The sequence below is a fragment of the Leptodactylus fuscus genome, chromosome 3, assembly GCF_031893055.1.
Source record: "Leptodactylus fuscus isolate aLepFus1 chromosome 3, aLepFus1.hap2, whole genome shotgun sequence".
Taxonomy (NCBI): Eukaryota; Metazoa; Chordata; class Amphibia; order Anura; family Leptodactylidae; genus Leptodactylus; species Leptodactylus fuscus.
This window is the reverse complement of record NC_134267.1, coordinates 228103131-228241277: the sequence shown is the minus strand read 5'-3', so window position 1 is coordinate 228241277 and position 138147 is coordinate 228103131. Positions and strand designations below refer to the sequence as shown.

Here is a 138147-nt window from a genome sequence, read left to right as displayed (position 1 = left end):
GGTTCTGAATCAAATAATTACTGCGAATAGCTAGTAGTATTCGATTTCAAATACTGTAGTATTCAATTGAATACTACTCGTTCATCTCTAATAAGAAATAAGAAAAGTTAAACACCTTTAAAAAATACATAATGTAAGCAAAATACATAAAGGGATCTCTATGTGCGTATAAGTTCCCACTATCAAAAAATAGCATTAAAAAAAAAAAAAAAAAAAAAAAAAAACGCAGTGCACAAATTAATGTATTTTGGTCACTTTATATTCCCCCCAAAATAATAAAAGTGATAAAAAAAGTCATGCCAAAGATTGGTACCAACAATAAGTACAACTTACCCCACAAATAAAGAATCCTGACATAGCTCTATCAACAGTACAGAAACAAAGTTATAGGCATCAGACTACGGTAACAGCAAGCTGCCAGCTCTCCTGACTAGCAAGGACGAGCCAGATTATGAGTGCACCAAACCAGAAAACCTGCAAACAAAGAGCGTCATACACAAGCAGGGTCAATGCCAGGAGGCAAAGCCATACCAGAGTCCGAACTGAGGTCAAGTTCAGGAGGTCACAGACAAAACCAAATCAGCAAGAGAGTGGAAAAAAGTCAAGGAATTAGTAGATATAAAGTGGTACTGAAAGCAAGTTCTGAGAAGACAGAGCCAGAATAATAACAATCACAGGTGGAGAAAGAGTGCCATAGTTAGGTTTATATACCCCGCCTCAGTTCAGGATTGGACAATAAGGAACCATTATGGTAGACTCTGTGTCTTGAAGCTCAGACTGGCTGAGCAGACCCAGTCAGAGTTTGACAGGCAACCTTAAAGTAATGGTTGGTTAAATGCCTAAAAAACGTCATCAATATATCTATAGATTCTTATTCACTATAACATTAAGTATAAAGATCAGGTGACTATAAACAATTGGTTATGTAACACGGCACATATAGACCTTGCTGAAATCCTATTAGTTTTGATAAATTGAGATAATGCTTGTGGTTTCGGAATTCTTAGCACATTAGATGTCTATGGCTGTAATTTATCATTCTAGTGTTTTATGTAGTGTCAAAAGACATTATTTTTTTATGATTTGATTGTATATGCATTAACTTTTAGGTATATTAATTAAAAAAATTACTTTTTTTGATAGTATTGGCTCGGACTAGTTTGGTTCTAGGTGGGTTATCTTTATGGGAAAGCAGTAGAGATGAGCGAACAGTAAAATGTTCGATATTCGTTTCGAGTAGCCCCTCAATATTCGACTACTCGAATCGAATATCGAATCCTATTATAGTCTATGGGGGAAAAATGCTCGTTTCAGGGGTAGGCAACATTCGATCAAATAGAACTTACCAAGTCCACAAGTGAGGATCGGTCTAGATCCTCCGAGAAGTCTTCTCCGCGCAGCATCCCCGCGGCATCTTCCAGCCCTGAATTCACTCTGCCAGGCATCGGGACTGGGCAGAACCGACTGCGCATGTCCACACTACAAGAAAATGGTCGGTTACAGTCAAAGCGACCATTTTCTTGTAGCGCGGGCATGCGCAGTTGGCTCTGCCCAGGCCCGATGCCTGGCAGAGTGAATTCAGAGCCGGGGGACGCTGCACGGAGAAGACTTCTAAAGGTAGGAGAAGAACCAGCGTTGATTGGCCGACTGTATAGCATTCAGCCAATCAATGCTGGTTCTGCATCGAATTTTTCCATTCGAATAGCGAGTGGTACACGATCGAGTACGAGTATTTTGAATACCGTAGTATTCAATCGAATACCTACTCGATAGAATACTATTCACTCATCTCTAGAAAGCAGTTAGAAGACTATGAAGAAGAGCACACTATACCCACATATAGTCCGGCACTGACTCTGTGTTTATAATCCTTTCCGTAATGTATATTGTTTGGTATGTATTTGTATCTGACCTCTACTCTGCGTTGTATATGACAAGTGACACTTCACCAGGAACTCTGCACTATGAGCTATGGGCTATGGGGCGGGCAGAGATTACAGAGCAACAGGTGAACCGAGTTTTTCATTAAAGGAAGGCTGAGATTTGTGCTCGGAGGTAATCCGAGTTTACCTGGTAAACAATATTATACATCTATGTGGAATGTAGACACCGTGGGAATGAGCTGTGCTGGCAACAATTGGCCGTACACCCCAAAACCTAGGGAACTAACTATTCAAAATCTGTTCCTATGTATTAGATATAGACCATAGGGTATCAGTCCTATCACTCCCGAGGTATAACATCCAGTCCTGCAGTCGCCTTTACAATCTTTCATTTCTAGATTTATTATGACTCTTGCAGGAGAAATCTTTCATTGCTACTGAGGACGGGCTCGGGTTCTGGGCTGTCTCAGACATGTGGGCGAGTCCTGTCAGTTGTTCTTCTGGTTACATATTACAAATAGAGGTAAAAGCTCACAGATACCTGCAGGACGGAAGAGACGAGTCCACCCATCTCATGCTGTCACTTCCAGTACAATAATACACCGCAGACCTCGGTGTAGGAGACGGTAGGTCCTCAATGCCTCATATTAACTCTACAGAGTCTGTTTCATACAACTACACTTTAGTCTAATGTATCTTTGCTGATATAGTGGTCCTGAGGTTGTCCCTATTGAACCGCAATATAATTCATTATGATTTAACCCCTAGATCTCCAAAGAGTAAAAGTAAGTCTATGAAGTTATTATTAACCATGTGGGGTATTAGGAAGACGTTTTGGTATATACTGTATGTATTCTGAAGTCTGAAAATCTACAGCTGCGCTATGATTATGAAGCTGCATATCAATCACGGTTGCGGCACAATTTTAATTGCGTTTCACGTCAGTTTATGACTATCTGAACATGTCAAACACCTTTGCAATAGTTGCAGGGTGATTGACGACTTCCTGATTTGATCACAATATGGACACAATGTAGCCATGTAGCATTAGGCTTAAGGGGATTCTATCACTAAAACACAGCTTTTTCTGCTTTAGACGTCGGAATAGCCTTTAGAAAGGCTAGTCGTCTCTTACCTTTAGACGTGGACTCCGTCACGCCGTTCCTTAGAAATACCGGTTTTTATCGGTATGCCAATGAGTTCTCTGCAGCAATGATGGCGGGCCCCAGCGCTCAAACGGCAATGGGGGCGTCCCCACTGCTGCCTGAGACACACTCTCCAGCGACGCCTTCTTCTTCAGCTGCCTCCTCCCCTTCTCTGTCGTCTTCTTTCTTCGTCAGCTCTGACGCCTGTGCAGTCTTGCCTTGCGGCCTCCAAAAGATGGCCGCTGGCCGGAATGCGCAGTCGGCTCCACCAGTGTCTCGTTGGCAGAGCCAACTGCGCAGGCGTCAGAACTGACGAAGAAGGAAGACAACAGAGAAGGGGAGGATGCAGTTGAAGAAGAAGGTGTCGCTGGAGAGAGGGTCTCTGGTAGCAGTGGGGATGCCCCCATCGCCGTTTGAGTGCTGGGGCCCGCCTTCATTGCTGCGGAGAACTCATTTGCATATCGGTAAAAACCGGAATGGCGCGGCGAAGACCACGTCTAAAGGCAAGAGACGAATAGCCTTTCTAAAGGCTATTCCGACATCTAAAGCAGAAAAAACAGTGTTTTAGCGGTAGAATCCCTTTAAGGTACTCACATACAATCTGTAGCCTTACAGTAATTCTGTGCCTATCAATAGCCATGAGGTTGTCCATAAGAAAAGGGCATGGTCTAAAAAAGCTAATCATAGATCAGGGGTAAGTAACCAAAAAGAGGAACAATAAGGGTATGTTCACACAGAGGAAACCTTTACCGCCCTGCGAATTCTCCTCGCAGCTAGCCGCGACGGGTGTTGATGCAGTGCACCGGCATCCTGCTCCTGATTAGGCCCAAATAAATAGGCCTAATAGGGAATGAGTCTCACACCATGGACACCGCAGCTGTCTAAGCCACGGAATCCCGGGGAAGAAAAGGCAAGTCGCTTCTTTTTCCTGCTAGCTGAAGAAAAATGGCTAGCGGGAATAAAGAGTGAGCGTCTCCCATTGAAATGAATGGGAGCCTTTTTGACGTGGAATTCGTCCACCCTAAGACAGTGAAAATCATGACGATGTACATGATATGATAAGTGTTATCACCCTGACATTTAGATGTTTTGATCCAAATTCAAATTAGTTCAGTTATTCCAAAGTTATAAGCCCTTTTAGTGTTCATACAAATGATTGTATCCTTTCCACGTGAGTGGTAACACTGTGGTTGTTCTAAGGCATGGTCTCTGTGTTCTTAATGTTAGGCAGTGTCATTGCCTACTTGGCTAGTAGAACCTAATTTGCATCAAGAATAAAAGGGCTTATATTTTTGGAATGGCTGAACAGATTTGAATAAACAAAACGATAGACAATGTCTATCAGACCACACATGTCACTGACCTGGCGACAAGCACCACAATCAGGGCACCTAGAAGACACGGTTGTACTTTCCCAATGGCACCTCTTATATATGGTTTATTCCCTTGCAGTTCATCATGGATCTGATCACTATTCTTGTGGGAATTGCTGTTATCCTGTTTTTGGTCATTTTCTTCAATAAGAATCAGAAAAAAGGCCGTTACAGTAATTTCCCTCCTGGACCAAAACCTCTACCGATCATTGGAAATGCCCTTCTGCTGGACCTGTCAAAGCCTCATAAAACATTATTGGAGGTAAATAGAATTTCTACTTTGCAGATAATTCTGCTGCTATAATGTTATAATTCCTACACCTGGTAGTACAGCGCCAACTATGGTGTCCGATTCAAAATCACTAGAGCACTATACAAGCAAAAACAGAAAATCCTTTCTAAAAGGAAGAGACATGGTCTATGTAAAGAGATATAATCCACGTCATAATCCCCCCCCCCCCCCCCCCGTATAATGGTGGTCTGTGGAGACCACCAGGCAACATGCCGCTCACAGAAAAAAGCGAGCTGCCCTTTCTTCAGGTGGATTCCGCAGCTCGTCGAGCCGCGGCGTTCACCTCGCGGCAGCTACCTCCGGAGTCGGCCCATTCATTTGAGCCTACTCCGGAGGGGGAAGCCGCGACTGACGGAAGCCACAATAGTCGTGGCAGGCGAATTTTGGCCCAAGATTGATGCAGCTCCCCGTGTTACTCTCAGTTCCATGCTCCCTTTGTGAATTTACCCGAAGAATACTGGTATATTTTATTTGGCAATGAGATCTTTGGTACCCATTAGGGTCCAGGGTCTGGAATTATCTGTCATGGATATAGCTACCCCCCTGATGACATATAATGGCCTATAAATGTACAGCTAGAGAGGAATCCCTATATACAATAGATCTGGGCCAGACCTTATTTCACTGGTATGCTGTATTCCAGGAGATGACTTAGATTTTTTGCATTATTTTAATAAGTCTTATCTTGTTCTTCTTGTTTTCACAGCTTTCTAAGAAATACGGCACAATTTTTAGCGTGCAAATAGGTTTCGATAAATTAGTGGTCCTGTGTGGTTATGAAACCATTAAAGACGCTCTGCTCAACCACGGGGATGAATTCTCTGATCGACCAAAACTAGAACTGTTTGCCAAAACTACAAAGGACCATGGTAACTGTGTATTCTTACTAACTATATGTATTTATTACTTTAAAAAAAAAAAAGTTTATCACCTTGGGGGCCAAAATTTCCTTTCCTTTGCATAGACTATAAAACAGGGTTCCAGATCCTATAATAACATAGAAATGTGTCTCAATGTTCACCATATCATGCAAGCATAGATTAAAGTAGGTACAGTATTTTTATTTTGATAATATTGTTCAGCTCTGTACAGAACATTTGTTTTGATGCCGCCAGGGCTTGCAGGAAGCTTGATTACTGCTGAAAGTGACTACAGTTGTCATGTTTTACAAAGTGTAACCTATTATTATAGTCACTGACTTCACATAGAAGATAGATCTGCTACTGAGATATTAGTTACTGCTGTACTGCTGCTCACTGGATGCTACATAATTGTCCTTCCATCAAGTATCACATGCCGTCTCCAAAGTATGGCTTACAGATAAACAATTAACTCTATGGAAGCAAAGAGTTATTAAATTGCACCTGTTTTATGACAAATATATGGTTCTGTAGCTTACTCCACACTCTGCACTTATATAACCATGGGTCTAGCAAATTTACTATAATTTTTAATTTGAAGATGACCTTTCAACACCAATAACAACTCCAGTTCTTAGCTTTGACTCTAGCCCCCACCAATCCTGAACTATCAGGGCAGTTAGTTGGTGTTTGATATGCTACTCAGGCTCTGTACTGTCAGGTGGGCAGTGTCTAGCAGGAACAGGCAAGAGGGTGTGACTTAGAGCTGCAGCCAATGTCAGAGTTCAGAATCACGCCCCTTTCCTGCTCCTGTCTGACACTGCCCTCCTGATAGTACAGAGCCTAAATAGCATATCAGGCACCAAAACTAACAGCATTATTTATTATGCTTACTTATATAGCGCCATCATATTCCGCAGCGCTTTACAGACATTGACAGTCACTGTCCCATATAGGGCTCACAATCTACAGTCTCTATCAGTATGTCTTTGATGTGTGGGAGGAAACCAGAGTACCCGGAGGAAACCCACGCAAACACGGGGAGAACATACAAACTCCTTGCAGATGTTGTCCTGGGCAGGATTCGAACCCAGGACTCCAGCGCTGCAAGGCTGTAGTGCTAACCACTGAGCCACCATGCAGAATTGATTGCTCTGGAACACTGAGGGCTAGAGAGAAATTTTAACTGTGGTAGAGTAAGTCGAGTAGCACCTAGAAAATGATGCAAAGCGCTGGACGTGGCAGAGGTGGTGAAAGGTCCTCAAAGTTCTGAGAAATAGGATGGGCTCAGAATTCTGGACTAATAACGGATTAGCATGCAAGGTAAAAATTCACTTTAGGGACATTTCTTTTTCTGTTATGAACAGCACAGGTTGATGTTTACGGTTTCTTTTCAGGTCTCATCTTTGCTAATGGAGAGAATTGGAAAGTGATGAGAAGATTTACTCTGTCTACCTTACGAGATTACGGGATGGGGAAGAAGGGCATAGAAGACAAGATCATCGATGAATCAAATTGCTTAGTTCAGGCATTTAAAGAGCATGGAGGTGAGAGTCTTATTCATCGCCCCAAAAATTCTGGAACTTGTCGTTGGCTGGAGTGGCAGAGAACAAGTGTACATACGTGGCTCAAAGGCAGAGCAGCACATCATGTGGGCATAGTGGAGATTAGGGTGCCAGCTAGCAAGATGGCAGAGCCAGTACCTTACCATTGAGATAGATAGGGCTTGTCTAAGGAGGTAGAGGATGAGCTGGAGAATAATGTGGTCTGCGTTATCAGTATAAGAGGGTGTCAAATGCTCTTTATTGTACATGCCCCATGCCTCGGAGAAAAGTTCAAAATGTGCTGGAGTCATCATCGGGCTATTAGCATCACATATGAATATGTCCCCTTGGTTTTATCTTACAACTAGTGATGCCTAATAGAGATGAGCGAACACTAAAATGTTCGAAGTTCGAAATTCGAATCGAACAGCCGCTCACTGTTCGTGTGTTCGAACGGGTTTCGAACCCCATTATAGTCTATGGGGAACAGATACTCGTTAAGGGGGAAACCCAAATCCGTGTCTGGAGGGTCACCAAGTCCACTATGACACCACAGGAAATGATGCCAACACCTCTGGAATGACACTGGGACAGCAGGGGAAGCATGTCTGGGGGCATCTAACACACCAAAGACCCTCTATTACCCCAACATCACAGCCTAACAACTACACACTTTACACACTCAATACCACCTCTCTGACAGTAGGAAAACACCTTGAAACATGTGTATTTGGCACTTGCAGTGAGGAGAGCTTGTCACCAGCAGTGAATTTGGCCCTTGTAGTAAGTTGAGGTTGGCACCAACATTTGTTTTGAAAATCAGGGTGGATTGAGCCTCTAACCAGCAGAGTTTGGGCAAATTCATGGTGGAGGGAGCCTCTAAAAACCCCAGTTTGGACCAATTCATGGTGGAGGGAGCCTCTAAAAACCCCAGTTTGGACCAATTCATGGTGGAGGGAGCCTCTAAAAAACCCAGTTTGGACCAATTCATGGTGGAGGGAGCCTCTAAACAGCCCAGTTTGGACCAATTCATGGTGGAGGGAGCCTCTAACCAGCAGAGTTGTGGGAAAGCAGGGTGGAGGGAGCCTCTAACCAGCCCAGTTTGGACCAATTCATGGTGGAGGGAGCCTCTAACCAGCCCAGTTTGGACCAATTCATGGTGGAGGGAGCCTCTAAAAACCCCAGTTTGGACCAATTCATGCTGGAGGGAGCCTCTAAACAGCCCAGTTTGGGCAAATTCATGGTGGAGGGAGCCTCTAAAAACCCCAGTTTGGACCAATTCATGGTGGAGGGAGCCTCTAAAAACCCCAGTTTGGACCAATTCATGGTGGAGGGAGCCTCTAAAAACCCCAATTTGGACCAATTCATGGTGGAGGGAGCCTCTAAACAGCCCAGTTTGGGCAAATTCATGGTGGAGGGAGCCTCTAAAAACCCCAGTTTGGACCAATTCATGATGGAGGGAGCCTCTAAAAACCCCAGTTTGGACCAATTCATGGTGGAGGGAGCCTCTAAAAAACCCAGTTTGGACCAATTCATGGTGGAGGGAGCCTCTAAACAGCCCAGTTTGGGCAAATTCATGGTGGAGGGAGCCTCTAAAAACCCCAGTTTGGACCAATTCATGGTGGAGGGAGCCTCTAAAAACCCCAGTTTGGACCAATTCATGCTGGAGGGAGCCTCTAAACAGCCCAGTTTGGGCAAATTCATGGTGGAGGGAGCCTCTAAAAACCCCAGTTTGGACCAATTCATGGTGGAGGGAGCCTCTAAAAACCCCAGTTTGGACCAATTCATGCTGGAGGGAGCCTCTAAAAACCCCAGTTTGGACCAATTCATGGTGGAGGGAGCCTCTAAAAACCCCAGTTTGGACCAATTCATGGTGGAGGGAGCCTCTAAAAACCCCAGTTTGGACCAATTCATGGTGGAGGGAGCCTCTAAACAGCCCAGTTTGGACCAATTCATGGTGGAGGGAGCCTCTAAAAACCCCAATTTGGACCAATTCATGGTGGAGGGAGCCTCTAACCAGCCCAGTTTGGACCAATTCATGGTGGAGGGAGCCTCTAAAAAAACCAGTTTGGACCAATTCATGGTGGAGGGAGCCTCTAAAAACCCCAGTTTGGACCAATTCATGGTGGAGGGAGCCTCTAAAAACCCCAGTTTGGACCAATTCATGCTGGAGGGAGCCTCTAAACAGCCCAGTTTGGGCAAATTCATGGTGGAGGGAGCCTCTAAAACCCCCAGTTTGGACCAATTCATGGTGGAGGGAGCCTCTAAAAACCCCAGTTTGGACCAATTCATGGTGGAGGGAGCCTCTAAACAGCCCAGTTTGGACCAATTCATGGTGGAGGGAGCCTCTAAAAACCCCAATTTGGACCAATTCATGGTGGAGGGAGCCTCTAAAAACCCCAATTTGGACCAATTCATGGTGGAGGGAGCCTCTAAACAGCCCAGTTTGGGCAAATTCATGGTGGAGGGAGCCTCTAAAAACCCCAGTTTGGACCAATTCATGGTGGAGGGAGCCTCTAAAAACCCCAGTTTGGACCAATTCATGGTGGAGGGAGCCTCTAAAAAACCCAGTTTGGACCAATTCATGGTGGAGGGAGCCTCTAAACAGCCCAGTTTGGGCAAATTCATGGTGGAGGGAGCCTCTAAAAACCCCAGTTTGGACCAATTCATGGTGGAGGGAGCCTCTAAAAACCCCAGTTTGGACCAATTCATGGTGGAGGGAGCCTCTAAAAACCCCAGTTTGGACCAATTCATGGTGGAGGGAGCCTCTAAAACCCCAGTTTGGACCAATTCATGGTGGAGGGAGCCTCTAAACAGCCCAGTTTGGACCAATTCATGGTGGAGGGAGCCTCTAAAAACCCCAATTTGGACCAATTCATGGTGGAGGGAGCCTCTAACCAGCCCAGTTTGGACCAATTCATGGTGGAGGGAGCCTCTAACCAGCCCAGTTTGGGCAAATTCATGGTGGAGGGAGCCTCTAAAAACCCCAGTTTGGACCAATTCATGGTGGAGGGAGCCTCTAAAAACCTCAGTTTGGACCAATTCATGGTGGAGGGAGCCTCTAAAAAACCCAGTTTGGACCAATTCATGGTGGAGGGAGCCTCTAAACAGCCCAGTTTGGGCAAATTCATGGTGGAGGGAGCCTCTAAAAACCCCAGTTTGGACCAATTCATGGTGGAGGGAGCCTCTAAAAACCCCAGTTTGGACCAATTCATGGTGGAGGGAGCCTCTAAAAACCCCAGTTTGGACCAATTCATGGTGGAGGGAGCCTCTAAAAACCCCAGTTTGGACCAATTCATGGTGGAGGGAGCCTCTAAACAGCCCAGTTTGGACCAATTCATGGTGGAGGGAGCCTCTAAAAACCCCAATTTGGACCAATTCATGGTGGAGGGAGCCTCTAAAAACCCCAATTTGGACCAATTCATGGTGGAGGGAGCCTCTAAACAGCCCAGTTTGGGCAAATTCATGGTGGAGGGAGCCTCTAAAAACCCCAGTTTGGACCAATTCATGGTGGAGGGAGCCTCTAAAAACCCCAGTTTGGACCAATTCATGGTGGAGGGAGCCTCTAAAAAACCCAGTTTGGACCAATTCATGGTGGAGGGAGCCTCTAAACAGCCCAGTTTGGGCAAATTCATGGTGGAGGGAGCCTCTAAAAACCCCAGTTTGGACCAATTCATGGTGGAGAGAGCCTCTAAAAACCCCAGTTTGGACCAATTCATGGTGGAGGGAGCCTCTAAAAACCCCAGTTTGGACCAATTCATGGTGGAGGGAGCCTCTAAAAACCCCAGTTTGGACCAATTCATGGTGGAGGGAGCCTCTAAACAGCCCAGTTTGGACCAATTCATGGTGGAGGGAGCCTCTAAAAACCCCAATTTGGACCAATTCATGGTGGAGGGAGCCTCTAACCAGCCCAGTTTGGACCAATTCATGGTGGAGGGAGCCTCTAACCAGCCCAGTTTGGACCAATTCATGGTGGAGGGAGCCTCTAAAAACCCCAATTTGGACCAATTCATGGTGGAGGGAGCCTCTAACCAGCCCAGTTTGGGCAAATTCATGGTGGAGGGAGCCTCTAACCAGCAGAGTTGTGGGAAAGCAGGGTGGAGGGAGCCTCTAACCAGCAGAGTTGGTGGAAATCAGGGTGGAGGGAGCCTCTAACCAGCAGAGTTGGGGGAAATCATGTTGGAGGGAGCCTAGTATTAGCAGAATTGTGCAACGCTTATGGTGGATGAGTATGAGGATGCGGAGGAATTGGAGAGGTTGAGTACAGACATGGAGTTTCATGTTGGGGTGCTTTACACAGGTGGGCACAAAAATGAAGGCTCTATCCAGTGGTGGTTCATTTTTATCAAAGTGAGCCGGTCGGCACTCTCAGCTGACAGACGGGTGCGCTTGTCAGTGATGATGCCACCGGCTGCACTGAACACCCTCTCAGATAGGACGCTGGCGGCAGGACAGGACAGCACCTCCAAGGCATATAGGGCAAGTTCAAGCCACAGGTCCAACTTCGACACCCAATACGTGTAGGGCGCAGAGGGGTCGGAGAGGACAGGGCTGTGGTCGGAAAGGTATTCCCGCAACATGCGCCTATACTTCTCACGCCTGGTGACACTAGGACCCTCTGTGGCGGCACTTTGGCGAGGGGGTGCCATCAAGGTGTCCCAGACCTTAGACAGTGTGCCCCTCGTTTGTGTGGACCGGTGAGAACTTGGTCGCCTACTGGAGGAACTGTCCTCCCTGCCGCCAACGTCACATGCTGGAAACATCTCCATCATATTCTGCACCAATTGCCTGTGGCAAGCATTGATGCGATTGGCCCTCCCCTCTACCGGAATAAAAGACGAGATGTTGTTTTTATACCGGGGGTCAAGGATAGCAAAGATCCAGTACTGGTTGTCCTCCATGATTTTGACAATACGCTTGTCGGTTGTAAAGCACCCCAACATGAACTCAGCCATGTCTGCCACAGTGTTAGTTGGCATGACTCCTCTGGCCCCACCGGAAAGTTCAATCTCCATTTCCTCCTCATCCTCCATGTCTACCCATCCGCGCTGCAACAATGGGACGATTCGAAGTTGCCCGGAAGCCTCCTGTATCACCATCACATCATCGGACAACTCTTCTTCCTCCTCCTCCTCCTCCTCCATTAAACGCGATGAAGCGGACAGATGTGTGGACCTACTCTCCAGCTGTGACGGATCGGATGCTATCCCTGACTCCTCTGTGTGATCTGAGTTATCCCTGATGTCAATCAGGGATTCTCTCAGAACACACAAGAGCGGGATTGTAAGGCTCACCATCGCATCCTCAGAGCTCACCCTCCTTGTGGACTCCTCAAACACCCGTAGGATGTCACAAAGGTCTCTCATCCATGGCCACTCATGGATGAGAAACTGAGGCAGCTGACTTTGTGGCACCCTAGGGTTTTGTAGCTGGTATTCCATCAAAGGTCTCTGCTGCTCAACCACTCTATTCAACATCTGAAACGTTGAGTTCCAGCGTGTGGGGACGTCGCACAAAAGCCGGTGTTGTGGCACATGCAGGCGTTGCTGGAGAGATTTTAAGCTAGCAGCGGCTACTGTCGACTTGCGAAAGTAGGCGCACATGCGCCGCACTTTCACCAGTAGCTCTGGAACATTGGGGTAGCTCTTTAGGAAACGTTGCACCACCAGGTTGAAGACGTGGGCCAGGCATGGAACATGTTGGAGTCCGGCAAGCTCCAGAGCTGCTACCAGGTTCCGGCCGTTATCACAAACGACCATGCCTGGGCCCAGGTGCAGCGGCTCAAACCATATTGCCGTCTCATCGAGGAGGGCATCCCTCACCTCGGAGGCAGTGTGCTGTCTGTCCCCCAAGCTGATCAGCTTCAGCACAGCCTGCTGACATCTACCAACGCCAGTGCTGCAACGTTTCCAGGAGGAGGAGGCGGTAGAGGAGGAGGAGGAGGGGGGTGTTCTTCTCGTGTCCCTGCCAGGAATGTTAGGCGGGGAGACGAGGTACACCGGGCCAGTTTGGGAAGCAGTCCCAGCCTCAACTACATTCACCCAGTGTGCCGTCAGTGAAATGTAGCGTCCCTGTCCGCATGCACTTGTCCACGCGTCGGTGGTCAAGTGGACCTTTGTGCAAAGCGCGGAACTAAGGGCCCGCCTGATGTTGAGTGACACGTGCTGGTGCAAGGCGGGGACGGCACACCGGGAGAAGTAGTGACGGCTAGGGACGGCATAGCGAGGTGCCGCAGTTGCCATCAGGTCCAGGAAGGCGGGAGTTTCAACAAGCCGGAACGCCAACATCTCCTGGGCCAGCAGTTTAGCGATGTTGGCGTTCAAGGCTTGCGCGTGTGGGTGGTTAGCAGTGTATTTCTGCCGCCGCTCCAATGTCTGAGAGATGGTGGGTTGTTGTAAAGAAGCGCCTGATGGTGCCTTTGATGGTGCAGGAGAAGGAGATAAGACAGGAACAGGGGAGGATGAGGGAGAAGTCAACAAAGTGGCGGCGGCAGATGAAGTGGTGTCCTGGCTCGTCCTCTGGAGTGCATCGCCAGCACAGTCAGCAGTGGCAGTGGCAGAGGCAGAGGCAGTGGCAGAGGCAGTGGCAGTGGCGTGAACGGCAGGCGGCCTTTGTCCTGCCGTTGCTGCCTGCCACTGATTCCAGTGCTTGGATTCCAAATGACGGCGCATTGAAGTGGTGGACAGGTTGCTCTTCTCAGAGCCCCTAATCAATTTCGAGAGGCAAATTGTGCAGACAACACTATATCTGTCCTCGGCGCATTCCTTGAAAAAACTCCACACCTTCGAGAAACGTGCCCTCGAGGTGGGAGTTTTTTGGGGCTGGGTACGAACTGGAACATCTTGGGAGATTCCGGGTGTGGCCTGGCTTCGCCTAAGCTGCTGACCTCTGCCTCTGCCTCTAGCTACCCTTTTTGGTGCTGCACTTGCCTCAACATCCACACTACTTTCCCCGCTTGACATCCCCCCTGTCCAGGTCGGGTCAGTGTCCTCATCATCCACCACTTCCTCTTCCAACTCCTGTCTCATCTCCTCCTCCCGCACAATGCGCCGGTCAACTGGATGCCTTGACGGCAACTGCGTCACATCATCGTCGATGAGGGTGGGTTGCTGGTCATCCACCACCAAATCGAACGGAGATGGAGGAGACTCTAGTGTTTGAGCATCTGGACACAGATGCTCCTCTGTTAGGTTCGTGGAATCGTGACGTGGAGAGGCAGGTTGAGGGACAATGAAAGGAGCGGAGAACAGCTCTGGGGAGCAGGAACAGTTGGGGTTATTGTTCTGTGAAGCTTGGGAATTTTGGGAGGAAGGAGGACAAGACTGTTGGGTAATAGGAGGAGAGGAGGCAGAGTCTGACTGGCTGCTGGACAATGTGCTGTAAGCGTTCTCTGACAGCCATTGCAAGACCTGTTCCTGGTTCTCGGGCCTACTAAGGTTTGTACCCTGCAGTTTAGTTAATGTGGCAAGCAACCCTGGCACTGTGGAGTGGCGCAATGCTTGCTGCCCCACAGGAGTAGGCACGGGACGCCCTGTGGTTTCACTGCTACCTTGCTCCCCAGAACCATTCCCCCGACCTCGCCCACGGCCTCGTCCACGTCCCTTTCCGGGAGCCTTGCGCATTTTGAATTCCCAGTTAGAAATTGGCACTATATACCAGTAGCAAAAATTGTGGGTGCACGTAACCCCAATATATTCTTTAAATTCCCAGTCAGACAATGGCACTATATACCAGTAGCAAGAAATGAGGGTATTTATAACCCCAATATATTCTTTGAATTACCAGTCAGAAACTGGCACTATATGTCAGTAGCAAGAAATGAGGGTATTTGTAACCCCAATATATTCTTTGAATTCCCAGTCAGACAATGGCACTATATACCAGTAGCAAGAAATGAGGGTATTTATAACCCCAATATATTCTTTGAATTACCAGTCAGAAACTGGCACTATATGGCAGTAGCAAGAAATGAGGGTATTTATAACCCCAATATATTCTTTGAATTCCCAGTCAGACAATGGCACTGTATACCAGTAGTAAAAATTGTGGGTGCACGTAACCCCAATATATTCTTTGAATTACCAGTCAGAAACTGGCACTGTTTACCAGTAGTAAAAATTGTGGGTGCACGTAACCCCAATATATTCTTTGAATTCCCAGTCAGAAACTGGCACTGTATACCAGTAGTAAAAATTGTGGGTGCACGTAACCCCAATATATTCTTTGAATTCCCAGTCAGAAACTGGCACTATATGGCAGTAGCAAGAAATGAGGGTATTTATAACCCCAATATATTCTTTGAATTCCCAGTCAGAAACTGGCACTGTATACCAGTAGTAAAAATTGTGGGTGCACGTAACCCCAATATATTCTTTGAATTCCCAGTCAGAAACTGGCACTGTATACCAGTAGTAAAAATTGTGGGTGCACGTAACCCCAATATATTCTTTGAATTCCCAGTCAGAAACTGGCACTGTATAATAGTAGTAAAAATTGTGGGTGCACGTAACCCCAATATATTCTTTGAATTACCAGTCAGACAATGGCACTATATACCAGTAGCAAGAAATGGGGGTATTTATAACCCCAATATATTCTTTGAATTCCCAGTCAGAAACTGGCACTGTATACCAGTAGTAAAAATTGTGGGTGCACGTAACCCCAATATATTCTTTGAATTCCCAGTCAGACAATGGCACTATATACCAGTAGCAAGAAATGAGGGTATTTATAACCCCAATATATTCTTTGAATTCCCAGTCAGAAACTGGCACTGTATACCAGTAGTAAAAATTGTGGGTGCACGTAACCCCAATATATTCTTTGAATTCCCAGTCAGACAATGGCACTATATACCAGTAGCAAGAAATGAGGGTATTTATAACCCCAATATATTCTTTGAATTCCCAGTCAGACAATGGCACTGTATACCAGTAGTAAAAATTGTGGGTGCACGTAACCCCAATATATTCTTTGAATTCCCAGTCAGAAACTGGCACTGTATACCAGTAGTAAAAATTGTGGGTGCACGTAACCCCAATATATTCTTTGAATTCCCAGTCAGAAACTGGCACTGTATACCAGTAGTAAAAATTGTGGGTGCACGTAACCCCAATATATTCTTTGAATTCCCAGTCAGACAATGGCACTATATACCAGTAGCAAGAAATGAGGGTATTTATAACCCCAATATATTCTTTGAATTCCCAGTCAGAAACTGGCACTGTATACCAGTAGTAAAAATTGCGGGTGCAAGTAATCCCAATATATTCTTTGAATTCCCAGTCAGAAACTGGCACTGTATACCAGTAGTAAAAATTGTGGGTGCACGTAACCCCAATATATTCTTTGAATTCCCAGTCAGAAACTGGCACTGTATACCAGTAGTAAAAATTGTGGGTGCACGTAACCCCAATATATTCTTTGAATTACCAGTCAGAAACTGGCACTATATGGCAGTAGCAAGAAATGAGGGTATTTGTAACCCCAATATATTCTTTGAATTCCCAGTCAGAAACTGGCACTGTATACCAGTAGTAAAAATTGTGGGTGCACGTAACCCCAATATATTCTTTGAATTCCCAGTCAGACAATGGCACTATATACCAGTAGCAAGAAATGAGGGTATTTATAACCCCAGTATATTCTTTGAATTCCCAGTCAGACAATAACACTGAATACCAGTAGTAAAAATTGTGGGTGCACGTAACCCCAATATATTCTTTGAATTCCCAGTCAGAAACTGGCACTATATGGCAGTAGCAAGAAATGAGGGTATTTATAACCCCAATATATTCTTTGAATTCCCAGTCAGACAATGGCACTGTATACCAGTAGTAAAAATTGTGGGTGCACGTAACCCCAATATATTCTTTGAATTCCCAGTTAGAAACTGGCACTGTATACCAGTAGTAAAAATTGTGGGTGCACGTAACCCCAATATATTCTTTGAATTCCCAGTCAGAAACTGGCACTATATGGCAGTAGCAAGAAATGAGGGTATTTATAACCCCAATATATTCTTTGAATTCCCAGTCAGAAACTGGCACTGTATACCAGTAGTAAAAATTGTGGGTACACGTAACCCCAATATATTCTTTGAATTCCCAGTCAGAAACTGGCACTGTATACCAGTAGTAAAAATTGTGGGTGCACGTAACCCCAATATATTCTTTGAATTACCAGTCAGAAACTGGCACTATATGGCAGTAGCAAGAAATGAGGGTATTTATAACCCAATATATTCTTTGAATTCCCAGTCAGACAATGGCACTATATGGCAGTAGCAAGAAATGAGGGTATTTGTAACCCCAATATATTCTTTGAATTCCCAGTCAGAAACTGGCACTGTATACCAGTAGTAAAAATTGTGGGTGCACGTAACCCCAATATATTCTTTGAATTCCCAGTCAGACAATGGCACTATATGGCAGTAGCAAAAATAGTGGGTGTATATAGCCCCAATTCTATTGCTAGGGGACTTGCAGGGTATTTCTGGGGTGAAGGTGGGGGGGCACACCGTTGGAACGGGTATCGGGGGTATATATCGGGTATACGGGAATACACTGACAGTGTATTCCATTCAGGATCCTGGGAAAGCTGGGTTGCGGCGATTGAGCCCGTCAGTGCCACGTTACACTGACAAGCTTCTCCCTGGAATTTAGCTCTTACAAGAGCTGTTGTGGTTGTCTTCTCCTTCCTATCCTAGCCTGTCCCTGCCTACCCAGAATCTAAGCCCTAGCTAGCTGGACGGAAACCTCCGTCCTCGGTGAATTGCAAGCTCAGAATGACGCGAACCTGGGCGGCGCTGTTCTTTTAAATTAGAGGTCACATGTTTTCGGCAGCCAATGGGTTTTGCCTACTTTTTTCAACGTCACCGGTGTCGTAGTTCTTGTCCCACCTACCCTGCGCTGTTATTGGAGCAAAAAAGGCACCAGGGAAGGTGGTAGGGGAATCGAGTAATGGCGCACTTTACCACGCGGTGTTCGATTCGATTCGAACATGCCGAACAGCCTAATATCCGATCGAACATGAGTTCGATAGAACACTGTTCGCTCATCTCTAATGCCTAATACTGACATGTGAATAAGGGCTTATTGGCACAATCCTTAGTCATGTACTCACCATAGTTGATCTGTCTGCTCAGTGGTTCATGGTGGCATTGGCCATTGGCCAGTAGGGCAATGTGCTGTATCAATGGGGATACTACATGTCCATTGAAATGGGATGTGTGAATAATTTCACTTGTAAACTGTTTATTTAGCATAACACTTCCAAAATGGAGAACCCCTTGTATGGATATATGTATTCAGTATATATTCAATGTAAATGCTGATTACTTTTGTCAAATTTCTTGTTTCAGGAAAACCTTTTGATAACCTGCAAATAATCAATACTGCGGTGGCCAATATCATTGTGTCCACTGTCATTGGTGTGAGATTTGATTATGAAGATCCCACCATAAAGAAGCTTGTCAATTTAATTAATGAGAATATCAGACTACTTGGCAGTCCTTTGGTCCGGGTAAGTTGTCCTCGTGTTGATTAACCAGGATAGGTCAGACCCTAGAGTATAATAGATGGAGACCCAGAGGAGGTATAAAAAAAAAAAATCCAAAAAACCCCGAAAAACTCACTCACCTTCCAGTCTCCTTGCTCAGTCCATCACTCGCTCTCCGCCTCCTCAGTGATGTCATGCAACAGTTAAGATGCTGAGTGTCATGATGTCACTGGTGGCCCAATCAGCCATGAGCCTAGTTGCATGGAGAGTCACTAGGAGAGCACAAGAAGGCGTGAGGAGGTCCAAAAGAGGTAATGGAAGGTGAGTGTGATTTTTTTTTTTTTTTTCACCTCCCTTGGACCTCCACCTTTTATACTCTGGGGCCTGAAGAGACCTCAGAGTATAATGTAGTGGCCATTTTAGTTTGCATGAGACAAATCTCCATTTGTTTGGGTTTGTAAAAAGAAAAAAAAAAAACTAACATTTTGGAATACTTGGCTTGAACTTAGCTCGGTATGGGTTGGTTTGTCCATCTCTAAGTAAGACCTGCAGCCCCATCCGCTCTATACTTAAATAGGAACCAGGGTATACTTGGGCTAGGGGCTTGAAAACCCAATTAATGTTCAGTTTCCTTTTTCCAATACTCTACATGCAGGATAGATGATAGATGATAATCCCATGGTGCTGTACATTATTATATTAATTCCATGATGCTGTACATTTCAGGGTTTACATATGGTACACAAAATATACAAAACAAATAAAATACTAAGGCCCGGTTCACATCTGCTTTTGGGTTTACTTCAGTGGAGTCCCCATGGGTCCCCTACCTTCCCCCATACAGAAACCAATACACATTAAAAAGCATTTACGGTACCTTCAGGAAACCCACGGACCCTTTAGCCTATAATGGGGTCCGTGTGGTTTCCTCTTGGTTTTTGCATGAAACCTGCAGAGAAAAAAGTGCTGCTTGCAGTTTCTGTACCACTTTGAGGGGATGTCACAAACAGCATCAAATATCCTGTAAAGAAATTGGTGACCCAATAGGTTTTTATCATGAAGACGCAATTATTCAATATTGTACACCACCATCCAGATGAAAAGTCGAGTGACTAAATCAGGAGGGGGTACTAAGTGTATGTACACTGAAGTCACATCGTGAAGGCTACCTCATCGGGGGCATTCAGGTTTGCTCTGTGCTCCATATACTGAGGAACACATTGTTCCATTGAGATTGCTCAGTCCCAGAGACAGTTATTGCAAAATATTCAAGACCTTTTTTGACTAAATCTTGTATCACACATAATAGATTCCTGTAATTAAAGATGTTCATTTCACAAAAATTTTTTTTATTGAAATGAAGATACTTTTGAAATTTTTTTTATTTTACGACAAGATATTTGTATGATCATAAACCACAATGATGTTTTATACCTTTCTTTTGTTGCTTGCTATAAAGCTGTACAACAGTTATCCTTATCTGATCCACTGGATGCCTGGCCCGCACAAAAAAGTTTTTGTAAACATGAAGGAGATGCATGACTTTATAAGAGAGACATTTACGAGACAGAGGAAGGAGCTGGACATCAATGACCAGAGGAACCTGGTTGACGCCTATCTTACCAAGCAACAAGAGGTAAATTCTAGATTTCAACAGGTATAACCCCATGAGGCTTATGTCAATTGCCCCATTTCACGGGAAAAAAATCCTTCCCGACTGCAATCCGGCAGTCAGTATAAAACCCTGGATCAATGTGTCCTTAAAATATAGAATCCATAACCCATAATATTGTTCTCTTCAAGAAAGGCATCCAGGCCCTCATAAGGACCTATGCATACATATAGTATCTCATAGATGGATGACCTTGACCATTGTAGCTTCTGTGAGTATTGTAGCCGGGTTGGCATCCACATCCAATGTACCTGGGCAAGTGCCAGGGCTCACAACACCTGGAAGGGGTGTACCAAGCATCTACAATGTTCATTCTGAGTCCATATGGTTCACTAAGGCAACCCACTTCACCTGAATGGTCAACCTATTGGTGTCATAAAGACTCAAAAGATTATATATGGAGAGTCTGCAGTAAACCTATATACTGTATATTATCAGTGGGCTCACAATCAGGGTATGAACGCTACTCTTCACAATCATCAAGCCTATATAATAATAGCTGTGACATCGTAGTAGGAGTTATCGTCTGATTGCCGAATACACTAATGGCTGACAATGCTTTATGACCAATAGGAATGGTTGACAGCTAAACCACATACTCCTAATAAGACTCATGTGCCCAAGTCTGTGCAAATCCAAAAAACTTAAACCCAATATGAAGAGGCACCTATATAGACCTGCGCGATATGAACACGGTCACATATAGTATCCGTTCAGGGGGACAAGGTGCGGACGGCGCATGCATGCTCGCCTGAATGTTCGTTGACCTAAAGATATTGGACTTAATCTCCAGACAGAAACAAGTGGAGCAATGTGTGCATGTCAGGTTTTTGTACAAGCTTGCACTATATTGTTCCCCCATTTTCAGAGGGACATCTGTAGGGTGGAAGTTTCCCTTTCTTCCCACAGATCGTTTACCCTGGTAATCGCTGCTGGCTTTGTCTGCATGGAGACCAGCATTAAGTGTGTAGTCTATGCTCCATCATGGGTTCTTATAAACTGTGCTAAATCAGGAACCTTCTCTCCAGGTTTACGCAATGCAACTTAAAGCACGACAGGGCATCTCTTTGCTCCTGGACTGACCAGGTCATCACGCTCCCCAGACTAGGCAGCTGAACAACAGAAGAATACACTGTCTACCAATAAGTATTTTAACCCCTGTAGTAGAATAGAAAACACCATTTCTTCCTATCCAATAGTTGGTAGATCCCAGCAGATACTTCCTTACGGATGGGATTGATGGACACAATACTCCTGGACGCCTGGTGACACTCCTGTGTATGTGAGCCATCGGTTGGGTGCGGTTTCTCTGGCCAGCACTCGTCGGTCTCTATCTCCCAGTTTCGGGGATCTGCCGACTCGGGGCACGTTCCGACAATCACCGCTCACCTTCCACTTCGTAATCACATAGACCACTGTCGATTTTGGGTAATTCAGTTCACTTGCTATGTTCCTTAACGATCGACCATTTCTGTGGTACCCCACAATTACCCCTTTCTCGAAATCGGACAACTCTGCACTTCGTGGCATCTTGTATGCGACTAATGCAAATGCTGTTTCCTATTTAACGGCGGAAGGCGTGACGTACATCATGACCGCAGATATCTTCATTTGCATGAGTGTCCAAATACTTATTGGTAGATAGTGTAGATCCCATGGTAGCAAGGGGGAAGAGATTCTAGCCCAACAAGCATGCCAAGCCAGGTCTGATATGAGGTTTCTGGAAAATTGGTGAGGTGGTTGATGTGTTTGGTGTCCCACATAATTCATTTGTTAAAATGTATCTGAAAAATTGTTAAAATTATTGTATGATTTGCTTTATAGGGAAAACCAGAATCTGCATTGTATTTTCATGACGAGAACCTGATCGCACTTGTGGAAAATCTTTTCACAGCTGGAATGGAGACGACATCAACCACACTGAGATGGGGAATTCTGCTTATGATGAAATATCCAGAAATTCAACGTAAGGGCTATAGAGAAACACTGTATGGTTTTGTAATAAGAAATAGTCAAATTGAGTAGTGTTTGCCTTCCTGTATTAATAAGTGTTGGTAGAGGGAACCTATCACCATGAAAATGTCTAATCTATACGGAGCATGTTATAAAGCTGAAAGAGCAGAGATAGATAGATATGAGATAGATAGATAGATAGATAGATAGATAGATAGATAGATAGATAGATATTAGTATTACACATTGATATTGATGTCCCTTTTGGTGGTAGATGATGAGTTTAATTCATGACGGGGCACACACCTCATGATGAATTAGGAGCATCCTCCAGAAGATGTGCACCTAAACTGAAATCTACTCTAGCTCCTGCTTGTTTAGATTTCAGCTGTCTTTTCTGCCACAAAAGCCAATGGCCCTTCCCATGCTGCCGCCCAGCTCATGTCTTAAAAACAACATTTAGCAATTTTTCTATGCCAAAAAAGTTGGACAGATTCTTATTCAATCTGATCCATTATGTCTGCACTGTAGTTGGGAAACATAACATCGGTGGTGGTGGGATAGTAGACACTGGTGGACACTCCGGAAAAAAACTATGTTCACCCAACACTTACAGAAATTGAAAGATGTTAGTATAAAGGACACAGGGCTGAATGATCTTGGAGGTCATCACATCCTTCTACTCACAACTCTTCGGGAAGAGGGATCTAGATTAGGATGTGATTTTGACTTTCCTGGCTGGATTTTGAGTTTCCTGGCTGAATGCTATGGAATATATGGTTGTTGAGTCTGGTGCTGAGGACAGGAGTTCGCTCCAGTTCATGGACAATCCCAATATTTTCCCCTAATGCCCCACACGCTTTAATTCCCCCTCCACAGGATATTGACCCCCATCATGGCCTCCACACAATATAATGGCCCATTCACTCATCTCTCATACAGTGGCCTCATCACTGGTTACTGTGCAGTAAAGGGGTCTCTGTATGAAGTGGAAAAGTGAAATGGCCACTGTATGAGGTGAACCAGTGAAGAGGCCACCCTTAACTGACCCCCCATAGAGGAGAGTTAGCTGGTTACTTACCCCTTCAGAATTGTGTGGCACACAGGGCCTTCTGGCGGCTGAAAAAGCAAGTGGAGGGATGCAGCATGAATTGGTAAGTCAATAGAGGCCTATTAAAAAAAAACAAGCATATATATATAATTTTTTTTTTTTTTTGCTTGACTCGAGTATAAGCCGGGGGGGGAGGCTTTTTCAGCACAAAAACTGTGCTGAAAAACTAGGCTTATACTCGAGTATATACGGTATGTTATTTAGAAAGTAGGAGGGAGGGTGTTTAGATTAGTGTAGGACTTTCTATTTATCCCGGACAACCCGGGATAAGTTGTATAATATAGCATGGCCAATAAAGCAGATCATTTGTCTCACAGGAAAAGTTCATAATGAAATTGAAGCCGTGATCGGATCAGCTCAGCCTCAGGTAGAACATAGGAAACAAATGCCGTACACAGACGCGGTCATACATGAAATCCAAAGGTTTGGTGACATTGTTCCGGGGAGTGCCCCACATACCACCTCTCAGGATGTTACCTTCAGAGGATATTTTCTTCCTAAGGTAAGAATCAGGTTTAATAACACGGAAAAAGCACAAGTCAACTAAATCAGACAACCAATCGAATCGGATATATATATAAAAATATCAAAAAGTTTTTATTGAAATATTTGGTAAATAAATACCATAAAAACAAATGGTACAGCAGGGCAGATGGATATTGCCAAACACATACGAAAGTAAGACACAAAAAAATACAAGATAAAGGTGCCACACGGTGGCTCAGTGGTTAGCACTGTAGCCTTGCAGCGCTGGAGTCCTGGTGTTCAAATCCTGCCAAGGGCAAAAACCCATCTGCAAGGAGTTTGTATGTTCTCCCCGTGTTTGCATGGATTTCCATCCCAAATTCCAAAAAAAGATGTACTGATAGGGAAAAATGTACATTGTGAGCTCTATGTGGGGCTCACAATCTACATTAAAAAAAAAATAAAAAATACAAGATAAAGACGTTCAGATAGACTATAATCAAAATATCAATAATAATGATGTCACACTGAGTGGCATGTATAAGAATATAGACATCCACCCCAAATAAATCTCCACACAATCACAGCAATATACACTAATGTTAATTAACCCTATAACTTACAGGGAACAGTACAAGATATGTCTCAAAGAAAGTGTGAGTGATATAGTGAGCTATAATAGCTACAGCGCCATGGAGAGAGTCATAACAATACTATTGCATATGACTATATTACTGACAAGTAGAAGGACCAGCCCTTGTCAGTAATCTTTACTGTGGACGTTCGACTGACTATCTCTTACTCTGAAACAATATGACTGCAGGTATCTAAATTGTCATTATCTGTTATGTTGGGTCTAGCTTTGTGTTTGCCCTGGTGATGTGTGACTTCTGACATGTATAGTCATATGCAATAGTATTGTTATGACTCTCTCCATGGCGCTGTAGCTATTATAGCTCACTATATCTCTCACACTTTCTTTGAGACATCTCTTGTACTGTTCCCTGCAAGTTATAGGGTTAATTAACATTAGTGTATATTGCTGTGATTGTGTAAGAGATTTATTTGGGGTGGATGTCTATATTCTTATACATGCCACCCAGAGGGTATTCTCCACTATTGATATAACAAATAGAGATGAGCGAACAGTGTTCTATCGAACTCATGTTCGATCGGATATTAGGCTGTTCGGCATGTTCGAATCGAATCGAACACCGCGTGGTAAAGTGCGCCATTACTCGATTCCCCTCCCACCTTCCCTGGCGCCTTTTTTGCTCCAATAACAGCGCAGGGTAGGTGGGACAGGAACTACGACACCGGTGACGTTGAGAAAAGTAGGCAAAACCCATTGGCTGCCGAAAACATGTGACCTCTAATTTAAAAGAACAGCGCCGCCCAGGTTCGCGTCATTCTGAGCTTGCAATTCACCGAGGACGGAGGTTTCCGTCCAGCTAGCGAGGGCTTAGATTCTGGGTAGGCAGGGACAGGCTAGGATAGGAAGGAGAAGACAACCAACAGCTCTTATAAGAGCTAAATTCCAGGGAGAAGCTTGTCAGTGTAACGTGGCACTGACGGGCTCAATCGCCGCAACCCAGCTTTCCCAGGATCCTGAATGGAATACACTGTCAGTGTATTCCCGTATACCCGATATATACCCCCGATACCCGTTCCAACGGTGTGCCCCCCCACCTTCACCCCAGAAATACCCTGCAAGTCCCCTAGCAATAGAATTGGGGCTATATACACCCACTATTTTTGCTACTGCCATATAGTGTCAGTTTCTGACTGGTAATTCAAATAATATATTGGGGTTATAAATACCCTCATTTCTTGCTACTGGTATATAGTGCCAGTTTCTGACTGGGAATTCAAAGAATATATTGGGGTTACGTGCACCCACAATTTTTACTACTGGTATACAGTGCCATTGTCTGACTGGGAATTCAAAGAATATATTGGGGTTACGTGCACCCACAATTTTTACTACTGGTGTACAGTGCCATTGTCTGACTGGGAATTCAAAGAATATATTGGGAATACAAATACCCTCATTTCTTGCTACTGCCATATAGTGCCAGTGTCTGACTGGTAATTCAAAGAATATATTGGGGTTACGTGCACCCACAATTTTTACTACTGGTATACAGTGCCATTGTCTGACTGGGAATTCAAAGAATATATTGGGAATACAAATACCCTCATTTCTTGCTACTGCCATATAGTGCCAGTGTCTGACTGGTAATTCAAAGAATATATTGGGGTTACGTGCACCCACAATTTTTACTACTGGTATACAGTGCCATTGTCTGACTGGGAATTCAAAGAATATATTGGGAATACAAATACCCTCATTTCTTGCTACTGCCATATAGTGCCAGTGTCTGACTGGGAATTCAAAGAATATATTGTGGTTACGTGCACCCACAATTTTTACTACTGGTATACAGTGCCATTGTCTGACTGGGAATTCAAAGAATATATTGGGAATACAAATACCCTCATTTCTTGCTACTGCCATATAGTGCCAGTGTCTGACTGGGAATTCAAAGAATATATTGGGGTTACGTGCACCCACAATTTTTACTACTGGTATACAGTGCCAATTTCTAACTAGGAATTCAAAATGCGCAAGGCTCCCGGAAAGGGACGTGGACGAGGCCGTGGGCGAGGTCGGGGGAATGGTTCTGGGGAGCAAGGTAGCAGTGAAGCCACAGGGCGTCCCGTGCCTACTCCTGTGGGGCAGCAAGCATTGCGCCACTCCACAGTGCCAGGGTTGCTTGCCACATTAACTAAACTGCAGGGTACAAACCTTAGTAGGCCCGAGAACCAGGAACAGGTCTTGCAATGGCTGTCAGAGAACGCTTACAGCACATTGTCCAGCAGCCAGTCAGACTCTGCTTCCTCTCCTCCTATTACCCAACAGTCTTGTCCTCCTTCCTCCCAAAATTCCGAAGCTTTACAGAACAATAACCCAAACTGTCCCTGCTCCCCAGAGCTGTTCTCCGCTCCTTTCATTGTCCCTCAACCTGCCTCTCCACGTCACGATTCCACGAACCTAACAGAGGAGCATCTGTGTCCAGATGCTCAAACACTAGAGTCTCCTCCATCTCCGTTCGATTTGGTGGTGGATGACCAGCAACCCACCCTCATCGACGATGATGTGACGCAGTTGCCGTCAGGGCATCCAGTTGACCGGCGCATTGTGCGGGAGGAGGAGATGAGACAGGAGTTGGAAGAGGAAGTGGTGGATGATGAGGACACTGACCCGACCTGGACAGGGGGGATGTCAAGCGGGGAAAGTAGTGTGGATGTTGAGGCAGGTGCAGCACCAAAAAGGGTAGCTAGAGGCAGAGGCAGAGGTCAGCAGCTTAGGCGAAGCCAGGCCACACCCGGAATCTCCCAAGATGTTCCAGTTCGTACCCAGCCCCGAAAAACTCCCACCTCGAGGGCACGTTTCTCGAAGGTGTGGAGTTTTTTCAAGGAATGCGCCGAGGACAGATATAGTGTTGTCTGCACAATTTGCCTCTCGAAATTGATTAGGGGCTCTGAGAAGAGCAACCTGTCCACCACTTCAATGCGCCGTCATTTGGAATCCAAGCACTGGAATCAGTGGCAGGCAGCAACGGCAGGACAAAGGCCGCCTGCCGTTCACGCCACTGCCACTGCCTCTGCCTCTGCCTCTGCCACTGCCACTGCTGACTGTGCTGGCGATGCACTCCAGAGGACGAGCCAGGACACCACTTCATCTGCCTCCGCCACTTTGTTGACTTCTACCTCATCCTCCCCTGGTCCTGTCTTATCTCCTTCTCCTGCACCATCAAAGGCACCATCAGGCGTTTCTTTACAACAACCCACCATCTCTCAGACATTGGAGCGGCGGCAGAAATACACTGCTAACCACCCACACGCGCAAGCCTTGAACGCCAACATCGCTAAACTGCTGGCCCAGGAGATGTTGGCGTTCCGGCTTGTTGAAACTCCCGCCTTCCTGGACCTGATGGCAACTGCGGCACCTCGCTATGCCGTCCCTAGCCGTCACTACTTCTCCCGGTGTGCCGTCCCCGCCTTGCACCAGCATGTGTCACTCAACATCAGGCGGGCCCTTAGTTCCGCGCTTTGCACAAAGGTCCACTTGACCACCGACGCGTGGACAAGTGCATGCGGACAGGGACGCTACATTTCACTGACGGCACACTGGGTGAATGTAGTTGAGGCTGGGACTGCTTCCCAAACTGGCCCGGTGTACCTCGTCTCCCCGCCTAACATTCCTGGCAGGGACACGAGAAGAACACCCCCCTCCTCCTCCTCCTCTACCGCCTCCTCCTCCGCCACCGCCTCCTCCTCCGCCACCGCCTCCTCCTCCGCTGTTAGATTGACCCCAGCTACGAGTTGGAAACGTTGCAGCACTGGCGTTGGTAGACGTCAGCAGGCTGTGCTGAAGCTGATCAGCTTGGGGGACAGACAGCACACTGCCTCCGAGGTGAGGGATGCCCTCCTCGATGAGACGGCAATATGGTTTGAGCCGCTGCACCTGGGCCCAGGCATGGTCGTTTGTGATAACGGCCGGAACCTGGTAGCAGCTCTGGAGCTTGCCGGACTCCAACATGTTCCATGCCTGGCCCACGTCTTCAACCTAGTGGTGCAACGTTTCCTAAAGAGCTACCCCAATGTTCCAGAGCTACTGGTGAAAGTGCGGCGCATGTGCGCCCACTTTCGCAAGTCGACAGTAGCCGCTGCTAGCTTAAAATCTCTCCAGCAACGCCTGCATGTGCCACAACACCGGCTTTTGTGCGACGTCCCCACACGCTGGAGCTCAACGTTTCAGATGTTGAATAGAGTGGTTGAGCAGCAGAGACCTTTGATGGAATACCAGCTACAAAACCCTAGGGTGCCACAAAGTCAGCTGCCTCAGTTTCACATCCATGAGTGGCCATGGATGAGAGACCTTTGTGACATCCTACGGGTCTTTGAGGAGTCCACAAGGAGGGTGAGCTCTGAGGATGCGATGGTGAGCCTTACAATCCCGCTCTTGTGTGTTCTGAGAGAATCCCTGATTGACATCAGGGATAACTCAGATCACACAGAGGAGTTAGGGATAGCATCCGATCCGTCACAGCTGGAGAGTAGGTCCACACATCTGTCCGCTTCACTGCGTTTAATGGAGGAGGAGGAGGAGGAGGAGGAAGAAGAGTTGTCCGATGATGTGATGGTGATACAGGAGGCTTCCGGGCAACTTCGAATCGTCCCATTGTTGCAGCGCGGATGGGTAGACATGGAGGATGAGGAGGAAATGGAGATTGAACTTTCCGGTGGGGCCAGAGGAGTCATGCCAACTAACACTGTGGCAGACATGGCTGAGTTCATGTTGGGGTGCTTTACAACCGACAAGCGTATTGTCAAAATCATGGAGGACAACCAGTACTGGATCTTTGCTATCCTTGACCCCCGGTATAAAAACAACATCTCGTCTTTTATTCCGGTAGAGGGGAGGGCCAATCGCATCAATGCTTGCCACAGGCAATTGGTGCAGAATATGATGGAGATGTTTCCAGCATGTGACGTTGGCGGCAGGGAGGGCAGTTCCTCCAGTAGGCAACCAAGTTCTCACCGGTCCACACAAACGAGGGGCACACTGTCTAAGGTCTGGGACACCTTGATGGCACCCCCTCGCCAAAGTGCCGCCACGGAGGGTCCTAGTGTCACCAGGCGTGAGAAGTATAGGCGCATGTTGCGGGAATACCTTTCCGACCACAGCCCTGTCCTCTCCGACCCCTCTGCGCCCTACACGTATTGGGTGTCGAAGTTGGACCTGTGGCTTGAACTTGCCCTATATGCCTTGGAGGTGCTGTCCTGTCCTGCCGCCAGCGTCCTATCTGAGAGGGTGTTCAGTGCAGCCGGTGGCATCATCACTGACAAGCGCACCCGTCTGTCAGCTGAGAGTGCCGACCGGCTCACTTTGATAAAAATGAACCACCACTGGGTAGAGCCGTCATTTTTGTGCCCACCTGTGTAAAGCACCCCAACATGAAACTCCATGTCTGTACTCAACCTCTCCAATTCCTCCGCATCCTCATACTCATCCACCATAAGCGTTGCACAATTCTGCTAATACTAGGCTCCCTCCACCCTGATTTCCCCCAACTCTGCTGGTTAGAGGCTCCCTCCACCCTGATTTCCACCAACTCTGCTGGTTAGAGGCTCCCTCCACCATGAATTTGCCCAAACTGGGCTGTTTAGAGGCTCCCTCCACCATGAATTTGCCCAAACTGGGCTGGTTAGAGGCTCCCTCCACCATGAATTGGTCCAAACTGGGGTTTTTAGAGGCTCCCTCCACCATGAATTGGTCCAAACTGGGGTTTTTAGAGGCTCCCTTCACCATGAATTGGTCCAAACTGGGCTGTTTAGCGGCTCCCTCCACCATTAATTGGTCCAAACTGGGCTGGTTAGAGGCTCCCTCCACCATGAATGTGCCCAAACTGGGCTGTTTAGAGGCTCCCTCCACCATGAATTGGTCCAAACTTGGCTGTTTAGAGGCTCCCTCCACCATGAATTGGTCCAAACTGGGCTGGTTAGAGGCTCCCTCCACCATTAATTGGTCCAAACTTGGCTGTTTAGAGGCTCCCTCCACCATTAATTGGTCCAAACTGGGCTGGTTAGAGGCTCCCTCCACCATGAATTGGTCCAAACTGGGTTTTTTAGAGGCTCCCTCCACCATGAATTGGTCCAAACTGGGGTTTTTAGAGGCTCCCTCCACCATGAATTGGTCCAAACTGGGCTGTTTAGCGGCTCCCTCCACCATTAATTGGTCCAAACTGGGCTGGTTAGAGGCTCCCTCCACCATGAATTTGCCCAAACTGGGCTGTTTAGAGGCTCCCTCCACCATGAATTTGCCCAAACTGGGCTGGTTAGAGGCTCCCTCCACCATGAATTGGTCCAAACTGGGTTTTTTAGAGGCTCCCTCCACCATCAATTTGCCCACACTGGGCTGGTTAGAGGCTCCCTCCACCATGAATTGGTCCAAACTGGGGTTTTTAGAGGCTCCCTCCACCATGAATTTGCCCAAACTGGGGTGTTTAGAGGCTCCCTCCACCATGAATTTGCCCAAACTCTGCTGGTTAGAGGCTCAATCCACCCTGATTTTCAAAACAAATGTTGGTGCCAACCTCAACTTACTACAAGGGCCAAATTCACTGCTGGTGACAAGCTCTCCTCACTGCAAGTGCCAAATACACATGTTTCAAGGTGTTTTCCTACTGTCAGAGAGGTGGTATTGAGTGTGTAAAGTGTGTAGTTGTTAGGCTGTGATGTTGGGGTAATAGAGGGTCTTTGGTGTGTTAGATGCCCCCAGACATGCTTCCCCTGCTGTCCCAGTGTCATTCCAGAGGTGTTGGCATCATTTCCTGGGGTGTCATAGTGGACTTGGTGACCCTCCAGACACGGATTTGGGTTTCCCCCTTAACGAGTATCTGTTCCCCATAGACTATAATGGGGTTCGAAACCCGTTCGAACACACGAACATTGAGCGGCTGTTCGAATCGAATTTCGAACCTCGAACATTTTAGTGTTCGCTCATCTCTAATAACAAAGCTTTGACATCATTAATAATGATATTTTGATTATAGTCTATCTGAACGTCTTTATCTTGTATTCTTTTGTGTCTTACTTTCGTATGTGTTTGGCAATATCCATCTGCCCTGCTGTACCATTTGTTTTTATGGTATTTATTTACCAAATATTTCAATAAAAACTTTTTGATATTTTTATATATATCCGATTCGATTGGTTGTCTGATTTAGTTGACTTGTGCTTTTTCCGTGTTATTTGCTGAATTATTGTGTGAATTTTTGTGTGTGTTTTCATTTTTTTTTACTCCCTGCATTCCAAAAGCCATAACTTTGTAATTTTTCCACTTACATAGCCATATGAGATTGTGATTTTTGAGAGAAAAGTAGCACTTCAAAATTGTACCATTTATTATGCTGTACAAAATACTGGGAAGCAGGAAAAAAAATTCAGAACGAGATGGAATTAAAAAAAATATATATATATATATTTTTTTTTACAGGTTTTGTTTTTAAGGCTATGTTAGCTTTATTCTACACATTGGTACGTTCACATATTTATAGTTTTTTTTTCCGTTAACTTTACAAAAATGTAAATTTTTGAAGGAAAAAAAAAAATCTTTGAATCACAACTTTCTGACACCTGTAACTTTTTCTTATATTTTATCATATGGAGCGGTGGAAGGTGTATTTATTTATTTATTTATTTATTTTTTTGGGAGGGGGGGATAATATGTAGTTTTATTGATACTATGTTGGGGAGTGTATGATGTTTTGATCACTTTTGATTAGGGTTGAGCGATTGTGTTTGGAAAAGATTGCGATCAGAATTCCGAACACGATCTTTTTAGGTGGGATCGAGATCGGTGATCATTTCCCACAATGCTTTGCTACTTGGCAAGCATTGTGGGAAAAGCTGACAATGTTAGCCTTCACACTGAGTATACGCTCCACTCATTCTGAGCCCAGTGTTCTCGTTCTTCTTCACCTCGCTGCCCCGACCTCCCAGGTTAGTGTTAAAGAACTAGGAAGAAGGCGGGGTTTGTGGCTTAGGAGAGTGTGGGCGGGTACTGGGAGGGGAAACATCATGTCTCCCCACCCTGTACCCGCCCACACTACAAGCGGGCATGCGCAGTCAGCTCTGCCCAGGCCCGATGCCTGGCAGAGTGAATTCAGAGCCGGAAGACGCCGCGGGGAAGCTGCATGGAGAAGACTTCTAAAGGTAGGAGAAGAACCAGCGTTGATTGGCTGAATGTATAGCATTCGGCCAATTAATGCTGGTTCTGCTTCGAACTTTTCCATTCGAATAGTGAGTGGTACTCGATCGAGTACGAGTATTTCGAATACCGGAGTATTCGATTGAATACCTACTCGATCAAATACTACTCGCTCATCTCTAGTAGAGACCTGATAAGATGGTCATCCATCTAAACTGGTTGTTCTATCACTGAGATTTTTAGATATCGACATGAGGGGTAAAACTGCCCATTGTAGTTGATAGTATAATGTAGGGCTGATAAGTTCTTGATGCATATCCTGTATAACACATAACTTTTTCTCCCCAGGGCACTGTTGTCATCCCATTACTTCATTCTGTGCTCAGAGATAAAGCTTACTTTGAGAAACCCTATGAGTTCTATCCTGAACACTTTCTTGACACAGAAGGAAAACTAAAGAAGATTGAGGCCTTCATACCATTCTCCATAGGTAACACTATTACTGAATAATTAGTATTGTAGTGTGTGTGTTTTTTTCCGTCTTAAGCCATTGTTTTATCACAGAGAACTCCTTTTTAATAAAGATTCTAAGGCTCGAGAAGTTTCAGGTAGTCCACCTGGGCATCTTATCAAAATGCTGTTGCGTTTATGGCCATATCCATTCTTTGTTTACGTTCCATCCAATACCTGGAATATTATGGAAAATTAATTTATGATTACAAGAGTGATCTGAATAGACACTGGTTCTTGCCACAAGAGGGCATGAAATGCTTACCATTATGTCCTATAAAAAAGACCTACAGAGGCTGCTTTTAGGTAGTGCACCTCTTGGTAAACATTATTGACTGATAGACCTACCTCTATGACTCACTTGAAGATCTGAAAAACTTTGAGGGGAAGTGCATCACTGGATTAAGAAAAGCAGAATGGCTGTCTTGATAAATGGCCCGCCATCTAGGTGTTAGGAAGAGTTGGGAGCAGTGGCTACATGAGAGCATGCACACATGGAGAAGAGGCTAGGGATAGCCCAGACAGACCACCAGCAGAGAGGATCATTTGAACCAGAGACAAGTGCAAAGAGCTCCCACAGTTCCCTTTTCCTTCTTCCAGACATGGGTGACCCCTTCTTTACAAACCCCTGTCTCTGACTATTTATAGGTACTCAACAGAAGGAAATTCGGTTTTATAGCGCCTATTACAAGTTCTAGGGTTAACACCCAACCACTTTTGTTTGCATTGGGGACATTAACGAGAAACCTGAACTGCATATGAACTGGAACTGTATCATCTTGTATCAATGAATTCAGTCTCTGTTTGGGGTCTGATGACTTTTGGGTTTGGGTATGAAGGCTTCATGGTGAGCTTTGATTCAATGCCCTAGTTTTTGGTGTGGTGATTTGTGGAGTCTTTGCACGCAGCATTGGACTGGCTTCTAGTGGGCCCAGCCACATCACTAACAGAAACCTACCCAGAAATAGAAACCTACCCAGGGGAGGCGAGTAAAAAATGGCAAACATTTATACTCACCTCTCCTGAGCATCTGGCTTCATCTACTGGCCATTTCTGATGCATCCGGGACATCACTGCTGGGGATGCTGAATGGCCTCAGTGCGGACGCTGGTGGAGACAGTACAACGATCCGAGGATGATCAGGAAAGGTGAGGCAAGGTGAGTATAACTGTTATTTTAGTAGAGAAGAGACTTCACATTCCAAATTGCAGTGAACAATGTGAATATACATAAGTGCAAATCCAAGTAATGATCTCAGTAATATACGTTGAGGTCCTCTACACATATTACCGTATTTTTCGACTATAAGACGCACCTAGGTTTTAGAGGAGGAAAATAGGGAAAAAAATTTTGAAGCAAAAAATGGTAAAATATTTAATATATGGGAGTTGTAGTTTTGCAACAGCTGCAAGGCCACATTGACAAGTGACCCTGCAGCTGTACGGGGATGCATAGAGTGTTTTTTTTGCAGGGCCAGAAGTACTTTTTAGTTATACCATTTTTGGGAATATCTATTGCTTAGATCACCTTTTATTGAAAAAAGACCTGGTGGTATATTTTATATATATATATATATATATATATATATATATATATAAACTGTATTGCCGTCTATGGGACATTCTGTCTATTAGTATTACGGCTGGTCATAGACCCAGCCGCAATACTAATATATAGCAGTGACAGGCCTGGGAGCCTCATTAGGCTCTCGGCTGTCACCCGAACAGGTCGGCTCCTGCGATATCGCCGCGCAGGAGCCGGCCTGCAACTTCACAGGTACGGGGCCAGCGGGGACCGGCCCCGGGGGAGAAGGGGCCACCGATACTGACCCGGCATCCGCTGTACTAGAGAGGCGGATGCCGGGGACGGATAGACTCTGGCACAGGTGCCGGGGCCTGAGACATCGCTGCGCTCCTCTGCCCTGCATGAAGCCAGTGGCGGGGGGATGGAGGAGCGGAATAGCATCACTCCTGCCGCTGCTGGCTTCATGCAGGGCAGAGGAGCGCAGCGATGTCTCAGGCCCCGGCGTCTATCCCTTGCCGGCATCCGTCTCTCTAGAACAGCGGATGCCAGGCGCCACATTCGGACTATAAGACGCACCCAAATTTTGGGGAAAAAAAGTGCGTCTTATAGTCCGAAAAATACGGTACTTGGATTTGTACTTCTGCATATTCACGTTGTCTGGAATTATGATACTCACCTATATGATAAACTTTGATCACTGCAATTTGGAGTGTGAAGTCTCTTATCTATAGTGACGAATGGGTTGGGACTCTACTGCACAGCTCCTATTAGTAGAGTGCCACCTACACCCTTTAAACGTTTGTTATTTTACTTCCCCTGGGCCTCCACTTATAATCAAAGGATTATCTTATCTGATCTTATCTTATACTCTGGGTTCTGATGAAACCACCAGAGGGGGACTGTGTAGCATTGTACTTAGGGGGCACTGTGGGAAGCCTATTATAGTGTGTGAGGTTGCTGGGGAGCCTATTATATTGTGTGGGGCCACTGTGAAGAATTATACTGGGGGGCACTGTGAAGAGTCTATTATATTGTGTGGGGCCACCATGAAGAATTATACTGGGGGGCACTGTGAATAGTCTATTATACTGTGTGGTGCCCCTGTGAAGAATTATACTGGGGGGCACTATGAAGAGTCTATTATATTGTGTGGTGCTGCTGGGGAGCATTATACTGTATAGGGCCACTATGGAGCGGTGTCCAACACTGTTGCAGTGGGTCCTCTCTAGTAGTGATATCATGGACACCAACTGCTTATATCCTTACAGATACCCTGTAGCCACTCTAACTGGCATTTTGCAGCAGTATAATGCTTGTCTACACTCAGATAGGATTTCCTGGGAATATCTCCGCTAGATTGCAACACTTTCCTGGTCTGTTCGGTTGCCAGATTTATTGCCAATCTAGCATTTATAGGAGAAGCTGGGATGCCAGCTTTGGCAACTTAAGACTATGCAGGATGTATAGGCCCAGCTGCAATATCTGTGGGCAAAAGTGCTGCAGGATGCTATACTATACTATATATACTATTATACAAAGATCAACAATTGTCTCTCGATAACCCAGAAATTCCAGGGTTACCGAATGAGCGATGGATAGAATTTGCCGTGAAATCTAATGTTGATGTTTTTGTGTCTTTTTCAGGTAAGAGAAGTTGTGCAGGGGAGACATTGGCCAAGATGGAGCTGTTCCTATTCTTTACCACTTTATTACAGAATTTCACATTCCAGGCCCCACCTGGAGCTATACTGGACCTGAACCCCGCAATGTCCTCAACGAATGGCCCCAAAGCTTATGAATTCTGTGCTATTCCTCGCAACTAGACAATTTTTGTTTTGCCAAGTCGAACTTAATGCATAGAAAAATAATTTCTAAATGCAGAGGAAATGAACATTTGTCGTTAACATTTTGCTTTTACTAGTCTAATTTTACTATGAATAAGAAGATTATGCAAACTTCCTAGCGGGAAAACGGTTCAAGACGTCCTGTTTGGAAGTATGGAGTTCAATTGATCAACCACTTGTCTGATGGTGAATGAGAAATGTAGCTCTATTGAAAAATATAAGTAATACCATGGTTGGAATCAAGACCTGGCAAACCTGGGCAGGTGCAGGAGCCCACTGGACTCAATTGGACCAGAACGAAAAACCAGTTTTATAACAAAACAGCCTTATAGTCAGTCTTTTTCCTTGCTAAACTTGATGTTGTCAGTGTGCAACCCCGTGTGTAAAGTCTGCCATCTCTGACCTCTCTGTAGCTGCTGTCTTCTCCAAGTATAGAACTTCTGTAACTGACCTGCACAGACCCTCGACAGATAGTATGGGTGTTTTAACCATGTTAATTTGCTAAAGTTTATAAATCATTCCACTGTGTGTTCTCCTGCCCTGGGACTTGTATTACTTCACCATTGCTAAACAGTTGTTCAGTCAATGAGGCCAGTTTGGTAAAGGTGAAGTCTGTCATGGGACAAAGCCAACAGATGTCATGATGCAGATGTGAACTGGGCCTTAAATAGTGGCGGTTTTTTTGCATTAAAAGTTTATTAAAAAGTGTATTGAGACTAGAATGAATGGTGAATGCAGATCTGATGTTCTGTGTGAATCACAGCACAAACTGGATTTGATTGTGCCTCTTACCATGACAGATAGGTGGCAGCTTTGTCTCTTGGACTGCATCAATCCAGCTACCATGGATTTTTGCACCCCGGTAATACCACGATGATATTGCTTTATTGTATCAATTATTTAATAAAAAGAATATCTTACATCATTAAACTGGTTCCCATCTGTGTCAAGTTTCATCCAGCTCAGATTTGCCCAAAATCATTAGAAAAAATAATCCTGGACTTTTTTTGTTTGGCAATTTTAGTGAAAAAGAATGGACACCCAACGGACCCCATTATAGTCAATAGGATCTCTCAGGCTCCATTGTCACTATTTTAGCAGTCCATTTTTCTGGTCCTCTGATGGACCAGAAGAATGGACACCTGGTGCTAGTGTAAACCTAACATAAAGCAGCAGTAGTTTGGATTTGAAAAATGCCGGCAGGTTTTCGTCTCCTGCCCAGTTTCGGGCAGAAAACACAAACCTGAAAGCTGAAACCTCGGGCGCAGATGTGAACAAGCCCTTAGTTAGGAAGAGCTACTAATGGGTGGCCGAGCATCATGGTTGATGTAGGAAAACAGAACAGGAAGCTACCCATATAAACAAATGCAGAAGATGCCAGGAGCTCACAGAGAAACCCAGAAATCACTCAAAGCACTGCGAAAGGTATTTGGTTGTACTTATTAACCTATTAATATCACTAACAGACCTTTTTGGAAAATGATTTTTTTTTCCCATGGAAAACCCCTTTAAAAATGTTATAATTCTTTTTGCATTGTAATCAATTTTTTTAATATATCCAGGAAAATTTAAACAAAAATGACTTGAAGCCTCCGTGTTTCACATTTTTCATGTCCTGATTCATCAAAACCCACTTGATCTCCCCCTATTAGTTTAGCCAAAATTATATTTAGTCAATTTGCTAATACGACCATGATGACTTTTAGGTCAATATTTAACAATTTACTATAATTGTGAAGACTTTCAAGTCAATGCTTAACAAAGATACTGTCCTTAATGTCTAACCGATATATGATGTTTACCTGGCTTTGGAAGCGGAGTAATGAATGTGTTCTGAAATTCTTTGGCATACTTTAAATTGTAAGGGTGTCGACCATCTCTCCCAACGAAATTCAACAATCATCGCCTCGTTATGCACATTATAGTGAATTACAGTGATAAACAACATACTTCTGTCATTGTCATGTAGGTCTCTATTTTAGATTTTGAGAAAAATAACGTTGAAGTCTTAATCAAATAAGCCATCTGGTGCACTGGGGACAGGGGGCAAAGGTGTGCGGATGGAGGGACTGGGAGGTTATCAGCCCCGAGAGCACTGCTCTTGCTGCTCAAGTAGAATGGATGATGTAATAGCAGTGGGAGGATCAACTCTAACTACAACAGTGCCCCAGGGAAAATTACAGGAGGCTCTGTTATTGTCACATTCATAACAACCCATAACATAGAATTAGAATTTCTTTATCCTACATGATAAACATCATAAATCCTAAAAATCAGATGCCAGAATTGGTGTTTTCTGTTTGTCTCATCTCTCAAAAACAAGCAAAAAAAGGATCAAAAAGTCATATGTACCCTATATGTACCCATTGCACCTATAAAAATTAAAAACTTCCTACTAAAACAAGAACTTCTGCAGTAAAGTTGATGGAAAAGTAAAAATAACAAAAAACAAAACAAAACAAACAAATCTAAATCTATTATATAGTCTAATTTAGTATTATCATAATTGTAGTGATTATACTATACAATTAACATATTATTTATAAAACAATGCACAATTCAATTTTTTTTCCAATATTCCCCTTTCCAATTATAAAAGTATAAATATAAGACGCACCTAGGTTTTAGAGGAGGAAAATAGGGGAAAAAAATTTTGAAGCAAAAAATGGTAAAATATTTAATACAGTGGGGCAAAAAAGTATTTAGTCAGTCACCAATAGTGCAAGTTCCACCACTTAAAAAGATGAGAGGCGTCTGTAATTTACATCATAGGTAGACCTCAACTATGAGAGACAAAATGAGAAAACAAATCCAGAAAATCACATTGTCTGATTTTGTAAGAATTTATTTGCAAATTATGGTGGAAAATAAGTATTTGGTCACCTACAAGCAATCAAGATTTCTGGCTCTCACAGACCTGTAACTTCTTCTTTAAGAGTCTCCTCTTTCCTCCACTCATTACCTGTAGTAATGGCACCTGTTTAAACTTGTTATCAGTATAAAAAGACACCTGTGCACACCCTCAAACAGTCAGACTCCAAACTCCACTATAGTGAAGACCAAAGAGCTGTCAAAGGACACCAGAAACAAAATTGTAGCCCAGCACCAGGCTGGGAAGACTGAATCTGCAATAGGCATCCAGCTTGGATTGAAGAAATCAACTGTGGGAGCAATAATTAGAAAATGGAAGACATACAAGACCACTGATAATCTCCCTCGATCTGGGGCTCCACGCAAAATCTCTCCCCGTGGGGTCAAAATGATCACAAGAACGGTGTGCAAAAATCCCAGAACCACGCGGGGGGACCTAGTGAATGAACTGCAGAGAGCTGGGACCAATGTAACAAAGCCTACCATCAGTAACACACTACGCCGCCAGGGACTCAGATCCTGCAGTGCCAGACGTGTCCCACTGCTTAAGCCAGTACATGTCCGGGCCCGTCTGAAGTTTGCTAGAGAGCATTTGGATGATCCAGAAGAGTATTGGGAGAATGTCCTATGGTCTGATGAAACCAAACTGGAACTGTTTGGTAGAAACACAACTTTTCGTGTTTGGAGGAAAAATAATACTGAGTTGCATCCATCAAACACCATACCTACTGTAAAGCATGGGGGTGGAAACATCATGCTTTGGGGCTGTTCTCTGCAAAGGGGCCAGGACGACTGATCCGGGTACATGAAAGAATGAATGGGGCCATGTATCGTGAGATTTTGAGTGCAAACCTCCTTCCATCAGCAAGGGCATTGAAGATGAAACGTGGCTGGGTCTTTCAACATGACAATGATCCAAAGCACACCGCCAGGGCAACAAAGGAGTGGCTTTTTAAGAAGTATTTCAAGGTCCTGGAGTGGCCTAGCCAGTCTCCAGATCTCAACCCTATAGAAAACCTTTGGAGGGAGTTCAAAGTCCGTGTTGCCAAGCGACAGCCCCAAAACATCACTGCTCTAGAGGAGATCTGCATGGAGGAATGGGCCAACATAGCAACAACAGTGTGTGCCAACCTTGTGAAGACTTACAGAAAACGTTTGACCTCTGTCATTGCCAACAAAGGATATATAACAAAGTATTGAGATGAAATTTTGTTACTGACCAAATAGTTATTTTCCACCATAATTTGCAAATAAATTCTTACAAAATCAGACAAAGTGATTTTCTGGATTTGTTTTCTCATTTTGTCTCTCATAGTTGAGGTCTACCTATGATGTAAATTACAGACGCCTCTCATCTTTTTAAGTGGTGGAACTTGCACTATTGGTGACTGACTAAATACTTTTTTGCCCCACTGTATATGGGAGTTGTAGTTTTGCAACAGCTGCAAGGCCACATTGACAGGTGACCCTGCAGCTGTACGGGGACGCATAGAGTGTTTTTTTTTTTTGCGGGGCCAGAAGTACTTTTTAGTTTACCATTTTGGGGAATATCTATTGCTTAGATCACCTTTTATTGAAAAAAAAACTCGGTGGTTTATAATATATGATTTTCTACTTTTATATATATATATTCTAGGGACAGGAGGTGATTTAGAACTTTTATTTATTTCATATTTTTAAAGCTTTTTTTTTTTTTTACTATTTTATTCCCCCCCGGGGGCTTGACCCTGCAGTCACTTGATTGCAAGTCCCATAGATGGCAATACAACTGTCATAGACCCAGCCGCAATACTAATACAGCAGTGACAGGCCTGGGAGCCTCATTAGGCTCCCGGCTCTCACCCGAACAGGTCGGCTCCTGCGATATCGCCGCGCAGGAGCCGGCCTGCAACTTCACAAGTATGGGGCCGGTGGGGACCGGCCCCGGGGGAGAAGGGGCCGCCAATCCAGACCCGGCATCCGCTGTACTAGAGAGGCGGATGCCGGGGACGGATAGACTCTGGCACAGGTGCCGGGGCCTTAGACATCGCTGCGCTCCTCTGCCCTGCATGAAGCCAGTGGCGGGGGGATGGAGGAGCGGAATAGCATCACTCCTGCCGCTGCTGGCTTCATGCAGGGCAGAGGAGCGCAGCGATGTCTCAGGCCCCGGCGTCTATCCCTTGCCGGCATCCGTCTCTCTAGAACAGCGGATGCCAGGCGCCACATTCGGACTATAAGACACACCCTTATTTTCCCCCAAAATTTTGGGGAAAAAAAGTGCGTCTTATAGTCCGAAAAATACGGTACATTATATATACCCACCTATAGTTATCTCCACTTCATTAACACCCTGGTGGTGGTAAGACTTTAGAGGAAAAAAGACACCTCTAACATACAAGGTTGGATATAAGAAATAGACTCAACATGTGTCAAAATAAAATGGTCAACTACATGCAAGTCTGACAAATACTCAAGAATCTGGAACCTTTGGAAAACCTTTCACTTTTATAGCTCGGTTTCATTTTTATTGCAATGTTACAACTTGATTTGTGAAGTGTAGCAGAAACCTTCTTACTCTTTGCTTCTTTCAATTGTGATCCAGATTGGAGGAGATTTATCTACGTTATTTCTATCCACTGTATTATTGAAATCTAAATTAAAAAAAAAAAAACAATTTTGGGAGGATTTTCACAATTATTAATGTGACAATTAGGGCAGTTAGATTTACTTCAGTATATGTCTTTATTGCTTCATCATTAAAAGAGTTTTCCCATAAAAAAAATTCCTTATTCATAGAATGGGAATAACTGGCAGATCAGTGGTGGGCCAAATGCTCAAACTCACAACTAATCTTTTTCTTTTTTAAATGTAGATTGTGAGCCCCACATAGAGCATTTACATTTTTACATAAAACATTTTTCCCTATCAGTATGTCTTTTTTGGAACATGGGATGGAAACCCATACAAACACAGGGAGAACATACAAACTCCTCGCAGATGTTTTTTTTGCCCTTGGTGGGTTTTGAACACCAGGACTCCAGCGCTGCAAGGCTGCAGTGCTAACCACTGAGCCACCGTGCAGCCCCTACTCTCAATTAATCTGAGAGAAACAGCGAGGCACCGAGCAACAGGTATATCCAGAAGGAATCACCAATTGGAGGTTCCCCAATATGGAAGAATGAACTCAAAATACTGTCGGGCAGCAGTGGCCTTCACAACTCCAAAGGGAAGAGTAAACAAAAATCCAAATTGACCAAAAAGGCGTGAGAAGTACCATCTCACGCTATCAGTTTGAGAGAGTACCTGTGTGCCACTTCCATCTGGAAATGGATCCTCTCGAATTAGCGTGTATCACTTGAAAAGGGGGGGTGTTACCCAGAAACGCTGCCTGAGCGTCTTGTGTGATGGTTTGATTTCAATAAAGTTTTGTGTGTTCTTTCAAGCTGCAGCAAGTGCAACGCCTTCTTTAGGGGTCCCCACCTACAATTTGGTCGATTTGGATTCCCAACTAATGTGGACTGAGTGGAGAGGTGGTCAGGCAGCATGTATTACTCAATTCATTATCCATGATCAATGGGAGTTTAAGTGGTCGTACCCTAGCAAACGTTCGGTAAAGCTGTTACAGGATGAAAACTCTGGTGCCTCTGCATTTACTGTATTTTCTCCCATATTAATTAATATAATCCAGGTGCCTCCTTTTGTGGGCCACCATGCCTGACCCTTTCCTCAGTCAAGGACACCCACTGTGCTTGGAGAGTGACAGTAAACAGTATTCACCACCGGCTTCCTGGGCCCCTTGCAATCAGCAATTCCATCTAAGTCTTGGAAACTTAAGAGACCCCAGAGTATAATAACGTCACTTCTGATTCTATCAGAACTTGCAAGTCCCAAACTGAAACTGGGACCTGACCCACATGACCTTGAAATAAAATGAATATTAATATGTTTGTCCATCTCTAGTTTAACCTGAAACTAAACTAAAACACCTTTCTTTGCAAAATGACGCTATTATGAAAATGAGGGGCACAAGGTAACGTTGCCCATTAACACCCACTATCTTTATACTGCTCGTGGAACCTTTGGTCAACATAATAAAAAAGAACATCATTATTGGTGGAGTAAAAGTGGGCAGTGAAGAGTCGGTTATTGTAGACAATATATTTAGCTTAATAACAAAACCAATGTTGTCTTTGACAAATTGGATGACTTTAAGTCTGTGATTTGGGGCTGGGCTATCTCAGACTTGTGGGTGGGCAAGGTCAGTTGTTGTGTTTGCATAATGCCTAAAAGTATAAAGCTCACAGTTACCTGCCGGATACTAGAGACAGGTCCACCCATCTCATGGTGTCACCTCAACTATAACAATACACTGGAGAACTCACAGGAGGAAGGTACGTTCTCAATGCCTTATATTAACTCTAACTTTTTAGATTGTATGGGGGCTACTAAAAGAGGCATTATACAGTGTGATGGCCACATGTGATAATTATACTGTTCTGGTGCCATGCAGTGGGATTATACCATCCGGGAGTCACTGAGGGGCATCATTCTTTGCTGTGCAGGACCACTTAGGAGATATTATAATATGTGGTAGGAACTATGGAGATGTCATCACTAGAGATAAGAAAATTTTAAAAAAAATTTGATCCAGCCAATTTGCCAAATTTTACGTAATGATTCGTTTCGATCCGAATTTATTTGAGGCAAATTGCCTTAACCCCTTCCCAACATCCAGTCTAATAGTATGGCCCTGTCGGTAAAGACTTCCCGCCAATCGGCGGAAGCAAGAGTGTATTCCCTGTGTTGCGGGTGTCAGCCTTATGTAACAGTTGACACTGTCCTTTAACACCCCCAGTCGGAGATGAGCTTGATCGTGGGTATTAACCCCAGGGGTTTTACTATATATTGGGACCCTGATTGCCCACGCCCCCCACAATGTTTTTCAGGGGGTGCCACTGCTCCTATTTAGAAGCCCGGGGTGATTAAAAAAAAAAATACTGATACTCACCTGTCCTGGGCTCAGCATCAACTCCGAAGCTGTTGAGTCTGGTGTCTAAGATCCTGCTCCCCAAACATCATTGCTAGGGCCTGTGATTGGGCCCCATCGTTACCACTGGGGCCCAATAATAGACCTAGGGAGCAGGACTTCCGTCACTGGCTGTAAGAGCTCTGGAGTAGATGCTGAGCCCAGGACAGGTGAGTATCAGTAATTTTTTTTATTTTGAATCACCTCCTCTGGCCTGGTATCTAACGAAAAGGGGTCCAGTGATCACCAGGCCCCTCTCCATTAGCAGTATATCTAGAACCAGGCTTTCCCTGACCACTATCATGGTAGCATTGCAGAACCCCTTGGATGTTGCGGTCAAACAAGACTCACCGATGGGAGTTGTGCAATTTATTACCACAAAGTGTGTGGGAATGCTGATTCAATTTAGAATATTTTCTGAAATTCATATGAAATTCCACTTCAACAGCTTCGATTTGCTCATCTCTAGTCATCACTCTATGTTATGCATTGAAGGGCACTATTGTATAAAGGCATATAGGGACGGAATAGGAATGGGCAGGGTCCAAGGGGACATGGGCAGAGTTATCAATCTACATTCCATATCAGTAAGTCTTTGGAGTGTGGGAGGAAACCCACACAAACAAATGGAAAACATACAAACTCCTTGCAGATGTTAACTTTGGTCAAAGTCGAACCTAAGACTCCAGTATTGCAAGGCAATAGGGTTAACCATTGAACAACCTCCAATAACTGCAGACAAGTCTCTCCCATTTCACAATCGGAGGACCTGGAAGATGTGGTTCAATGTACCAATGGTACCTCATATGGATGTTTTGTTGTCTGGCAGTTCACCATGGAGCTGGTCGCTCTTCTTCTGATCATTGCTGTTATCTTGTGTTTGGCCATCATCTTTAACCAAAAAAATCAAGCCCTTCAGAGTAATTTCCCTCCTGGGCCAAGGCCCCTACCGATCATTGGAAATGCACTGTTATTTGACCTGTCAAAGCCTCATAAAACACTATTGGAGGTAAAATACAACTTCTACTGTACAGATAATAATAAAATTGCTAAGTAATGCAGCGCCACTTATGGTGTAATATAGGAACTCACTTAAAATTAAAGAGTTTTTTTGGCCTTAAAATGATTTTTCATACTGATCACCTATAGGGTGTCAGAAGTTGAATGGAAAACGTGTACCGCTACTATTCATGTAATAAGAGTGGTGCAGCAGCGCCATCCACTGCATAGTGGTGGTTCCAGGGACTGCAATGCTGCTCTTAGGGTGCATGCACACTACGTAACGCCGGGCGTGTATGAGAGCCGTACACGCCGGCATTACGGCAGACTGCCGAACACTTCCCATTCACTTCAATGGGAGCGCTCGTAAACGCCGCTGTTACGAGCGCTCGCATTGAAGTGAATGGGAAGTGTTCGGCAGCCCTGCTGTAACGCCGGCGTGTACGGCTCTCATACACGCCCGGCGTTACGTAGTGTGCATGCACCCTTACAGCCATCCACTGTATATTCTGTATACATATTTGACAGGTTTTAAGATCTCTGCATGCTTTCATTCAATAGTAATCTATACTTGCAGTGGATATGTGGTCATGTGACGGACACACAGGTTCATGGTCCATTATCATGTTACAGTGCAATCCCATGCCAAAGCTATGCCAAACCCACCTAAACCTTCACCCTAGTGTACATTATTATGTTGTAGTTAGCACAGCTATAGATTCTCCCAATTTTCCCAATGTTTAGAGGGTTGATAGAACTTTAGACTATTATATTAACCCTTTCTCTCTAGAGGCATCTTTCAATTTTTGTTTTTGACTCCCCATCTACCAAACCCCATATTTTTTTTTTTTCGGTTCACAGAGCCACACGAAGGCTAAATGTTTGTGGGACAAATTATTATTCATAATGGTAGCATTTATTGTTCGGTACAGAGTACTGGAAATATAGAAAACAATCAGAATAGGGTGGAATTGGAGAAAAAGTGTATTTGTGCGACTTTCTTACAGGCTTTGTTTTTACGGCGTTCACTGTGCACCCGCAATAACACATCACCTGTATTCTATGTTTCAGTACGATTCCAGCGATACAAAATTTATATAGTTTTATTTACATTTTACCCCCTAACAAAAATCCAAAACTTTGAGCAAGAAAACTTTTTCTTGAAGTCGCCGTACTCTTGACACCGGTAACTTTTTATATTTCATGTACAGGGATGCATAGGGCGTCTTTTATTGCAGGTCCAGGTTTACTTTTTAATTATACCATTTTGGGGAAAATCTATGGCTTTGATTATTTTTAACAGCGGCAAAACGGCAAAAAAAACAGCAGTTCGGCACTTTTATTTTTTTCTCCTTGCTGCGGCGTTCGCCATACAGGAAGCATATTTTTATAACTTCCTAGACTGGGCATTTTTGGAAACAGAGATACCTATTGTGTATGTGTTTCACAGTAATTTTCAAGCTTAATATGTATTCTAGGGAAAGGGGGTTGACTTAAATTTTTTAAAAAAATTTTATTTTTAGTGTTGTATTAATTAGACCCCCTAGGGCAGCGGTTCTCAACCTGTGGGTCACGACCCCGGCGGGGGTCGAACGACCAAAACACAGGGGTCACCTAAAGCCATCGGAAAATACATATTTCCGATGGCTTTAGCCGCTGAGAAGCCGCGCTTACCTTTTGCAGCAGGGTAGATCCTAGTGGGCTGAAGGACATGTGATGATGTCATGACCATGTGATCAGACTCTGGTGTGGGCGGAGCTATTCAGTACAGTGCCGAGTTACACAGGAAGAGCAAGCTGCAGTGAATGGAGACTGGAAGGTAAGATGGAGAGAAGAGACAGCATGTGTAAGCAAGAGGGGGGGAAAGGGGGTGCAGGCTGTGTGTGAGCATGATAGGGGGTTCAGGCTTTGTGTGAGCAAGATGGGGAGGTGTTTCAGGCTGTGTGTGAGCATGATAGGGGGGTTCAGGCTGTGTGTGAGTATGATAGGGGGGTTCAGGCTGTGTGTGAGCATGATAGGGGGGTTCAGGCTGTGTGTGAGTATGATAGGGGGTTCAGGCTGTGTGTGAGCATGATAGGGGGGTTCAGGCTGTGTGTGAGTATGATAGGGGGTTCAGGCTGTGTGTGAGTGTAATAGAGGGGTTCAGGCTGTGTGTGAGTGTGATAGAGGGGTTCAGGCTGTGTGTGAGCATGATAGGGGGGTTCAGGCTGTGTGTGAGCATGATAGGGGGTTCAGGCTGTGTGTGAGCAAGATGGGGGTGTTTCAGACTGTGTGTAAGCATGATCGGGGGGGGTCAGGCTGTGTGTGAGCAAGATGGGGGTGCTTCAGGCTGTGTGTGAGCATGATAGGGGGGTTCAGGCTGTGTGAGCATGATGGGGGGGTTCAGGCTGTGTGTGAGCATGATAGGGGGTTCAGGCTGTGTGTGAGCATAATAGAGGGGTTCAGGCTGTGTGTGAGCAAGATGGGGGAAAGGGGGTTCAGGCTGTGTGTGAGCATGATAGGGGGGTTCAGGCTGTGTGTGAGCATGATAGGGGGGTTCAGGCTGTGTGTGAGCATGATAGGGGGTTCAGGCTGTGTGTGAGCATGATAGGGGGGTTCAGGCTGTGTGTGAGCATGATAGGGGGTTCAGGCTGTGTGTGAGTGTGATAGGGGGGTTCAGGCTGTGTGTGAGCATGATAGGGGGTTCAGGCTGTGTGTGAGCATGATGGGGGGTTCAGGCTGTGTGTGAGCATGATAGGGTGTTCAGGCTGTGTGTGAGCGTGATAGGGGATTCAGGCTGTGTGTAAGCAAGGGGGGTGGGGTTCAGCAGATTTTGTGGAAGAGAGCTTTTGTGATTAATCACTATGTTTAAATTATGTTTGATTTGCAGAAATGAGAATACATAATGCATATCAGGTATTTACATTCCGAATCATAACTGTAGCAAAATTAAGGCCCGTTCACACAGAGGGGGCAGATTATGCCGCAAAATCCACGTCATAATCCGCCCCCTCACAATGACGACCTATTTAGACTGCCAGGTTTGTTTTTTGCGTGAGCGGCATGGTGCCGCTCATGGAAAAAAAAAAAGCGGGCTGCCCTTTCTTCAGGCGGATTCCGTGGCTCGGCGAGCCACGGTGTCTGCCTGGCGGCAGCAACCTCCGGTGTCGGTCCATTAATTTGAGCCAACTCCGGGGGGGGGGAAGCCACGACAGTCGTGGCAAGCGTGTTTTGACCCGAGAGTGACGCGGCTCCCTGCGTCACTCTCAGTGCCTAAATCCGCTATAAATCCGCTATACCGCCCTCCTGTGTGAACTAGCCCTTTACAGTTATGAAGTAGCCAACAAAATAATTTTTTGGTTTGGGGTCATGGCAACATGAGGAACTGTATTGCGGGGTCACGGCATTAGAAAGGTTGAGAACCACTGCCCTAGGGGGTCTTGAACCCCAGGCAGTCTGATCACTAATGCAATACATTACAATGCTAATGCAATGCAATTGAATTGCAAAATATTGATACTTCTATTAGAGGCTCCATAAAGAAGCCTACCATACAAATGAATACCAGACAAGCCTAGGAGTCTTTAATAGGTCCCCAGCTGTTTGGACAATGGTGATTTACCATAAGCTCGGAGCCTGCGAATCTGGGCACTGGTGATCCTCCCAAAATGGCCGCCTGGAAAATGTGAGTACTGATCTTGGGCATTTGCATTGGGTCTTTTTTGTCTCAATAAGTTGCTGTTAGAGCTCAGGTTTGGTACCTAGGCAATGGCTTTGTAGGCTTGGCATCCATGTCAGAGTTCAGACTCTTCCCCACCATTCAGGATTATTTCTTGAAAATAATCTAACTTCTTGTTTTCCCAGCTATCTAAGAAATACGGCACAATTTTCAGTGTGCAAATAGGCTTCGAGAAAATAGGGGTCCTGTGTGGTTATGAAACCATTAAAGATGCCCTGAGCAACCATGGGGATGGATTCTCCGACCGACCAAAATTAGAACTTGTAGCCAAAACTACGAAGGATAATGGTAACCATAACAATATATACTTGGTATTTTTTAAATAAAATGTTAGCCCTGTATTTGTGGGGCCAATATTATGTGAATATTTGCTTCATATTGTATTTATGTAGTAGTGAGAGCTTCATTCTTGTGCTATAAAGGTCCTTTTCCCTTCCAGAGACATAAAATGTTCAAGCTGAAGCCCCACGTTGCGGAAATGTATTTTTTTTTGCTGTAGATGTTGTTACGGTTTTTGAGTCAAAACTAAAAATATCTAAAATAGGAATGGGAAATAAATAGAGATGAGCGAACACTAAAATGTCCGAGATTCGAAATTCGATTCGAACAGCCGCACACTGTTCGACTGTTCGAACGGATTTCGAACCCCATTATAGTCTATGGGGGGAAATGGGGAAATACTCATTTCAGGGGTACGCAAAATTCGATAAAATTATACTTACCAGGTCCACGAGTGACGGTCGGGCTGAATTCTCCTTGAAGTCTTCTCCCGGCACAGCGCCCCCGCGGCGTCTTCCAGCTGGAATTCACTCTGCCTAGGCATCGGGGCCTAGGCAGCGCCGACTGCACATGTGCGGTCGGCTCTGCCTGGCCCGACGCCTGAGCAGAGCCGACTGCGCATGCGAGGGCATGCCCGCGCATGCGCAGTCGGCTCTGCCTAGGCCGGATGCCTAGGCAGAGTTAATTCCAGCCGGAAGACGCCGCGGGGACGCTGCACGGAGAAGACTTCTAAAGGTAAGAGAAGAACCAGTGTTGATTGGCGGAATGTATAGCATTCTGCCAATCAACGCTGGTTCTGCATCGAACCTTAAACTTCGAACATCTAGTAGAGTTCGATCGAGTACAAGTATTTCGAATACTGTAGTATTCGATCGAACACCTACTCAATCGAACACTACTCGCTCATCTCTAGAAATAAATAGGAAGTTTTTATACTTCTACCTTCTGCTCAATCCACTCTTGGCTTTGGCTCAAAAAAACGTATCAAAAAAGCTGTGCTTAGGCTGAGGCCTATTGACAGTACTCGGTGACAGGGCCCTAAATGTAAAAGGGTTCTTACTTTTTACTTTACTGTGATCTCAGTCTAAGGAAATTTTTGGTTTTCTTTGGCTGTATAAAATATATTTTTCTTATTTATCATGCTGATCTGTACGGCTTCTTCTCCAGGTATCCTCTTTGCGAATGGAGAGAATTGGAAAGTGATGAGAAGATTCACTCTGTCTACCTTACAAGATTATGGGATGGGGAAGAAGGACATAGAAGACAAGATCATCGATGAATCCCAATGCTTAGTTCAAGCATTTAAAGCACATGGAGGTGAGCGTCTTATTCATCACCCAGCATTGACTAAAAGTCATTAAACTTGGCATTGGCAAGGGCCAAATGAGTGTCATGAGCAATGACACATAAAGGGGCTCCAAGGATCAAACGTAATGTTTTAAAAATTTAGTAACACCCCTCCAATCTCACTCCTTACCCAGGCTCTGACTGGCCCACATGTGAACAGATGAATTACCCGGTGGGTCCTTGACATAAGTGGACCCCAACACACTGTACTTCATACAGATACTCATCATATGAGAGGGGAGGGGGGCAACACGGTGGCTCAGTGGTTAGCACTGCAGCCTTGCAGCACTGGAGTCCTGGGTTCGAATCCCACCAGGAGCAACATTAGCAAGGAGTTTGTATGTTCTCCCCGTGTTTGCATGGATTTCCTCCCATTCTACAAAAGACATACTGATAGGAAAAAAAAAAAAAAAAAAATTACATTGCGATCCCTATATGGGGCTCACAATCTACATTTGAAAAAAAAAAGATACTCATCATATAACATCTCAACCTATACACCATACACAGTGACAGGCAGGATAAAGCTGGCAATAAAGAAGTAAGGGGAAGAATTAAAAAAAAATCCAAGATTTCATGGAAAGAACCAAAATTTATTAATGCTACAAAAAAAAAAGTTCCAAATTTTAGTAACACTTTAACATGTCTATTTTTGAAAGCACTCTTACTTTGCAGAATTTTATTGACATCTACCTAAAATATTTGCACACTCCTATGTAGTAACAGTAAATGTTCATTATTTTTTAAGTCAGAAAATTCTTTTTTTCTTGTTTCAGGAAAACCTTTTGATAACCATCAAATAATCCATTGTGCGGTGGCTAATATCATGGTGTCCACTGTCATTGGTGTGAGGTTTGGTTATGAACATCCTACCCTAACGAGGCTTGTCAATTTAATTAATGAGAATATCAGACTACTTGGCAGTGCTTTGGTCCGGGTAAGACGATAAACCATTTCCAGGCCAAATTTCCAGGTAGATTCACTTTTCTTCAGTATGTGCAGGATTAGATCTACAATTTTTTTGCGGTTCTTTTATACAATTTCAATTTAAGTTCAATAGATTTATTTCTTTGGCTGAGGCCTCATATTGTAGACACTTAGGCTAAAACTTCAAAATGTGTGTCTGCAACAAGAGGCCTCAGCCTTAGGCTCCATTCACACGGAGTAACGCCAGGCGTTTTTTGTGTGTATTTTGTGTGTATTTTTCCAGCCGTAAAAAGCAGTCTCCATTGAGTTCTATAGTAAAATACGCCTGTATTTTTACGTCCGTAATTTTACGGACGTAAAATTACGGACGTAAAATTACGGACGTAAAAAAACGCCAGCATTTTACTATAGAACTCAATGGAGACTGCTTTTTACGGCTGTAAAAATACACACAAAATACACACAAAAAACGCCTGGCGTTACTCCGTGTGAATGGAGCCTTATTCTACCAGGGGTAGAGCTAGAATATGTGACTTGAGTGTGATAGTGGCATTTCTTTTTAACTATCAAGGATACCCCAACGTTAAAAAAATCATTGTGGGTCCCTTACATAGAATACCCTCCGCAACATGTTTCTCTATCAATCCACCAGTAATCGATAGCCATGATTTTTATTACTTTAGACATTTACCTACAATCTAAAATACAGTCCCGAGCATCTGGGACCCTTTCCAACTGCACAGGTTGCACTATTAGTACATCCGCTCCAATCAGGACATAAAGATTTACTATCTAGAGCACTTTAGGATTAGAAATAAGCTAACTGGTTTGGATTAAACCAGATTTGACCTCAATAACCCAAAAGTTTTGTGCCTGGCGCTAATCCAAAATTTTTGGTGTTAATTTCCAAGGTATTACTATTATACTCTGGGGTCTATTCAAACTCATATTTATTTTGCCTCACTTCTCCTTGGTCCCCTTGCAAAAAATGGCACTCTTTGGCATCCTCTTCCAGCCCTTTCTGGTCTCTTGGCTGATGTTTCATGTCATAGAGGACCTCTGAGGTGCAGTAATATGTCCCCATATGACATCAGCTAGGAGATTGGAAGAGGTTTGAAGTTGATGCCAAGGGACCCCTACAAGAGGGCAAAGGAGAGGTGAGACAAGGTGAGTTCAAGTTTTTACTATATTGCTACACCTCCCCTGGGTCTCCACTTATTATATTGAGACAAGAAGACAGAAGGGGTAGTTGTAACGTCTCCACCTGTTCAGGTCTCTGTGCCACTCCCACTCGCACAGGGAGGAGACGTGTTCAGTTTGATTCTTTGCTTACAGCTTTTTGTTGTTTTGTCTGAACACTGCTCTATTAACTCTCCTATGTAATTGAATTTCCACCATGCCCATCTCTTGCACCTTGTTTTCATCAAATAGTTAATCTTAGCCTTACCTGTGTTATTGACAACCTGTCTACCAATCATGTCTGAGCAGGTCCTGGGCTTCCTATATTCAGGTCATCAGTCCACACAGGTTTTCTTCTTATTTTGACTCTGTCCTGTGATTTTGTCCACACTAGCTTCCTACTTAAGCTTTCTATTGTATTACTGACCTCTGACCTTTGACTTCCCTTTTGACTACTCTTTTGGATTATGATTTTGTACTGCTATGTCTCTTTGGCTTTGACCCTTGGCTTGCTGACCTCACTTCTGTGTTGTTTTGTCCTGTCTTGTTCTGTGTGACACTTATTCAGAGAAGGGATCGCCACCCAGTTGTCCCTGTCATTAAGAAAGTTGTGACAATTAAGTAGGAATGGGGGTTGCGTCGAGTTTAGGGCTCGCAGTCTCTGTCTTCCCTTCTTCCATTGTTCTAGCAGCAGCACTGGGGAATTGCACAACTAGCAAATCCCTTACAGCAGTAAAGTGGTACTTTTTATCCCACTATGGGCCCAGTGACTACAATTGTAATGTACCTTGTCAAAAATACATTTAATGTTATGCTTTAACTTTGTTGCTTTTAATAAAGCTTTACCACAGTTACCCTTATCTGATCCACTGGATGCCCGGCCCGCACAAAAAAGTTTTTGTAAACGTGAAGGAGCTGCATGACTTTATAAGAGAGACATTTACGAGACAGAGGAAGGAGCTGGACATCAATGACCAGAGGAATCTCATTGACGCCTACCTTACCAAGCAACAAGAGGTAAGTGCAACTACTGTTATCTCAACTAGAAATTGTTGACCATCATTGACGAAATCGTTGATGATTCTATTAGAATCGTTGACCATCATAACCATTTTTATACTACTGCCCTCTTCACAAGATACAATCCCTTTAAGCTACCTATAGACCTGTAGTTCATTCTCATGTAAGATGGCTCGGACTGGAAGCTGAACACAGCAAGACCCAACAGGGAGCATCTTATCATAAATAGAGATGAGCGAACACTAAAATGTCCGAGGTTTGAAATCCGATTCGAACAGCCGCACACTGTTCGGCTGATCGAACGGATTTCGAACCCCATTATAGTCTATGGGGGGAAATGCTCGTTTCAGGGGTATGCAAAATTCGATAAAATTATACTTACCAAGCCCACGAGTGACGGTTGGGCTGGATTCCCCTTGAAGTCTTCTCCTGGCGCAGCGCCCCCGCGATGTCTTCTGGCTGGAATTCACTCTGCCTAGGACGGATGCCTAGGCAGAGTGAATTCCAGCCGGAAGACGCCGAGGGGACGCTGCACGGAGAAGACTTCTAAAGGTAAGAGAAGAACCAGCGTTGATTGGCAGAATGTATAGCATTCTGCCAATCAACGCTGGTTCTGCATCGAACCTTAACCCCTTAAGGACCAGGCCATTTTTTGGTTTCGCATTTTCGTTTTTCCCTCCTCACATTTCAAGAGCCATAACTTTTTCATTTTTCAGTTCACAGAGTCACATGATGGCTTATTGTTTGCGGGACAAATTGTACTTTGTAATGGCATCATTCAATATGCTGTGCAATGTACTGGGAAGCTGGAAAAAAATTCAGAATGAGGTGCAATTGGAGAAAAAATGCATTTGCGCCATTTTCTTATGGGTTTAATTTTTACAGCGTTCACTGTTTGGTACAAATGAAATGTTACCTGTGTTCTACGTGTCAGTACGAACGCGGTGATACCAAATTTATATAGTATTTGAAATGTTTTGATACTTTTAAAAAAATGATAAACTTTGCAAAATAGAAAAAAAATTTTGTGTCATCATGTTCTAACACCTGTAACTTTTTCATATTTCCATGTATGGAGCTGGTTGTGGTGTCTTTTTATGCGGGACAAGATGACGTTTCTATTGATACCATTTGGGGAAAGATCTGATGGTTTGATCACTTTTTATTCAATTTTTTATAGGAGGCAAAGTGTTGAAAAAAACGCTTTTTGGCTGTTTTTATTTTTTTTGCCGCTACGCCGTTCGCAGTACGGGATAAATGTTTTAATATTCTAATAGTTCGGGCATTTTGGAGCGCGGGGATACCTAATATGTTTATGTTTAATGTTCTTTAATTACTTTTATAGCTAATCTAGGGAAAGGGGGGTGATTTGAACTTTTATATTTTTTTTATTTTTTTAATACTTTTAAAAACTTTTTTTTTCTTCTGTTACATTTATGATCAGACCCCTTAGGTACCTTGAAACCTAGGGGGTCTGATCGCTCATACTATTCACTGCAATACTACAGTACTGCAGTGAATAGCAGAATCCCAGCACTTCTATTAGAGGCTGCCTCTGGCATCGTCTAATAGATCTAGTGCAGAGACAAGCCTGGAAGCCTTCAATAGGCTTCCGGCTGTCATAGCAACCGATCACCGCCCTCATGTGACGTTCAGGAGGGCGGCGATCGGGGAAACATGGCGGCGCCCATGCCGCCTGCGCTGTTTACACGCTGCGGTCGCGTTTGACCGCAGTGTGTAAAGGGTTAACAGCAGCGATCGGCTCGGGCACCGACCGCTGCTGTTATTGGCAGGTCCTGGCTGTATTATACAGCCGGCATCTGCCGTGTATGGAGCGAGCTCAGCGTGTGAGCTCGCTCTATACATCCCCATGCGACCCATGACGTACAGTTACGTCAAGGGTCGCTAAGGGGTTAAACTTCGAACAGCTAGTAGTGTTCGATTGAGTAGGAGTATTTCGAATACCGTAGTATTCGATCGAACACCTACTCGCTCATCTCTAATCATAAATACTAAAAACAATAAGCTATTATTGTCACAAAATGATAGTATACGCTGCAAGTTAATATCCCTTGTGCAAATTTACAAATTTCAGAAATTCCCACATAAATTGTCCCTTATATTTCCCATGATATGTCAGGCAGGGTGTAAGAACATCTGAAGAGTGTGGAGAAGGACTATATAGACTAGTCATGATGGAGTATGCAGTGAAATACCACAAACGTGACCCGTTCCAGAACCTATCCAGATACCTACAAGAGGGTGACCTTGACCTATGCAATGGCTTTTATTATTGTACATTAGGTTTATCTCTGATCTTTGATGCAGTTGGTAGTTACAAGATGGCACATGTGTTTTCTAAAATAATGAAGGGTAATACTAGAACCGAGTGATATTTTTAGATTTTATGAACTGATTCCATATTTTCCAAAAATAACTAATATGTAGGATTTTACTCTTCTGAAGGGGTGTGGGGATAACATTGTAATATCTTTGGATGAAGACACAGGTCCATCAAGTCCAACCCATAACTCTACAATATTGATCTAGAAGATGACGCCAATTGCCCCAAGATAGGGAAAAAAATAAAATCAAATAATAATAATAATAATAATAATAATAATAATAATAAATAATAATACTATTATTATTATTATTATTATTATTATATTTTACTTTTCAAGAAAGGCATCCAGACCAGTAAATCCACTATCACCACATCCTTTAGCAGTGAGCTCCATAGCCTCATTGCTCTTACAGTAAAGAATCTTCATCTAGGAAGCTGGTGAAATATGATCTCCTTTTGGCATAGAAGATGTCCCCTTCTCAAAGAGGCAAAGCTTCTGCTGCATACAGTTGCTTTAGCTCGGTTTTTACATGGTTACAATCAGGACATGAATTTGGACAGTATATTGGCCTTATATCCCAGACCGATCTCTGAGCAGGAACCTGCATCATAGTCATATTCAACTCTAGAGTTCCTCCCTCGCTGCAGGACTACTGTCCTATACTATTATCATATGTTTGGTGCAGGTCTAGGGATGGATAAAGACTACCCTGGGCTTCCAAAATTTCCAGTAACAGCAAGTCACATTCAATGACAGGGATCATAGAGAAAATCCATACCTATTACATCAAATGATGTTTCTTTGGATTGTAGACATTCTCTTTCCTCATTTTCTCCATTAGGCTCTTCATATTTCCATCATTATCTGATATCCCTAATACTGTGCTTCAGATACACTGTTGCTCCCAAAGTCTAAAATCTCATAGTGTCCCCAAACAGTATAATGTCCCACAGTTACCCTCCCACACAGTATAATGTCCCCTAGAGACCCTCCCACACATTATAATGTCCCCTATTGGCCCTTCCACACAGTATAGTGTCCCATAGTGTGCCCCCTACAGTATAATGCCCATAGCTACCCCTCTACACAGTAGAATGTCCCACAGTGGTCCCTCCACACAGTATAATGTCCCATAATGACCCTTCCACACAGTATAGTGTCCTATAGTGTGCCCCATACAGTATAATGCCCCCAGGAACCCCTCCACACAGTATAATGTCCCATAATGGCCCTTCCACATAGTATAGTTCCTGTAGAGTGCCTCATACAGTATAATGTCCCACATAGGGACGATTGAACTGGATCATAATAAGCCTGGTTCGTTACCAATTTTTCTAAAGTTTGAACTTGAAATTTTGAGGTTCGCCACCCATGAACCACTATTATACTCTGGGGTCTCTTCAGACTCCACAGTATAAGTAGAGGCCTAGGGAGGTGAGTAAAAAAATCTTGCCTCAATTTTACTCACCTCTCCTGGGCGTCAATCACAGCATGTAATTAGGGTTCCCATCCTCTTTTAGGCTCCTGAATTATATCAATGACATCAGAGACTGCAAGGACCTATGACTTTGCCTCAGCAGTCACATGGGGGCTTGTCGATGTCATGACCATGGGTAATGTTAGGTACACCACAGAACTCCTTTAAATGCTGCATTTTACCTGAATATTTGTTTTATTTATTGTATGATTTGTTTTCTAGGGTAAACCAGAATCTGCTTTGTATTTTCATGACGAGAACCTGATCGCACTTGTGGAAAATGTGTTTACGGCTGGAATGGAGTCCACAGCAACAACACTGAGATGGGGAATTCTACTCATGATGAAATATCCAGAAATTCAAAGTAAGGACTATCGAGCAAAACTTTATACTTTTTTATTATTACATAGGTCAGTTAATGTATAGTGGTGTTCGCCTTTCTGTATTGATAGGCTAGGCTAGGCTCAAATCTGCATTGGAGTCTCCATAGGACTGAATAGTACCCTTGAAGGGTGTGAAGTTGCGATGTAGATTGTAAATATACTTATTGACCCAGTAGAAGTGACTCAATTGTCTATATTCCCACTCCATATCCAGGCACATTGGATAGTTCAAAAGAAACATACTCAATGGTAGTAGACCATCAAGGTGTAGAACATGGTGGAAGAGCAAAAGATTTGAGTCTAGGCATCTATAAAGGAAGTGTCTGGCTAGACCTGGTGGGAATTCACTATTACTTAAAGGGGTTGTCCCATCACAAGGATCCTATGTATGCTGCTTGTTAATGTGGATGTAAGGCTTTTCCTAAATACACTGCTTCAGCAAAACTGCTTTGTTTGTCCACTATCTTACTTTATTCAATTTATTGTTGACACAGCGCTTGACTTATCTGCTCAAAAGTCAAGTGATGTAGCTGCCTGCTCTCAGGGGGGAGGGAGGAGGGGCTAAGTGCACAGGAGCCAGCCTGTGTTTCTAGCTATTCCTGTGTCTGCACCATGTGACCTAGCTCCCTGCTCTCCGATAGGGGAGAGGAGCTGCTTTCATTTCTTCTGTTCTCCCAGTTATCAGACTAGCTAATTCAATTGTGTTCATTATGGCAGAGATAGGCAGTCTCAGAATGGAGTTGCTGCTGCCATAGTCCAATATGGGTGGGCGGAGCTAAACGGTAGGTTGCATGTGAAACCCCGCCCTCCAAAGGATGCAAGAAACGAGGAAGAAAGAAGATTTTACAGCAGTGAAGACTGGTGAGAGGGGGTTAAGAACGACATCCCTTGAGAACGTAAATACAATTTACAAGCCTTTATGAAGCTGGATACTACTGGGGAAAGAGATGATAGTACAATCTCTGGTCACATTTGTCCAGGACCCCAAGGGTTTAGGGGCAATGCGGATCGAGCAGCTTCAAATGCAACTCAAAATTTAGTCTGAAGTCCAGGATTCTGGACATTGTCGCGGCCATCAAGATCTAGTAAATTGACATAAGTTAAAGAAAACATCTATTAAGAGGAAGGTGAAATACTCTGAAATGTTCAGATATTCGTGATGGTTTACTTGATATTACATGTTAAAAAAGTGATCACATCATTGCATGTATCGAAAAACGAGTGCTATGATTGCTTGATTATTGTTTCCATAATTCTTGGCTTCCACTATGGGGACCTGGTTATTGAGACTGGTTGGGATCCCAAAAGTACTGGGACTGCATGAATCAGACACTATAGATAAGCCATAAGAGTCTAAGCTGGAGAATATTGTCTGTTACTTATCAATTACCTCAAAGATAAAGATAAATACTCGGACAATAACGAATATTTTTGCACAGGAAAAGTTCATAATGAAATCGACGCCGTGATCGGATCAGCTCAGCCTCGGACAGAGCATAGGAAACAAATGCCGTACACCGACGCGGTCATACATGAAACCCTGAGGTTTGGTGACGTTGTACCAAGGGGTGCCCCACACGTTACCTCTAAGGATGTTAACTTCAGAAGGTATTTTCTTCCTAAGGTAAGAGTTAGGTGTAATAATGGCATGAAGTCTTCACAGTGATCAGATGATCACCGTCTTAAAGGATTTTCTAACCCCAGATGAGAAGCTGTCCCAGATGGAGCAAGCTCTGTGTGAACAGTCAAATGCACTTGACTCCATCTACGTTTAGTAGAGAAGGTGACTGTCCATGGTTGTGTTAAATCTACCAGACTAAAGACTTGTTGTAGATCTTTTCTCTGCCTAATAGAGTAGGTCATGATCATGAGTCGCCCTAGTTCTTACACTGTCACGGTTGCACCAAAGTCCGAGCAACCATAAGCTGAATGCTGCTTGCACCTCTATGGAACTGGGGTAGGAAAACTTTCCCTGGCGCTTCGATGCCTGACTAAGCCCTACCTGAGGGTATTGGTAAAACTGTCCATTCTAGTTGAAGGTAAACTATAGGGTTGATAACTTCTTGATACATATCCTGTATAATACATAACTTTTTCTCCCCAGGGCACTTTTGTCATCCCATTAATTCATTCAGTGCTCAGAGATAAAGCTTACTTTGAGAAACCCTATGAGTTCTACCCTGAACACTTTCTTGACTCAGAAGGAAAACTGAAGAAGATTGAGGCCTTCATACCATTCTCCATAGGTAACACTATTACTGTCAGACTGGGATGTCTAGGGATCACCAGTGGAATTGTTTCTGGGGGCCCAACCCCCACAACCTGCAGATCAGCTTAACCGAGACAGCGTGGCTACATGTCGGGAGCCATGCTGCATACTTGCCATTGGATATGCACCACTACACTACCTAAACCACCGATACACTCGATTGTAAGGCAATCAAGCAGAGCGGCTCCTGGAATTGTTAACATTACCTGTAGATGAACCACTCTGGAAAAGCTGATCTGTAGAGGTCCTGGCTGTGGGACTCCTGCAGGTGTAATTTTGATGGCCTATCCTAAGCACAAGCCATTAATATTAGAAAGATAAACTCTGGATAAACTGGATAAACTCTTCAACCCCTTCTGCCCAGTGGCTTTTTTTGATTTTCGATTTTCGTTTTGGACTCCCCGCCTCCCAAATCCCTTAACTAACCTTCAGCATGGCCATGTGACCAACAGATGTGATTAGAGATGGGCAACCCAAATATCCCAAATTGTCTTGGAGGAACTAAAATGGCCACTCCCTTCAGACCTCAGAGTATAACTGGGGAAACAGGGGAGTTCCATGTCCATATCTGAGGCCTGTGATTGGGCCAAAGCAACACAAGCCTCAGCAGTAACTTCAGACACATGACGTATCTGAATAGACCAAGAAAGAGTGCCGGATGCCATGAGGAGGTCCAAAAGAGGTGATCCAATTTGAGTCAAAATGTTTTATTCATTTTTTACACCTCCCCTGGGCCTCCACGTGTTATACTCTGGAGCCTGAACAGACTAATTTATACTAAATAAGCTTGTTCGACCTGAAACTAGTTCAACCCAAGAAGAATCAGGAACCCGAGCACCTAAACCTGAAACGAAATGATTCATGGAGAGCTTGCCCATCTCTAGACATATCACTTCCTGAGAACAGGACTTAGAGCTTGCCCATCTCTAGATATGATGTCACTTCCTGAGAACAGGACTTAGAGCTTGCCCATCTCTAGATATGATGTCACTTCCTGAGAACAGGACTTAGAGCTTGCCCATCTCTAGACATGGTGTCACTTCCTGAGAACAGGACTTAGAGCTTGCCCATCTCTAGATATGATCTCACTTCCTGAGAACAGGACTTAGAGCTTGCCCATCTCTAGACATGGTGTCACTTCCTGAAAAAAGGACTTACAGCTCAATATCACAGTCCTAGATAAACCCTTTAAGATTTGTTTCACTATTACAGACATGTTATCATGTTTTTGTGTCTTTTTCTATCAGGTAAGAGGAGTTGTGTGGGTGAAAATTTGACCAAGATGGAGCTGTTCCTCTTCTTTACCACTCTGCTACAGAACTTCACATTCCAGGCCCCACCAGGAGCTATTCTGGACCTGACCCCCACAATGGCTTCAACAAATAGCCCCAAACCTTATGAATTCTGTGCTGTACCTCGCAGCTAGAAATTTTTTGGCAAGACTAACCTAAAACTCATGTGAAGATAATTTTGTAATGTAAATAAACATTTGATGTTAACATTTTAATTTCAGTAAGGAGAAGAAAAATACGCATAATCATAGACATGGTCCACCAATACATATCACTTCATGAGAAATTGGTTTTAGATTAAGGCATCAGGTTGTGGATAAGTTTTTTTTTTTTTTTTGTTGCATTTTTTTTTATGAGTGTTTCCTTTATGTGTGCCATTCCCATTTTAATGCCTTAACAAAAAAATCCAAAAATATTTTTTAAACAAATTCTTGAAGTCACCATATTTTGACATCCATATTTTTATATAAGGAACTGCATAAGTCTTATTTTTGTGTGTGTGTGTGTGTGTGTGTGTGTGTATACTTTTTATTTATACCATTTTGGGTAATATCTGATGTTTACTGTTCTTTTTATTAAAATTTTGGGGGCTACACAACAAAAAAAATTGCATTTTAGTTCTTTTTTCCGCTACGGTATTCTCCATATGAAACCTATTGTTATAAGTTTGTAGTTTGGCCATTTTCAGGTGTGGGGATACATACTGTACTAATGTATTATTTTGCTTATTACTTGTTTGTGTATTCTAGGTTCTTATGTTCTAGACATCTGCAGGATTGATGCCCACTATCATAGGAGGGGCTGATCATAGGCATTGCCGCTAGGGGGTCTCCCCTGTATAATATGGGCAGTGCTATATCCACATCCTCCTTCCTATTACAGCGGATGTTGGGAAACAGTTAAAGGGGTTGTCAAGTTTGTTAACATTTTGCACCTACAACATCGTCACATTCTGTTATGCTGATCTTTGGCGCGTCCAGGGGCAATCCTGGGGTCTTTCAAGATCATTGGCATAAAAAACAAGGCAAATGTCCTTTCCAACATAAAATTTATTTCTATATAGTTATTAAATATAAGGGCCCAATATTGTCATGTCAGTCCCTTACTACAAGACAGATTCGCCCATGCCCCAACAGTATAATCCCAATGTAGCTCCTTTTATTGTACAATGTGCCCCTCATAATGTCACCCAATCCTCTAGTGTCAGAGTTATCTGCATAACGTTATATGGGGAACACAAATAGTCCCCTTTATCCCAAATGTTCCTGATGCCGACCAGCATATTAAAGTGGTTGTCCTGTAATTTGTATTTACTGTATCATCTGATTGGTGGGGCCCAATAGCTGTGCCCTGCAAGGATCACTCTACTCAGGGCCCCTTCCAACACCCATACTATATATTCCAGGGAGAGAAGTAGATGTGCCTATGCTCTGTATGGTGATAAGGTGCCGGTAATGCAGCCCAGCTCCCATTGGAGTGAATTGTTAACAGCGCTGCAGTAAAGCAGTATGGCCACTACAAAGGGAACGTACTGTCTGCTTCTGGCTCTTTGTAGAATGGGAGGAAATCCACGCAAACATGGGGAGAACATACAAATTCATTGCAGATGATGTTCTGGGGGGATTTGAACCCAGGACCCCAGCGCTGCAAGGCTGCAGTGCCACCGTGTTGCCCCCAGTGTATAGTTCAGGTGTCTGAAGTGGCCACAAACAGATGAGCCATTACATATTTAGGCCATAAATAAAAATTCCTGCACAACCTCTTTAACCTCTGCCTGCCCTGCATTACAATATCAGGAGATTCCTGTAAGCAATTTACTATAAAGTGTGCAGTGATGGTACCGCCATAGTAGAGTAGCTGTATATTATATAGAGTACAGTGATGGTATGGCCATAGGAGCTATATATTATATAGAGTACAGTGATGGTATGGTCATAGGAGCTGTATATTATATAGAGTACAGTGATGGTATGGCCATAGGAGCTGTATACTACATAGAGTACAGTGATGGTATGGTCATAGGAGCTGTATATTATATAGAGTACAGTGATGGTATGGTCATAGGAGCTGTATATAATATAGCGTACAGTGATGGTATGGTCATAGGAGCTGTATATTATATAGAGTACAGTGATGGTATGGTCATAGGAGCTGTATATTATATAGAGTACAGTGATGCTATGGCCATAGGAGCTGTATATTATATAGAGTACAGTGATGGTATGGCCATAGGAGCTGTATATTATATAGAGTACAGTGATGGTATGGCCATAGGAGCTGTATATTATATAGAGTACAGTGATGGTATGGCCATAGGAGATATATATTATATAGAGTACAGTGATGGTATGGCCATAGGAGCTGTATACTATATAGAGTACAGTGATGGTATGGTCATAGGAGCTGTATATTATATAGAGTACAGTGATGGTATGGTCATAGGAGCTGTATATTATATAGAGTACAGTGATGGTATGGTCATAGGAGCTGTATATTATATAGAGTACAGTGATGGTATGGCCATAGTAGCTGTATATTATATAGAGTACAGTGAAGGTATGGCCATAGGAGCTGTATATTATATAGAGTACAGTGATGGTATGGCCATAGGAGCTATATATTATATAGAGTACAGTGATGGTATGGCCATAGGAGCTGTATATTATATAGAGTACAGTGATGGTATGGCCATAGGAGCTGTATACTACATAGAGTACAGTGATGGTATGGCCATAGTAGCTGTATATTATATAGAGTACAGTGATGGTATGGCCATAGTAGCTGTATATTATATAGAGTACAGTGATGGTATGGCTATAGTAGCTGTATATTATATAGAGTACAGTGATGGTATGGTCATAGGAGCTGTATATTATATAGAGTACAGTGATGGTATGGCCATAGTAGCTGTATATTATATAGAGTACAGTGATGGTATGGCCATAGTAGCTGTATATTATATAGAGTACAGTGATGGTATGGCCATAGGAGCTGTATATTATATAGAGTACAGTGATGGTATGGCCATAGGAGCTGTATACTACATAGAGTACAGTGATGGTATGGTCATAGGAGCTATATATTATATAGAGTACAGTGATGGTATGGTGATAGGAGCTGTATATTATATAGAGTACAGTGATGGTATGGTCATAGGAGCTGTATATTATATAGAGTACAGTGATGGTATGGCCATAGGAGCTGTATATTATATAGAGTACAGTGATGGTATGGCCATAGGAGCTGTATATTATATAGAGTACAGTGATGGTATGGTCATAGGAGCTGTATATTATATAGAGTACAGTGATGGTATGGTCATAGGAGCTCTATATTATATAGAGTACAGTGATGGTATAGCCATAGGAGCTGTATATTATATAGAGTACAGTGATGGTATGGCCATAGGAGCTGTATATTATATAGAGTACAGTGATGGTATGGTCATAGGAGCTATATATTATATAGAGTACAGTGATGGTATGGCCATAGGAGCTATATATTATATAGAGTACAGTGATGGTATGGCCATAGGAGCTGTATACTACATAGAGTACAGTGAAGGTATGGTCATAGGAGCTGTATATTATATAGAGTACAGTGATGGTATTGCCATAGGAGCTGTATATTATATAGAGTACAGTGATGGTATGGTCATAGGAGCTATATATTATATAGAGTACAGTGATGGTATGGCCATAGGAGCTGTATATTATATAGAGTACAGTGATGGTATGGCCATAGGAGCTGTATACTACATAGAGTACAGTGAAGGTATGGTCATAGGAGCTGTATATTATATAGAGTACAGTGATGGTATGGTCATAGGAGCTGTATATTATATAGAGTATAGTGATGGTATGGTCATAGGAGCTATATATTATATAGAGTACAGTGATGGTATGGTCATAGGAGCTATATATTATATAGAGTACAGTGATGGTATGGTCATAGGAGCTGTATATTATATAGAGTACAGTGATGGTATGGTCATAGGAGCTATATATTATATAGAGTACAGTGATGGTATGGCCATAGGAGCTGTATATTATATAGAGTACAGTGATGGTATGGTCATAGGAGCTATATATTATATAGAGTACAGTGATGGTATGGTCATAGGAGCTGTATATTATATAGAGTACAGTGATGGTATGGTCATAGGAGCTATATATTATATAGAGTACAGTGATGGTATGGTCATAGGAGCTGTATATTATATAGAGTACAGTGATGGTATGGCCATAGGAGCTGTATATTATATAGAGTACAGTGATGGTATGGTCATAGGAGCTATATATTATATAGAGTACAGTGATGGTATGGTCATAGGAGCTGTATATTATATAGAGTACAGTGATGGTATGGTCATAGGAGCTGTATATTATATAGAGTACAGTGATGGTATGGCCATAGGAGCTATATATTATATAGAGTACAGTGATGGTATGGCCATAGGAGCTGTATATTATATAGAGTACAGTGATGGTATGGCCATAGGAGCTGTATATTATATAGAGTACAGTGATGGTATGGTCATAGGAGCTGTATATTATATAGAGTATAGTGATGGTATGGTCATAGGAGCTATATATTATATAGAGTACAGTGATGGTATGGTCATAGGAGCTATATATTATATAGAGTACAGTGATGGTATGGTCATAGGAGCTGTATATTATATAGAGTACAGTGATGGTATGGTCATAGGAGCTATATATTATATAGAGTACAGTGATGGTATGGCCATAGGAGCTGTATATTATATAGAGTACAGTGATGGTATGGCCATAGGAGCTGTATATTATATAGAGTACAGTGATGGTATGGTCATAGGAGCTGTATATTATATAGAGTACAGTGATGGTATGGTCATAGGAGCTATATATTATATAGAGTACAGTGATGGTATGGCCATAGGAGCTGTATATTATATAGAGTACAGTGATGGTATGGTCATAGTAGCTGTGCCTACCCCATCACTTACAAGTTCCAGTGTCTCCCTGTCTGAACAAAGGTACTGGACATCCAGGAAACTGGCGCAGGAGGAGTGTGCTCCAATAGGAGATGATGATGACATCACATGACCTGCTATTAGCAGATATTTTTAGGCTATCATTACGTGACACTTCACAATGACATTTAACATGACAGAACTTGCACAAAGTTTATATTGTACAGAGTATTGATTACTCAAATCTGCACCCTCAATCCTCTGTGTGGACGTCTTCATACATGGAAGGAGTTTTCATATAATCATAGTCATATTGCCTGTCCACAGAATAGGTGTTGTGCTGTCCCATCTGAATGGCACTTTAACCAGCACATGGTTATAGGACCAACCCAGGTAGCTGAACATACTAACCATACTGAACCACCAAACCAAACCATTCAAACGGAAGAGCAAAGAACACCGGACTGATGGAACTTCTAGAGGTCAGAAACTTATCACCTAACCTAAGGTTAGAAATTTTGATCTTGGGGGAACTCTTTTAACCACTTCAATATATGGTTTATTATACTATAGAGCAGTAATGTAGAATATATCATATTACATATATATATTCATATATTCACATACAGGAATTTGTTATCGGTGTCTGCCACATTACAGATACAGAGGAGCCACGCCCTAGTCAATGTGGGAGATTTACTAATGAAAATGTGCCAAAATTGTGAAGTGACGTGCCAAATTGTGCCACAAAGTTAGTAAAGAGGTGCTATAAACTTACTATTCACTAGACTGTCAAAAATTATTCTTCATCTGAAGAAACGTTTTAAGGCTAAGGCCCTTTGGAGCAAAACAAAGCAAAACAAAAAATAAAAATGCGTTAGAAATAGAGATCAGCGAACACTAAAATGTCCGAGGTTCGAAATCCGATTCGAACAGCCGCACACTGTTCGGCTGTTCGAACGAATTTCGAACCTCATTATAGTCTATGGGGGGAAATGCTCATTTCAGGGGTATGCAAAATTCGATACAATTATACTTACCAAGTCTTCTCCCGGAGCAGCGCCCCCCCGCGGCGTCTTCCGGATGGAATTCACTCTGCCTAGGCATCGGGGCCTAGGCAGAGCCGACTGCGCATGCGAGGGCATGCCCGCACATGCGCAGTCAGCTCTACCTTGGCCGGATGCCTAGGCAGAGTGAATTCCAGCCGGTAGACGCCGCGGGGACGCTGCACAGAGAAGACTTCTAAAGGTAAGAGAAGAACCAGCGTTGATTGGCAGAATGTATAGCATTCTGCCAATCAACGCTGGTTCTGCATCGAACATTAAACTTCGAACAGCTAGTAGTGTTCGATCGAGTACGAGTATTTTGAATACCGTAGTATTTGATCGTACACCTACTCGATTGAACACTACTCGCTCATCTTTAGTTAGCTAGTCATTGCACTTTCTGCCCCTATTATACTTATACGGAAAATGACAGCATTCCTGCAGGTATACTTGACATGCTCTAATTTACAAAAATTTGAGTGTTTTTGAAATTGCATTTCTGCTGCAGATATTTTTCTGCAATGTGTGGATGGGATTAACCAGAATCCTACCCACTTTGCAGATACTGTAAAATACAGTGGGTTTTGCCACAGTAAAAAAAATCCTTGTTTTTACAACATGGGGCTCCCGACCTTTCGTAGGCTTACACAACAAATATATTGTCCACAATGTATAACATAAATTTATAACACATGCAAGTAAAAACTATTCTACTACTGCAGAATATTAAAAGATTGTGAGTCCAACATACGTCCCACCGCTGACACCCATTCTTATTAGGCGTAGATAGGTCTTGTGAAGACCACTATTTCCACTATGTGATCCAATAAAAAATTCATAGGTATCGCATGCCCTAGCTACGTGATATGGCACAAATTTCAAAAGGTTTGGGGGAATTTGTAGACCCCAATGCAGGAGTAAGATCTAGTTTAGCTCCTGGTGGTGCCTTAAATGTGAAATGTTGCAGAAGAGATGTAAAAAACAGAAAGAGCTCCATTTTAGCCAAGATTTCTCCAGCACAGCTTCTTTTACCTAAAATAATAATGACTGAAGTCAATAAAATGAGCAATGAGACTATAGAATTTCATTCAGTAACATTCTAAAATAATATCTGACCAATAGTACTGGTCTCCTCATACACATCAGAGGTCCATTTTGGCGTCTTTGCACCCTTTATGGTTATCCAAATTTTCATAACATCAATGAGTCCCTTGCCCCAAACATGCCCATAACAACTTTATTAGGAATGAGGAGCTATTGTGAGATCTGAGAAGGTGATAAAATAGTGTATATACTCGAGTATAAGCCGACCCGACTATAAGCCGAGGCCCCTAATGTTACCACAAAAAACTGGGAAAACTTATGACTCAAGTATAAGCTGGGGGAGGGGGGGGGGAATGCAGCAGCTACTGGAAAATTTCAAAAATTAAAATGGGGTTAAGGGGATACTGTCACTCCTTAGGGAGAGACCACCATATAGGTGTGTGGAGACTTATTAAGCCTTTAGCACTCCACTTCACAAAGGACCATGGGAAGAATATGAAAATCTGTCTTCCATGATGTAATTAGGAAGTCAGCTGCTGCCTTAGTGTTGCAAACCAATAGAGGGTTGAGCATGATGCGAAAGGGAGCAGCCTTTATTGGGTTATTTCACTAGAGTTCTGTCTTCCTAACTACATCAGGGAAGACAGGCTTGCACATTCCAGTGAGCGCCCTCTATTGGTTTGCAACACTGAGGCAGCAGCAGCTGACTTCCCAATTACATCATGGAAGACAGATTTGCATATTGTTCCAAAAATTTAAATGGTCGAGTTTTTGGGTGCAGTAGTTGCTGGGGAAGGGGAGGGGGTGTTTTAGTTGTCTGTCTGCCCCTTCCCTGAGCTTGAGGACCGTTTTTTTTTTTCCCCACTTAGAATTCAGCCTCACTGACTATAGGGGATCTGCAGTGCTCCTATTAACCCCTTCCTGACGGAACAGGAGCAGATATATTCAGTAGACACAGGGATACCTAATATGTATGTGTTTCACAGTCATTTTCTACTTTTATATGTATTCTAGGGAAGGAGGGATTTAGAACTTTTATTTATTTTATTTTTTTAAAAAGCTTCCTTTTTATTTCACTATTTTATGGGAGATCCTATACATTACTATTGCGGCTGGTCATAGACCCCCCCCCCAATAAAAAAAAAAATATATATATATATATATATATATATATATATATATATATATATATATATTTTTTTTTTTTTATTTCTCTTTTTTTTTGCTTGACTCGAGTATAAGCTGAGTGGGGCTTTTTCAGCAACAAACAGTGCATCTGTGGTTATCCAGAGAGAGAGACCACTTAGAAGTACCCCTCAATTTAGGATAATATACTATATGAGGGTCCCATTTATTGAGTACTCCCCTCTATTAACTCAGAAATGTATTGCCCATTCACTACATGATCTTTCCTAGGTTAGGATTATTTACTATGAAAATTACCTATAGAAAAGGGTATGAAGGCCTCGTTCTTTTTGAAATTTCCTTCTGAATCGAGAAAATGTTCTGGATAAAACTCGTCTGCTTTCTCAAAATATTCCTTGTCTTTATGTATAGAATGTAGTACTGGAAGGATAATGGTTCCCTGGGGTGGGAGAAAGTACACATTATTGAAAAATAGATACAATGTGTATGCTGTTTTTTACCTTAAGATGCCAAAACACCTTCAATACCTGTCAGATGCAGTTGATCCGGCAAACAGCTATTCCTTTTGACTTTCCCATGCACCCACATGCCTAGATCAGTTTATTCATGGATCAGTAATTGAGGACATAGTGCTCACCTTTGGAATAAAATATCCTCTGAATGTAACATCTTGAGAAGCCACGTGTGGCACAGTAGTCGGTGCAATATCTCCAAAACGTTGAATTTCATGAATGACGGCGTCTGTATATGGCATTTGTTTCCTATGCTCCATTTGAGGTTGGGCCGAACCAATTAGTTTGTCAATTTCATTTTGCACTTTTTCTGCAAGACAGAAATATTGAATACTTAGTGAATGTAGGCTGCCTATTAGAGATGAGCGAGTAGTACTCGATCGAGTAGGTATTCGATCGAATACTACGGTATTCAAAATACTCGTACTCGATCGAATACTACTCGCTATTCGAATGAAAAAGTTTGATGCAGAACCAGCATTGATTGGCCGAATGCTATACAGTCGGCCAATCAACGCTGGTTCTTCTCCTGCCTTTAGAAGTCTTCTCCGTGCAGCTTCATTCTAACTCAAAGGAGAAACATGCCCCAGATGGGCGAGGCATGGATCCGGGCTTGTGGTGCGCTGAGGCCTCGCCAGTATTTACCTACCACAATACCATACATTTGTGCAATGACTGTGTTTGGTCTCACAGCCCAGCCCATTCACTTGGATAGGATCAAGCTGTGATCGTATCAATATAACCAATAAATGTGACATCACATGGCTTGAAAAGCAGACTTGGCTTTCAGGGCAACCAGCTAATCCATGGTTGTCTTGGGTATAGACCAACAGAAATATTGGATTTATCACTGATCTTGGGGATGGGTCATCAATTCAAAAGTCTTGGAGAACCCCAATAAATTTAGTTAACTTGCCAGATGTTCAAATACAGTCCTATGAAAAAGTTTGGGCACCCCTATTAATCTTAATCATTTTTAGTTCTAAATATTTTGGTGTTTGCAGCAGCCATTTCAGTTTGATATATCTAATAACTGATGGACACAGTAATATTTCAGTATTGAAATGAGGTTTATTGTACTAACAGAAAATGTGCAATATGCATTAAACCAAAATTTGACCGGTGCAAAAGTATGGGCACCTCAACAGAAAAGTGACATTAATATTTAGTAGATCCTCCTTTTGCAAAGATAACAGCCTCTAGTCGCTTCCTGTAGATTTTAATCAGTTCCTGGATCCTGGATGAAGGTATTTTGGACAAACAATTCAAGTTCAGTTAAGTTAGATGGTCGCCGAGCATGGACAGCCCGCTTCAAATCATCCCACAGATGTTCAATGATATTCAGGTCTGGGGACTGGGATGGCCATTCCAGAACATTGTAATTGTTCCTCTGCATGAATGCCTGAGGATTTGGAGCGGTGTTTTGGATCATTGTCTTGCTGAAATATCCATCCCCGGCGTAAGTTCAACTTCGTCACTGATTCTTGAACATTATTCTCAAGAATCTGCTGATACTGAGTGGAATCCATGCGACTCTCAACTTTAACAAGATTCCCGGTGCCGGCATTGGCCACACAGCCCCAAAGCATGATGGAACCTCCACCAAATTTTACAGTGGGTAGCATGTGTTTTTCTTGGAATGCTGTTTCTTTTTGGACGCCATGCATAACGCCTTTTTTTATAACCAAACAACTCAATTTTTGTTTCCAAAATGAAGCTGCCTTGTCCAAATGTGCTTTTTCATACCTCAGGCAACTCTATTTGTGGCGTACGTGCAGAAACGGCTTCTTTCTCATCACTCTCCCATACAGCTTCTATTTGTGCAAAGTGCGCTGTATAGTTGACCGATGCACAGTGACACCATCTGCAGCAAGATGATGCTGCAGCTCTTTGGAGGTGGTCTGTGGATTGTCCTTGACTGTTCTCACCATTCTTCTTCTCTGCCTTTCTGATATTTTTCTTGGCCTGCCACTTCTTGGCTTAACAAGAACTGTCCCTGTGGTCTTCCATTTCCTTACTATGTTCCTCACAGTGGAAACTGACAGGTTAAATCTCTGAGACAACGTTTTGTATCCTTCCCCTGAACAACTATGTTGAACAATCTTTGTTTTCAGATCATTTGAGAGTTGTTTTGAGTAGCCCATGATGCCACTCTTCAGAGGAGATTCAAATAGGAGAACAACTTGCAATTGGCCACCTTAAATACCTTTTCTTATGATTGGATACATCTGGTTATGAAGGTCAAAGCTCACTGAGGTTACAAAACCAATTTTGTGCTTCAGTAAGTCAGTAAAAAGTAGTTAGGGGAATTCAAATCAATAAAATGATAAGGGTGCCCATACTTTCGCACCGGTCAAATTTTGGTTTAATGCATATTGCGCATTTTCTGTTAGTACAATAAACCTCATTTCAATCCTGAAATATTACTGTGTCCATCAGTTATTAGATATATCAAACTGAAATGGCTGCTGCAAACACCAAAATATTTAGAACAAAAAATGATTAAGATTAATAGGGGTGCCCAAACTTTTTCATAGGACTGTAAATGGCTCCCTACGTAATCTATTACGTAGAGAGGGACCTTATACTCTGTTGTTTTTCAATAGGACATATGGACATTCTCTTTAACCAATTGTGTTTTTATTGTCTTACGTTGGATTTCTGGGTATTTTGTCATTAGCAGAAGACTCCATCTCAATGTGGTTGATGTGGTCTCCATCCCCGCACCAAACAGATCTCCTACAAGCACCGTCAGGTTCTCATTGTGGAAATACTCAGTGGATTCTTGTTTTCCCTGTTAAAAATAAAATATATGTATCCTATCATCATGTTGGAACCACAAAGATAGATTCAGTGGGAAAATTTATTAGAGCTACTTGTCTGATTCAAAAGTGGAACACAAAAAGTGGGCAGTGCAGGGCGGGGGTCATATATGACCGATTTTACACCACTTATACAAGTACTCCTGGTGTCATGTGAAAGCTGAGAATTTCACCGATATTTCAGCTCTAGCAGGAACCAAGGAGAAATCACTTGTTGGGAATATGACTTTTATATGATGCTGCTGAGATCCTACTAATATTACAAATGTGAAAGTTTGTGTGTTTGGATGTCTGGATGTTTGTTCCATGAATGAATGGATTTGGCTGCAATTTGAAACATAGATACATTGGGATCCGGATTGAAACATAGGCTAACTCACTTTTCCACTACACTCCCGGGCTGCGCGATCGCTACCAGCAAATTACCATTCCGCTGAAACTGAAGGACCTGAAACGACGTCAACCCAAGTCGTTGAACCGCCGCCCAATTGGCTGGCATTGGTGCGTGGGCCCGGCTGCAAGCTGAAGAAAATGGCGGCGCTCACACGCTTGCGAGAGCAGCCGACATGCAGTCTTACTTACAAGACAAGCGGACAGGCAGCCACGCAAGTAGAGCATCAACATGACATTTTAGTAAGTCCATTGCCTTGCATGGGGAGAGCTGCGGCCTGGCACAGTATGTCCCCCATATGCTGGGACCTCCATACACCGGCATACGCTTCACTGTAGCAGTACCTTGACACTATGCAGCAGAGCATGGAGGCCTGGGGCCACAGACAGTGGGTGGGGGGCCTGTGGGGGTCCCCCAAGGGGGATGCGGGAGGGGGGTCCTGGGGGGTGAGCAGGGGGTGCCGTGGGAGGGGAGTCTGGGAGGAGGTGCTGCGGGAGGAGGGGGGCGTGGATGCCACGGGAGGGGGACCTGTGGAAAAGGAAGGTGGAGAGAGGCAGGGGCGCCATGGGAAAGGAGGGTGCTACGGGAGTGGGGGGGGGGGGGCGGGGGTACCACGGGGGTGCACACAGCGGATCCTAACCAGAAGCAATTGCCTAAATGTATGCGGCTCCACGCCAGCGCCAACCCACAGACAAAGTCACGGGCAGAAGCTAGTCTGTAATATTGGTGGGATATGAAAACTGAGACTTTACATACCCCTACCCAGTCAAATTACAAAAAGGTTCAGCACAACAGTAAAAAAAAAAAAAAAAATGCGATAATCAAACCATATGCAACTGTGTACAGCATATACCAAATACTAGATATCACCTATATTTTTAAATATGATTTTGTTTTCAATTTCATGCAGAGTTTAAAAGTCATCATTAGGGTTGAGCCGATCTTGAGATTTCAGGATAGATTTCAAAATCCGATTTCCAATTATTTTCCACCCGATCCCGATTGTGAAATTTGCTCGATCGCCTATCGGGATTCGATCTTTCCCGATCCCGAAGTCAATGCTTCTCTATGGGAAAAGTCACTTCTGGGGTTGAGCCGATCTTGAAATTTCAAAATCCGATTTCCGATCATTTTCCAGCTGATCCTGATCATGAAATTTGCATCCGATCTTTGCTGATCCCGATCGCTCAACCCTAGTCATCATACAGTTTTAATGGCTGCACCAACCATAAATGTTTAGACATTCTTCGTACCTCTTGTTGCTTAGCTAAGAAGGCATCGACAAGGTTTCTCTGGTCATTCACATCCAGTTCCTTCTTGTATTTTGTGAATGTAGCTCTGATAAAACTATGAAACTCTCTAAGGTTTTCAAAAACAGTTTGGTGAGGTCCTGGGAGTCGGTCCATCAGGGAGGGAAAACTGTTGTATAGCTGAAAAATAGGAAATATTTTTTACTGTATAGTGAAATATGGAAAATTCTTTGACATAAGTAAGGATCACTGGATTAGATATCTGATCATTTTTGCAAATTTCCCGTTTGGCTCCATATATCTCAAGATGTATGGTGTGATACATCTTGATAGAAAAAAAAACATTATTTTGTGATATTCTATTAGGAGACGTCTACCCTACATTTATCTGTACAGTCTGTGGATTGCAGCTTGTCTCAACATTGGGGCAGATTTATTAATTCAGTCTAAAACATAAACAATAGGGTTGCGATAAGTCCTCATATGGCCATGTCAACAGAGAATTTAAAAAAGTTATGAATTTTAGAGGACAGAGATAGAAAATATAAAAAATGTTACCAAAATAGATTACTTGGACAAAAAAAATACCTTACCCTGACCCATGGGTTTCCTAGGAGTCTGATATTTTCATGAACCAAACCCATAAGCCTCAGTATGGTCGGATCCTCATAGTCAAATCTTTTACTGAGCAGTATGGCCACAATGATATTGGTTACGGCAGCATTTATACTGGTGAAATTACTAAAGGGATTTCCTGAAAAAAGGGAAGGAAGGGTAGATTTAGGAATGGTCAAGGAGACAACAGTCAGAGAGTCCAGTGGAAATGAAGGTAATGGGTGAGAAAGGCTGATGCAGTAGGGCAATATGTATAATATAGATAACACAAACATTAGAACGTAATAACCAGTATAAAGTATATAGGGGAAAGGAGAGAGCATTAAGGCGAGGAAGAGGTCCTAGTAGGAGGAATATAAAAGGAGGTCTGAAAAGAGGGAGGGTAGTATAAGTCATTTCATAGTTGCCACACTTTCTGATGGGCAGTGTCATCTGGTCCAAGAGCCTCAACCAGGTCTTTCCTCTCCCAAATGTGCTGGACCTCCTGGAGTCTGATATAGATGGGAGAGTACTGGTTTTCCATTCCATCGGCAGGAGATGATCGACCTGGCCGCTATCAACAATAGGCCAACTAGTTTGCGAACATGTTTCAGAATTTTTCGAGAAAAGAGTGAGAGGAGGAGCAGGGCTGGGTCATTCTCTAGTATCATCCTAGTAATTTCCAGCAGACATGCAGCACCGTACCCTGTCCTGAGGAGCAACACCAGCAGAGATTAGGGATCTTTTAATACCATTCTTGAAGAGAACATGTCATGATAGACTGACTGTTAGGACAATGCGGCAGATGCAGCCAGGGGGCTGGGTCGCAGCCCGTTCCTCTGTTATGGTGCCATAACACACTGTCATTCCCTCCTTGCTGCTGGGAGTCCAGCATAGCAGGGGTTAATTCCCTTGCAGCCTTTTTGAGTGGTCAGTGTGCTGAATGACAGTGGTGTCAGTCTATGAGCACCTGTCTTGGGCACCTGGGCTGGCTGTTCAGGCTCGCCTTCCCTCCATTTAAGGAGGCAGGTTTGGCAGCCCGGTGTTCTAGCATCAATTCCAAATGGTGCACTTCTGTGCAAGACATTAGTTTTGGCAGCAAGCTTAGGTAGGTAGTGAGAATCTCCACTCTTAGAATTGTGGGAATCTCCACCCTTAGATAGAATTGTGGGAATCTCCTCCCTTAATCAGGATGCTAACTATTCTATTCTAGTCTATTGGGAGCACTCAATTGGTGGTGTAACTGTAGGGCCTCATTCACATCAGGATTCCCTGCAATTCAGAGCCCAGTTGGGCTCTGCAGTCTATTGTTTGTTTATTATTTTTTTAAGATAGCCTGCTGACCGTAATATTGACCTATTGCTACTCATTTTTAGGTTAAGCATTAGAGATGAGCGAACAGTGTTCTATCGAACTCATGTTCGATCGGATATTAGGCTGTTCGGCATGTTCGAATCGAATTGAACACCGCGTGGTAAAGTGCGCCATTACTCGATTCCCCTCCCACCTTCCCTGGCGCCTTTTTTGCTCCAATAACAGCGCAGGGTAGGTGGGACAGGAACTACGACACCGGTGACGTTGAAAAAAGTAGGCAAAACCCATTGGCTGCCGAAAACATGTGACCTCTAATTTAAAAGAACAGCGACGCCCAGGTTCGCGTCATTCTGAGCTTGCAATTCACCGAGGACGGAGGTTTCTGTCCAGTTAGCTAGGGGTTAGATTCTGGGTAGGCAGGGACAGGCTAGGATAGGAAGGAGAAGACAACCGACAGCTCTTATAAGAGCTAAATTCCAGGGAGAAGCTTGTCAGTGTAACGTGGCACTGACGGGCTCAATCGCCGCAACCCAGCTTTCCCAGGATCCTGAATGGAATACACTGTCAGTGTATTCCTGTATACTCGATATATACCCCCGATACCCGTTCCAACGGTGTGCCCCCCCACCTTCACCCCAGAAATACCCTGCAAGTCCCCTAGCAATAGAATTGGGGCTATATACACCCACTATTTTTGCTACTGCCATATAGTGCCATTGTCTGACTGGGAATTCAAAGAATATATGGGGGTTACGTGCACCCACAATTTTTGCTACTGCTATACAGTGCCATTGTCTCACTGGGAATTCAAAGAATATATTGGGGTTATGTGCACCCACAATTTTTGCTACTGCTATACAGTGCCATTGTCTGACTGGGAATTCAAAGAATATATGGGGGTTACGTGCACCCACAATTTTTTCTACTGCTATACAGTGCCATTGTCTCACTGGGAATTCAAAGAATATATTGGGGTTATGTGCACCCACAATTTTTACTACTGGTATACAGTGCCATTGTCTCACTGGTAATTCAAAGAATATATTGGGGTTATGTGCACCCACAATTTTTACTACTGGTATATAGTGCCATTGTCTCACTGGTAATTCAAAGAATATATTGGGGTTACGTGCACCCACAATTTTTGCTACTGGTATATAGTGCCATTGTCTGACTGGGAATTCAAAGAATATATGGGGGTTACGTGCACCCACAATTTTTGCTACTGCTATACAGTGCCATTGTCTGACTGGGAATTCAAAGAATATATTGGGGTTACAAATACCCTCATTTCTTGCTACTGCCATATAGTGCCAGTTTCTGACTGGTAATTCAAAGAATATATTGGGGTTACGTGCACCCACAATTTTTGCTACTGGTAGATAGTGCCATTGTATCACTGGGAATTCCACAAATAATTTGGGGATTCATTCACCCTACATCTCAGGCTCTTGCCATATTCACCCAGGTTGTCAGTGCTGCACCAGCTCGTTCCCAGACAGCTCGGCCCGAAAAACACGTTACCTATATAGAGGATTTGGACAATGAAGACAACATGTTCTAAATCTAATGTCTGCACCTTCTCCAGAATTAAAATAAAGGCAGCGTTTAACTTTCAAATAGCACTGCACAAAGGAAGAGCTTATCAGCTTGTCTCATGACATGCTACTGAAAAGTGTCATTTGTGTATCTTAATGTAAATATAGTTGTATAAGCTTTTTGGGTTTTAGGCACTGCCAAGTTATTTATTACCACCCGCTCCCTTATAATGATGATGACGCCAAAGTCACTGTGGGTGTTCAGAGCTCACAGCTTTGGTTGACATTTGTCTTGCTCTCTGTCGGTACCAGCTGTCTTTTTGGATACCGTAAAGTTATGTTGACTTTATTAACAGCTATAGAAGCTTTAGCCAGGTTGTGACGGTGTGTAACCCTAACAACACTAAGTGGGATACACATTAATAGTCAGTCTATGTACGCTAAACGTATCACTGAAGTATTTTTTTTTCCCTCTCCCCTAATATAAGAAAGGAACAGACATTAGACCTAGACCGGGGTTCGAGGCTTGTAAAAATCCAGTATTTGTTCTTCATGATGTGAAATATGTGTTGAAAAGCAACCCAAGATGAAGTCAGCCATGTGTGCCAGTGTGTTACTTGGCATGCCTTTGCTCGCCCCAACTGTAAGGGTCACTCTCCATTTCCTCCATTTTCCACTCCCCTTCACACCATTTGTGGTGAAGCAATGGGATGCACTGAAGTGCACCCTCTAGCCTCGTGTGGGATAGGGACATCAGATGCCACTCCAACCCCCTCGTCTTCCTCCGCCAGACAACGGTGCGAAGATGAGAGGAATGTGCGCTGAATGTTTTCTTTGACCTGTATATCAGGCACAATGGTGTAGGTTTCAAAGAAACATGGCACCAACAAGTTGGAAAACGTGGGCCATGCGTGGACCGTGTTTGAGTCTGGCAAGCTCCAGATCTGCTACCAGGTTCCAGCCATTATCACAGGCGCAAAAATGCCAGGCCCCAGGTGTAGCAGGGAAAAAAAAATGCCATCTCAGCCAGGATGGCATCCCTGACCTCGGAGGCACTGTGCTGTCTGTCCCCCAAGCTGATCAGTTTCAGCACGGCCTGCTGACATCTCCCCATGCCAGTGTTACAGTGTTTTCCGCTAGTAGCTGGGGTGGAGGTTGCAGCTTCGTAGGGTTTCAGTCTACTCCTGCCATGAATTTTGGCCTGGGAGAGGAGATAGGCCACCCCAGTTTGCACCCGGGGAACAGACTCCACCACATTCACCCTGCCTGTCATTAAAGATAAGCACTGCAGCATCCCTGACCACAGGCGCTTGTCCATGTGTCGGTGGTCAAGTGGACCTTGCAGCAAAGCGCAGAGCTCTGGGCCCGACTGATGTTATGGGACACATGCAGGCGCAAGGCAGAGACAGCACACCAAGAGAAGTAGTAACGGCTAGGCCCAGCATAGGGAGGTGCCCCAGCTGCCATCTGCTGACGGAAGGCCTGGGTCTCCAGAAGCATAAACAAACACCAACATCTCCAGGGCCAGCAGTTTATCGATGAGGCTGTTAAAGGCTTGGGCATGGGGGTGGGTTGTGTTGTACTTCTGCCTGCAATGAAAAGCTTGGGAAATGTGGAGTGGCTGGGAAGAGGCGCATGATGGTGCAGGCCAAAAGGGCGCATGAGGGTGAACTCCCCAATGTGTCAGAGATAGGTGTGTAGGTGTCCTTGCATCATATACTTGCACCATATTTGGCTTTGGAAGTTAATTTTGTGCCAAAAAGTGGTTAAGACAGCGATCCCACAGCTACTCCCGTTACACTGTCTATTGAAGTTACCATCTGTGGAAGTGGACCACCATTTCTAAGATCTCAAAGGAAGCAGGCAAGAGATGTGCAGTTCAGAAAAAAAGATGAGAAAATAAGTGTAGGCTGTAGAGCACAGAGGGATCGGAGAGGACAGAGCTGGTGTCGGCCAGGTATTCCCACAACATGCGCCTATACTTGTCCCTCCTGGTGACACTAGGCCCCTGAGTGGCAGTAATTTGTCCAGGGGGGCCATTAACGTGTTCCAGACCTAGGAATAAGTCTTCCAACAGGGTAGAGTTTTGCATGCCTTTGCTTCTACCCAGTTTTTGCTGCTTAGCTTCCCTCCACATCTACACTGCTTTCACCCCTAAACATCACCCCAGTTTATGCCTTTGCTTCTACCCTGTTTTTTTTTTGTTGAATTAGCTTCCCTCCACATCTACACTGCTTTAGCCCCTAAACATCACCCCAGTTTATGCCTTTGCTTCTACCCTTTTTTTTTTTTGTTGAATTAGCTTCCCTCCACATCTACACTGCTTTAGCCCCTAAACATCACCCCAGTTTATGCCTTTGCTTCTACCCAGGTTTTTTGTTGATTTAGCTTCCCTCTACATCTACACTGCTTTAGCCCCTAGACATCACCCCTGTCCATGTGGGGTCGGTGGCCTCGTCATCCACCAACTCCTCTTCCAATTGCGCACTGCCCCCTTACTGCAAACCGCACATGACCACAGTTTGCCTTGATGGCAACTGTGTCTCATGATCCCCACTTAGGTCCAGACAAGTCGGTGGCGGGTCCAAAACCCCAAAATTGGAAGGAAATGGCAGATGCTGCAGTATTTCTAACACCTGTTCCTGGTGCTCGGGCCTGGTCTGTGTTGTACCCTGCACCCTGCTTAACGCAGCTGCCATATCCGAAGTTGTGCTGAGCGCATGCTAATGTTTCGTGTCCAGTGCAATGGATGGGATGGGATTTCACATAAGTCTGCCACCCATGGCCACTCATGGTTGAGCAACTGAGGGAGTTGACTTTGACGAACCCGAGGGTTTTGGAGTTGGAACTACATCAAAGGTCTGTGCTGCTCACACACTCTGCTCAACACATGATATGTTTAGTGCCAGCAGTGTGGAGACGTCGCACAACAGCCGTTGTTCCAGCAGGTACAGGCGTTGTAGGAGTGCATAGAGGCTAGCAGCGGCAACTATAGACTTTAAAAACTATCCGCACAAGCGCCACACTTTCACCAGTAGCTCAGGAACATTGGGGTACCTTTTTCAAAAGATTAGCAGCAATGAGTTAAAAACATGGCCCAGGCATGGAATATGTTGCAGGCTGCCAAGCTACAGAGCCAATCCCAGGTTACGGCCATTATCACACATGACAACATGCCTGGGCCCAGGTGCAGTGGCAAAAACCACATTGCCGTCTCATCGAGGATGGCATGACTCACTTTGTAGGCAGTGTGCTGTCTGGCCCCCAAGCTGATGAGCTTCAGCACGGCCCGCTGACGTCTCCCCACACCAGTGTTGCAGCGTTTCCAGCTCGTAGCTGGGGTCAATTTAACAGCGGAGGAGGGTGGTGTTTCAGCCCTCCTCCCAGGAATGTTGTGTGGGGAGACAAGTCAGGCCACCACATTTTGCGACCCAGTCCACGCCTCAACTACATTCAACCACTGTGCCCAAATTGAAAGGTAGCGTCCCTGTCCGCATGCACTTGTCCATTCGTAACTGGTCAAATGGAACTTTAGGGCTAAGCGCTGAATTTAGGGACCGCCTCATGTTTGGGGGAAAGTGCTGGTGTGGACGGCACAGTGCGGTGGCGCAGTAGACACTCTGCCCAAAAAGGGCAGAGTGTCCCCCAGCCGGGATTCCAACATCTCCTGGGCCAAATTTCTTGAGATGAGGCCGTTGAAGCCTTGGGCATGTGGGTGGGTTGCGCTGTACTTTAGCATGAAATGAAAGGCTTGGGAGATGGGGAGTTGCTGGGAAGAGGCGCATGATGGCACGGGCAAAAGGAGAAATGGCAGGAAAAGGTGAGGATAAGGGTGAACTCCCCAAAGTGTCAGAGGCAGATGTGGAGGTGTCCTGGCTGCTGGTCTGGACTGCAGCGCCAGCCCTGTCAACAGTGGGAGAGGCAGTGGCCGCCAGGCCAAACGACGATTATCCTGCGCTTGCTCTCACCCACTGAGCCCAGGGCTTGCCTTCCAAATGATGGCACCCGCAAGAGGTGGTGAGATTCCTCTCCGCAGATCTCCGAACCATCTTGGACTTGCAAATTGCACTAAATTTGTCATGTAACTGACATGTATATGATGAGTCTATCCATTGTCTGTTCATTTTGGTGAAAGTCAGCCTGTCAGCTGACAGACAGCTGTGCTTGTCAGTGATGATGCCACCGGCTGCTTGTACCCCCAGTTTTTGCTGCTTAGCTTGCCTCCACATCCACACTGCTTTTGCCCCTACACATCACCCCTATCCATGCCTGTGCCTCTAGCCATAAGTCTGCCACCCATGGAAACTCATGGTGCAGAAAGTGAGGGAGCTGACTCTGAGGAACCCTTGGGTTTTGTAGCTGGTACTCCATCAAAGGTCTCTGCTGCTCACACACCCTGCTGAACATACGGTATCTAGGGTTAGAGCGTGTGGTGACCTCGCACAACAGTAGGTGCTTCAGGCAGATGTAGGCCTTGCTGGAGTGTATTGCGGCTAGCTCCAGGTACTGTAGACTTGGGAAAGTGGGTGTCCAAGTGCCGCACTTTCACCCTTAGCTCAGCTAATTTGGGGTATGTTTTTAAAAATCATTGCACCACTACATTGAACACGTGGGCCAGGCATGGAACGTGTTGGAGGCTGGCAAGCTCCAGAGCCCTCCAACAAGACAAAAAAGCCTGGCCCCAGGGGCAGCGGGGATAAACAAATTGCCATCTCATCCAGGATGGCATCCCTGACCTCAGAGGCAGTGTGCTGTCCGTCTCCCAAGCTGATGAGCTTCAGCCCAGCCTGCTGACGTCTCCCCACACCAGTGTTGCAGCGTTTTCAGCTCGTAGCTGGGGTCAATCTAACAGCGGAGGAGGAGGAGGGTGGTGTTTCAGCCCTCCTCCCAGGAATGTTTTGTGGGGAGACAAGTCAGGAAAATTCTTGAAACGGGACAGTTTTGCATCTTTGCCCTTGCTGCCTATGGACATCCCTTTGCCTCTAGCCACCATTTTCCCTGCTTTGCTTGCCTCCACATCCACACTGATTTTGCCCCTAGACATCACCCCAGTCCATGCCTTAGCTTGTACCCCCAGTTTTTCCTGCTTAGCTTGCCTCCACATCCACACTGCTTTTGCCCCTAGACATCACCCCAGTCCATGCCTTAGCTTGTACCCCCAGTTTTTCCTGCTTAGCTTGCCTCCACATCCACACTGCTTTTGCCCCTAGACATCACCCCAGTCCATGCCTTAGCTTGTACCCCAGTTTTTCCTGCTTAGCTTGCCTCCACATCCACACTGCTTTTGCCCCTAGACATCACCCCAGTCCATGCCTTAGCTTGTACCCCCAGTTTTTCCTGCTTAGCTTGCCTCCACATCCACATTGCTTTTGCCCCTAGACATCACCCCAGTCCATGCCTTAGCTTGTACCCCCAGTTTTTCCTGCTTAGCTTGCCTCCACATCCACACTGCTTTTGCCCCTAGACATCACCCCAGTCCATGCCTTAGCTTGTACCCCCAGTTTTTCCTGCTTAGCTTGCCTCCACATCCACACTGCTTTTGCCCCTAGACATCATCCCTATCCATGCCTCTGCCCCTAGCCATAACTCTGCCACCCCTGGAAACTCATGGTGCAGAAACTTTGGGAGCTGACTTTGAGGAACCCTTGGGTTTTGTAGATGGAACTCCATCAAAGGTCTGTGCAGCTCACACACCCTGCTCAAGATATGGTGTTGTAGGGTTTCAGCGTGTGTGAATGACGGACAACAGCCTGTGTTTGGACAGATGTAGGCCTTGCTAGAGTGTTTTTAGGCTAGCAGCGACTCCTGTGCACTTGCAAAAGTGGGCGCACAAGCGCCGCATTTTCAACAGTAGCTTCGGTACATTTGGGTATGTTTTTAAAAAACTTTGCACCACTAGGTTAGACGTGGGCCAAACATGGAACGTGTTGGAGGCTGGCAAGCTCCAGAGCCGCTACCAGGTTCCAGCCATTATCACAGGCGTAAAAATGCCAGGCCCCAGGTGTAGCAGGGAAAAAAAAATGCCATCTCAGCCAGGATGGCATCCCTGACCTCGGAGGCACTGTGCTGTCTGTCCCCCAAGCTGATGAGCTTCAGCACCGCCTGCTGACGTCTCCCCACACCAGTGTTTTAGCGTTTGCCGCTAGTAGCTGTGGTGGAGGTTGCAGCGTCGTAGGGTTTCAGTCTACTCCTGCCATGAATTTTGGCCTGGGAGAGGAGATAGGCCACCCCAGTTTGCACCCGGGGAACAGACTCCACCACAATCACCCTGCCTGTCATTAAAGATAAGCACTGCAGCATCCCTGACCACAGGCGCTTGTCCAAGTGTCGGTGGTCAAGTGGACCTTGCAGCAAAGCGCGGAACTAAGGGCCCACCTGATGTTGAGTGACACGTGCTGGTGCAAGGCGGGGACGCCACACCGGGAGAAGTTGAGACGGCTAGGGATGGCATAGTGAGGTGCCACAGTTGCCATCAGGTCCGGGAAGGCGGGAGTTTCAACAAGCCGGAACGCCAACCTCTCCTGGGCCAGCAGTTTAGCGATGTTGGCGTTCTAGGCTTGCGTGGGTGGGTGGTTAGCGGTGTATTTCTGCCGGCGCTCCAATGTCTGAGAGATGGTGGGTTGTTGTAAAGAAGCGCCTGATGGTGCCTTTGATGGTGCAGAAGGAGATAAGACAGAAACAGGGGAGGATGAGGGAGAAGTCAACAAAGTGGCGGAGGCAGATGAAGTGATGTCCTGGCTCGTCCTCTGGAGTGCATCGCCAGCACTGTGAGCAGAGGCAGTGGCATGAACGGCGGGCGACGTTTGTCCTGCCGTTGCTGCCTGCCACTGATTCCATTGCTTGGATTCCAAATGACGGTGCATTGAAGTGGTGGACAGGTTGCTCTTCTCAGGGCCCCTACTCGATTTCGAGAGGCAAATTGTGTAGACGACACTATATCTGTCCTCGGCGCATTCCTTGAAAAAACTCTACACCTTCAAGAAACGTGCCCTCGATGGGGGAGTTTTTCTGGGCTGGGTACAAAAGGGAACATCTTCGGACATTCCGGGTCTGGCCTGGCTTCGGCAAAGCAGCTGACCTCTGCCTCTGGACATGTCTCTGCCTCTAGCTACCCTTTTTGGTGCTGCACCTGCCTCAACATCCACACTACTTTCCCAGCTTGACATCTGCCTTGTCCAGGTGGGGTCGGTGTCCTCGTCGTCCACCACCTCCTCTTCCAACTCCTGTCTCGCCTCCTCCTCCTGCACAATGCGCATGTCAACTGGCTGCCCTGACAGCAACTGCGTCTCATCGTCGTCGATGAGGGTGGGTTGCTGGTCATCCGCCACCAAATCGACCGGAGATGGAATGGAAGAGACTCTAGTGTTTGAGCATCTGGACACAGATACTCGTCTGTTAGGTCCGTGGAATCGCGAAATGGAGGGGCAGGTTGCGGTACAGTCAAAGGAAGGGAGAACAGCTCTGGGGAGCAGGGACAGTTGGGGTTATTGTTCTGGGAAGATTGGGAATTTTGGGTGGAAGGAGGACAAGACTGTTGGGTAAGAGGAGGTAGAGGCTGCCTGGCTGGTGGACAATGTGCTTTAAGCGTTATCCGACAGCCATTGCAAGACCTGTTCCTGGTTCTCGGGCCTACTAATCTTTGTACCATTCAGCCTAGTTAATGTGGAACTTTTGTGCAAAGCGCAGAACTTAGGGCCCGCCTGATGTTAAGGGACACACGCTGGTACAAGGCTCAACTCACCCTAAGTGCCAAAAACACTGCTGGTGCAAGGCTCTACTCATGCCAAGGGCCTCAATCTCTGCTGGTAGCTCAGCTTAAGGTCATGTAACTTTGTTTGGAAGGGCTCATGTTAAGGGCTAGAAAAGTGAATTTTGGAAGGTCTTACCACATCACACACACACACACACACACACACTCAAAATGACAGTTAAGGGTGAGGGCTTTTGGAATTCCCATTGCCTATTCCATTTGTGGTTGTCATGGGGAACGTGATTTAAAGGGGTGGTTGTTACTGTTTGTTGAGCTTAAATTGGGGTTTGTGTCCATCCATTTGGGGAGTAAAGAAGGTTTCCAGGTATTTTCCCACTTTGACAGAGGTTTTTTTGAATGTGGAAAGTGTGTAGTTGTTCGGCTGTGATGTTGGGGTAATAGAGGGTCTTTGGTGTGTTAGATGCCCCCAGACATGCTTCCCCTGCTGTCCCAGTGTCATTCCAGAGGTGTTGGCATCATTTCCTGTGGTGTCATAGTGGACTTGGTGACCCTCCAGACACGGATTTGGGTTTCCCCCTTAACGAGTATCTGTTCCCCATAGACTATAATGGGGTTCGAAACCCGTTCGAACACACGAACAGTGAGCGGCTGTTCGAATCGAATTTCGAACCTCGAACATTTTAGTGTTCGCTCATCTCTATTAAGCATTAAAAAATGGTGACGTTTTTAATGTTCCATGTTATATTTAGAAACAAATCGTAAACATCTTGTAATTACAAATATTGCCACTAAGCCTGGCATAATCTGTGACTTTATATTTCTTATAGGTTATCCATGGGCCAGAGACACAATAGTGAGGATTCAACCCTATAGACTCCTATGAGAGTCTATAGGGTCCCTTTGCAGGGCTGGGTTGATATGCTGGGGCTGGTGATAGACTCCATTTAAGGTCCTTCTAATCAAAGACGTGAGAAAAAACTTGATATATTCCTAATGACTGTGTCTCAACCAGGAAACAATGAACCCTAAAGTAAGGATACTTCTATTAATCATAGGTAAGTACATCCTAAGATCAAACACATCCTTTCTGAAATGTACAATGCAGAAGACATCCCACCACTTACCTTCATATGACTTCAGCTTCTGTACTAAGCACTCGGCCTCCTCGATGATCTTGTTTTCGATGGTTTTCTTGCCCATCCCATAGTCTCGTAGAGTAGCGAGTGTAAATCTTCTCATCACTTTCCAGTTCTCTCCATTAGCAAACACAATACCTAAGCAACATATTGGTAGTCGTATGGATTGTACTAGAGAGCTCGTTGACCTTATGGACTAAAAATTGATGACCAATGCTAAGACTTAAAATTTAGGGACAGGTCACTTAAAATCACTTACCATGGCCCTTTTCTGAGTTAGTAAATAAAGGGTTACGTGGTCTGTCAGAGAAAACTTCCGCATGGTTAATAAGAGCGTCTTTGATGGTGTCGTAACCACATAGAATAACCAATTTTCTCATGCCCATCTGAACACTGAAGATTGAGCCGTACGCTTTAGAAAGCTGTGAAGACAAAAATAATTTCAAAATCATTGATTTTTCTTTTTTATGTATAAAGTAGTTTGGGGTCTTGGCAAGAAGAGTAAAAGTTGGCATAATGATACAATATGGTAGATATTTTAGATGGGCGAATCAAGCCAAGTTTGACTCTAATATTCCATTCTTTTTTTTGGATAAAACTAAACAAATGTAGATTGTATTGGATTAACTAAAATGGGGTCTCTTCAGATGGAGTTCCAGGGAAGGTGTAAAAAAATTAAAAAACCTTTCATACACACTTTCCCTTAACTCCTTTGGACCTTCTCACAGCGTTCATCTTTCTTCTGGGGACGTCTGGCACTCAGCTTTGATGTCGCCATTCCAGGATCAATTTTGAGGCCTGTTGTCATTATGCTCAGCATGACCATGACTGCTGGTGTCCCAATTGCAGGCTTCAGCCATTTCCCCTTCAGCCAATGATATCATAAAAGAGTGCCGGACTTCACCAAGAGAATGTCGGACACTGCAGGATGTCCAAAGTGGTAACAGAAGGTGAGTATGATTTCACTTTGATATAACGTCAGTTGTGTTTGCTTTAGAGAGCTAGAAATTGGATAAATAGGTTCTTAGGAGCCCTAAGAGTATTCTACACTGTTTTATAGATAGGTTCCTAGGAGCCCTGACAGTGTTCTACACTATGTTTTATAGATAGGTTCCTAGGAGCCCTGACAGTGTTCTACACTATGTTTTATAGATAGGTTCCTAGGAACCCTGACAGTATTCTACACTATGTTTTATAGATAGGTTCCTAGGATCCCTGACAGTATTCTACACTATGTTTTATAGATAGGTTCCTAGGAGCCCTGACAGTGTTCTACACTATGTTTTATAGATAGGTTCCTAGGATCCCTGACAGTGTTCTACACTATGTTTTATAGATAGGTTCCTAGGAGTCCTGGCAGTGTTCTACACTATGTTTTATAGATAGGTTCCTAGAAGCCCTGACAGTGTTCTACACTATGTTTTATAGATAGGTTCCTAGGAGAGCCTGACAGTGTTCTACACTATGTTTTATAGATAGGTTCCTAGAAACCCTGACGGTATTCTACACTATGTTTTATAGATAGGTTCCTAGGAACTCTGACAGTATTCTACACTGTTTTATAGATAGGTTCCTAGGAGCCCTTACAGTATTATACACTATGTTATATAGATAGGTTCCTAGGAGCCCTGACAGTGTTCTCCACTATGTTTTATAGATATGTTCCTAGGAGCCCTGACAGTATTCTACACTATGTGTTATAGATAGGTTCCTAGGAGCCCTGAGAGTGTTCTACACTATATTTTATAGATAGGTTCCTAGGAGCCCTGAGAGTATTCTACACTATGTTTTATAGATAGGTTCCTAGCAGTCCTGACAGTGTTCTACACTATGTTTTATAGATAGGTTCCTAGGAGCCCTAAGAATGTTCTACACTATGTTTTATAGATAGGTTCCTAGGAGCCCTAGGAATGTTCTACACTATGTTTTTAGCCAATTTAAGGCATAGCTTGTACCAAAACACTGCCCCAAAACACTGAACATGAACAAATCATGAGAGTTTAGTCCCATCTCTAGTAGATAAACTCTATTTGATATTTTGGTTACCTGATGAAATGTTTTATAGGGTTTTGACATGTCCAAAGTCAGAATATTTCCAAGTATAGGTAAAGGCTTTGGCCCCGGGGGGAAATTCTTGTATTTCCCTTGTTTTTGATTGTAGAAAACATTGACGAGTAAGAAGATCACAATGATGGACAAGAGAACCGTGACCAGCTCCATGGAGGACGTGAGCTCTATATAATGTAGAAAATAAGACACAACATGGACCTGATTTAAAAGAGTAAGTTTTTTTATCAGAGAATTATACAGTTTTGAGAAAAACCCTCTGTGAATTCTATGGTTATACATATCAGGACCAAACACAAAAATGCACAACAAATTATACTATTCTAATCTTTCAGCAAGATGGGGATGGGATTCTCTGGAAACCCTTCTACCTTGCAGTGTCTGAAAAACACTGAAGTTTTTTCCACAGCACTCCGCCACATGTGGCCCTGGCCTAAATGAGGTATTAACCCTTCCTATAATGCTCCCTTTCTGAAGAATACAGACTATGTATCAAGTCTTGTGGGATCTAGAACGACATGAGTTGGTATGTACGGTAGTGTTTGTGGAGATGGTGGGTTGAATCAAGTTGTCTCAATTTACTCCTGTCCTACCGTTTATGTATCTAGTTTTTATATAGAACTAGAAATATGAAGGCTATTGTTCTTACTTGAGGTTCCTTAGCTTGGCCTGCTCCGAGGATATACGGCACTGATATAGTCTTTCCACTTCTCTCCTTGCTCAGTGTATTGTGTGTTTTTGCTGTAGCATAAGTTGATATTTAACCTACCAGGCGTCCTGCCCCTCCCCACGATTAATATTTACTTACTGTACAGAATAGAACATAAACCATTACCTCTCTGTACTGTTTCAATGTAGGATGTATTGCATTCTTACGTGTGGGATGTTTTTTTGTTTTTTTTAGGGGGAGCGTAACTCTGATGTAGCGCAAAAAACAAAAATACTGTTCAATCATAGACTCTGACTCTTTGGGACCTTGGGAATAGAAGTCTACTGATAAACTATGAGCGTATTGTTTAATGGACAAGATTTTTGACTCCAATTGAGGAGACTTCTTCAGGTAGGTATTTGTAGCATTCATACAAAAATAACACATGGGCTAGTGGAGTGCGTGGAACATGCCAACTACCGGGACCTAAAAAACTAAACCTATATGAGATTGCTACATACAGTAATGTGCAAACGGCGCTCCCACTATAGATGGAGTATTAGAAATATTGAAGGGATTTAGATTTCTCTTTTCTTTTTTCACTTCTGATGGTGAGTGTAGTAGTTTTCCTAGGATGCTCCCCCGCAGCGTAACTACTGTGGTAGCGGCTTCCACAGGGTCTGGGACATTAGGAGGCCCAGCAACAGCCTCAACCACTGCAATTTTTTTTTTTTTAATAGGCCATTAATAGGGCCCTATTTACTTACTGATTCTGGCTCCTGCTCACGGCCACCTGTATTTCCCCATTCTGCGGAGGCGAGTAGGAACGGGGATCAGTAAGTAAGGCTACGGGTCAGCGATTCTCACAAACATTAACATTATACTCAGGAAGAGGGGTCTTTTCAGACCCCTGAGTAAAATAATCGCAAGCCCATGGAAGGTGACGGAACATAAAAACACTGTTACTTACCTCTCCTTGCTCTGGAAGGCTTCAGGCCTACTTGTGTCATGTTCCAGACATCACGTGGGCTGGGCTTGCATCCTTATGAGTTGCAACGCAAGTCCTGGCTCAAGTGATGTCGGGTCCATCATTGAAGATGACTGACGTTAGTGGAGAATGCGACGGAGCCCAGGAGAGGTAAGTAACAGTGTCTTATGTTTGTATCCTCCCCTGGGGCTCTGATTATTATGCTCTGGGGTCTGAAAAGACCTCAGAGTATAATAATTGTTCATAGGTAGTCCACAATGAGGCATAATACTGTGTCCAGGGGCCACTATGAGGCATAATACTGTGTCCAGGGGCCACTATGAGGCATAATACTGTGTGCATGGTCCACTATTGGGAATAATACTGTGTGTAAGGGCCACTAGGGGAAATAATACTGTGTGCAGGGGCCACTATGGAGCATAATAGTGCGTGCAAGAATGAGGGGGGGGGGGGAATCGGTTGGTCAGGGTCTTTTAGGGGGTCGGTAGGGGAGGGGGGAGTCAATTGGAGAGGGAAGGCAGTTGAGGGAATGGTGACCGGGGAGGAGGCTACGTGAAAAGTTCACCACAGAGCCCCGCCATTCCTAGTTATGCCACTGATGCTCTCAGTTGAGGCAGTCTTCAGTCTCACTGAGCCAGGTGATTATGATTGGAAGGGCCCATGACGGTAAGTTCTGGAATTTAATCAGAAGACAGCAGTTGCAGTTAAACAACAGTGTAAATTTTACTGAAGATGCTTCCAGACATGCACATTTATAAAGCAAGAGTCAAAATACATATGGGAAAGTGCAGCAGAAAACCAGAGCGGGGCAAATTTAAACTTCCATAGGCTTTGGGCTATATGAAAATCACAAGCCCACCACCAGACTAAAGTTCATTCGAATGGGAGGCTAAGCTAAACATCTCTAGCAACTACTTACCTCTAGAGATGGCTACTCCGGTGTTCTCCTTCTTCTTGTCCTCGCTGCCGCTCCACGCTGCAGTCTTCTTGTCTCGCTGCCCCGCCTCCCAGGTTAGTGTTTAAAGCGCTAGGTAGGAGGAGCTTGTGGCTTAGGAGAGTGTGGGCGGGTACAGGGTGGGGAGACGTGACGTGACTCTCCTAATCCGCCCACACTCTCCTAACCTGGCAGGGAGGGGGCGAGAGAAAAGTCCTGCAAGCTGCGGAAACCACACAGACTCCATTATAGTCTATGAGGTCCGCGGATTTCCTTAGGCATCCAGTTTTTTATGTGGATAGGTTTCCCTTTGGGGTCCCCAAGAGGCCTCCCTGACACAGATGTGAACCGGGCCTTACAGAGGAATCGAGGATGCAAATAAAGATGTTCACACACAACAATTTAGTGAATTTGTTTTAATATAGTATCAAATACAAAATTTTACAAAAATAAAGTGTACAAGACATCAAAAAATACCTAGAAAAATAAACTGTAAAAGACATCAAAAGATATAAGCATACAAATGATTAAAACTGAATATAACAAGACATGCAAACGTGATAGCAATAAGATCCGGAAGATCAAAGAAGCAACATGAGCAACCATACCCACTTGTAGCCAACACCAAGAAATTCCTAAGGAACCGCAAGAGAACTTGAGCCTGTTGGATCCTCTGCCGACGCTCTACGGTTATAGTATACACACCCTAGCCTTATTGTATGTGCTGAGCTCAACTCTAAGTCTACAAAACTAACCTATATATCCATGGTTACATCATGTTATATGTTCTCGTATAACCGGTAAGACGTCTTATCAGTTAAAGTATATCTACGCATGTCATGAGCGAGCACTCTCAGGAATTTCTTCGTCCTTGCTTATTGTATATTATCTTACGAAATTGAACTCTTGCTCATATCTGCAGTAGGAGCTTGGCTGGGATCGCAAACCTCTCCGATCCCAGACAAGAATCCCTTAGATGACAAAAATAGTAGCATTTATTGGCTAAGGGTCTTTACTAGAGATGAACGAGTAATTAAATATTCGATATTCGTTTCGAGTAGCCCCTCAATATTCAACTACTCGAATCGAATATCGAATCCTATTATACTCTATGGGGGAAAAATGCTCGTTTCAGGGCTAGGCAAAGTTCGATCAAATTATACTTACCAAGTCCACGAGTGAGGGTCAGGCTGGATCCTCCAAGAAGTCTTCTCCGTGCAGTGTTCCCGCGGCGTCTTCCGGCTCTGAATTCTCTCTGCCAGGCATCGGGCCTGGGCAGAGCCGACTGCACCTGCCCGCACTACAAGAAAATGGCCGCTTACAGTCAAAGCAGCCATTTTCTTGTAGCACGGGCATGCACAGTCGGCTTTGCCCAGGCCCGATGCCTGGCAGAGTGAATTCAGAGCCGGAAGACGCCGCGGGGAAGCTGCACGGAGAAGACTTCTAAAGGTAGGAGAAGAAACAGCATTGATTGGCTGACTGTATAGCATTCGGCCAATCAACGCTGGTTCTGCATCAAATTTTTCCATTCGAATAGCCAGTGGTACTCAATCGAGTACGAGTATTTCGAATACCGTAGTATTCGATCGAATACCTACTCGATCGAATACTACTCGCTCATGTCTAGTCTTTACTATTCATGCCCCCTATGATGATGTGCCATGTTAGCTGAGGACCCAGAACCCCGTCCGAATTGTGATGGTCTTTAGTTGTAATTTTTTGTTATTGTATGGCCCACCCATTGCTTCTTGCTGAAGGCGAGCTTGTTCACACTGTTGGGAAGTTCCTGAGTGACGGGCTCTATGGATGTGACTACGAATATGATATGTAGAAGAACAGTAGAAAAAAACCACAACCCAACATCCTCGGAAAGCAGCCTTGTTCCAGTCCACCAAACTGCCCAAACCATGTATCGGTGAATTCTTACTACTTTGCATTCTTGTTACCTGCAAATTTTTTGATACATGCTTCATATTTCTTGTTTATTTGGTTGGCTGTTTTTGGCATACTATGGCCCTATGGTACTATACTATGGCCTTGGTAACTGCGTACTGGGAGATGTTCGTGGTACTCTAGAAAGAGGATTGTGTCCCGTTGGTGTTACACATAAAGAGATAAGTACATGGAACAGTCATAAAGAAAAGTGTCCATTAAAAGCGTGGGATTGCACAGATCTTATGCTTTTGTGGGCTGGAGGTGAAACCAACTGTAGCGGTGAGATCCAACTTTGCCCCAGAAGGAGCCTTGAAAATGAAGCTCTGTAGTAGCTTTGTGAAGAAGAGGAAAAGCTCCATCTTTGCCATGTTCTCTCCAGCACAACTTCTCTTCCCTACAAAAAGTAGCAGCATAAAAAAATGAAACAGTATTAATACAACATTGAATTGTGTCCCTATAAATGGTTGAGGTGTCCACCATCTTTACTTTCAAGTTACTCACCAGCAGAAAATGGTATAAAGGCCTCATTTTTGACAAAATTTCCATCTTTGTCCAGAAAATGTTGTGGATAAAACTCATCGGGCTTCTCGAAGTACTTGTTGTCTCGTAGGACAGAGGTCAGTGATGGAATGATTTGTGTTCCCTGCAAAAAATGTATGAATTATTTTACTGAGATCTAACAAATAGTAGATAATCTTTAGGGCAGGGCCACAATCTATCATGTCTGGAGCTCATATAAACAAATAGTTAAGGCCCACGAACTCCTATTGTTTCATTAGTCCTATAAACCTACTTTATGGCATGGATATATTGTCACTCCTTGAGGAGAGACCACCTTGTCAGGTGTGTGGAGTCTTACAAAAAGCCATTTTAGCTCCACTGTGGGGGATTATGGGAAGAATTTGTAAATCTGTTTCCCAAGATGTAAATAGGGAAACAGCACCTCTGTTTGCTGCCTTCTAGGGGAAGCTTCCTCGAACATCATGCCTGACTTTCCCACAAGCCTTTGCTGCCTTGATGAGGGATTTTTCCAAGTCAGTATCCCAGCTGTGGACAGCACTGTTTCGATCTGATTGGATCTCTTCAGCCTAGGGAAAACTGACTTGGCCAAGGTGATAGACTTCTAGACCATGTTATGGGGATACTGTCACTCCTTGAGGAGAGACCAACTTGTCAGGTGTGTGGAGTCTTACTAAAAGCCCGTGTTAACCTCTATAATATGTCTCTATTATTTCTGGAGATGGGTGACCCTCCCAAGATTTGTTTTGTTTTGGGGTTGGGTAATTCGGGTCCCTGATTTGTTTTGGTTTTAACAAGTCTGATATGAATTGAAAGTGAAATTATAATAGGTGGAGGCAGGCATAGGTGGTGGCCACAGGCGCATAACTTCACCAGGAAAGTACCAGACTCATTGAGGATGACCAAAAGAGGAAGTGGAAGTTGATTTATGAATTTTTTTTTTTTTTTTTCTTTTTCATCTCCCCTGGACCTCCACAAATTATACTCCACCAATGCATGCGGTGGTAGCAAATTACCGTAAGTTCATCTGGGATAAATTTCAAATTGTTAAAAATTGAACAATTTGGGATATTTGGTCAAATCCCACTTGTGCTAAAGCGGTTCACCCAACTCTTTCAGAGTTGTGTTTGTTCTTCTATATTTTAGTTGTATTTTCACCACCTTGACCTCAGATCATCTCAATGACTCTTTCCACATCACTCCCTGGTACAGGGGCCATTTACTGATTTCCGTCGGTGGCTACAATTTTCATACAGAGATGGGAAACCTCTTCGATTGTCTTAGAGAACCTTAATATGCCACATGGACCACAAAAAAAACCAAAAAGTTCCATGATTCAAAATAATTAGAGATGAGCGAGTAGTTTTCGATCGAGTAGATGTTTGATCGAATACTACAGTATTTGAGATACTTGTACTTGATCGAACACTACTAGCTGTTCGAAGTTTAAGGTTCGATGCAGAACCAGCGTTGATTGGCAGAATGCTATACATTCTGCCAATCAACGCTGGTTCTTCTCTTACCTTTAGAAGTCTTCTCCGCGTTGCGTCCCCGCATCTTCTTGTGGGTGGAATTCACTCTGCCTAGGCATCCGGCCTAGGCAGAGCCGACTGCGCATGCCTAGGCAGAGTGAATTCCAGCTGGAAGACACCGCGGGGGTGCTGCGCCGGGAGAAGACTTCAAGGGGAATCCAGCCCGACCGTCACTCATGGACTTGGTAAGTATAATTTTATTGAATGTTGCGTACCCCTGAAACGAGCATTTCCCCCCATAGACTATAATGAGGTTCGAAATTCGTTCGAACAGCCGAACGGTGTGCGGCTGTTCGAATCGGATTTCGAACCTCGGACATTTTAGTGTTCGCTCATCTCTAAAAATAATACCAGATGATATAGTTTTACTGCTTACTTTCGGTATGAAAAATCCATTGAGGGTGACATCTTGGGTTGTCATATGGGGTACATTGCTTGGCACAAGATTGGCAAACCTCTGAATCTCATGGATAACGGCATCTGTGTATGGCATTTGCTTGCGATGCGCCAGCTGGGGCTCGACTGAACCAATGACGTTTTCAATTTCTTTTTGAACGTTTTCTGTTATTAAAGTAAGAATTATTCTTAATGTTTTTACATCTTAGTTAAAAGGGAAAAAAATGAAATTTTCATAAATTTTCAACAGTAAAAATTCTTGCTAGTGACTCAGTATCAGAGATCCAGTTCTTTTCCTGTTAAGAAATGCACCAACCTGCACCAACCTTCTTCCCCGAGGCTTCTGAGCCCCTTCAATGGCCAGGAACCTGGTGCACCTCCATAGCTACCCTTCTGTCCCCAATTTTTCCACCATTATTTTTGACCAGTATATAAAATGCACAGCAAACAATAACAATAATAATATCTCCTTACTTTGGATTTCAGGATACTTCATCATTAATAGAAGTCCCCATCTCAATGTGGTTGAGGTTGTCTCCATTCCAGCAGCGAACAAGTCTGCTACAAGAGATGTTAAGTTGTCGTCATGAAAATATAATTCAGGATCTGGTTTCTCCTGAAATATGCAAAAATATAGAATGGATCAAAGTCAATCTCCAATCCCAAAATCATTACCAATTCATTTCTTAGTATAACGTTAGAGCTCCAAACCATCGGCACACGCTTTGGAAGAATGCAAACTCCCTCTGGTGGAGATCACATATATGCAACATGTTCTTATTCACATACACAGAGGATTTGGAGTTTTCTATCAGTGATTTGGTAGACTCTCTGGATGAAATACCAGAAAATAACAAGACCTGGATGGTAACAGAGAGAAGTAGAGCAGTTCTTTAAGGGTTAGTTCACACGGGCAAAGAAGGGGCAGATTATGGCGCTGAATCCACATCATAATCCGCTCCGTCACAATGGAGGTCTATGTAGACCGGTAGGCTACTTTTTTCCATGAGTCACAACAAAAAAATCGACATGCCCTTTCTTGAGCTGGACTCCGCGGCTGATTCAACCCTGGTGTCCGCCTCATGGCAGCAACTTCCCGAGTGGGCCAATACATTTGGGCCTGCTCCAGGGGGAAAACGGGACTGTTGGAAGCCGCAATAGTCGTGGCAGGCGTATTTTGGCCCGAGAGTGACGAGCTCCACGAGTCACTCTCGGTGCCTAAATCCATCCATCCGCTCCCTGTGTGAATAAGGCCTAACTGTTATACAGACAATCAAACCTTCACCAATGCCAGATGGACCACAAACTGTATGAGAAATAAACACACCACTAAGGGTCAGTTCATACCAAGGAATTTGCCGTGGATTTGGGGGTGGAATCTGCCCCAAATCTGGAGCAGATTCCTCCTGAAACCATTCCCATTGTTTTCAATGGAAGGCAAAGATTGCAGCAGGATGCAGAAAAAAGAAGCGTCCTGCTCTATTTTGCAGCAGATTTTCCTCTTCATTTTCTTCCATGTGAACATACCCTAACTGAAACCGAACCAGAGCCATCAATTAACATGTAAAACTATAGAAATTTGGTATCCCCAGAATCATACCGACCCATAGAGTACATGTCATTTTGACTGCCCAGTGAACTCCGTAAAAACAAAGCAGGTAAGACATTCACATAGAAGTTATTCACTAATTCCACCCCATTCTGAATTTTTTCCAGCATCCCATGATATCATTCAGCCCAATAAATGGTATCAAATGGAACCAAGGCTATCACTGGATGAAGTAAAAGCTGCATATGTTTGGGTCAATGTGCAGGGGATCACATATACCTCTCAGTATGCAGTGCGAAGGCAAGGATTTCTTATCCTCCTATCCCCAGAGGAATATCTTGAACTATAGCTCCCCCTATCGGTCAGAGAGAATACTTGCTCTCTCATTGTCATATGTTGGGATCTTTTGGGAAGCTTGTTCATCTAATCACTATTTTCTACCTAGTTAGGCTGCTTGTTGCCTTCACGTTCTGGCTATCTAACCTCTTAGATCCTGCTGTTAATCCTGACTGCAGCACCTAAATGGTTTTGCAGAAAAAATGTAATTGATAATTTTTTTTTCCCTTGTGCATTTTGTCTTCAAATGTGTTTGTATAGGAGCCATTGCTGGGTATCTAGCCAGGCCAGGTTGTGGCAGGCAGTAGTCTCCTTAAAACCCACAGCAGTGCTGGGAAAGCAAATGCCATCAGTTACTTTGGGCAGATCCTGGCTCACCTATCACCCGGATATTTGTTGTGTCTCTTGTCATCATAATAGGTCCGGGTCATTACAGAAGAGCGCCCCCTAGCAAACCGCTGTAATAAAATACCCCATTAATTTACCTCTTTCTGTTTAACCAGAAAACAATCTATAAAATTCCTCTGGTCATTGATATCCAGCTCATTCCGTTGTTTCGTAAACACCTCTCTGATGTATGAACGTAATTCATCAGTTTTTGGTTTGATACTTTGGTGACTTCCTGGAACCCAGCGCATCAGAGATGGAAATGCGTTGTACAACTGTGGGGAGAATATCAAGTTATTATTATTAATATTTACTTAAAAGAACAGGGATGAAAAGACTCATTGCCATAGCTATAACAGGCCCCGTAGTTGCATATACAACCAGGCCCCGAAGCCAGGGGGGCCCACTAGTCACCTTCAACACCCTAGGGCTGAACAAACCTCTTTGATCTTATTTGTGATTTCCTTTGATGTCTGTAAATTGTAAATGTGTTATCCCTGCCCTCTGGTGCACTGGAGTAAGAAGATTTATGTCACCCTTCCACTGTCAGAAAGGAGAAAAATAACCCTTTCATGGCAAAAATAGCAGCTGGTCAGCTGCATATAGTCAAGGTGGGATTCTCTGGGGGAGACTGTGACCCAAAAAGGGGTATGGATACTATGTGGAGGGCATCAGTTTATGGGTAAAGAAATGTTATAAAAAGTTCATGACTGCTACAAAATCTAGAGGGGTGGTGGATAGAGATGAGCGAACAGTAAAATGTTCGATATTCGTTTCGAGTAGCCCCTGAATATTCGACTACTCGAATCGAATATCGAACCCTATTATAGTCTAGGGGGAAAAATGCTCGTTTCAGGGGTAGGCAACGTTCGATCAAATTGAACTTACCAAGTCCACGGGTGAGGGTCGGGCTAGATCCTCCGAGAAGTCTTCTCCGTGCAGCGTCCCCACGGCGTCTTCCGGCTCTGAATTCACTCTGCCAGGCATCGGGCTTGGTCAGAGCCGACTACGCATGCCCGCACTACAAGAAAATGGCCGATTACAGTCAAAGCGGCTATTTTCTTATAGCGCGGGCATACGCAGTCGGCTCTGCCCAGGCCCGATGCCTGGCAGAGTGAATTCAGACCCGGAAGACGCTGTGGGGACGCTGCGCGGAGAAGACTTCTAAAGGTAGAAGAAGAACGAGTGTTGATTGGCCGACTGTATAGCATTCAGCCAATCAATGCTGGTTCTGCATCGAATTTTTCCATTCGAATAGCGAGTAGTATTCGATCGAGTACGAGTATTTCGAATACCGTAGTATTCAATCGAATACCTACTCGATCGAATACTACTCGCTCATCTCTAGTGGTGGAGATCCTCAAGGTTCCCAAGATGAAGACCATGGCACAAGCTTCTTGTGCTCTTCTATGCCTTGTTATTCAGAATGTAGTTATGTTGAGTGTTTAGTAACAATATTACCAATGCTGTGATTTTATAGATACCATGGAGAGAAATAGGAAAGTGTACCACCCCTGGTGACAATACCCCATACCCGATAACCTCTGTACTATGGACAATGTGATAAGTCATAATAACAATGAACTTACTAAGGCCATGGGCGTGCCAATAATCCTGGCATTATCATTGACTACGGTCAAAAGCTGCTTAAGTTTTGTATCATTATAGTCAAAGCGATGGTCAAGTAATATAGATACAATGATATTAGCGATGGCGGCATTCATTATCATGGAGTTGTCAAAAGGTTCACCTGGAGAAAGAGCAAAAGGTAAAATGAAAAAGTGTTTATGAGGCTAAAAGCTCAATGTATTACCCAGTGCAAAGGTAAATGCAAAACAGAAATAGGGCACCTATAGGGCAAGCCCAGGTGACCAAACCAGGTGCTCATAGGCTGACACCGCTGTCAGTCAGAAGACTGACCACGCCCATAGGCTGCAAATGGATTAACCCCTGCTATGCTGGACTACCAGCAACAAGGAGCAAATGACAGTGTGTTATGGTGCCAAAACAGAGGAATGGGCTGCGACCCGACCCTTTGGTTAAATCTGCCGCACTGTCCTAACACTTTCATCTGTTGGGCCAGTTGTTAGTTGTTATAGATATATTTTTCTACACAGAGACATTGTTTAGAATTTTATGTAGGGGTAATGTTAATTGTATTCTCAAATAATTTGGCTTTTTCCACTCTTCTTGGCAACTCTTACCAGCTACATCACTCAGCACGTGGCTTATTCCTTATGACATATACCAATATTTTAACACTCAGCAGTAGGGTTGATCGATCGTGAAATTTACTCAATCGCCAATCGGAATCCAATCTTTTCCGATCCCGATCTTTTTAGGCGGGATCGAGGTCGTAAGTTATTTTTCACAATGCTTTGCTACCGGCCAAGCATTGTGGGAGAAGCTAACAATGTTAGCTAGCTAACATCTCTAGTAGCTAACACTTACCTGTACATATTGCTGCCGCTCCCCGCTGTTCTCGCTCCTCTTCTCACCTCACTGCCCCCGCCTCCCAGGTTAGTGTTACAAACCTAGGAATAAGGCGAGGCTTGTGGATTAGGAGAGTGTGGGCGGGTACTGAGAGGGGAGACGTGAGTGATGCACTGACGTCTCCCTGCCCTGTACCCACCCACACTCTCCTAGGCCACAAGTGCCGCCTTCTTCCTAGGTCTGTAACACTAACCTGGGAGGCGGGGGCAGCGAGGCGAGAAGAGGCAAGAAGAGGAGCGAGAACAGCATGGAATGGCAGCGGCAGTGATCTGTGCAGGTAAATGGACACCAGTGGCGACTAAGTAGCCAGAGGATTTTATTTTAATCACTACACAGCGTGGAGTCTAAAAGTTAAAGTGTTCAATTTTTGGACTCCATGCTGTGTAGTGAATAGGATCGTTTTTAAAATCCGGTCTTCGATTATTAAAAAAATCCCATTGACTTGCATTGAGATCGGGTTCGAATGGAAAATGATCGGAAATCGGATTTTAAAGACGATCCTGAAATCTCAAGATCGGATCAAGCCTACTCAGCACCATATAGACATAAGCATTGGCATATTCAGATGACGTTCTTACCTTTATAATCTTTAAAAACCTGCACTAAACATTTGGATTCCTCATTTATTTTGTCTTCTATGGTTCTCTTTCCCATACCAAAATCTCGTAATGTAGAAAGAGTGAAGCGCCTCATGGCTTTCCAGCTATGTCCATTAGAGAATACAAGACCTGAAGAATAAAAATGGTGGATCATTTTTTGGCTTTTCATCTTCCTCCATTGTATTAATTGAAATTGTTTTAAAGAGGCCGCAATGAAATATGATGAGATTCAGAAAATAGAAAATTAACCCAATAAGAACACAGCTGATTATAGCATTTCCCTACACCTAGTGTAAAGCTGTGGCTATGCCTGGTACTGCATTCTATCCCATTCCCTTGACTGGGAGCATGCTACAGTAGCAAGGGCCGTCCTCCCTATATATGAACCATATGGTGTAGATCGATTTACCATAAATGAGAAAAATCTCTTATACTGCCCCAGGAACTGTACTAGTATAATCCACTAGCCACCCTTGTTACGCCAATGGAGCACATTACTCTTCCCCTTTCTTCTAATGATGATATCATGTCTTAGATGCTACATCTTTACAGAAAATGGCCATGGCTTTTGCCACCAAGCTCAATTGTTTGGAGTTAGCTGATTCCATGTCTCCAATCTACAACAGGTTGCCTGTGATAGGACCCCCTTAGATAACAATAAGTGAAACTTGCTGAAACCCATAGACAGCTGAACCCTACTTATAATTTGTTATATGTGTAACCAGAGACATAAAATGTTCCATCACATTACATATAAAATTTACCGTGTCCTCTAGTTATATCCATTATAGATGGCACATTCGGTCTGGCAGAGAATTCCTCTGCATGGTTGACAAGAGCTTCTTTCACGGTGTCATAACCGCACAGAACAACCATCTTTTCCAGTCCCATCTTTATGCTAAACACTGGGCCATAGGTCTTAGCGAGCTGCAAGATACAAGCCATAATAAGAGTATAAGGCTGTGTTTACATGACTATGTCCATTTCTTGGGTGTGAAAAACAAATTGGTCCATTGTTAATGTCTGTTTTGTACCTGTTCCGTACCTGAGGCCGCCTCAGGTTCCGATCAAAAATCAAGCAGCGCACTCCGCTCCAATGAATGGGCCTAGTCTGGAGGAGGGAGTGTCTACTGGCTGAATTGTGAGGCAAAACGATCTGAAGAATGAGCATCTCGCTTCTTTTTCTGGAAGCCGGCACAAGCCAGCTCCTGGAAAAAAGCTCCTGAGCAGCTCCCATTGATTTTAATGGGAGCTGTCTTTTTGGTCAGGATTTTGAGGCGAATTCTCCTCACGTGAGAATAATAATTGTGTTGTCAGGTTGGTGGTGTAAGCCGATGGCTGGTCAGGTAATGGAGGGGATGTACATCTCGCCCAGACTACTCAGGTGGGTGAGATGAGAAAACTCCAGAAGGAATGTTTGTTCTCAGCAGACAACTTTTGTCTGCTGAGCATTTTGGTAAATTCTCAGTATTGCGCTGGATTTTTAGGAATGACAGGTAGGTTGGTAGTGGGACCTGTCATTCCACCCCTCTCCAGTCCACACTTTGGGGATGTTCTGACAGCGACTCAGCTGCAGAGAGTCTCCTCATCAAGGAGGCTTAAGAAGTCAGTTCCAGCAGCAACACTTTGGCAGAGCTTGGCTGGAGTGCCAAACAGAGAGGTCATATTTTTGGAGCTGTGTCCTGAATTATTCAACTGGCTTTTGATTTTTGCTATTATAGGTGAGGTAACCTATTCTGTTCAGTTAGAGCCTAGCCGGGCAGGTATTTATTTTTGTATTTTTTCCTTATGTTGCTGCACTACCTTTTTTGAGTGAAAATAAAACTCTACCTTTATTTTGGACTAAAGAAACTGGACTTGTGTGTCTATGCCACCCCACCTAGCAACCCCAGACCCTGACAATTGGTGGAGGACGCGGGCATACAGCGGTTTCTAGGGGCAACGACACGTCCACTCCTTGCTGGAGAATTTTTTTTTTTTTATTTCTTGGGTAAAGGCTGCTGCCTCTATACAAACCCGGACTATGGAGGAGATACTGAAGCATCTCGTGCAGTCCAATGTGCAGCAACAGGAGACCAACCGTTTGCTGTTGGAGCAGATTATGCTCCTTAAAAAGACTGGAGTCACTGGCCTGCAAAGACCTATGGAGCACAGAGATGAGAAGCGGGCTGTGCAAAGAACTTTGCAAAAGATGACCCCAGATGATGACGTGGAGGCCTTCCTGACTGTGTTTGAGAGAGTGGCCGAACGGGGAGAAACTGCCAGCTGTTGACTGGGCAAACGTCATTGCACCCTACTTGACTGGCGAACCACAGAGGGCCGATTATGACCTCTGCCAGCAAGATGTCCAGGACTATGATAAACTAAAGGTGGAAATTCTTGCTCGGCTGGGGGGTAACCACTGCTGTCCGTGCCTGGCGGGTACATACCTGGAGCTACCATATGGCCAAGCTCTGCCAAAGTCTGCTGCTGGAGCTGGCTTCTTAAGCCTCCTCGATGAGCAGTCTCTGAACAGCTGAGTCGCTGCCAGAACATCCTCAAAGTGTGGACTGGAGGTGGGTGGAATGACAGGTCCCACTACCAACCTACCTGTCATTCCTAAAAATCCAGCCCAATACTGAGCATTTACCAAAATGCTCAGCAGACGAAAGTTGTCTGCTGAGAACAAACATCCCTTCTGGAGTTTTCTCATCTCACCCACCTGAGTAGTCTGGGCGAGATGTACACCCCCTCCATTACCTGACCAGCCATTGGCTTACAGTGGGTATCTTGTGCTTATGGGAATATGTAAAATGGGTTATAGTCACAGGTCCACCTCTACATATCAAAATGAAGAAGCACTGAAGATACTCAATGTGATAAGAACAAGTCAACAATTATGTACTAGACGGCCAAGCAAAATATCTTGAGCAAAGTCAACCAAATGCTAAATAATCTAAAGAATCTCTATAAAAAAAAGCTATAAATGACATTGATCTTTGGCTCTTACCTCCTGAAATGTTAAATAAGGCTTTTGTATGTTCAGGTCGAGAATATTTCCGATGATAGGCAATGGCCGTGGGCCTGGAGGATAATTTGGATGTTCCTGGTGATTGTATAAAAAATTTACTAAGAATATACATATTATGACGGACAAAAGAATCGTGACTGGATCAATGGGCAACATATCTTCAAAAGAATCTGTAGGACAAAAAAAAAAAAAAAAGACTCTTAAGTTGTCACCTACGGTTGTAGCCGCCATCAACTTGAATCCAATAAAATGCTAAATTGTGATATTTTACTTCAAAAACCATCGGACCACAATGGAGACTGCTGTGGTCCGATCTTAGACTCCGCCTCCTCACAGACGAGCCTCTGGCAGAACCAGCGTTAATTGGCCGAATGCTGTACACTGGCCAATCAACGCTGGTCAATTCATTCCTATGAGCAAAAAGTAAGCTGCCTCTTAACAGCAATCTGCCAGCTCTCCTGACTAGCAAGGACAAGCCTGCTGCAGAACCAGCATTGATTTGCCGAATGCTATACGCTGTATAGCATTCAGCCAATCAACGCTGTTTCTGAATCAAATATTTACTGCGAATAGCTAGTGGTATTCAATCGAGTACGAATATTTTGAATACCTACTTGCTCATTTCTATTGTTGGACTCTCCTTGGTTTCGTGACCTGAGAGCCAAGTGGCCAAGTCCATCCTGCCTTGCAACAGGTTTAATCTGCACCTAGGGCATTTTAGGGAATACCTCTTTCTGGGACTTGCAAACTGCAACTCCTTACAGTTATAAACTCAATAAATGGCATAACTGTTATGAGTCGCAGGGAGGGGGCGGGCATTCCATTAAGCAGGATATCACATTTTTATTAGAGATGAGTGAACACCGTTCGGATCAGCCGATCCGAACAGCACGCTCCCATAGAAATGAATGGAAGCACCTGTGACGCTGACTTTGCCGGTCGCCGTGCCAGGTGCTTCCATTCATTTCTATGGGAGCGTGCTGTTCGGATCGGCTGATCCGAACAGTGTTCACTTATCTCTAATTTTTATCATTTTTTTTTTTTTTTACCTCTGAGTTATTTACAAAGGAAGACAAAGGAAATCTATGTTTTGGTCAATTATGTGTTCTCAATATATATTTATTTTTTAAATATAGATTGTGAGCCCCATATAGGAATCCCAATGTACATTTTTTTTCCTCTATCAGTGTGTCTTTGCAGAATGGGAGGAAATCCACGCAATCACGGGAAGAACATACAAACTCCTTGCAGATGTTGTTCCTGGCAGGGTTCAAACCCAGGACTCCAGCACTGCAAGGCTGCAGTGCCAACCACTGGGCCACCATGTTGTTACCTAATATATTGCAACGTTTATTCTTGACTTTGGCCATATATGTACAGAAATCTCCTGACGTACATTATGAACATAACAAAGAAAATAAGTAAGGCTTGGATTTGGTATTCACTGGGTCCATAGGCCTCAATGGATTCATTTAGAATATAGTATAAACTGGCAGTATATACAGGCACATACAGAGACTAAAATGTATGGGGTCGTTCTAGGTAATATGACTTATCTCCAGCACTTCCCATTGGTTCAGAACCAGCTAAAACCATAGTTTTATTTCATATAAAATTCACAATTATGGGTCAGTCATTGCAGATAATATATGTACTGATTCACTTCTATGGCCCAATAGTAGTGTGAGGACCATCAGACCACAATGCAAAATATGGAACAGGTCATGGTCCTGCCCGTGTATGGGGCTTAGTCTGTGTGGTCTGAAGATAGGATCCATGAAAAAACATAGAACCATCTAGTTCCGCTTCCTACAGACCTGCACAGGACTATGAATATTATTTAAAAAATTGTCCGAATCAGAATGATATAAAAAACATTATACTCCTTGTAACCCATTCCCCTCTGTTCCTAATGCTACACATTTAAGGGGCTCATTCTTCAAGAGACGGGGTACGCTCCTGCTTGCTCATCTGTTTCTATACCATGAGCACATGGACAGGTTCTTATATTTTACTAGACATCAAATGATTAGAAATGGTAAAAGACCTTGAAATCTTGAAACATGGGGTTAATCTAAAAATTTTGGGACATAATTGAGTCCACTTTTCATTATTCATAGATGTTGCTTTACTGCACTGCAGGACTATAGACTGGGATACCCTTCATAAGAGGATTATACAAGACTAAAACCTTCTTAGATTTTTACATTTTCTGTATTATTTTTGAGTAATTTGATGTCATTTCTTATTGTAGCCAGTAGGAGGCCGCTACTTACCATACAAGGGATCGGATATAGCCGGATTACTCTTCACTCTCCAGTCCTCCTCTTGTACTGAATGACTTGCCGTCTCTGAGCCTTATATAGCGGAGAGAATACAGCTTGTATACTTTGTGCCGCTGACCTCACCTGACCCAATATTACTCTGCAATAAAAACACTGTAAAGTTGCTCTTTTGAACCATCCCTGCAAGAATCCGGCTGCCAATAATTTTTGGCAGTTTTGCTGGAGTTATTACATCAAAGTCAAAAAGAAGGTGGAGTATACCCCAACGGGCTGGAAACACCGCGATTTACCCGTGGTGAAAACGTCACAGGAAAAATCAGAGTATTTTACAGTATCTGCAAAGTGGATGGGATTCATGTGACTCTCATGCACACTTTGTGTTTCCAACTTCAGCGCGGACATGCTGCGATTTGCAAAACCAGCGTGGTCATGTATTGTACAGTGAGATTTACTATAACTCTTATCACCCGAGAATTATTAACAAGCTGGCGCCTTTAAATAGGTTGACAGTGGCGTAACTAGAAATGGCACTGACACCGAAAACCTCGACCGACCCGCCCCTACGCATTCCTGTGCGTTCTATTATGCCCCATAGTGGCCCCTGCACACAGTATTATCCCCCATAGTGGCCCCTGCACACAGTATTATGCACCATAGTGGCCCCTGTACACAGTATTATTCACCATAGTGGCCCCTGCACATAGTATTATCCCCCATAGTGGCCCCGGCACACAGTATTATGCCCCATAGTGACCCCTGCACACAGTATTATGCACCATAGTGGCCCCTGCACACAGTATTATCCCCCATAGTGGCCCCTGCACACAGTATTATGCACCATAGTGGCCCCTGTACACAGTATTATTCACCATAGTGGCCCCTGCACACAGTATTATCCCCCATAGTGGCCCCTGCACACAGTATTATGCCCCATAGTGACCCCTGCACACAGTATTATGCACCATAGTGGCCCCTGCACACAGTATTATGCACCATAGTGGCCCCTGCACACAGTATTATCCCCCATAGTGGTCCCTGCACACAGTATTAACCCCAATAGTGGTCCCTGCACACACTATTATGCCCCATAGTGGCCCCTGCACACAGTATTATGTCCCATAGTGGCCCCTGCACACAGTATTATCCCCAATAGTGGCCCCTGCACACAGTATTATCCCCCATAGTGGCCCCTGCACACAGTATTATGCCCCATAGTGGCCCCTGCACACAGTATTATCCCCCATAGTGGTCCCTGCACACAGTATTATTCCCCATAGTGGTCCCTGCACACAGTATTATCCCCCATAGTGGTCCCTGCACACAGTATTATTCCCCATAGTGGTCCCTGCACACAGTATTATTCCCCATAGTGGCCCCTGCACACAGTATTATCCCCCATAGTGGCCCCTGCACACAGTATTATGCACCATAGTGGCTCCTGCACACAGTATTATCCCCCATTATGGCCCCTGTACACAGTATTATCCCCCATAGTGGCACCTGCACATAGTATTATCCCCCATAGTGGCCCCGGCACACAGTATTATGTCCCATAATGGCCCCTGCACACAGTATTATGCCCCATAGTGACCCCTGCACACAGTATTATGCACCATAGTGGCCCCTGCACACAGTATTATCCCCCATAGTGGCCCCTGCACACAGTATTATGCACCATAGTGGTCCCTGCACACAGTATTATCCCCCATAGTGGCCACTGCACACAGTATTAACCCCAATAGTGGTCCCTGCACACACTATTATGCCCCATAGTGGCCCCTGCACACAGTATTATGTCCCATAGTGGCCCCTGCACACAGTATTATCCCCAATAGTGGCCCCTGCACACAGTATTATGCCCCATAGTGGCCCCTGCACACAGTATTATCCCCCATAGTGGCCCCTGCACACAGTATTATTCCCCATAGTGGCCCCTGCACACAGTATTATCCCCCATAGTGGCCCCTGCACACAGTATTATGTCCCACTGTGGACACCCATAAACAATTATTATACTCTGGGGTCTTTTCAGACCCCTGAGTATAATAATCGGAGACCCAAGGGGAGAAAAACATTAAAAAACCCTCTGTTACTCCTGTCTCCCATCTCCTACGCTATCGGCCCCTGAAGTAGTCAATCTTCAATTATGTCAGATGTCACATGACCCGGGACGCAGGCCGGGGTCATGAGACGTCAGACGACTAGGCCGAAGCCTGCCCAGATCGTGGAGAGGTAAGTAACAGTGTTTTTTATGTTTCTTACCTCTCCCGGTCTGCCAATCATTATACTCGGGGGTCCGAAAAGACCCCCAAGTATAATGATAGCAGCGGTAGCGGCTGTCACTGGGCCCCTAATGTCCCGGGCCCTGTGGCAGCTGCCTCTGCTGCTATGGAGGTAGTTACGCCCCTGGTCTAACATATGTCCCTCCAATGGGGAATTGATTAAGACTAGAGAAGGCAAAACCATTATAGGCTAAGTTCTCACGTAGCGGGCAGCAGCAAAAAAAACACTGCGGAAAAAAACATAGTGGCAATGCATTGTAGTTTTTCCTGCAGCGCTTTTCACAGAGTCCACAGAGGGAACCTCTGCTTCCATTATATGTATAGGGAAACCGCCAGCGTTTCCGTAGATAGAATTGACAAAAAAATGGAATGGTTTGGGGAATCACAGCATTTCCATAGCATATATGTGTGGATGGGATTTGAGAAACGTCGCGGTTACCCCTTATTCCAAACTAGGGCATTTATACTACGTGGAGTCCCGGCCTTAAAGGGTTTTTTTGGCCTTTAATACATGATTCATACTAATGATCTATCCACAGGTTAGGTCAGCAGTAGAGATGAGCGAGTACTGTTGGGATCAGCCGATCCGAACAGCACGCTCCATAGAAATGAATGGAAGCACCTGGTACTCCGCTTTGACAGCGGCCGACTACTTAACCCCCCACGTGCCGGCTACGTCCATTCATTTCTATGCGAATGTGCTGTTCGGATCGGCTGATCCCAACAGTACTCGCTCATCTCTAGTCAGCAGTATCTCATCTATGAGGGTTGTACACCAGGATCCTGCACTGATCAGCTGTTATTGCATCCTCAAAAAAATTGTTTTCTATGTGCGTCCCATTTGCCTTGCCGAGTTGGAGACCCCTTATGTACACTGTTACTATTCACTAAAAGCCGGTGCATTCTGGATAGCTATTGTGCCCATAATGTCACTTGCACTGAAAAAACTCAGATCACCTCTTGTATCGTGTAAACCGGTTTCACCTCTTAGAGAGAAAACTCCACTGACCTCTACTATCAGGTAATACAATATCTAGAACTCGCCTCACCTATTACTGACTTTAGTGACTGTGGTTGCTGGCGTCATGTCAGACACAAATCCTCCTCAAGGAGCCGTATTCTGCCCCAGATGGAAGGTATCAGGGCGCCTCGCTGGTTTGTATTGCTGCTCTGCAGAACTCCTTGGTTCAACTCTGACCAGGGGCAAAGTGAATGGTCTGGAGTTTGTATGTTCTCCCTGTATTTTTGTGCATTTCCTCACACACGCATAATATGGAGCTCCAATGGAACGGGGACTGGTGTGACTGACGGCAAACTCTGCAATGTGTTGTGCTATATAATCAATTGCATAATATGACATGAAATGGAACTTGCCATAGACCATGGGGAAGAGGAACTGATTGCCCTTCTATGCAACTCCTTTCATAGTCCTAGAATCCAAAATATTGAAGATTTGTCTCATCTGTAGTTACTGAGACAAATGTTTCTCTGATTTGGGATACTCATAGAGGACCATGCACCTCCTCCACCATTCTCCACTGATCCGGATGCAGTTACAATGTTCTTCTCTAGCCCCCACCGTTCCTGAACCTGTGCTGGTAGTTTCAGCACCCAATATGCAAATCTACTGTTAAGTGGGTGGATCTGTTAGAGTTAAGTCCTCCATCTTTGTATTTTGGCAGCCATCTTGTACTCTTTCACATATAAACTGATTTTTCTGCTTAAGTCAAGGAGGCCCTTTGTTAGACTTTAAGGAATGTGATAATGAACGTTAATGCATAGGTTGCTAATCATTATCTCTCAAGGGCCTCACTTTGAGAAGATACAGCTGACTTTGTATATCTCTTACCTCCTTTACATGATGTATGGACACATAACCAACAAAAGTATTAATCTTATGGTATCTGGGCACTCTGTCATATTTTATGGTATATGAAGGTCACTTAGAGTGTACAGACACAGAATCTATGTAGCTCATTGTTAATTAAGTTGTAACATGTCATATTATCTCTTTTGCCATGATATATACATATAGACATAGTCTGGGATGTTAGCTCACACATAAGTATTTTGAATCCTTCTTTGTTTCATGGGAAAGTCCATCCCAGTGTGGAAAGCTATAATGAGATGCAGATTATAATGAGCCTCAGCCAATAGTCATGTGCCAGGCTTGTCTTATATCTCTATGACCAATTATGTTGCACTGATTAGAATAGCCAAGCCAGCTCTTTGTCTGTAATGTATTTAAACTACCTTTTTCTTACAATAAAATCAGAACTCACTTGATACACTATTAGCTGCGTGTGTGTGTGTGTGTGGCTTCTCCAGGCCCAATGGGTGGTAGCCCATCTAGGCCTGTTAATTATTTAATTTGGAACTCTGCAACATACTCTTATGAGGACCCTTTAATGTCCCCAACAGATCCCTGGCTTTCTGATCCAGACATTGACCAACCACCTGGCAGTAAAGAACCTAATTAGCATATTGGGTGCAGCTGTTTAAAGCTGGGGCCTAATGTGGCATACACGCCACATCAAAAACAGTGTTTCTTTCCCCATTCCTGCAAAGTAGATGGAATTTTAGTGAATTGTATCCACACATTGCAGAAAGATACCCAGAACTGAAATGGTATGATTTGTGATTTTTAAAAAACATTGTGTTTTTGGAAATTGCAGCATATCACTGGTGGCTCAGTGGTTAGCACTGCAGACTTGTAGCACCTGGGTTCGAATCCTGACAGGAACAACATCTGTAAGGAGTTTGTATGTTCTTCCTGTGTTTGCGTGGATTTTCTCCCATTCTACAAAGACATACTGATAGGAAAAAATAAATGTACGTTGTGATCCCTATATGGGGCTCACAATCTACATAAAAAAAAAAAAAACACACTGGTGGTTTCCCTATAAGTATATTTGAAGCAGAATGTTTTTTCTCTGTGTACTGTGTAAGTCACTGTGGGAAAAAACACCATCTTTTACGGTCCACTATGTAGGGCCTTAATCTCAGTTCACATCTGCATTCGGGGAATCCATTCCCCTCTCTAGAAACCACACGGATCCCATTATAGTCTAGGCAGGGGTCCTCAAACTGCGGCCCGAGGGCCACATGCGGCCCGCCAAGCACTTCTGTCTGGCCCCGCCGACAACGCCAACAGGCGTGCATTTATAATGAAGCTCCTGGGGAGCTCGGGCCAGGCCATGGAGCGCACTTCACTTTACCTATTGGAGGGCACCGCTCCTGATGTCTGTGCGACCTGCTCTGCCTCCGGCCCACTGTTTAAAAAGTATGAGGACCCCTGGTCTATGGGGTGTGCAGGCTTTCTAAGGTAACCACTTTTTTATGCGGATTAAGTTTCCATCCGGGGGGGGGGGAGTCCTTAAGTGGACCCCCAAACGGAAACCCCGAACGCAGATGTGAACCTAGCCTTAAACTAAAAAATCCTGTTTAAAAGAACCTGCCAAATAAAAAAAACCCTTAGGGGGCATTCACACAGAGTTTCCGTGCGCTGATTCTGGTGTGAAACTCATGTCAGAATCTGTGCAGAAATAACGCCTCCCATTGACTTCAATGGGTTGCATTTTCTACGCAGAACCCATTGAACTCAGCCTAATATTGATTTCAATGGGTTCCGTGCGGAAAACAGAACCCATTGAAGTCAATGGGAGGTTTTTTTTGTGCACGGATTCTGAGTCAGAATCCAGCCAAAATACTCCACGTGAATGCCCCCTTAAAGTGCTCATAGAGATAGCACTGAGTAAGGAACCCTTCATCTATCCGTATTCTGAACTATGGTAATATCTGGAACCCCTTTTCTTCATATCATCATCCGTTGTCCCCTGTTGTAATTTATAGATACCAGGGTCTGGTCAGGGGGCAGCACTGCCACCATTTCTATTTTTCCCCTATCTTTGTCTTCCCGATATGCTGTTTTTGTTGGATTTTGCACTGTTCTTGCACTGGTTGTACCATGGACTAATGATTTTTATTTTTTTATAACATAATATGTAACTGTGCACACACACGCAGATTGGAGACTCTCCAAAGCAAATAGATTAGGAGTACGAACAGATTAAAGGTAAACTGAGTTTTTCTTGACACGAGACACCAAATTTGAATCATCTATCATTTTACTTTATGGCTTCATGTATATGGAACAATTCAGAAATCTGGTCTATACAGTGTTGGCCAAAAGTATTGGCACCCCTGCACCTAATATATGTTTGGAGGTTAAATGTAGTTTCATGTTAAAAGAGCCACTTAATAGGAATGATAAAAATTTGGAAGTGGAGCATTGTATCCAGTATTATGCTATAACTATACACAGACACAGTCAGGGATACGTGGTATAACATAGAGGCAACATGTGGTTACTATAGGGGTTACTTAAGAGCAAAGCCCATCCTGATCCCCTCGTTAGTAGGTGCTGCAGCTGAGAGTCTTCAGCTCCTGTCCTATGTCCAATGTAAAATCTTTTTTTTATGTAGATTGTGAGCCCCATATAGGGATCACAATGCACTTTTTTTTTTCCTTTTAAGTATGTTTTTGTAGAATGGGTGGAAATCCATACAAACGCAGGTAGAACAAACTCCTTGCAGATGTTGTTCCTGGTGGGATTTGAACCCAGGAATCCAGCACTGCAAGGCTGCAGTGCTAACCACTGAGCCACCATATTGCCCCTCTATGTCCAATGTAAAATCTGCAATGGCCCTCCCCTACCATATATCAGTTATAATACCGATCTCTTACATGGCAGAAGGATCCCTCAAGTCACACCTGGGTTTGACAATTAAATATGTGTGGTACGGTGGCACTATATACAATATCTATAAGGTTGAATGGTATGTATTTTGTGTCAAGGGGACAAATTTAGTTAAATGGTTACCACTTTTTCAGACAGCTTAGTCACATTTAATAGAGCATGCAATTCTGAACCAATATGTAATGCACTTTTATTAAAAATGTTTCTGTTTTCTGCCTGAAAACCTCTCTAAAGTTCCTGCCACTAGGTGTCTCTGTTATATCCAATTTGCAGTTCACTCATTGTTACTAGGAAGGTCACGTCCATAGATACTAGAGATGAGCGAGTACTGTTGGGATCAGCCGATCCGAACAGCACGCTCCCATAGAAATGAATGGAAGCAGCTGGCACAGCGACCGGCCGCCGGCAAAGTGTACGTGCCAGGTGCTTCCATTCATTTCTATGGGTGCGTGCTGTTCGGATCGACTGATCCAGTGTTCGCTCATCTCTAATAGATACCATTAAAAAGGAGGAGGGGCTGGATTCTTCACTAAGTGAAGGACTTGCTTTTCCTCACACATTTCTCTGTGCACTGGCCTGAACATTCTGCAAACCTCACAGCTTAAAATGTAAGAAAATTCTTCCATGTGCTTGTATCTACTTCTGGCTGCTTGTGATATTAAAGATCAGATATTATTCATACACAACAAGTGCTACTTTCCTGTGTCAGGGATCTTTTTAGCTGCACCATGACATGTATTTGCAGTTTTCCTGATTCTCCTATATTATGCTCACTTAGGCTAAAGACCCATGTTGCAGAAATGCAGCTTTTTTTTTGTTGCAGATTCTGTTGTGGATTGAGCAGAAGGGATAAGTATAAGAAATTCCTGTATATTTCCCATTCCTTTTGTAGTCACTCTTGGCTTTGGCTCAAAAACCAGCAACAAAATTTGCAACAAAAAAAGCTGCATTTCCAATGCAGGCCAAACAAGTCCAGTCCAAGTCGAAACTTGAGTGAAACCTTGCAAATATTTGAAAAAAGGGAGTGTTGCGATGTGCGTCCATCACTTTTAATAATACAATGTATCAAGTCAGGAAACAGAGCTCTTCTAAACAGGTCCTAAAGTTGATCGGAGTTGGAAAGTAACAAGAATAGGGGGGGGGGGGACAATAGTGCAGGATGAAGAATTCAAAAAGCACCAAAAAGAGAACCCCTGAGTCATGCTCCATTCTCCCAGACCCTGTACTAGATAGAACAAAGAGTTCCTGCAGTTCATTGGACAGCACGTGGTACGAGAAGATAGGAGACAAATATTTGTACTGACTGAGTTCTTCACTCGGCTCCATGTTGTTAGTGTTAATCCAGTTCACTCTATATAGGGTGAAAAGTGAGAGTACAGCAGGAATATAGTGACAGGGGTCAGACGGGTTTTGAAGGAGGGAAAGTGATAAAAAACAAACTGCCATTGATAAGGTGAACTGAGTTTTTTATTTGGTGGAAAGGTAATAACATCAGCGGAGCAGATAAGAGTTGTCTATCTAGAGAAGTGAGTCACTTGCTGGTGGATAAGTAATGTAACAGCTAGAAAAGATCATTACAGACTGTAAAGATATAGAAAGAAAACAAACCTTGTATAATATAACAACATAAAGCTCACAATTCGGGATTGGTTCATTTTATGTTCTGGAGCTCTCACCAGATCCCAACCTATCAACCCAGTCCAGCCTTTAGATAGGTTAGTGCCACCTGAATCAAACCATGTTTTTGGTGCCTCCATTGACTGGGTATCTTCTTTTTTTGTCAATATCCAAACAGGAGGAGTAATGGGGGGTGGGGGGGTGGCCTCTTCATAAATCAGTTGAACATTCTGGAACCAGAACGGAAATCTAGACCAAGTAGGAACCAGCATAGATTTTCATTCAAACTCTCTCCAGAAAAATGCCTGAGATAGGTGAAGCACAGATCAGGGCTTGTGGAGTGCGTTTGGTGCAAGAAAGGTTCTTGAGCCAAATGTGCACCTCGATGTCATCCTTATATGCCAGAAAAGTGGCGCAGAGAGAATAATGAATTCATTCAGTGGGTCTGAATAGAAGCTGTTTTGTTTGTGTAGTGGAGATGCAGAAGTTTTCTCCACAGGTTCCTCTAAAAATGTTGGAAGATGGAAGAGGGTGTTGTATGCTGGTAAGTCCCACAACCTCCATCTGTCCAAACATTTTGAATGCGGTGGAGTATTCCAGGTTCCAAAATTAATAACCTTTCATTAGGATAGGCCATCAATTAAAAATTGTCAGGGGTTCGACACCTGGGTACCCAACCGATCAGCTGTTCAGGTAAATGCTGAGGCCTCTCCAGTATTTACCAATCACAATGCCCTACATGTCGCAGCCCAGCCCATTCACTTGGATAGGATTAAGCTGAGATCAGGCCAATGTGACCAAAGAACAAGACAACACATGGCATGAGAAGAAACAACTGCACTCAGGGCAACCAGTTTATCTATGGAAGTTCTGAGTCTCAGACCCCAACATATCTTCAATTTCAGTATTGGTATACTTGGGTGATGATGTAGTCCATATAATTCTTACTCACACATGACCCAAAACGTAATATTGGAGGATTTGGCATCTTGGGAATAATTGGAAATGTATTGGAAAGTAGATACAGAAAAAACTTACAGAATATAAGAACTATCAGTCAATGTCTATAAGGGTTACATCATGGAAGAAGTCCATAGTTGCCTCTCCTTCATTGTAGTGGGGGGTTTATCAGCCTGTACTTCATTTTACCTTGGATGTTCATCGGTGTCATAGTCATCGGTGTCTCTTCTCGTAACGCATCTCAAGTAACACAGAGAGACACAGACACATGCAGGGCGGGGGTCAATAGATCTATCTCTGGTTTTATATCACCCAGAAAAATACTTCTGGTGTCATATTAGAGCTGAGAATTTCACAGGGTCAACTCCATTCCTAGAGATGGCCCTGAGCAGGTAACCAAATATCTGTATCCTGGATGGTTCTATACTATATGGAACCCCTTTCCTTCATAACATCCATATCATGTGGTGTTTCTTCACTTGTCACTTGTTGCAATTTATAGATAGTCAGGGGGGGGGGGGGGCAACACTGCCACCCTTTTACCTTCTTGATGTCTTTATCTTATCAACATGTGGTTTTTCTTGGATTTTGTACAGTACTATACACCTTCACCCTGTGTGTACCATGTTTTTTTCTTTTTTATTGTTAACCCTTATCGTGGTGTCTATTATACACCAGTACCATACACATATCATTATGATAGATATCATGATAGTACTTAAGGGTTAAATATATTATGTAACTATCTGCAGGTAGAGACAGATTGGAAATTCTCCAAGGAAAACAGAAGATAAGCAAAACAAATGTATAAAAGGTAAGCTAAGTTTTTATGAACGTGAGATACTGGATTTGTATTACTCTAGGTGTTTGGGTTTCTGTTCTATGGGTCCACTTGGGGACCAGAAAAAATGGAAACCAAATCCGCTTAAAAAGTGATTACCGGTGGAAACTTGTAGACCCCCAAAGACTGGATTTCATCCCAAAAATGCTTGCAGGACTTTTCTCCCCACATTTTTCATGCGGAATGGGAAATGGAATTTCCGAATGGAATCCGAGTGCATGTGTGGACCGAATCTTATGTGCAATTATATGTAAAAAATCCACATGCACTAGGCAGTCCAGACTGGAAAATCTTTCTATATGTCGGCCGGAATTCCAGGTCCAAACCCAGTTAGGAGACCGGACTCCTTGCATCCCAGTGATCTATGAAGCTGGGAATATGTCTATATTGTCCTTATTATATACAGTATATGCCAGCATTTTATTTCTCAACGCTTATGTGATGTGGGAATATTATGTGTATTTCACCTTAGACATATTTGGAGGAGAGATGAGCTGCAACTTCCTCCTTTTTAATGTTTTTACTAGGGCTGAGCGATTGTGTTCAGAAAAGATCGGATTCTGATCGGCGATCGAGAAAATTTCACGATCGGAATTCCAAACACGATCTTTTTAGGTGGGATCGAGATCGGTACTATTTCCCACAATGCTTTGCTTAGCCTTCACACTGAGTATACGCTCCGCTCATTCAGAGTGGAGTGTATACTCAGTGTGAAGGCTCCGCTGCGGTTCCATAGGAATGAATGGAAGCAGCCGGCACACAGCCTTAACCCCCTGCACGCCGGCTGCCTCTATTCATTCTAATAGGAGACTAAACTAACATCTCTAGTAGCTACTTACCTCCAGAGATGGCTGCTCCGGTGCCTGGAGTTCTCCTTCTTCTTCGCCTCGCTGAAGCTCCACGCTGCTCTTCTCGCCTCACTGCTGCCGCCTCCCAGGTTAGTGTTTAAAGAGCTAGGAAGGTGAGGCTTGTGGCTTAGGAGAGTGTGGGCAGGTACAGGGTGGGGAGACATCACGTCTCCCCTCCCAGTACCCACCCACACTCTCCTAATCTGGGAGGCAGGGGGCAGCGAGAAGAGCAGCGTGGAGCAGCAGCGAGGCAAAGAAGGGCACCGGAGCAGCCATCTCTGCAGGTAAGTGGACACCAGGGGGGACTAAGTAGCCAGAGGATTAAAAAAAATCCTCTGGCTACTTAGTGATTCACTACACAGCGTGGATTCTAACAATTAAAGCGTTCAATTGTCAGATTCCATGCTGTGTAGTGAATAGAATTGCTTTTAAAATCCGATCTCCGATTAATAAAAAAAATCCCATTGACTTGCATTGGGATCGGAATTGGGATCGAGATCGGGTTCGAATGAAAAATGATCGGAAATTGGATTTTAAAATCGATCCTGAAAAGTCAAGATCGGCTCAACCCTAGTTTTTTCCTTTTAGGGGTTTATGATTTATTTCATGTATTAATTAAATTTTCTTATAAATTCTATATTTTTTTTTACTCTGATTAGGTGAGATTTGGATTGCTTTATCAGTGTTATTATCCCTATAGTGGATTTTTATGGGAGGTAAAGGTTTAAGAGACCAACTGGAGATTTTCCAAGCAAAATAAAAGATAAGCTGTACAAATGGATAAAGGGTAAGCTGAGTTTCTCTCAACATGAGACACCAGAGTTTGTAATATCTGTAATTTTATATTAAAGATTACCTGAATTTTCATGAAACACTGAAATATCTTCAAGGTCTTCCTGAGCAGTCTGTTTTGTGACTGTATTGCCCTGCATATGTTGTGTTCTACCAGTTTTATGCTGCTAATAGCTCCATTATGGCTGCAGAACATTTTACATTTGTCTGCGGGCTTGCACAATAAGGAGCAGTCTTTTGTCTCTTCCATTTCCAAGAACTATCTTTGAGAACAATCAATATGTGTAAGAATGTACAGAATGTTCAAGCCAGTGCACAGAGCAAGGCAGATTGCAGAAGTGTATGAAGACTGTGAGCAAAATCATACCCTCTATTCAGTGCGAAGACAGAAAAAGAAAACCTCCCCTTCTACTTATTGTGAAGAGATCTTACTATTAATGGATCTATGGAGGCACACAACTTCAAAATTACTAGTAAGGAGACATCTTGTACTTATTTTTGTGCTACGTAAAAATAAATAAACAAATAAACAAACACAGACCTCTCCAGGACTCCGGCAATATTCAATTTTCTCTCATATCTTCTTCCAGCCTCATGGGTGATGTCATATGGTTGAGACCGGTCATTGGGCTTCAGTGGCCACCATCCATTTTACTCTTGGGTCTCAAAAGGTCTCAGAATAAAATAATTCCAGATTCAGACTGAACAAGTTTCGTCCAAGCCAGAACATGGGAGGAATCTCATGAATGTTTGATAAATGAAGGTCGCAATGTTCACCCATCGCTAATATATATTTTTTCAGAACTCTTCTAAATAAGTCATGAAAGGTGGAAACTAATAATGATAATGTGGTCTCTGAATTTTTTATTTTTTTATAAATGGATTTTCATAGTAAAAGGGGATATTGAAAAAAAAAAAAAAAAAATCCACATAAATATTGGTTAGGACTAGTGTAGGGCTTCAGGGGGAAAAGTATCACACAGAGAGGGTTATTAAAAAAAAAAAAAATCCTGGTTCATGTTCCATTCCCCAGACCCTGTACTACATATAACATGCTATCATGATTGGTTTTTTAAACAAGAATTATCTATGTCTTCGTAGAAACTGGGGCAGAATTTATGCAGTGCGTTGCACATGGTGCTGGGAGATGAAAGACTGACTTACATGGATGAAATTATTCACATTATATTAGTATTACATACTGCAGCTCACTATAGATAGGATGAAAAGTGAGAGTGCACGAGGAATGTAGTCACAGGGGTCAGACGGGTTTTGGAGGAGGGAAGATTACATCAAACAATAAGTCGGTGGAAAGGTAATACACTGTCTAACAATAAGTATTTGGACCCCTGTGGTAGAATAGAAAAACAACATTTATTTCTATCCTATACTTGGTAGACCCCAGCAGATGCTTCCTTACAGATGGGATTGTTCGGCACAATACTCCTGGATGCCTGGTGACACTCCTGGTGTATGTGAGCCATCGGTTGGGTGCGGTTTCTCTGGTCAGCACTCGTCGATCTCTATCTCCCAGTTTCGGGGATCGGCACATTCCAACAATCACCCTTCACCTTCCATTTTGTAATCACATAGGCCACTGTTGATTTTGGGTAATTCAGTTCACTTGCTATGTCCCTTTACGATCGAGCATTTCTGTGGTACCCCACAATTACCCCTTTCTTGAAATCGGACTCTGCACATTGTGGCATCTTGCATGCAACTAATGCCAAAGCTGTTTCCTATTTAACGGCGGAAGACATGACGTGTCATTGCATCACGACCACAGATATCTTCATTTGCATGGGTGTCCAAATACCTATTGGCAGACAGTGTATGTTGTAGTGCTAGGGTTGCAATATACAACACAATACATAGAAATGGACAGAAGTGTGATCTGAATTACATATCTACCCAGATCAGCTTCCAGGCAGGGCTCCTAACTCACTGGGCTCCTGTGCACCTGAACCAGCCATACAAGCAGTATGCCCACCACTGTCCATCATGACATAGAAATCCTTTTTCATAAACTTTTCCATAATACATTTTTATTCACTAGTTTCAAGAAAAAATAATAATCCAACACTTAAGGAAATTGAACACACAATTTTAACTTTCCCACAAAGAAAATTTTTAGATTTTCACATTTTTACATTCTCATATATAGGGCAATAAAACGTTCCTATTGATGCAGTCAGTGAATAATCTAAACTTTTCAGATTTTGTTGCAGTTTTTTGAGCCAAAGCAAGGAGTGGATTGAGCAGAAGGTAGACGTATAAGACCGTCCTATATATCCCCCATACCTTTTGTAGACGTTCATGGCTTTGGCTCAAAAATCTGCAGCAAAATCTGCAACAAAAAAAGCTGCAATGAGGGCTTTAGCCTAAAGGCCATCTATCTTGGCTTCAGAAGTCTCCTTTCCAATTCCCCAACATAAAGTTGCTCTCCTATCTCATGTTATACTTCACAGTCCTCCCCTCCACTGTCATTACAGTCGTACACACTGGTTGTATCAGTGCCATATAGGATCTTATGACCTAGAAAGTTTTCTCTATAGGTACTGTTTATAATTCCTTCTTTAGGTAAGATATTCCAGATATGTTAATCTATCTGTACATCGCTACACTCCTACAAATGAGCAGGGAGGAAGTAAGTGACTATGGTAAATATATAAAATGTGTAAAGAGTAGAGATGAGAGAGTAGTATTCAATCGAGTAGGTATTCAATCGAATACTACCATATTTGAAATACTCGTACTCGATCGAGTACCACTCGCTATTCGAATGGAAAGATTCGATGCAGAACCAGCGTTGATTGACTGAATGCTATACAGTCGGCCAATCAACGCTGGTTCTTCTCCTACCTTTAGAAGTCTTCTCCGTGCAGCGTCCCCGCGGCGTCTTCCTGCTCTGAATTCACTCTGCTAGGCATCGGACCTGGGCAGAGCCGACTTCGCACACCCGCGCTACAAGAAAATGGCCGCATTGACTGTAAGCAGCCATTTTCTTGTAGTGCGGGCACGCGCAATCGGCTCTGCCCAGGCCCAATGCCTGGCAGAGTGAATTCAGAGCCGGAAGACGCCACGGGGACGCTGCACGGAGAAGACTTCTCGGAGGATCCAGCCCGACCCTCACTCGTGGACTTGGTAAGTTCAATTTGATCGAACGTTGCCTACCCCTGAAATGAGCATTTTTCCCCCATAGAGTTTAATAGGATTCGATATTCAATTCGAGTAGTCGAATATTGAGGGGCTACTCGAAACGAATATCGAGTATTTAACTACTCTAGTAAAGAGTAAAAAATGCACAAAACACCATTAAGCACTGGAACTTACACATTAAACTACATATCTTAAGAGGTGGGTTGCTCTAGGAACCCTTGACAATAGGATGCAGCAGCAAAGCATAATACCTCCAATGCATGCCATACTGATGGAACACAGTTTAACTTGCTATGGCATGATAGCAGGCAACAAAGTCTATTGAAAACATCAAGCTAAACAGTTGTAGAAACATTAAGGCTGGTTCACAGCAGCAGTTGTTGTCCGTTTGGGGATTCCACCCCCATTCCTCTTGAAAAATGCAGGGAGAAAAGTTTGGGTGGACTCCATTATAGTCTATTTAAGCGGACTGTGTCTCCATTTTTCGGATCCCCAAGTAGACCAGAAGAACAAGAACCCAAGTGCAGGTGTGAATCTAGTGTCAGTAAGACTTTGCTACAAAGTGCATATATAGGATGCTAGTCCTTTATTGTGTATCAGTTGCATTGAGTACGTGGCCTTGTGGCAACCAATTCAAGGGTCAGGGAATAGGAATAAAGGAAGGAGAGAGGAGTTCGGGTGTGTCTTGCTGTCTCCATTACAGTCTATAATATTTTTACTTTTTATTATCTAGTCCTAGCCTCGAGGGATGGCACAGATTTCAAAAGGTTTGGGGGAATTTGTAGACCCTAATGCAGGGGTAAGGTCCAGTTTAGCTCCAGGTGGGGCCTTAAATGTGAAATGTTGCAAAAGTGATGTGAAAAACAGAAAGAGCTCCATTTTAGCCAAGGTCTCGCCAGCACAGCTTCTTTTACCTAAAAATAATGAAAAAAAAGTTATATAATAATGAAAAGCATCATTGCTATTTTAATAGCGCTCTTGCTTGGTAAAATACATACTTTGTCTCAAGATTTATGTGCAACAAGTCATATTTGGCTACCCAGTGAGTGTCATTCACAGCCTGTCAATAGTCCTTAAAAGGGTTGTTTAAGATTTAGAGAAACCTGTGGGTTGTCTGAGGGGATATAAAAAACAAAACAAAAAAAAAAACATACTAGCCCATCTCTGACACCATTTTTCACCACTGGTTCCCTCTCTGTCAAGTGTCGATGTTCTGAGCTTTATATAACCAAATAAGTGGGCTCAGTGGTCACTGGTAAGGAATGGGTGACATATGTGAGTGATGTCATTGGTCCATCTCCAGCAACCGCTGAGGCCACTGATGGGTCAGGACTTCCAGTGCCACAACCATGGCACGTGACAAAAGGGAACAGCAGTGGATATTTACTCTGGGATGGGTGAATATGCTTTTCTTTTACATCCCCTCCAGTCACCCCATGGATTGCTACAAATCATGGACAACCCCTTTAACCAAATTTGAACTAAGGCTACACCCATTTGTAACCCTGTTACTTACAATGCAGAAGATTTCTCCTCATTTGACATTAATGACCCATCCACAGGATCTTATGGCTAACGCTTTAATGGGTGATCCAAGACCCCATTCCTCCTGCATGAATGCCCACAGTGAGGTGTTTGAGTAGAGCGGAGGAAGAGCATGTACACTGCTGCACCACCCAAAATCTACTCGACACTCTCCGCAAGTACCTTAGATTTTTGAATGGGGTGACAGCATCTTTAGGGGTTGACTAAAGATGACAACTAGAGATGAGCAAACAGTAAAATGTTCGAGATTCGATATTCATTACGAATAGCATCTCAATATTCGACTATTCGAACGAATATCGAACCCCATTATAGTCTATGGGAGAAAATGCTTCGCTACAGGGGATCCGACCATTCAACTCAGGAGAGTCACCAAGTCCACTATCACACCCCAGGAAATGATGCCAACACCCTGGAAAGCAACTGGGACAGCAGGGGAAGCATGTCTGGGGGCATCAAGTACCTTTATTATGTCGGGATCCCTGTCAGCTTGCGATATGCCGGAGCTGACTTTTTCCCATAGGAATGCATTGACCAGCGTTGATTGGCCAGTCTACAACATTCGGCCAATCAACTCTGGTTCTGCCTGAGGAGGCGGGGTCTAAGAGCCGTCCAGAGCAGTTTCCATTCTGGTCCGATTTTAGACTCCGCCTCCTCCGGCAGAACCAGCGTTGATTGGCCAAATGCTGTAAGACTGGCCAATCAATGCTGGTCAATGCATACCTATGGCGAAATGAAGCAGAGCCAGCCGTGCGCTCAGCTTGGCTATTCCTCCTGTCACACACATGTCTGGTGTAACATAGCTCAGCTGTTACACCCCCACCGGTGTCTGCTTACCTGCAGCTCTTTGCTCTTGGTCCACTTCGATCCATGGTCCCAGTTTCAGAGTGCCCTGCCCCCCTCTCCCCGACTATTATTATAGAGGAGGCTTAGAAGATTGTGGGCGGGTACTGGGCGGGGAGACTCCCCGTCCACACTCTCCTAAGCCCTGTTCTCTCCCGACTAGTATTATAGGGAAGGTGGGGCTTAGGAGACCGGGACCATGGATCGAAGTGGACCAAGAGCAAAGAGCTGCAGGTAAGCAGACACCAGTGGGGGTGGGGGGAGGGGGTTTATCACTACACAGCATGGGATACATGAATAGGATAGTCAACAAACAGCCCTGCAGTAGGTACAGTACCTGCTATTCTGGTTATCAAAATATCCAAGACATCTAGACTGGCTGCCATTCTTTAGAAGCTCTCTGTTTTTAAGCCCTAGTAGAGCACTGATGAACATTTTCCAGGTTCCTAAATTGTTCTGAGAGGTAGGGTATTGCCCATTCATAAGTTGACCCTCCAAAAGAGTTATTTGGTTGAAAGATTACCTATTGAGAATGGTATGAAGGCCTCATTCTTTCTGAAATTTCCTTCCGAATCAAGAAAATGTTCTGGGTAAAACCCATCTGGTTTCTCAAAGTATTCTTTGTCTTTGTGTATAGAATGAAGAATTGGGAGGATAGGTGTTCCCTGGGGGAGATAGAGAGGGTGGGAGAAGGTACACATTATCAATAACAGTAGACTCTGTAAAACTTTTGCAGACTTTTACTACATGTTGGACATAGATTTAACTTTTTGTTTCAGGCCAAGGTTTTGACAAGTGGTGATCACAGTATGCTACTGATGTCATGTACTAATTACAGATGGGCAAACCTTTTAAGATTTATTTCATCTTAGGTTCAGACAAAGCAATGCTCCACTTTCAGTCTGAAGTTAGATAGAACAGGAAGTGATATTATACTTATGACATTTGGCTTGCCCATTTCACCACTGTGGCCCAATCACAGGGCAGTGTTGACCCCAGGCGCTGCAAGAAGGCACAAAAGAGGAGAGTATAATTGTTTTTTTAAATTATTTTCAGCACCTCCCCTTAACATTCCCCAGGTCTGAATGGAGACCCCAGGGTATAATTGTGGAAGATCTTAGACCACATGCTCCAGCCTTGGACCACCGACTTGACTGTAGATATACTAATTTGAATATTGAGTGCTGAAATTAATAGCACCAATTGCTCAGGAAGGGTTGGAACTAGAGAAAGAAATTCCAACTGTGTTGGAATCAGTGAAGGGGGACTTTTTAAAAGCTGCAACAAAGTGGTGGAAGTTATGAAAGGTCCTCGAAACAAGTGTTGCCGGTATTATAACACCTGGTTAAAGACCTTTCACTACCTCCACCATTAAGAAATATTGTATATATCTTCACTATAATTTAGACAATGTACTTTTATAACAAACCAGAGGAAAACCTGAGTGTGCTTCCTTAAATAAGACCAGACCCACCCACAACCAAGAGTATACAATGCGTTTCAGGCAACAATGCCCTTTTTCAACTGTACATGAACTGTTTTTGGTGGCTGGATACCTCCAGCCACCCAACACAGTTCATGTACACTTGAGAAAGGGCATTGTTGCCCAAAACGCGTTGTGTTTTCTGAACTTCAATAAAGTGGTTTAATCTTATCGGGGGAGGCACGGATCACTTTACTATGGTCCCTTGGCAACTCATTCAACACCACTGGTGAATTGGGTCCTGCAGCTCACATCTCACGCAGGGAGGAACCCCCTGTGAAACGGTTCTGAGGCGATATTGGTAATTGTGAATCCCTCACAACTCTACCAGGTGAGAGCATATTTGGCACATTGCAATTGTCCCTCATCTTACATAACTTACTACATCATATACAGCTCGGGTGCTGTTCTTGTTTTTGTCTTTGCACAACCTAGTGTATGGCCGTATGTCATGTAAACAATTATAATGATGCTGTGCTCACCTTTGGAATAAAATATCCTCTGAATGTAACATCTTGAGAAGCCGCATGTGGCACAGTAGTCGGTGCAATATCTCCAAAACGTTGAATTTCATGAACTACAGCATCTGTATATGGCATTTGTTTCCTGTGCTCCATTTGTGGTTGAGCTGATCCAATGACTTTATCAATTTCATTTTGCACTTTTTCTGTCAGGACATAGAAATTCATTACAGTCTTATCAAAGGGGTTTTCATATCTATACGTCTTCTTCTTCTTCCTGTATTCCTTATCAAACAGTCAAAGCTGCCACCTCCCCCCAGCTTGCTAAACAGGACACCGTGAAGCATTGAAGCATCACAATTAGGGTTGAGGTGATCTTGAGTTTTCAGGATCGATTTTGAAATCCGATTTCCGATCATTTTTCATTTGAACCTGATCTCGATCCCAATGCAAGTCAATGGGATTTTTTTACTAATCGGAGATTGGATTTTAAAAACAATCCAATTCACTATACAGCATGGAATCTAACAATTGAACGCTTTAATTGTTAGAATCCACGCTGTGTAGTGATTTTTTTAAGCACTAAGAAGCACTAAGATTTTTTTTTTAATCCTCTGGCTACTTAGTCCCCCCTGGTGTCCACTTACCTGCAGAGATGGCTGCTCCGGTGCCCGGTGTTTTTGTTCTTCTTTGCCTCGCTGCCCCCTGCCTCCCAGGTTAGGAGAGTGTTGGCGGGTTAGGAGAGTGTGGGCAGGTACTGGGAGGGGAGACGTCACATCTCCCCGCCCTGTACCCACCCACACTCTCCTAAGTCACAAGCCCCGCCTTCTCCCTAGCTCTTTAACACTAACCTGGTAGGCGGGGCAGCGAGGCGAAGAAGAATAAGAACACCGGGTACCGGACCAGCCATCTCTGCAGGTAAGTAGCTACTAGAGATGTTAGCTAGTCTCCCATTAGAATGAATGGCGTGCAGGGGGTTAAGGCTGTGTACCAGCTGCTTCCATTCATTCCTATGGATCCGCAGCAGAGCCTTCACACTGAGTATACACTCCGCTGAGTCCAGTAGCAAAGCATTGTGGGAAATAATCACTGATCTCGATCCCACCTAAAAAGATCATATTCAGAATTCTGATCACGATCGTGAAATTTTCTCGATCGCCGATCGGAATCCGATTTTTTTTCCGAAAACGATCGCTCAACCCTAATCACAATACTTATGATGATTACTAGAAATCTAATATAACAGCATATCACATATATATGCAAATGTTTCTAGAGAATGGACTCAGTGTTATTTCTGTATGTAAACACACAGATAGCAGACACCAAACTGCAATTAGCTGAAGGACAGTACTATAGAAAAAGTGAGAGCAGTGAGTGACATCATCTGCCCTGTCTTATCATACAGGTTCGGCTCTATGGAAACACTCTGTAAACAATGGAAGGAATAAGTTCACATAGCAGGAAAACAAAGCAGCATTGCTAAAGCAATACATTTTGGAAAACTCTTCAATTGATGTAAGCTAGTAGTTTAAATAGGATCCTTGAGATGGGAATAACCCTTTTATGAGCCTAGGTCATCATATAAACCTTAAAAGTGGCCATTTGGTGGCACATTTTTTTATAGGGTTATAGTAATAGATATGGCTGACGGTCCCCCTACATTCCAATACTGACACTTTCACAGCGATGATAGTGGACTGTTACTCTTCCTGTGCTTCGGATTCTCTAACTGACTGTGACTCTGAGGTCAACCAGCAAGAGTAGAGTGGGGTCAGGGATACGATTAAGATTTTTGGAGTGTCAGCAGAACAGGTTGAAACAGAACAGTTCCCAGGAGTGCCATGAAAAGCTCAGTATTGGCGCACCAAGAAGCTGGAATAGGTAAGAGTAAGCAGTTGCAGTGTATACGCTGCAGAAAATTTTCCTTCCCCTATACCTCCTTTAAAGAGGTTATCTAAGGCTATGTTCACACAGAGGACTTTGAGTCTGATTTTAGGGAATCAACATCAAATTCAGCCATGAATCGGCCTCCTATTGTATTCAATGGGAGAAAGAGAATGGAGAATCTCGCTGAAAAAAATAAGCATCCTGCTCGATGTTGCCAAGGATTCTATGGCCAAGTCAACCACAGAACCCACGGTGCTGGGCGGCCCGTTTATCAGCCCCATTTATCTAAGCCTAATCAGAGCGTAAAAGCATAAAGGGCTTCCCGTTGCTGGAAGTACTGTACCGGAAAAGGGACAGGAATTAGAGTCAGAAGTCCTCCTCAATTTCCATAGGCCAGGTACTTGGAAAGTTTGGATGGTGGTAGAGAGATTCTCAAATGGAGTAAAACTAAAGTCATCACTATCCATATTATCCACTGTAGTACCCAAATACAGTCGACATGTCCACCATTTATTGTCCAGCCATATAGTGCATGTAAGAAACAGGTCCACTAGACTAGATGTTGATGTTTTTATGTTATAATAGGGTATATGTATTTCTCGACCAAGTTACTGGCCAGCCATAGAATGCATCTATAGGCTAGACCCATCAGAAAAAATACTGAGGCCCCTTTCTATGCCCTAATAGGGTGTATAGACATGGGTTGTCTCCTTGGGGCACCTATCTTAATGGACTGTATAATTATAAAGTGTCTTACTTTGTATCTCAGGGTGTTTTATCATTAGCAGAAGACTCCATCTCAATGTGGTTGATGTGGTCTCCATTCCAGCACCAAACAAATCTCCAACGAGGACTGTCAGGTTCTCATTGTGGTAATACTCAGTGGATTCTGTTTTTCCCTGTGAAAATAAGTTATCTATAGATAAGAAGAGACAATATGTTCTCTTCAATTATAGTATACTGACATGTAAAAGTCATTGGCTGTCTGGTTTTCAAAAATATCATGTTTGGCTGAGCCTGAGATTTTTGGGTTTGTGTTGGCCATCTTTTCCGCAATGTCTTCTGGCTTCTTCCAGCCTCCTCAATCGCAGGCCTCAGTGGTCCCCAAATAAGCCTCAGCAGTCCCCTTATTACTGCCATCCATGCCCACAAAAAAAAAAAAGTTTATACTTTCCTGGCTCCTCTTCTAACACTAGCGGAGCTCTTCAGTGAAGCCAGAAAGATATGGGTATATGTCCTTGGCTTCAATGAAGATCTGCACAGGCGCTTGGAGCACCAAGTATAGTTGTTTGGGCTTTATTTTATGTGGGCATGGATGGCATGAGACAATAAACCCCTAGTCCATAAGATCTATCGGTGGTTTAATGTCTCATATCTACCCCACAGAATCTCCTTAATTCAGTTTATCTAAATTAATACATCATTTCGACCCTAAATGCTTGGTGGACATTGGTCGTACCTCTTGTTGCTTAGCTAAGAAGGCATCAACAAGGTTTCTCTGGTCATTTACATCCAGCTCCTTCTTGTATTTTGTGAATGTGGATCTGATAAAGTTTTGAAACTCTCTAAGGTTTGCAAAAATTGTTCTGTGAGGTCCCGGCAACCGGTCCATGAGGGAGGGAAAACTGTTGTACAACTATAGAACGAAATGGAGGAAAAAAATGAAGTTAAAATTGTAATAGTAAGTCATAGTGCATTAAGGTACAGCCTTCCATTACATAGTGTTATGTTATGGTGTTGGAGGAGGTTAAGGCCGGGGCCCCATGGGGTGTAAACGCAGCGATTTGCCTGGGGCGGAAACAGTGGGAAAAATAGCAACGTTTTACAGTCAGGGAAAAGTGGATGGAATTAGCGAATCCCATGCCCACTTTGCGGTAAAAACCATGGTGCGGATAAGCCACGATTTCCAAAAGCGGTGCAGTTTTGGAAATCCCAGCACGTCAGTGATTCCTATGGAAATGCCAGAGGTTTCCCCATAGGTATAATTGTAACAAAGTTCTGAAATCTTTATAAATTTCAAGTAGAATTTTCTACCCAAAATTTTGGGTAGGCTGTGCTCACTGGAGTACTGTACACAGTCCCTAGACAGTAGAGACTGCCTGTAGGAAAACTTTTATTGACCAGGCATTACATAACTCTACTTGGGATAAGTCATCAAATTTGCAATCCTAGATAACCCTTTTACTTCTAACAATGAAATTCTGACTTACCCGAACCCATGGACTTCCGAGGAGTCTTATATTCTCACTAACTAAGTCCATAAGCCTCAGTATGGTCGGATCCTCATAGTCATATCTTTTATTGAGTAATATGGCAACAATTATATTAGTTACAGCAGCATTGATACTGGTGAAATTACCAAAAGGCTTTCCTAAAATAAAAAAAATAAAAAAAAATTATATTTTTTAATCAAAAATATGCAGGCACAAATAATTTTTTCTATTGTCTGAGAAAAATTACACTATATTAATGTGAAACAGAAGATAAATTAGCAATGTCAATCCATGTGCCTGGTTGACTTGACATTTAGGGCATGGTGGAGTAGGGCGCTGAATTTGAGACGTATTCTGCCCTAAATCTAGCTCCTGTTGTTTTCAATGGCAGGTAGAGATCGAAGTAGAACAAAGTAAAAAAATTAAGAGACCTGCTCGATCTTGCCACAAAATCTGTGGCCGATGAATCTGCCAAGCCACCCTGCTGTGACTCACCTGTGGACAATTTGTGCATCGTGGGCATGAATTTTTTTAAAAAAATTGTGGGTTGGTTAGAAACTTTGTGGGTCGAAACAAACTTTTGTAAAATTAAAATTCATGTTCAAAAATATTTGGGGGAAAGGGATGCCTTCTCCCGACATATTATTAGAGATGAGCGAGTAGTACTCGATCCAGTAGGTGTTCGATCAAATACTACGGTATTCGAAATACTCGTACTCGATTGAGTACCACTCGCTGTTCGAAGTTAAGATTCGATGCAGAACCAGCGTTGATTGGCAGAATGCTATACATTGCCAATCAACGCTGGTTCTTCTCTTACCTTTAGAAGTCTTCTCCCTGCGCAGCGTCCCTGCGGCATCTTCCGGCTCTGAATTCACTCTGCCAGGCATCGGGCCTGGGCAGAGCCGACTGTGCATGTCCGCTTGTAGTGCGGGCATGCGTAGTTGGCTCTGCCCAGGCCCGATGCCTAGCAGAGTGAATTCAAGGCCGGAAGATACCGCGGGGATGCTGCGCAGGGAGAAGAATCCAGCCGACCCTCACTCATGGACTTGGTAAGTAGAATTTGATCGAATGTTGCCTACCCCTGAAACGAGCATTTCCTCCCATAGACTATAATGGGGTTCGAAACCCGTTCGAACAGTCGAACAGTGTGCAGCTGTTCGAATCGGATTTCGAACCCTGAACATTTTAGTGTTTGCTCATCTCTACTTATTATAACTCACGCCAGTTTTTCCATACCAGAAATCTATTCCAGTTCTTAACTGGCGTAGATCTCCATTCTGGCACACAAGCATGCAACTGATTCTTCATAAATCCAGGATGGCTTGTAGATGTCAGACTGTTAAGACTGGAGTATGAAATGTCAGTCTTAATAATCGTCCCCTATGTATTGTGTGTGAGCATCTTAAGAAGCCAACATTGTAAAAAAGCAAGATGGTGGTCATCATGCCAAACATGTACAATGCAGAAGACATCCCACCACTCACCTTCAAATGTCTTCAACTTCTGTACTAAACACTCGGCCTCCTCGACGATCTTGTTTTCGATGGTTTTCTTGCCCATTCCATAATCTCGTAGTGTAGAGAGTGTAAATCTTCTCATCACTTTCCAGTTCTCTCCATTGGAAAACACAATACCTAGAGAGTAGACCTATTACATGTTATTGAAGTACAAATATACGGCACTGTAGACTTATTTTTGTATTGACCAGTATGTGATACAATGCACATTATATGGTCGTGTATACATATTGGGTCACATTTATTAAGCTACTTGCAATTTTTTTTTACGTAAATTGAGCCTGAGTTTTTTTTCCTGCCCTACCTTCATTTATGAAGCATTTGCTCCTTTTTTCCAGATGTTATACTTCTCTCATCATGTTTGCTTGTTATCAAGAAAATGGGATGTGGCCTAAATGAGAGACCCTTTTCAAGCTGCATTTAAGATAGGGGCATTTTTTATTTTTTACAATTGCTCTTTTTTGGCCAAAAAAGGTGCCTCCAAACTAACTAACACGTGCGACATTTAACAAGGGGGTGCACCTACATCATAAATAAGCACCACAGTAAAACTAGTCTAAAAAATGGCGCATCTGTAAAAAGTATGGCCAAAAAAATGGAAGCCTAGGCGGTACTGTCATGTAAAAAGTCACGATTATATGATAGTGATAAAAAAATATGAATAAAATTAAACAATAAATTTGCAACATAAAACTTTGGTTTAAGAAATAAATCATTTTCAGATGATCCATTTCAATTAAAGAGGTTGTCCAGGATAAAAACTAATTCCTACACTAATCTAAACAGCCTCCCCCCACCTACTTTCTAAATCACATAATTTACCAAAAATGTAGATTTACTCAAATTCCTGGAGCGATTGTGTGACCATCCCAGGAACATTTTCTGGTTCTCCAGTGATGTTCCGTTTCCCCATTTCCAGAACATCACTAATACCACCCCCCCTCCTCCTCCCCATCATACTTAAGTGTCTTCCTTTCAGACTTCCCCCTGCAGAACGGCTCCACCCATTTTCTAGCTGCCGGCATACGCAATAGTCCCAGCGAGAGAGAATTGCTGGCTGCAGAGCACAGAGCATCGCCAGGACTATTGCACACGTCGACATTCAGAAAAGAGAGAGGATCCGTCTCGCAGGGGGAAGTCTGGACGGAAGACTGGTAAGTATGATCAGGTGGGATGAGTTAGTTGGGAAGGGTTAGTAGTGAACAGGATAGCTAGAGAGACAGGGAGGGGGAGGTAGTGAGAGGGAAATCGCATGAGTCAGCCTACAAGTACCATGATGCTTTAGGTACGACAGCAGGAATCTGTCCATGTAAACAAATGCAGAAGATGCCAGAGGCTCCCAGTGAAAGCCAAAAATCACTCAAAACGCTGCTAAAGGTATTTGAGTGCACTTATTAATCCATTAATAGCACTAACCCCCTTTTTTTTTTTTTTTTTTATAATAATAATTGCCCGGAAAACACCTTTAAACTTGAATACGCCCCATTGAAATTCACCAAAAATTTAAAAAAGAAATTAAAAAAAGTACAGCCCATACCGTGTTCCTTAATTGATTTAGAGAACAAAGGATTATTAGGTCTATCGGAAAAAAACTCTGCATGGTTCATCAGAGCGTCTTTGATGGTGTCGTAACCACATAAAATAACCATTTTCGTCATGCCCATCTGGACACTGAAGACTGAGCCGTACTCCTTAGAGAGCTGTGAACACAAAAATTACAGAACCAATTTGTAATCATCCTGTAAGGTTTTTAAAGTTTTACCAGATTTGCACAACTTTAGTTAGGATACCATAACTTAATGGGGAGGGGGGGGGGGTGTCCGGGATTAGAACAACAGTGACTTTCTTCCAAAAACTGACACTTTTTGCATATTTGCCCTTAGACTGTGTGCGGTATATCAGCCTACTAGCCCCATTTACCACAATGGACCACCACCGCAACGCCTGGCACAACCTAGGAACTAGTGTGGCTCTGTTGCTGGAGTAAAGTAGCCATGTTTGACTATTCTTGGACAAAACCTTTAGGTTTGGTTGGTTATTCATTGGGTGAATCTTTAAATAACTTCAATGGAACAAAGTGCAGGAATTATATCCAGGTGTAAAGAAAAAAAAAAATCTATTACTCACCTGTCCTAAGCCCTGCTCCATCAGCCCCAGACTAATGACCAGTTTTTGGGTTATGTCTGCCAATTTGAAAATGTCACTCGGTCCCCACAACAATGCCAAGGTCTGTGCAAGTCATCACACTTCACTGGTCCCTATGTAACTGCTGTTGCCAATCACGTCTCAACAATGATGTGGGGGCCAAGTGCCATCATCAGGATGGCGGGTGGAACTCTAAAAGATAACCAGAAAACTGGCAGTCGTGGGGCATAGGATTTTGCACTTCTCTGTGCATTCTGGTTATTATACTCTTCAGGCCCAGAATATACCAGATTTTCATAGTACATTAAATTCAGACCTAATTTGTCCAGCGCAAAACAAATTTGGAGTGAATTTTTGTGAAACAAATTTAACAAGATCTGCTCATTTATAGCACAAGCCATGGTCAACAGGACACAGTCAAAGGTAGAAGACATGTGGATTCCAATATTTTCATTACCTGATAAAATGTTTTATGGGGCTTTGACATGTCCAACTTCAGGATGTTTCCCAGGATTGGTAAAGGCTTTGGCCCAGGTGGGAAATTGTTGTATTTCCCTTGTTTTTGACTGCTGAAAACATTGATCAAGAAGAAGACGACAATGATGGACAGGAGAACTGTGACCAGCTCCATGGAGGACGTGAGCTCTGTATGACATAGGGGAAGAAGACAAAATATAAGTGACCTTCTGTATACAAAAATGGATATATTTATAGGGCATGTCAACTTTCACAACCATTTAATTAACATTTTACTGCATCTAGACACGCAATGCAAAAAGCCATGACTTACACTTGTCCTGCTATTTTGTGTATACCTTTCCTGTGCAAACCTTTGTGTCTCCAGGGTCTCCTGAAACACATTCACATTTCTTCCATCTGCCCGGTACTTCAAACATACTGAAGGTTAGTTAGTAGAGATGAGTGAGTAGTACTCGATCGAGTAGGTATTCGATGGAATACTACTGTATTCAAAATACTCGTACTCGATCAAGTACCACTCGCTATTCGAATGTAAAAGTTTGATGCAGAACCAGCATTGATTGGCCGAATGCTATACAGTCGGCCAATCAACGCTGGTTCTTCTCCTACCTTCAGAAGTCTTCTCCGTGCAGCTTCCCCGCGGCGTCTTCCGGCTCTTCATTCACTCTGCCAGGCATTGGGCCTGGACAGAGTCGACTGCGCATGTCCGCTTGTAGTGTGGGCATGCGCAGTCGGCTCTGCCCAGGCCCGATGCCTGGCAGAGTGAATGAAGAGCCGGAAGATGCCGCGGGGATGCTGCAAGGAGAAGACTTCTCGGAGAATCCAGCCCGACCCTCACTCGTGGACTTGGTAAGTCCTATTTGATCGAATGTTGCCTACCCCTGAAACAAGCATTTTTCCCCCAAAGAGTATAATAGGATTCAATATTCGATTCGAGTAGTCGAATATCGAGGGAATACTCAAAACGAATATCGAATATCGAACATTTTACTGTTCGCTCATCTCTATTAGTAAGAAATAGGAGACAAGAAAGAAGTATAACCGCAGGATTGTACTACACCTGGTTTGCTACAATGGCGACGTCTGCATTGAAACTAGAGATTAGTAAACCATTCTATAATAAATTATCCAAAAGTCCTGACTTTGGCAGAACCCAAGATTTTGAGGTTCGCCATTAGAGATGAGTGAACCTTCAAAGATCTTATCATTTTGGATCAAACAAATTTGAATAGAATTTTTTTTTTTTTTTTAAATGTACTAGAAAGAAATATTGTTGAAGAGAAATTCCTATACTTCTCTACAATTAGGCGCGTTGGAGTACTGAAACTAGGCTACATGTACAGTGAGTTTTTACTGTCCCCCAAAACAGATTTGTGTTCTGCAAAAAAAAAAAAAAAAAATTAAAAAATGTCCGCATTGCATTAGTATCCACAATCACAAATCCATGAAAAGACTTGTAGGATCCCCTACACTTGTATGTTTGAGTATGGAATAGGACCTTCTGCGGATGGTTTATAAAAACTACACCCGTGTATTGGGCCATAGAAATGAATGGGTCTGTGTACTATCAGCAATTCTGACTATACTGAAAACTACGGCCCTGTGCACAGGACCTGATCAGATTTATTTCTGTGGGATTTTTTTTCCTTTGTTTCTAGAATTTTCTTCCCAATCTCACATTGTTTGATAACTTTAAAGGGGTATTCCCACGTCGCATACTCACCAGTCTTCACTGCTGTAAAATCTTTTTTCTTCCTAGTTCCTTGCGTCATTTGGTGGGTGGGGTTTCACATGCAACCTGCCATTTAGCCCCGCCCCCAAATTAGCGTGTAACTCCACCCACCACATAGCGTGATCCTATGGGGCGGCTGAAGGGCCTGTGATGTCATCAAAGGTCCTCAAACAACACTATATGCACAATATTGGACTATGAAGTACACGCAAGAGCAACTCCACTCTGTGTTACATACAGAGACTGCCTGTCTCTGCCATAATGAACACAATTGAATTAGCTAGCCTGATAACTGGGAGAACAGAAGACGAGTTCAGAAATGAAAGCAGCTCCTTTTCTCTATCTAAGATCAGGAAGCTAGGTCACATGGTGCAGACACAGGAATAGCTAGAAACACAGGCTCACTCCCGTGCACTTAGCCCCTCCTCCCTCCCCCCTAAGAGCAGCAGATACATCACTTGACTTTTGAGCAGATAAGTCAAGGGCTGTGTCAACAATGAATTGAATAAAGTAAGATAGTGGACAAACAAAGCAGTTTTGCTGAAGCAGTGTATTTAGGAAAAGTCTTACATCCACATTAACAAGCAGTATAGATAGGATCCTTGTGATAGGACAACCCCTTTAAGCCCCACCCTTATATGCCCAGCACGTTCCCCATTTCTAGATAAGATAATCCTTTAATAGTCCCACCATGGGGTTCTAGCACCTTTGTACAGATTCCACATTTTCCTATCCCTCATGTTATATATTGTAGCTTCTTATCACCAAATAGCAATAAAGAGAGACTATGTAGAAGAAGGGCTAATATTCAGGTAGGGAAATAACCAGAGGGCAAAGGGGATTGGGTGAAAAGTAGAAAAATATGACAAAGTATTTTTTTTTAGGATCTCAACTCTATGTGTCCAAACAAAATGAGTATTGGACTGAGATACTTCAGACACGAGAAGGGATTATACTTTAATAAAATAGTCAAAGACCACCATGAACTAGAGACTGAACCATAAAGAAACCATTGCTGTACTCCACGGGTCACCATTCTTGGGCCATGCTAATGTATTGGAACTTCTCTGGTAGTCGAGTCAAACCCATAGAGAGACCAGAGATCTTATATCTTATATGGCAGAAGGGCATTTGTCCCCAAAACTGCCATCACTGGCCCCACATTGTTGGACTTTAGCTTTCTTTCCAATGTTGTGGTGCAATACTATTATTAAGTTTTATAAAAATAAAAAGTGTCCTTGGTCTTACTTGTGTTTCCGCAGCTTGGTGAGCACAGAGGAGACAACTCGCTGATCCAGTCTTCTCTCTTCTGTCTCCGCGTACAATGGATTCTCTTTTTTGCTGTAACATAAGTTGATATTTAACTTGCAGAGAATTGTCCTCCCCCAATTAACTGTTTCCTGTACTAGAGTACATAGGCCAATAACACACAGCTATATTTCAATGTGCAATATATGTTATTGAGAAATGTCAAGGCTATACATAGCAACAATAATACAGAGAGATACTGATGGAACAATTACATTGATACAAGATTTCTTTTCCAATATCTCTATCTTATAAAAATGAATTTCTGTCTGTCTGTCTGTTCTTTATGCGCCACCAAACGACTGAACCGATCTTCACCAAATTTGGCACACAGATACTTCAGGTATCCGGGAAAGTTTAAGATGAGAACCCAACTCACTCAGACGTACCATTCTGGAGATACAGCTTTCCCAAGATACAGCTTTCACTCATATTCCAACTGCAATACACACAGTCACTGCACATGTATAATCCAACACTGATAACCAAGCTGAGAAACACACATCAGAGGATTAGATACACAGATCAGCACACAATGTCATATGTCAGAGGATTAGATACGCG

At 43.7% G+C, this 138147-nt stretch overlaps 4 protein-coding genes across 5 annotated transcripts in view; 2 read left to right on the top strand and 2 right to left on the bottom strand.

Annotated features, from left to right (window-relative positions):
- The first annotated feature begins 2432 nt into the window (after positions 1-2432).
- LOC142198289 (cytochrome P450 2K1-like) lies at positions 2433-37259 on the top strand. The gene is made up of 10 exons (XM_075269260.1): positions 2433-2509; positions 4481-4663; positions 5400-5562; positions 6951-7100; positions 18460-18620; positions 20056-20232; positions 22093-22234; positions 23650-23834; positions 32925-33066; positions 36255-37259. The coding sequence occupies exons 2-10, from the start codon at positions 4487-4489 to the stop codon at positions 36431-36433; spliced, it is 1476 nt and encodes a 491-aa protein (XP_075125361.1). The 5' UTR covers positions 2433-2509; positions 4481-4486; the 3' UTR covers positions 36434-37259.
- A 7906-nt stretch (positions 37260-45165) lies between these two features.
- Positions 45166-61702, top strand: LOC142198300 (cytochrome P450 2K4-like). Its single transcript, XM_075269271.1, has 9 exons — positions 45166-45339; positions 49173-49335; positions 50494-50643; positions 51450-51610; positions 53620-53796; positions 57847-57988; positions 59447-59631; positions 60112-60253; positions 61524-61702. Exons 1-9 carry the CDS (start codon positions 45166-45168, stop codon positions 61700-61702), a joined length of 1473 nt encoding a protein of 490 aa, XP_075125372.1.
- Positions 61703-68421: 6719 nt separating this feature from the next.
- On the bottom strand, positions 68422-106734 carry LOC142198283 (cytochrome P450 2C5-like). Of its 2 annotated transcripts, XM_075269251.1 has the most exons (14): positions 106697-106734; positions 104400-104590; positions 102175-102337; positions 101390-101539; positions 99908-100068; positions 87286-87448; positions 87001-87164; positions 84544-84554; positions 75327-75462; positions 74737-74913; positions 72923-73064; positions 70396-70580; positions 70056-70197; positions 68422-68600 (listed from the first exon to the last, which is right to left on the bottom strand). In XM_075269251.1, exons 2-14 carry the CDS (start codon positions 104574-104576, stop codon positions 68422-68424), a joined length of 1950 nt encoding a protein of 649 aa, XP_075125352.1. In that variant the 5' UTR covers positions 104577-104590; positions 106697-106734. The 2 variants fall into 2 exon arrangements, with proteins under 2 accessions (XP_075125352.1, XP_075125353.1); XM_075269252.1 differs by lacking the exons at positions 68422-68600; positions 70056-70197; positions 70396-70580; ... (4 more) ...; positions 87001-87164; positions 87286-87448 and adding exons at positions 93626-93993; positions 94101-94242; positions 96027-96211; positions 96521-96662; positions 98417-98593.
- Positions 106735-122698: 15964 nt separating this feature from the next.
- The window catches only part of LOC142198584 (cytochrome P450 2K4-like), a 17473-nt gene continuing 2024 nt past the window's right edge, over positions 122699-138147 (bottom strand). The window contains exons 2-10 of the mRNA XM_075269613.1: positions 134521-134706; positions 133456-133618; positions 131886-132035; positions 130396-130556; positions 129645-129821; positions 128943-129084; positions 126317-126501; positions 124875-125016; positions 122699-122877 (exon numbers count right to left, since the gene is read on the bottom strand). Of these exons, the coding sequence (XP_075125714.1) occupies positions 122699-122877; positions 124875-125016; positions 126317-126501; positions 128943-129084; positions 129645-129821; positions 130396-130556; positions 131886-132035; positions 133456-133618; positions 134521-134694 (1473 nt within the window). The 5' untranslated portion in view covers positions 134695-134706. The remainder of the gene's footprint in view (positions 122878-124874; positions 125017-126316; positions 126502-128942; positions 129085-129644; positions 129822-130395; positions 130557-131885; positions 132036-133455; positions 133619-134520; positions 134707-138147) is intronic.

Excerpts from the sequence above, each read along its gene's own strand:
- LOC142198289 (XM_075269260.1), top strand. The coding sequence starts at position 4,487 with ATGGATCTGATCACTATTCTTGTGGGAATTGCTGTTATCCTGTTTTTG. Across the intron at positions 20,233-22,092 it reads ATCTTACCAAGCAACAAGAG|GGAAAACCAGAATCTGCATT; the intron begins GTAAATTCTAGA and ends TTTGCTTTATAG. Across the intron at positions 33,067-36,254 it reads CTTCATACCATTCTCCATAG|GTAAGAGAAGTTGTGCAGGG; the intron begins GTAACACTATTA and ends TGTCTTTTTCAG.
- LOC142198300 (XM_075269271.1), top strand. The coding sequence starts at position 45,166 with ATGGAGCTGGTCGCTCTTCTTCTGATCATTGCTGTTATCTTGTGTTTG. Across the intron at positions 51,611-53,619 it reads TTGGCAGTGCTTTGGTCCGG|CTTTACCACAGTTACCCTTA; the intron begins GTAAGACGATAA and ends CTTTTAATAAAG. Across the intron at positions 59,632-60,111 it reads GAAGGTATTTTCTTCCTAAG|GGCACTTTTGTCATCCCATT; the intron begins GTAAGAGTTAGG and ends TTTTCTCCCCAG.
- LOC142198283 (XM_075269251.1), bottom strand. The coding sequence starts at position 104,576 with ATGTTGCCCATTGATCCAGTCACGATTCTTTTGTCCGTCATAATATGT. Across the intron at positions 87,449-99,907 it reads TTGGCACGCCCATGGCCTTA|CTTTCTAAAGCGTACGGCTC; the intron begins GTAAGTTCATTG and ends TTGTCTTCACAG. Across the intron at positions 68,601-70,055 it reads CTTCATACCCTTTTCTATAG|GTAAAAGAAGCTGTGCTGGA; the intron begins GTAATTTTCATA and ends TTATTATTTTAG.